This window comes from Musa acuminata, chromosome BXJ2-2 (assembly GCF_036884655.1).
Source record: "Musa acuminata AAA Group cultivar baxijiao chromosome BXJ2-2, Cavendish_Baxijiao_AAA, whole genome shotgun sequence".
Classification (NCBI taxonomy): Eukaryota; Viridiplantae; Streptophyta; class Magnoliopsida; order Zingiberales; family Musaceae; genus Musa; species Musa acuminata.
The window spans coordinates 14,773,182-14,917,360 of NC_088339.1; the positions used below are offsets into that span (position 1 = coordinate 14,773,182).

General features: G+C 37.4%; 1 protein-coding gene and 1 pseudogene across 1 annotated transcript; both read left to right on the top strand.

Annotated features, from left to right (window-relative positions):
• The first annotated feature begins 12,760 nt into the window (after positions 1 to 12,760).
• On the top strand, positions 12,761 to 47,939 carry LOC135605149 (la-related protein 1B-like). Its single transcript, XM_065094900.1, has 7 exons — positions 12,761 to 13,348; positions 13,458 to 14,010; positions 14,106 to 14,256; positions 14,343 to 14,433; positions 33,676 to 33,747; positions 47,102 to 47,153; positions 47,235 to 47,939. Exons 1-7 carry the CDS (start codon positions 12,896 to 12,898, stop codon positions 47,366 to 47,368), a joined length of 1,506 nt encoding a protein of 501 aa, XP_064950972.1. The 5' UTR covers positions 12,761 to 12,895; the 3' UTR covers positions 47,369 to 47,939.
• Positions 47,940 to 60,580: 12,641 nt separating this feature from the next.
• On the top strand, positions 60,581 to 119,914 carry LOC135604767 (uncharacterized; annotated as a pseudogene).
• Positions 119,915 to 144,179: the final 24,265 nt, after the last annotated feature.

The window sequence follows — 144,179 nt, forward strand, 5'->3', positions numbered from 1 at the left end:
CATTAAATCTTAATAAGTTTATTAAACAAAAATCTAAAATAAATAATGAACTTGAACAGAGGAAGAGGCCAAAGAAGAGGAAGGCAACCAAGGATGAATCAAGAACTTCCAAAGGTGAAACGACGAATTGGGCTTTGACGGGCTTCGACTACAAGGTAAGTAACTCAACTCTCTTGAATTATTTTGAAATTACTTGAAGTCTTTCATGAGTGCTTAATTTAGATAGTAGGAATAGGAAATAAAAAATTATTTTTTAAAAATTATATCATGTTTTTCTTTTTAGCATCTTTGAAAAATTAAAAATTTGATCATGAAAAGTATATTGCTAAGGTTTCATGCATGTTATGTTTTGAAATGTTGAATGATGTATGCAACATTAGGGATGATAATTATATGATATGTGATAATACTTAGGATTAATCCATGCATGTGTATCTTGATGATTTTATGTCATGCATGAGTTTTTGAAGTAAATGTTGATTTGAAACTCTCATTTTAGATTAACATGTTTTTGGTCTAATCATTTTTATGATGAATTAAGATGACATTCTCATGACATATTAAGATGACATAGTGCATGTACATCTATGTATGAATTTCTTGATAGTCTTTTGATGATAGATGTGATATCATGATATGTTTGGTCTTAACGGTTTCATGACGAAACTTATGTTTCGATTTTAAATGATGATACATGTTTTCACAAAAGACTTGAATACCCTCACATGAAATCAATTGTATGAAATGGAAATGAATTTTCTATTCTATTGAGATTAATGAATTTATTTTACCAATCTTGTGAATCTCATGAAAATAAACATGATGAATATTTTGAAAATAAATGAGTGTATCATGCATTTGGTCTTAATGATTTCTCTTGAACATACTTTTTGAAATCATACTTGATGATGAATATCAAGATATTAAAAGGATGTTATCATGGAATCATGCTTGATGATTTGTTTTATGAAATTTACCTTTCCGCCTTAAATGTTGATACTTGTTTTATTAAGGTAAAGGCATGCTTATAAGAAGCAAATCACATGAATAGAAATTTATAAAAACGAAATGCGATCCTCTATCTTATCGACTTTTCAATAAATCTATGCTTGTCATGTATGAATTTATTGAATGTGACTTTGAGGATGATTTTGGATTTCACAAATGCTTGATTCATACTTATGACATGAGACATTTTAAATATGAATCATGTTTAATGTTTCAATCATGTTATATCTCTCTTAATTCATTTTGTTCTCCTAGATTTATTTACCAAAGAGGAGAATCTTCCGAATGAATGAAATGATACAAATGAATCACTTATCGATATATCTTTTTGAAATATCTTTTTAATGTGATGTTGATAATTTGATATGCCTATTGGAATTCATGACATGAGATAATTGAATCCTTGACTTACTCTTTATATGGCTTGAAAATAGATGTTTAAAATCTTGCTTGATGAGTTGTTGTATAAGATTTTGCCTTTACGTCTTGAACTTTCATGCTTATCTTGATTTGGCATATAAAGACTAAGGCATACTTAGATGAAAAAGAATCACTTAAAAAATGTCTTTCCCATCTAATTGAGATTAATGATTTCATGATATTTTGTGAATCTCGAAATTGATTTTGATGACTTGATTATGAGTTTCAAGTTAACGATTTGACTTGAATAAGTTTTATCTAAATCATAATCTTGATCTTGCAAAATTGGAATCATAAATAATATCTTTTGGTATTCATGAATTGATAATCACAATATGAAAGTATTGGTATTCATGACTTAATTTGATTGAAACATTGCATGCTTAAATTAATCACTCTCCTATGTTTCAAAAATTCTTTAAATGCCTTATGTGATGATTGAAAATTAATTTGCTTTATGATGAATCACGAATCATGACTTGATCTATGATATTGATATATTTTAATCATGATCCTTAGTTGTATAATTCTTTTGCTCTATTAAAAAGATTTGTCGAATGAATCATGTCCTTCTTGAATTTTCTTGATATCATGACAAGATTTTGTAATATGGCTTGCATAATGATTAAAATTTTTTAGCCATTAATTTTTCCCTTCTTTTCGATAATGATAAAGGGGGAGTTAGTTTACTGGCCTGCATATTTCAAAGGAAGAAAAATTTGCTAGCTCGATCATTTCATTGAAAGAACTTGCTATCATGAACAGTACTAATGAATTACAAATCTTGCAATCTAAAGAGCAAAGAATTGCAATCTCGAAAGAAGCAAAAAATGTAAAACTTAGAAAACTTGCAATATAATTTCTCTTGTCATGCTTTGTATCAAAAATAGGTTGATATCCTTAAAAGTATCACATTAAATTTTTTAGTGTATCGCAATGTATCACATGTATCGCAAATTGAAATTTTTGAGACTATTATCATATCATGTTTAATAATTGATGTCTTTCATGACATGATTTCTTTGCATTGTTGTCTTGTATGTATCATGTGATGATTGAAATATTTATTGATGCAAATTCATAGTTTATGTAAAAGTCTAAATCATTGGTTCCTCTCCTTTTCGACAAAAACAAAGGGGAGAAAGCTTTTGCTAGTGAGAACATGCAAAGAAAAGCAAAGTGCAATCTTGCATAAGAAGCAAGTGTTGAATTGCCATAAATGAACTTAAGAATCTTGCTATGCTTTTGTGCTTATATGTTGTGATGAAAAGCTAGCTTGTATGTAGTAAAACTTGTATATCATAAAAATTGCTAGCTTGTAGTCTAAAAAGAAGCAAACAGTTGCTATCTCAAGAAAAGCTAAACATGCTAAATTTGCACTTTATAATGGAAGCAAAATTGCGAGCTCAAATATTGCAAAGGAAGCAAAAATTTGCTAGCTTGTAACTTGTATATTTCAAGAAGCAAGAGTTACCTTCTTGAACATCTCTAATTTGCTAGCTTGCATGATGTAGAAGTTGTTATCTTAAAAGTAGCAAAAGTGCTATCTTGTATGTTGTAAAACTTGCATATCTAAAACTTGATAGCTTGAATGTTCTAAGCATGATGTAACACTTGCTAAATTTTCTAGCTTCAAAACTACATGATGAGAAAACCTGATATTATGTTTTTCAAGCAATGAGTTGAACTTATATCACAAACACAGGAATAGTTGTACTTCTCCTTTTTGTTGATGACAAAGGGGGAGAAGTATGTTGATGACATAACATATTATGCATAAGTTTCTGATGACATATTGCTTGGATTTTTGAATCCAAGAGTTTCTATCAATATGGCATATTGATAGGGGGAGTTTGTTTAAACTCCAGGAGTTAAGGTTAACTCCGTCATCAAGTGGTTGTCATCATAAAAAAGGGGGAGATTGTTGAATCTCGTATTTTGATGATGAAACCACTTGATATATTTATGATTTAATCTACGTTTTGAGTGACACAGGATGCTTCGATCAGGATAAGACAATTAAAGCAGGAAAAATCATGTTGTGCTGGAGGAACATGTCAGAAGATTGGACGTCAGGCCGGTGGATCGGTTGACGTATCGACAGAAGGCTTCGGGCCGTGGACTCGGGCATCAGGCCAAGAAGAGTGGGTATTGTGCCAAGGATATCGGAGTTGCAGAGTCAACTAGCCGATTGGGCAATAGGCCACAGGAGAGGACGATGCGCCGAAGAATCAGACGAAGCGTCGAGGGACCAATGACATGCTGGACAACTTGGTTAATTGCTTAGGATTAATTGTCTAGATCGAAGTTTTGTTTTACATGTACAGGATTAACTACGATGGAAGTAAGACATGCAGTAGGAGTTGCACCGGAGTCAAGACTATGATCACGTTGGGGGTTCGAGAGTTCGACGAAAATCCGAACGGTCATCGAAGGTTCTACAGGAACAAATCCGAGAAGTCCAGGAGCTTGCCAAAGAAGCTCATCGGAACTCACCGAGTGAATCGTTGCAAGTCCAGGAGTTTGCCGGAAGTCCACCGGAGCATCGCCGAAGGTTCGTCGGATGTTCGCTAGAAGTTCACCGGAAGCTCGCCGGAAGAAGCGATTGATGCACCAGAGCAAGTTGCAGTAAATGTCTTAAGAAATATCGTAGTTAGCATGTAGACTAAGTTAGGAATGAGAGGTGATCCCATTAACTTAATCTGGGGGCAATTGGGCCCTTGATAGATCCAAATTGGACCGAATGGATCAACCCATTCGGACCAGAATTCTTGTTAGGCGGTGGCACTGCTCAGGAGATGGTCTCCTAGGAAAGCTGCGTGGTGCAACCGCCCAGGTCAAGCGGTGGCACCACTTGGGCTTAGTCTCCGAGCGAGATTGGGCGGTGCAACCACCCCAGTCAAGCGGTGGCACCACTTGGGCTCAGTCTCCGAGTGAGACTGGGCAATGCAACCGCTCCTGTCAAGCGGTGGCATTGCCAGAGCTCAGTCTCCGAGCTTTGTCAGGCGATTGTACCGCCCTAGTCAGGAGGTAGTACCACCAGGACCTCGAAAATCTGGGAAAAGACACTTTTGAGCTCCAAATTCAAACCAGTTTGGGGCCTATATAAACCCCACCCTTTCCTGCATGAAAGGGCAACCAAAAGTACCAAAAATCCAATCTTACTCTGTGATTTTTAGATCTCAAAAGTGTTGTAAAGGCTAGAAGTTCTCCTCTCTCTTTTCTTCCAAGTTTTGAGCTTTCAAGAGAGGAGAGAAATTCTGTAAGGGTTGTCTCCTAAGCCCGTCAAAAGGAGTGAAACTGTAAAAGGGTGGTTGGCCTTCGCTTATTGAAGGAAGGCCTCTAGTGGACGTCGGTGACCTCGTCGGAGGAGGAAGCCGAAAGTGGATGTAGGTCACGTTTGACCGAACCACTCTAAAATCTAGTTTGCATTTCCTTTGTGCTATTTATCTTAACTGCAAACTACCTTCCTTACTTTACTTCAAATACATTTTTGTAAGCTTTCAAAGTTATTATCTGCACGAAACGACTTTTACATCGGAATCAGATTTCAACGTATGAATGCAGTTTTAATCATCGAAAGTTTTCCGATGCACTAATTCACCCCCCCCCCCCCCTCTTAGTGCTCTTGATCCTAATTGACATGACTTAATTACATTCTAAACTGACTCAATTAGACTCTAAACTAACTCGATCTATTCATAATTGATTACAAGCAAATCCTTGTTCTCTGGCATATCATTGGTTATTCCGACGCTTGTCCGATCCTTCAGCATATTATCCTCTCCTTTGGTGTATTACCCAATTGGCACATTATCTTCTTACAACATCTAATCTCCTTGGATCGATGCCCGAATTCACGACCCGAAGCCTTCTACCTATACGTCGACCATTCCTCTAGCCCGACGTCCAATCTTCGACATGTTTGCTTCGGCCCAACGTCCAACTCTTTTTACTTTAATCAATTTACCTTTTCTGATCAATATTAGCCCTACATCACTTAAATGCACATTAAATCACAAAAACTATCAATTGGTTTCATAATCAAAATTCGAGATTCAACAAAACTTACCATTAAAGTCTAACACATTTATTTTGACTTTTCTCTCTATTTTCTATGGACTCTTAGCCAACCAAACTCGTTGGTGATGAATAGAATAGAAGATAAGAACAATTACTGAAGAAGCTTTTATTGAAGAAGTGAAGAAGCTTTATTGAATAAATGAAAAATGCTTCAATACATTAACATGTTCCCTCTCCTATTTATACAAATTAGGAGAAAGGATTTCCCTCAATAGAATAGAAGATTTCTGATAAGGATACCAATCTTGGATCGATGCAAAAAATGGTTTACAAGCGAGAGACTTCGTGAGTAGGGCAAGAGCAGATCGCTGCTACTGTTGCGATTGCTGTTGCTGTGAGGGCACAAGCGTTCCCTTCGTTCTCCTTAAGTCTGCCCTTAGTTCTCCTTAAGTCTGCCCTTAGTTCTCCTTAAGTCTACCGATTGTTGGCAGATCAACGAAGGCAGCAAAGGCTACCGCGGTGAGGAAGATGAGGATTAGCCGTGGAGCCTCTTAGGAATGTGGCTGCAGTTGCGTTGGTCGCTGGCCGAAGACAAGGGCGAAGCTTTGCTTTTCTCAACGACGTTGGTCGCTGGCCAAAGGCAAGAGCGAAACAAGATAAGAACAATTACTGAAGAAGTTTTATTGAAGAAGTGAAGAAGCTTTATTGAAGAAATGAAAAATGCTTCGATACATTAACATGTTCCCTCTCCTATTTATACAAATTAGGAGAAATGATTTCCCTCAACAGAATAGAGGATTTTTCTCAACAGAATAGAGATATTTCCTCGTATTGTTGGGGAAATCTTATCTTCTAGGTCCATTATTCGAGTTTGTAGATTTTTAGTAAATCCTAAGAATTCATCATTGGGGTCAAAAGTTTGGTTATTATGAATTGTTGAAGCATGGTTGTGAATAGGTGCCCTATAAGTAGACATAGGATTTGTTCAAAGTGGAACTTAGGAAGTAAGCAAAATTCTTTAATTTGAAACTATAGAGTATAGAGAATTATCATGTCACCTAACTGACCCATCAACCTCTTGATTTTAATACTATCAATAAATTATATTTTGATAATGATATTGTTAAATACTATAATGCATTAGGTAATGGCGCTTTGGGGAACAACTTCTAAGGTTATTTAGTTCAATAGTACTATAGTTAAATGGGAAAGAGAGGATGATAAATAAGAAAAAGTTGGGAAGAAGAAGCAATGAGAATCAAGATATAATAAAATATATAATTTTTAAAAAAAAATATTTATGAAGTTTTCAAAAATTACTAGGAATCGAGAGCTAAGTGGTTCAATAATTTCATAAATATAGACACTGCACAATCTAACTCTACGGTAGAGATTGACGTTAGAGAAGCAAGGATATGTGAGCTACATAGCTATTGATTGAAACTTTTACTATTATTTGAGACATAATGGAGTACAAGGCAAGTTTATGAGATTCAATAATAATAATAGAAGTAGAGAGAGAGAGAGGAGTAAGATTAGAGAGAAGGGTAAGAGACTATAAGAGAGAAGATATAATTCTTTTTAACCCAATTTGAATTGTTTCATCCATTGATAATCTCAGGAGTCTTAGTATAATAAATGATGATAATGATTCTCAAGAGTAACTTTGTAAGAAACTTTTTTCTTTTAGAAACCCAAAATATGATTTATATGAGATATAAATAGCTATAAAAAATTTATCATAATTAAGAAATAAAATAGTATACTTAATACAAAAGTAGAGTCCAAAGGTTGACACATAGAAAAATAAAAGTCTCTTTAATTTTTCACACAATTCTTAAAGTTTCTATATCAATTAATTGATAATTTTTTACTAATTTTTTCTCTTGAATAAGCTCTTCTGAAATCCTTTTGCTATTTCTTTGCCTTAAATAAACTCTTCTGAAATCTTTTGTAAATCTAGATGGTTCTCCATCACTTGTGAAGCCATAAATAACTAATTTTCCTATTTTTGAACTTTGAATAACATATTTTAGTAAATTCAGTTATTAAGTGGCTGAAATATTTTAAATTTCCATTTATGGTCAAATTAGGATGCAGTAATATCAAATTTAACAACAAATTCCTTTTGACAAAAGGAATTTTTTTTTAACCCTAAGTTACATTTTTTTTAATAACACAGTTTTTAGTCATATTAAAAAATAGTATGATCTCATTCAAAGACAAACTAACTCAAGTCTAATTGTGTATAAAATATGTGAAATTTTTAGAAAACTTTGGCAATGACTTATGAAGCCCAAAATGACTACTTCTTCTGTTTTTAGAGGTTAAAAATATCTATTTTCATAAAATTCAACCATAAGTGATTGAAATATTTCAAATTTTTTATTTGCGACCAAATTAGGATGAAACTATATCAAATTTGACTGCAAATTCAATTGTATATTATTAGAGAAGCGATCCTTAAGTATTGACAAAAAAGATAACTTTTGGACCCTTATTTATACTGGTTTTGAATGAGATTAGACTATTTTTGGGACTTATTCAAAGATTATGTAACTCAGATTCAATGTTTCAAGAGTATGTCAAATTTTTAGGGCACTAGAAAATGTCTTGTAAAGCCCTAAATTGGCATTTTTTTAATTTTAGGATTATAAATTACCTATTTTCAGATAAATCAGTCCTTAAAAGTCTAAAATTTCCCCTTTTCCATTTATGGACAAATTTTGTTGAAGTACATGAACCTTTTGGAAATGTGTAATGAAGCACTAATGAACCATTTTCCCCTCTTTTTTTTTCTTTTTGCCCTTTAAATGACCCATGTTTAGACAATTGGTTGACATTATCTAATTTTTCCAATATTTGGCCAAATACACTATTTTTAAACATAACTATACTATTTTTGGAGTCCCATTCAAAAATAGCATAACCTTGTTAAAAAATAATGTAACTCAGATGTAATTATTTTGAAATTCTGATAAAATTTTAGGACACATTTGAAATTACTTGTGAAACCATAAATAATTTCTTTTTAATTTTTAGGCTTTAAATGACCTATGTTCAGTAAATTTAGCCCTTAAAAGGATAAAATTTTATAATTTTCTCTTGTTTTACCAAATTAGTTGATTCCATATCAAATTTAGCCACAAAATCAGTTCTATATTATCATAGAAGGATTCATACCATTTTAATAAAAAATATTTTGGGACACTTAGTTATCTTATTTTTTGGGCTTGCTTAAAAATAAGGCACTTTCGTTCAAAAATAGTGTAACTCGGGCGAAATTACTTTAAAAAATTATCAAAATTTTAGGATACCTTGAAAATAATTTTTAAAAACCTAAATAACTATTGTTTCTATTTTAAAGCTTTAATTTTACCTTTTTCAGTAATTTCAGCACTTATAAGGCCCAAATTGTGGCAAATTAATGATTCTGTCAAATTAAAGTTTATTTTACAACCAATAATTGCAAAGTACCATATAAATAATCCCATACAATGTTTTTGGAGAAGATAATTGCACCATCAGTTACAGTAGTGTTTACAACAAGTTATTGTTTATAAGGTTTCTTGCATGAATATAACACATGTTGTGTATATAAAATCCTATCTGCAAATATAGGGTTTTAAAATATATTGTGATAATATAGTGTTTCAAAATTATAGGTTGAAATATAAAATCAAATATATAAATATACGATTGCCCATTCTTATACAGGTGGAAATTTACATGTACAATGATTATGTTCATATTGTTGGCTTATTGAACACTTTCTTTTAATCTTACCATTGTGTACAAAATTAATCCTTCATTTTGTTGTTCTTTAATATGCATTATACTTCTCAAATATAATGCAACATGATAATCTTTCTATGTACTAATACTATTTACTTTTATCATTGTAGGTCTTCTTGTAATTTTTAATTATATAATATTCTTTAGAAAATAAATATGGATTAACTTGTATATATATATAATAGTGGTAGTGGCATGACAGCATGAATTTCATAAATATCAAAACTATAGAATGAACAACTTTTTCTCTTTATATCTACCATAATTGTGTAAGATGATATTTGCATTTCTAATTCATTATGGGTGTGAGAAAAAATTTAATAATATTATCTTTTCTCCTTCGACTTACCTAGTTTTTAAAGTAGATTTTATTCCATTGATTATTTGATGATGGATGTGGAACCATTCAACAATGTTCCTTATTCCTATTTCAATCATTTAACTAATAAGCAAGCTACAATCATCCTTTAATAATGAATTCATATTTTTCAATTTATTTGTTGCAAGCATAGTATATTGATGACTAAGAAAGTATACCGTCGTCAATTTCTCCTTCTCAAGTTCTAATATCGAAGAAAATTTTCAATATAAAGTATATAAGCTAGTCGTCATCGAGCGAGCTTATATAAAGTATTAGGTTTAGTAGTAGCCTAACTAGCTTTGTACTATCTCGATCTTATATATCAATCATAAGATTTTTATAATGATAAATTATGCAATAATCACAATTTGCTTATAAAAGATCTCCTTCGTAATTGAAAGAATTCATAGGCTACAACCACTTATAATGGTTTTCACAATTAAAGGAAGAACCACTTCTATGAATTCCTTCTTTTAATCTCAAACATAAAAATATAATTAAAAATAATTTATTAGTACTATCAACAGTTGTTGCCATCATCAAAGCACAATATCAATATAAAAAATAGATTGCATATATCTCTTAAAACTTTTAAGATATGCTTTAAAAGCCTAAAAATTGAAAATAATTTTTTAATGTCATTACGATTTGAACATGAGTCACTTAGTCCTCAATCTTTAATTATGTTAGAAATAGAATTATATCGTAATGATGGGATATAAAGAGAAATATGTTTTTTTATATGAATAAATACTAACAGACCATAACACGCAGCGGAATTAAATGGAATCACAATCAAATAAAATACCAAGATTTATATGAAAAATCCCTCCAACATGAAGGGTAAAAACCACGGGGCAAACTAGAGATAATCCATTATAAGAATAATGAATATACAAATCTCGATCTTTTGGCCAAAACTCTAGCAACAATCATAAGAGAATAATTGTGATACAAGGATCATGTCACTGTGCACAATATTTAAATTCTCTCCAAGTAATCACAACAAGAATCTACTGTAGATCTGATCTAACTTAAGATGAGAATACTGTCTAGATGATTGAAAATAGTTTCTCTACGTTGTCCTTATTTTCTTCCGTTTCTTTCTCCTGTTTTCTACCATTTTCTCTTAATTTTCGAAATCACATAGTTGCTACAAAATCTGTCTCGTTGCAATAGTTTTTCCCCCTAAAAAATCACAGCCACCACACCCCGTAATTTGATTTAGGGTTAAATTAGGAGAGAAGATAAGTCATGGGTTATTAAAGCCTACTATGGGTTGAACCTATGGACTGTCAGTCCAACATGTAAAATGTCACTATAAACTTCGCTAAATATAATCTCTTGCATAAGCTTTTATGTAAGATACAATTACTCTAATTGTTTTTCGAATATCCACAATAATCACATTGGCCAAGACTTGATCTTTACTTTGCTCTACAATGAAAGTTGTGCTGTATTCTTTATGATTATTATTTAATCTTAGTAAATTACAATAGTACTTTTTAGAAAACATTATAATTCTAAAACTTTCAATTCCATCACAAGCTGCTATCATCCATCTTAACTAGAAACTATACATCAGATTTTTATCTTATAGCTTATAGTTACAATATGTTTGATCTCAATTTTTTTTGCATAATATAGACTCTTTTAATGTTTTTGAAAATTCTCCATATCTTGAAGTACCTGTAGAAAGTTCACATTGGATTAGATATCCTTAAATATCAATATTAGACTACTTATTATAAATTAATATCATTAAAAAACCTTATGTATGATTTATATATGACAAATGAAAAAAATCCTTTTGAGGCAACTTCATCATTTTCAACATAAGGAATCATGATATTAGGCTACTATATTCAATCAACATTCCTTTAATATTATTATCATACATATCCTCCCTTAAAATAATTCACTCACTAATGACATCAAATTAAGTACGAATATCATGATCAATTTCATCTTCAACCTCTTATTCTTTCTTCATCCTATTCATTTTCAAACACCACCACTTTTATCATCTTCATCGAATTATTCAAATCTAGGCTTTGATTATTATCATGTGAGCTACCTGACACTTCACTTTCACATAACCTTAATGTTTTACCTAAAGTATGATTATCGATATCATCAATGACCCAAAAAATTCTTCAGGAAGAGGACAAATTAATTTTTCACTATGAGATCATCCCTGTTATAGTTCAATAATAACAATGAGATCATTAAAATGCAATAATGATCATCCCTATAATGAGATCATTGGAGTTCAATCCTCTTCTTTAGAAAGAGGATCGTCTCAACAATGACATCATTAGAACATAATAACAACGACAAAGATATAATCTTTAATAAAAAAAATATACATTACAGTTTTAATTACATTAGACATCAAATATAACATACCATTTTAATCATTTTATATTATATTTTATAAAACAAAAAAAAGTGATTAGCGTAGTGCAAGTCAAATTTTTTTTCACTTTGAAATCAATAAATCATATTCAAGGACTAATAAAACAGTAATTTACTGCACAAGTCAACCAAAGAACATTTGTAATGTTACTATATTCATCAAAACTCTACATTATTTTATACATCTTAACAAAGGAGCAACCACAAGGAGGTGTATATATATATATATATATATATATATATATAATTTCTCATATACTTACATGAGAAATATGATTTCTGCTTAGCAAAAGGAGAGAGAGAGAAAAAAAAAAACGAGGACAAGAATAAAAAAAGAAAGGAGAAATAAGGACGAGAAAGTCAAGTAGATTTCTTTTATCTCGAAATCAAGCAAAAAAAAAAAAAATCACATCTCAAATCCAGTAAGATATATTATATTCATTAATTTGATAACCATAAACCTTGAACCCTTTCTGAACGGAACGAAAAAGTCAGTACAAAACTAAATGGATTTATGTGAGCTGGTCGTCAATTGGCCACTGTTTGAGCGAGAAAATGAAGCAGTCAAATATATATATATAACTAAAACGGTAAAGTAGGGAGAAAAAAAAATGTTCGACAAAAACCCAACATGAGAACGTTTTACCCAAAACAATAAAATGTCAGGGACTTTTTCGAAGAAAGCGCTCACCTATATAATGTGATCTCAAACAGAGAAGGGGAGATGCACGCAGGACTCCGTGCAAAGGAGAATCCCTCTCTTTCTTCGGGTACTCCGTGGAATCTTTGGAACGAAGACGACCCGATCCCGTCTCCTTGCCCTCCTGAGTCCGATCGCCGAAGCTACCTCGATCGCGGTAACCCTAGCTCATGGCCTCCTTCCCCTCCACCAACGCCGCCGGCTCCGATCCCTCGTCTGGCGCCCTTTCCCCACGCGCCGCCCGCCACCCCTGGACTCACGTCGTTGGCGGTGATCCTGAGGCTTCTGCCACCGTCCCGCCTTCCCCAACCTTCACGCCGCTCCCGCCGCCGGCCGCGGTGATCCCCTCCGCCGTGTCCTCCGATCGATTCCCCCAGAAGCCGCCGCCGGAGGACGTGGTTGCATCGTCGACATCGGAAGCCACCGCCGGAGTGAAGAAACCGGTCTGGAAGCGGCCACCCAATGGCTCGATCCACAAGGGCGCTGCCGTGATGGGTGGTGCCGCCTCCTGGCCCGCCCTCGCGGAATCCGCCAAGGCCGCTTCCAAATCTCAGCCTTCCGATGCTTTGAGAATCCTTTCAGATGGACCAGTCCCTGTGCCCTCGGTGAGATTTCCAGATTTGGTAAAAAAGAATCCGATAACTTTTTGATTGAAAAGATCTATATGTAATGATTTAAACCTTGAATGCTATTCTAGTTAATCTTTGGTTATGATTCTGTATTGTCACCTAGGGGCTTCTTGTTTCAAATTCTTCACCTGAGCCAAACCCAAGTCCAACTTCAACCCTAAACTATGTGACACCTGAACGCCAGAAATCAATGAAACGTAGCGGCAGCAGTGGCGGTGGTAGCAGTGGTATATCCGCCGATGGTGGGATGCCGTTGCTCTCACCACCACCGACTTCAGGACCTATGCCTAAGAGGAACCTGGATAAGCAGGCTCCCATGGAACTCTCACCTCTGGACCAAACTACCAAGAACACCACCAATTGGGACCATGGTTCCAGGGGAGGTGGGTTGGGATCACAGGCCCATGGTAGTGGCGATCACCATAGAGGCTATGGTCGCAATCGGAAGTTGAACAATGGTGGTGGTGCTGGGTCTCACCAGAACAACTCTGGCAAGCGCTATGATGGATATCATAGGAATGCTGGTGGCAGAGATGTCCACATTCAGCAACAGGGTGCCCGGCCCCACCTCCGGTTACCTGTGCCGCCTGTGGCAGCCCCACTCCTCAGCCTTCCTCTGCAAGTCCAACCTTTTGGGAACCCCATGCTATATCCTGGTGAGTTCCATGGTTTCAATGGATAATCTGAAGTATTTTTGTTCTACTGCTGGTATGTTTCATTTGTATTGGCAATGTTCTTAATTTGCCTTCAGATATGCCTTCTCCTATCTTTTATGTTGCCACTCAGCCACCTCCCGGGGTTGTGCCCTTTGTTCCTCATCCGTCAATTCCTCCTGCAATGTTTGTCCCAGCAATCAATCCACAGCGTGCAAGTTTGTTGAATCAGATAGATTACTATTTCAGGCAAATATCTGGTTCACAATTTAGTGATTATTTTAACATAATTCAAGGCTTGCTTAAGTGACAACATTTTATTTTGCTTTTTTCAGCTCTAATAATTTGTGTAAAGATGTTTATTTGCGGCAGAACATGGATGAGCAAGGATGGGTTCCCATATCCTTGATTGCTGGATTCCCTAGAGTGAGTGAGTTATAATTGCAACAACTAATATTTCCTTTTCTCTATTGCTAGTTTGAGTTCATTCGAATATCCTTTTGAACTTTGCTTAGTATCACCCTTTGTTTGTGTTTTTGTAGACAGTGGTTTTTCCATCTGTATGTTGAGCATGATATATTATTGAACTTTCTCCATTAGTTATTGAAGAACAGGGAATTCTTGTCTGCTTGATTGTGATGAATACTTCTATATTGATAAATAGCAATGATAACAATTAAGCATTTTTGTCATAATCCATTACATTGTTCTATTTGCTTTTTCTGGAACTGGTATCTTTGGTTGGAAGGAGAAGGCTGTGTACAAGGACCTCTCCAGACCACATATCGATAGGAGTCTTGTGCACTAGGGCACTCTTTATATTGGTCTATTAACTAGTCATTCTTGCAACACATCATATACATTCATCTAATACATGAATCATTTGAGCAACTTGTTTTTGGATTTAAGAATCTCTTGAAAATGGAACATGTAGACAAGATTCGGTTGTCACTTGTTGATATATAGGTTCTAATACACACCAATTGGGCTTTTTGGGAAGAATGCAGTTCCCCACTTCATCCATGGCAAGTTTACTCTCCATTCTTTGTCATGTTCGATGATTTGGTGTGGGCATTTTGCTTCTTCAGCAAAAATTGTACCTTCAGTGGTCCCTTAAGTATTTCTGTGAAATTCTTCATATAGAGAAGTTCAAAATTTGAGCTAAAAAGGATTAGCATGAAACAATTGTTTCGGACAATTTCTCTTGTTATATAAGTGAAAATTTTTACTCTTAATCTGTAAAATGGAACAGATATATTTGTTACCAATGAATCTAAGCATTTACATCCATATCCAATTATAGTCAAACACCTTTTCCTGTGGATCACAATTCATAATATTAGTTGTTTCAAGGCTGTTTTTTGCTTACATTATACTTTGGTGTTTTGTGATACATATCCACTGTTGTTTCAGTTGTGGTTCAGTTGTATTTTGTGGATCCTGTAGTACTATAAAGTCTTCCAGGGATGATTATTCTAACTTTTTTGCTGGAATTGAGATCAACCGGTTCTATCATGTTCTTGTAAGGACTGTTATCCTTCATTTATTTTTTCTTAAAAAATTGGGTGACACAGATAGACAAATATACCTGGGGCTAGCCACAGGCTATTAACGATACCATAAAATATTGATCATATGGAGTAAAAAGATTTATGTGCAACCAGATAACAGCAATCACTTGGAAGTATTATGATCTGATCTGTTGGAACTTGTGATATGATAATTCTGTTTAATAAAAAATATAGCTTTTGCATCAGTTATGACATAATGGCTGCCATCATTACTCCATGTAATTGCACTCAACTTTGAAGACTTATTCAATTTTTATTTTGTCTTGTGGCTAAAATCTGTTACAAGTTCAGATTTTACCCTTGTGGATTATAACTCATTACAATAGGATTTTTTGCGGTATCACATAAAATGAATGTAGATAGTTTATCATGTTGATGAAAGCTTAAGGGACGAAGAGATGATCATGCAAGTATTATGATCTGATCTGTATCACATATGGAGTGCAAAAATTTATGTGCAACTAGATAGCAGCAATCACTTGGAACTATTATGATCTGTTCTGTTGGAACTTATGATATGATAATTCTGTTTAATAAAAAATATAGCTTTTGCATCAGTTATGACACAATGGCTGCCATCATTACACCATCTAATTGATCTCAACTTTGGACAAAGATATGATCATGCAAGTGATCATAATGACCTGAACATACAGTATATCTAATACAAAAGAAATGAAAACCTATCTTTTACTTATCAGGATTAGTTGTCATTCATAAATATATTAAAGAATGTGGTTCAAGACAAGGTCGTTTCATGTACTGGACCCATCGTTGGTTGGACCTGAACAAATCGGTACATCAGTGCGTATCAATGTCTTGAGTAGGAAGAAGGAGAAGAGGAAGGAGTGGCGGAGGAAGAGGAGGCAGGAAGGCGGAGGAGGAAGGAAGAGGAAGGAGGAAGAGGAGGTGGTGGAGGAGAGGAGGAAGAAAGAGGAAGGGAGAAGAGAAGGCGATGGAGGATGACGTGGAAGAATAAGATGAGGAAGTGATAGAGGAGGAAGAGGAGGAGAAGAAGGAAGTGTACCAGGGAGGTATATGGAGTGGTGAGCGACAGCGATGAGTAGGTAAGAGGCATCGAACAATAGTGGCTTAGGAGTGATTCTATGCTCCCCACATACGGAGAAGAGGACTCACATTCGTGAGCCCTATTCAAACCAAGGATTGTGTTTCAAACGAGCAATGATATCGGTCTGGGTGTGAATTGGCATGCGAGTACCCCCATTTTGGGTGATTTGCTCCGACCCATTAAAATGTATTTTCCCTATCCCATTTAAACATTTTTAACGTGAGCCCTCTTTGTTAAATCTCGGATTTTGATGATGAAACTAATTGATTGTGTTTAAATGTTTGACTACATTTTGAGTGATACAGGTCTACTCGATCAGGATTAGACAATTAACGCAGGAGGAATTGACGTTGCGTCGGAGGAGATCACGTCAGGATATTGGATGGCAGAAGGCTTCGGGCGTCGGGCATCGGGCCAAGGAGAGCGAAATTGCGCCAAGGATATCGGGGTTGTGGAGGTCAACCGCCGATTGGGCAACAAGCCGCAAGAAAGGACGATGCACCGAAGAATCGGATGAAGCGCCAACCAATGACGTGTCGGGCAACAGAATGTCAATTTTCGTTATAATAATTGTCTAGATCGGAGTAGAGTGTTTGCTTGTGTGTGCAGGATTAACTACGATAACGACAAAGACATAAAGCAAAACAAAGTGCCGGAGTCAAGCGCGAAGGATTCGTTGGGAGTTCGAGAGTTCGACGGAAGTCCGAAGGTTCGTCGGGAATGCTGCCAGAACTAACCGAGAATGAGTAGGGAGCTTGCCGAAGGGTTTTTCGGAAGCTCGCCGGAAGGTTTGTTGGAAGTTCGCGGAGCTCGCCGAGAAAGATCAGAGCTTGCCGAAGAAGCTCATCGGAACTCGCCAAGATCAAATCGTGAAGTCTAGGAGCTTGCCGGGAGTCCGCAGAATGGTTTCCGAGAGTTTATCGGAAGACCGCCGGAAGTTCGCCAGAAGCTCGCCGGAAGAAGTCTTGACTTACGGACTTTGTAATAGCTTAGAAAATGTCTTTAAATTCGTAGTTAGCATGTTAATTAGGGTTAGGATTAGGTGTTAATCCTATAACCCAAGTAGGGGCCAATTGGACCCGAGTTCGGACTGGTTTGGGCCAAGTTTGGAGCCCAACCAGTGAGCTGATTTAGCCTAGGCGGTGGCACCGCCCAGCACCCAAGAGCTGGGCGGTGACACCTCCTGGCTGGGCGGTGGCACCGCCCAGCACCCGAGCGCTGGGCGGTGGCACCGCTTGGCTGGGCGGTGGCACCTCCAGCAGCGGGAACCCAAAGAGAATTCAAATTTTGAAGCCCAAATTTGAATCCTCTTGAGGCCTATAAATACCCCTCAAATCTCAGCTGAGAGAACAACTTTTTGAGCAGCAAGTGTTTGAGAGAAAGGCATTAGAAAAGTCCTAGCTAATCTTGTTTTCATTTTGCTAGTGTTCACCTCCTTCATTCTTGCTAAAAATTTGTAAGAGAGTGAACCGCTTGTAAAGAGTTGTAAGAGGGGTATTTACCCTTCCCTTTCAAGAGATTTGCTAGTGGAAGGTGGGAGCCTCATCGAAGAGGGGCCTCGCAAGTGGATGTAGGTCATTTGACCGAACCACTCTAAATCGGCGTAATCTCTGGTTTGCATTTCATTATTGTCATTTACATTACTGCAAATCTTCTTACTGCTTTAGTTCCTTATTACCCTTGCTGCGCAACTTTAAGAATACGCTTTCAAGTTAAACTTTTCAAGTTCCGTTCTTATCGTACGAAAAATTTGTCGAAATCAACGTTTTAATCCGCTGCACTAATTCACCCCCCCCTCTTAGTGCCGCTCCGATCCTAACAATTGGTATCAGAGCCACGTTTTTCTACCTTGGTTTAACACCCAAATAGAAATGGCTCTTTACGGCTTTCAAGAGGGTCACTCTCTCATTTGTCCTCCCTTTTTCAATGGGACGGACTACACTTATTGGAAAACTCGAATGAGAGTTTTCTTACTTTCTTTGGATTTGAATTTATGGCACATAGTCGAAAATGGATTTGAAATTTCTTCTCTTCCAATGAACCATTGGAATGATTTGGAGAAGAAGATGTTTTCTCTAAATGCAAAGGCTATGAATGCCTTATATTGTGCACTTGACAAAAATGAATTTAATCGCATTTCGATGTGTGACTCGGCTTTTGATATTTGGAGAACTCTAGAGGTCACTCATGAAGGCACTAGCCGAGTGAAAGAGTCCAAAATCAATATTCTTGTGCATTCTTACGAACTTTTCCGGATAAAACCAAGTGAGTCCATCGGAGACATGTACACCCGGTTCACGGATGTCATCAATGGACTCAAAACTCTTGGTAAAAGTTTTTCTAATTTTGAACTAGTCACTAAAATCTTAAGATCCCTTCCAAAAAGTTGGGATCCAAAAGTTACGGCCATTCAAGAGGCCAAGGACCTTAAAACATTCCCTCTCGAAGAACTTATTGGGTCTCTAATGACCTACGAAATGAACAATGTGACAAAAAAGAAACTCGAGAACAACCTTCCAAATGATAGGAAGGATTTGGGACATAGAACACATGAAGACCACTCGAGCATAAGCTCAAGTGATGGTGAACTTAAACTACAAATGAAACAAAAATTGAAAAGCAAAAAGAATGGAACTATTTGCTTTGAACGCAAGAAGAACAAAAGTTGGGATGAATTGAGCTCTTCCGAAGACGAGGAGAAAATCAAGAAAGACGAGGTGGCAAACTATGCCTCACCCTCTAACAACAATGAGGTAATCAAAATCCCACTAATTTATTTCGAAATTACATAATACTTTCTTGAGTTATTTTTAATTTAGTTTAGGATTAATTTTCTTGAAAATTGCATGTGTTATGTTAATGCAGTAAAATGTTAAATATAAATCTAATGCTTATACACCTAGTAAGATTAATCTTATATATGTGCTTGAGAAGCAAGAATTTGTATTTTGACGATTTCCATATTGATTTTCAATGACGATGCATGACTTTTGAATGGAAGGCTTGATGATTTTTTATGAACCTTATCTTTGGTTTTCAAACATGATGTATAGTTTTGACATAAGAACAAAAATTTAAAGCATGCTAATATAAAGTCAATCATATAAAGTAAAACTAAAGAAATTTTAAATATCTATAAGAATCATTCAAAATTATGTTCAATAAAACCTTACTTGATGTTGTAATGAAACCATTGAAAGTTTTGATGCTATGATTTGATGATTTTATGCATGAGATTGTAAAGTTATACATGATGATTTTTATGATTTATTGGTCTTGATGGTTTTTATGATAAAATTCATTTTTCGATCCTAAATGTTGATGCACATTTTTATCTAGCATAAATGACATGAATTTAAATAACTAAAAAGAGAAAAGCATTGTTCTTGAAAATTATTTTTCTCTATCTTGTTGATTTATATGAAACCCTTGAAAATGATTTTGGTTTGATGATTTGAATTAGAAATGAGTTATATCAAAATCATGATATTGATTTGACAAAATTGAATGAGTTGAAAACAAATGATGATTTTTCTCTTGAATACAACTTGTAATATTTTTACATATATATTTTCATCTTGATTTCTCGATATTCGATACATGAAATTTTTCCATGAATCAAAATTCTTTCATGATGTGATTCTTCTTGGTATTCACTAAAAATGATACATTCAAATTAACCTACTCTACTTGACATCTTGATAATTTATGACTTGAATATCATGTACAATATGCTCATAATGATGATTGAGTTATGTATGAAAAATGGAAGATATAGTTTTGAAATTTTGCATGTTCGAATTTGAAAATATTTGATATGCATGAAAATATTAAACATTTTGAAACCATGTTTTAGTGTTATGCTTAATGATCATGCTTAATAAATTTCGAAATTATGGATGATGAATCTTTTACGATTTATGGATCATTGATTTTTACCATAATGAAAGTACCTTATTGATTTTTGTTGTAATAAATCTTACTCTTTCGGTTTTAAACATGATAAATGTTTTTATTTGGTATAAATGAAACAAAATCATATGTTTTGAAATATTCGAAAAGAGGATAACATTCTTGAAAATTATTTTGCTCAATCTTATTGATTTTGATGAATCCATTTGTATCATCTTTGTGAATCTCTTGGATTTTGATAATGATTTTGATGATTTAAATTTGAATAATTTTTTATTGAAATCATGATCTTGATCTCTTGAAATTCATAACATGAAATCCTTTATGAATCAACATTTTCTTTTCTATTTAAAAGGAGATTTGTCGAAATGTTTCATAATCTTTTAGTATTCATAATCTTGACAATTATGTATTGAAACTTTATGTAAACCAAGAATGTTCATCATGATTCTCTCTTTGAATATTTAAAGAGGAGAATTTTCTAGATGGTTCATGATTTTGATGATTGAATATTTGATATGCATGAATTGAGATCTTGCTCTCCTACCACTCTTTTTGCTATTCACCAAAAGGAAGACTAATTCTAATAAACCATGATATGCTATATGAATTTTATTGTATTCATGAAGTAAGATCTCATCACTAATTTTTGTTTATATTCCTTCATGTGATGATATGAATGTATGAAACACTTATGATATGATTTGTTATACAATTTCATGTATTCGTGAAATATTAATATCATCACCCAATTAATTCCTCTTGATACTCCTAATGTGATGAAGTGAAATTATGCATGAAATACAAATGGGGATAAGTTTTTGGTAGGATATAATTTGACAAATTGATACCATCATGATATGAAACATTTATGATTTGCAATGATATATGCAATACTTGTGCCTTCTAATTATGATGTGATGTATTACATATGATGTAAATCATGATTTAAAATACTATGAGTTGTCGCTAAAATGATGTATTATAAATATTGATTTAATGTTTTGTATCATGAATACTCTAAATGATGAATATTTGGTATCATGATCAAAATGTTGACAAATAGTTAAAAATTTTAGTATCATGTATGATATCCTTATAATGTTAATCGATTTATTCAATATCATGCATGAATGAATATAAGGTTTTTGAAAATGTGCATATTCTAATTTGAAAATATGATGATGCACAATTAAGATTGATACTTACCTTTGTCATAATTGATGTAATGGGTCTTCCCTTCTTTTTGACAATGACAAAGGGGGAGATAGCTTGCTTGCACAAGTCAAGAAGATGCAAAAACTTGATTGCTTGCTTGCCTATCTTAAGTAGCAAAGATTGCTAACTTGCTTATTTCAAGAAGCAAAAGTTGTCTTCTTGAACATCATTATCTTGCCCATTTCAAGAAGCAAGACTTGCAACCTGCACATTGCAATAGGAAGTAAGAATCGATAGCTTACACACTTCAACAAGAAAGCTATCTTGTATTTGCTTTTGAAATTTTTACTAGCTTGTATGTTACAAAACTTGCTCACTTTTTTAAATACTTTGCTAGCTTGCACTTTGTAAAGGAAGCAAAAATAACACTTCTCAAAAGAGAAGAAAAACTTACTGTCTTGAACATCTTTAATATGCTAGCTAGCATGATGTACAATTTGCTATTTTGAATATTACAAAGAAATACTATCATGCACATTGCAAAGAAAAGCAAAGTGCAGTCGTGCACAAGAAGCAAGTGTTGAATTGCCATGATTGAACTTAAGAATCTTGCTATACTTTTGTCCTTATATGTTGTGATGAAAATCTAGCTTTATGTTGCAAAAACTTGCATATCTTTTAAAATAGCTAGAGCTACTTCTCCTTTTTGTTGATGACATAGGGGGAGAAGTATATTGATGACTTCATGCATTGAATTAAATATTTTATATATTTGCATTATAGTTTAAATGTTTTTCATAACATGTGATGAATGTTACTTGGATTTGGGATAATTCAAGTGTTCTATCAATGGCATATTGATAGAGGGAGTTTAGTTAAACTCCGGGGAGTTAAGGTTAACTCCGTTAGTCATCAATTAGTTGTCATCATCAAAAAGGGGGAGATTGTTAAATCTCGGATTTTGATGATGAAACTAATTGATTGTGTTTAAATGTTTGACTACATTTTGAGTGATACAGGTCTACTCGATCAGGATTAGACAATTAACGCAGGAGGAATTGACGTTGCGTCGGAGGAGATCACGTCAGGATATTGGATGGCAGAAGGCTTCGGGCGTCGGGCATCGGGCCAAGGAGAGCGAAATTGCGCCAAGGATATCGGGGTTGTGGAGGTCAACCGCCGATTGGGCAACAAGCCGCAAGAAAGGACGATGCACCGAAGAATCGGATGAAGCGCCAACCAATGACGTGCCGGGCAACAGAATGTCAATTTTCGTTATAATAATTGTCTAGATCGGAGTAGAGTGTTTGCTTGTGTGTGCAGGATTAACTACGATAACGACAAAGACATAAAGCAAAACAAAGTGCCGGAGTCAAGCGCGAAGGATTCGTTGGGAGTTCGAGAGTTCGACGGAAGTCCGAAGGTTCGTCGGGAATGCTGCCAGAACTAACCGAGAATGAGTAGGGAGCTTGCCGAAGGGTTTTTCGGAAGCTCGCCGGAAGGTTTGTTGGAAGTTCGCGGAGCTCGCCGAGAAAGATCAGAGCTTGCCGAAGAAGCTCATCGGAACTCGCCAAGATCAAATCGTGAAGTCTAGGAGCTTGCCGGGAGTCCGCAGAATGGTTTCCGAGAGTTTATCGGAAGACCGCCGGAAGTTCGCCAGAAGCTCGCCGGAAGAAGTCTTGACTTACGGACTTTGTAATAGCTTAGAAAATGTCTTTAAATTCGTAGTTAGCATGTTAATTAGGGTTAGGATTAGGTGTTAATCCTATAACCCAAGTAGGGGCCAATTGGACCCGAGTTCGGACTGGTTTGGGCCAAGTTTGGAGCCCAACCAGTGAGCTGATTTAGCCTAGGCGGTGGCACCGCTTGGGCTAGGCGGTGGCACCGCCCAGCACCCAAGAGCTGGGCGGTGACACCTCCTAGCTGGGCGGTGGCACCGCCCAGCACCCGAGCGCTGGGCGGTGGCACCGCTTGGCTGGGCGGTGGCACCTCCAGCAGCGGGAACCCAAAGAGAATTCAAATTTTGAAGCCCAAATTTGAATCCTCTTGAGGCCTATAAATACCCCTCAAATCTCAGCTGAGAGAACAACTTTTTGAGCAGCAAGTGTTTGAGAGAAAGGCATTAGAAAAGTCCTAGCTAATCTTGTTTTCATTTTGCTAGTGTTCACCTCCTTCATTCTTGCTAAAAATTTGTAAGAGAGTGAACCGCTTGTAAAGAGTTGTAAGAGGGGTATTTACCCTTCCCTTTCAAGAGATTTGCTAGTGGAAGGTGGGAGCCTCATCGAAGAGGGGCCTCGCAAGTGGATGTAGGTCATTTGACCGAACCACTCTAAATCGGCGTAATCTCTGGTTTGCATTTCATTATTGTCATTTACATTACTGCAAATCTTCTTACTGCTTTAGTTCCTTATTACCCTTGCTGCGCAACTTTAAGAATACGCTTTCAAGTTAAACTTTTCAAGTTCCGTTCTTATCGTACGAAAAATTTGTCGAAATCAACGTTTTAATCCGCTGCACTAATTCACCCCCCCCTCTTAGTGCCGCTCCGATCCTAACAATTGGTATCAGAGCCACGTTTTTCTACCTTGGTTTAACACCCAAATAGAAATGGCTCTTTACGGCTTTCAAGAGGGTCACTCTCTCATTTGTCCTCCCTTTTTCAATGGGACGGACTACACTTATTGGAAAACTCGAATGAGAGTTTTCTTACTTTCTTTGGATTTGAATTTATGGCACATAGTCGAAAATGGATTTGAAATTTCTTCTCTTCCAATGAACCATTGGAATGATTTGGAGAAGAAGATGTTTTCTCTAAATGCAAAGGCTATGAATGCCTTATATTGTGCACTTGACAAAAATGAATTTAATCGCATTTCGATGTGTGACTCGGCTTTTGATATTTGGAGAACTCTAGAGGTCACTCATGAAGGCACTAGCCGAGTGAAAGAGTCCAAAATCAATATTCTTGTGCATTCTTACGAACTTTTCCGGATAAAACCAAGTGAGTCCATCGGAGACATGTACACCCGGTTCACGGATGTCATCAATGGACTCAAAACTCTTGGTAAAAGTTTTTCTAATTTTGAACTAGTCACTAAAATCTTAAGATCCCTTCCAAAAAGTTGGGATCCAAAAGTTACGGCCATTCAAGAGGCCAAGGACCTTAAAACATTCCCTCTCGAAGAACTTATTGGGTCTCTAATGACCTACGAAATGAACAATGTGACAAAAAAGAAACTCGAGAACAACCTTCCAAATGATAGGAAGGATTTGGGACATAGAACACATGAAGACCACTCGAGCATAAGCTCAAGTGATGGTGAACTTAAACTACAAATGAAACAAAAATTGAAAAGCAAAAAGAATGGAACTATTTGCTTTGAACGCAAGAAGAACAAAAGTTGGGATGAATTGAGCTCTTCCGAAGACGAGGAGAAAATCAAGAAAGACGAGGTGGCAAACTATGCCTCACCCTCTAACAACAATGAGGTAATCAAAATCCCACTAATTTATTTCGAAATTACATAATACTTTCTTGAGTTATTTTTAATTTAGTTTAGGATTAATTTTCTTGAAAATTGCATGTGTTATGTTAATGCAGTAAAATGTTAAATATAAATCTAATGCTTATACACCTAGTAAGATTAATCTTATATATGTGCTTGAGAAGCAAGAATTTGTATTTTGACGATTTCCATATTGATTTTCAATGACGATGCATGACTTTTGAATGGAAGGCTTGATGATTTTTTATGAACCTTATCTTTGGTTTTCAAACATGATGTATAGTTTTGACATAAGAACAAAAATTTAAAGCATGCTAATATAAAGTCAATCATATAAAGTAAAACTAAAGAAATTTTAAATATCTATAAGAATCATTCAAAATTATGTTCAATAAAACCTTACTTGATGTTGTAATGAAACCATTGAAAGTTTTGATGCTATGATTTGATGATTTTATGCATGAGATTGTAAAGTTATACATGATGATTTTTATGATTTATTGGTCTTGATGGTTTTTATGATAAAATTCATTTTTCGATCCTAAATGTTGATGCACATTTTTATCTAGCATAAATGACATGAATTTAAATAACTAAAAAGAGAAAAGCATTGTTCTTGAAAATTATTTTTCTCTATCTTGTTGATTTATATGAAACCCTTGAAAATGATTTTGGTTTGATGATTTGAATTAGAAATGAGTTATATCAAAATCATGATATTGATTTGACAAAATTGAATGAGTTGAAAACAAATGATGATTTTTCTCTTGAATACAACTTGTAATATTTTTACATATATATTTTCATCTTGATTTCTCGATATTCGATACATGAAATTTTTCCATGAATCAAAATTCTTTCATGATGTGATTCTTCTTGGTATTCACTAAAAATGATACATTCAAATTAACCTACTCTACTTGACATCTTGATAATTTATGACTTGAATATCATGTACAATATGCTCATAATGATGATTGAGTTATGTATGAAAAATGGAAGATATAGTTTTGAAATTTTGCATGTTCGAATTTGAAAATATTTGATATGCATGAAAATATTAAACATTTTGAAACCATGTTTTAGTGTTATGCTTAATGATCATGCTTAATAAATTTCGAAATTATGGATGATGAATCTTTTACGATTTATGGATCATTGATTTTTACCATAATGAAAGTACCTTATTGATTTTTGTTGTAATAAATCTTACTCTTTCGGTTTTAAACATGATAAATGTTTTTATTTGGTATAAATGAAACAAAATCATATGTTTTGAAATATTCGAAAAGAGGATAACATTCTTGAAAATTATTTTGCTCAATCTTATTGATTTTGATGAATCCATTTGTATCATCTTTGTGAATCTCTTGGATTTTGATAATGATTTTGATGATTTAAATTTGAATAATTTTTTATTGAAATCATGATCTTGATCTCTTGAAATTCATAACATGAAATCCTTTATGAATCAACATTTTCTTTTCTATTTAAAAGGAGATTTGTCGAAATGTTTCATAATCTTTTAGTATTCATAATCTTGACAATTATGTATTGAAACTTTATGTAAACCAAGAATGTTCATCATGATTCTCTCTTTGAATATTTAAAGAGGAGAATTTTCTAGATGGTTCATGATTTTGATGATTGAATATTTGATATGCATGAATTGAGATCTTGCTCTCCTACCACTCTTTTTGCTATTCACCAAAAGGAAGACTAATTCTAATAAACCATGATATGCTATATGAATTTTATTGTATTCATGAAGTAAGATCTCATCACTAATTTTTGTTTATATTCCTTCATGTGATGATATGAATGTATGAAACACTTATGATATGATTTGTTATACAATTTCATGTATTCGTGAAATATTAATATCATCACCCAATTAATTCCTCTTGATACTCCTAATGTGATGAAGTGAAATTATGCATGAAATACAAATGGGGATAAGTTTTTGGTAGGATATAATTTGACAAATTGATACCATCATGATATGAAACATTTATGATTTGCAATGATATATGCAATACTTGTGCCTTCTAATTATGATGTGATGTATTACATATGATGTAAATCATGATTTAAAATACTATGAGTTGTCGCTAAAATGATGTATTATAAATATTGATTTAATGTTTTGTATCATGAATACTCTAAATGATGAATATTTGGTATCATGATCAAAATGTTGACAAATAGTTAAAAATTTTAGTATCATGTATGATATCCTTATAATGTTAATCGATTTATTCAATATCATGCATGAATGAATATAAGGTTTTTGAAAATGTGCATATTCTAATTTGAAAATATGATGATGCACAATTAAGATTGATACTTACCTTTGTCATAATTGATGTAATGGGTCTTCCCTTCTTTTTGACAATGACAAAGGGGGAGATAGCTTGCTTGCACAAGTCAAGAAGATGCAAAAACTTGATTGCTTGCTTGCCTATCTTAAGTAGCAAAGATTGCTAACTTGCTTATTTCAAGAAGCAAAAGTTGTCTTCTTGAACATCATTATCTTGCCCATTTCAAGAAGCAAGACTTGCAACCTGCACATTGCAATAGGAAGTAAGAATCGATAGCTTACACACTTCAACAAGAAAGCTATCTTGTATTTGCTTTTGAAATTTTTACTAGCTTGTATGTTACAAAACTTGCTCACTTTTTTAAATACTTTGCTAGCTTGCACTTTGTAAAGGAAGCAAAAATAACACTTCTCAAAAGAGAAGAAAAACTTACTGTCTTGAACATCTTTAATATGCTAGCTAGCATGATGTACAATTTGCTATTTTGAATATTACAAAGAAATACTATCATGCACATTGCAAAGAAAAGCAAAGTGCAGTCGTGCACAAGAAGCAAGTGTTGAATTGCCATGATTGAACTTAAGAATCTTGCTATACTTTTGTCCTTATATGTTGTGATGAAAATCTAGCTTTATGTTGCAAAAACTTGCATATCTTTTAAAATAGCTAGAGCTACTTCTCCTTTTTGTTGATGACATAGGGGGAGAAGTATATTGATGACTTCATGCATTGAATTAAATATTTTATATATTTGCATTATAGTTTAAATGTTTTTCATAACATGTGATGAATGTTACTTGGATTTGGGATAATTCAAGTGTTCTATCAATGGCATATTGATAGAGGGAGTTTAGTTAAACTCCGGGGAGTTAAGGTTAACTCCGTTAGTCATCAATTAGTTGTCATCATCAAAAAGGGGGAGATTGTTAAATCTCGGATTTTGATGATGAAACTAATTGATTGTGTTTAAATGTTTGACTACATTTTGAGTGATACAGGTCTACTCGATCAGGATTAGACAATTAACGCAGGAGGAATTGACGTTGCGTCGGAGGAGATCACGTCAGGATATTGGATGGCAGAAGGCTTCGGGCGTCGGGCATCGGGCCAAGGAGAGCGAAATTGCGCCAAGGATATCGGGGTTGTGGAGGTCAACCGCCGATTGGGCAACAAGCCGCAAGAAAGGACGATGCACCGAAGAATCGGATGAAGCGCCAACCAATGACGTGCCGGGCAACAGAATGTCAATTTTCGTTATAATAATTGTCTAGATCGGAGTAGAGTGTTTGCTTGTGTGTGCAGGATTAACTACGATAACGACAAAGACATAAAGCAAAACAAAGTGCCGGAGTCAAGCGCGAAGGATTCGTTGGGAGTTCGAGAGTTCGACGGAAGTCCGAAGGTTCGTCGGGAATGCTGCCAGAACTAACCGAGAATGAGTAGGGAGCTTGCCGAAGGGTTTTTCGGAAGCTCGCCGGAAGGTTTGTTGGAAGTTCGCGGAGCTCGCCGAGAAAGATCAGAGCTTGCCGAAGAAGCTCATCGGAACTCGCCAAGATCAAATCGTGAAGTCTAGGAGCTTGCCGGGAGTCCGCAGAATGGTTTCCGAGAGTTTATCGGAAGACCGCCGGAAGTTCGCCAGAAGCTCGCCGGAAGAAGTCTTGACTTACGGACTTTGTAATAGCTTAGAAAATGTCTTTAAATTCGTAGTTAGCATGTTAATTAGGGTTAGGATTAGGTGTTAATCCTATAACCCAAGTAGGGGCCAATTGGACCCGAGTTCGGACTGGTTTGGGCCAAGTTTGGAGCCCAACCAGTGAGCTGATTTAGCCTAGGCGGTGGCACCGCTTGGGCTAGGCGGTGGCACCGCCCAGCACCCAAGAGCTGGGCGGTGACACCTCCTGGCTGGGCGGTGGCACCGCCCAGCACCCGAGCGCTGGGCGGTGGCACCGCTTGGCTGGGCGGTGGCACCTCCAGCAGCGGGAACCCAAAGAGAATTCAAATTTTGAAGCCCAAATTTGAATCCTCTTGAGGCCTATAAATACCCCTCAAATCTCAGCTGAGAGAACAACTTTTTGAGCAGCAAGTGTTTGAGAGAAAGGCATTAGAAAAGTCCTAGCTAATCTTGTTTTCATTTTGCTAGTGTTCACCTCCTTCATTCTTGCTAAAAATTTGTAAGAGAGTGAACCGCTTGTAAAGAGTTGTAAGAGGGGTATTTACCCTTCCCTTTCAAGAGATTTGCTAGTGGAAGGTGGGAGCCTCATCGAAGAGGGGCCTCGCAAGTGGATGTAGGTCATTTGACCGAACCACTCTAAATCGGCGTAATCTCTGGTTTGCATTTCATTATTGTCATTTACATTACTGCAAATCTTCTTACTGCTTTAGTTCCTTATTACCCTTGCTGCGCAACTTTAAGAATACGCTTTCAAGTTAAACTTTTCAAGTTCCGTTCTTATCGTACGAAAAATTTGTCGAAATCAACGTTTTAATCCGCTGCACTAATTCACCCCCCCCTCTTAGTGCCGCTCCGATCCTAACACTCGTCTCTCGAATGCGAGCGTATGTCACCTTGTAGAATGTGAGCCCTCTTTGCTCAAATTGGAGAGCGAGGCGATACGCCTCGTTTATCGCTCACCGGGCTCCATGGATAGGTATGCCTTCTCTTTTCTTCCTCTTCCTCCAACGCATCCTCTCCTTCCTCCTCTTTCTCCACCACCTCCTCTTCTTCCTTACTCTTCTTCCTTCCTCTTCCTCAACCATCTCCTCTTCTTCACTCCTCTTCCTTTCACATCTTCCTTCCTCCTTCCTCTTCCTCCACCGCCCCTTCCTCTTCTCCTTTTTCTTCTTCTTTGAAACACTGGTACATATTAGTGTATCATGTATCTATACATCGATATCAACTGGTAATATTGGTCCAACCAAATCATCAAAATGAGTACAATATCCAAAATGATGATCCTTGAATCAAACACTAAGTTTTTTTATAATCTTTCTAATGGTCAGACCGAACTACCCAAAATGAGGGTGGTCCGGAACCAAAATGGTGATCCATGAACCACACACTTTAAGTTTTTCTTAAAATATTCTAATGGTTGGATACTTGGATTGGACTACTTTAAATGAGGGTGGTCCACATACCTGTCCATGGTATGTATTGCTCATTTCATACTAGTTGGTGACAGGGAGAACCTTGGTTCTAGATCCTATTTTTATACTTAGGAAGATTCAGTTGTTGATCCAGGAGGAATATTCATTAGCTGAAGTCCTAGTAACCATAGGTAGGGCATTTTTTCACTTGTTAGTGGGTCCAATCTGTATGATATACACTTGAGGCTTGTTTGTTAGGAACATTAAATTAATAAGCAGTTCAAATGAAGTTATGGTTTGATGGGGTTATTGATTTAGTTTTAAAATTAAATTTCAAAATACAAGATTATAGGAGATTATTGAAATAGATAGTTTAACCGCTAGGTAAGTCCAACTAAATGCTTCTATTTTTTTCTGTGTTTCTTGAATCATTTAAGATTTGAGAGAGAGCATTGGTGTGATAACTTCAATATGTCTGACAAGCATTATCTTCATGGGCCATGGACTAGAGGCTAACATGAACATTGCTGCACCTTGTTATCTAGTAGTTCAATTTTAAAGGATGTTTTCTGAGCCACTGTATGTTGCAAGGCACTGTTTAGGTCTTCGAAGCAAGAATTTTAATTCTATTATTAATGACTTTGTAAGAAGTAAACAATCCTAATAATGCTTAGGTCATGCTGGCTTGGAACCACTATTTAGAAACTTGTGGAGAAAGAATGAAGAAAAGATGTGGATAAAGAGTAGGGAATAAAATAAGTTTTTTTGCTGACCAGTAGGAATTACACCTTGGGTATATCTACAAGCCTCTGAGAGCTATTCTAGGAAACTACTAAGATTGTATAGTCAATATTCTAGGAGGTTTGATATCTAGCAACTCATTACTAAGGAAAGAGATAAAATTAGAATATCATACAATAAGCAAATAGCTAAAATTAGAATCCAAAAAATAAGGAAACAATATCAATCCTCTCCCTCAAACTGGTTGAAAGATGTTCTCCATCCCAGCTTGCCTAGAATAAATTGGAAAGTAGAGCTTAGCAACCCTTTAGTGGGAAAATCTGCAAGTCGATTGGAGTAACATAAGGAGTGCAAATCTCTCCACTTTTCATTTTTTCTTTAGTGAAGTATTGATCTATTTCCACTTGTTTAATTTGGTTATGGTGGACTAGATTAAGAGCAGGTCTATTGTTGTCAAGTGCAACTTAGGCCTTTCCAGTTTTATCCCCAAATTTGAAAGAATCAATCATATCCTGCTCAACTCATATATACCTTGAGCCATTTTTTTGAATTCTGCCTCAGCACTTGATCTGGCAACTACATATTACTTCTTGCTTCAACATATAATAAGATTGCCTCCAACGAAAGTACAATATCCACTAGGGATCTTTGGCATGTGACAGGCCCAACCCATGCTGCATCAATATAAGTTTCCACTTGCACTTTCCCAATTTTCTCCATAGAATTCCTTTCCCAGAGCCTAAATTTAAGTACCTAAAATTTCCAGTATTCAGCTTCCATGTGCTTTACTCATGGTGCGTTCATAAATTGAGTAATTACACATATACAATTTCCTTACATGTATGAATAAGGTAAATTAGCCTTCGAACAAGTCCTTGGTGCCTTTCTTGGCTAGCAAGTTCTTTAGGGTCATCTCATAACTTGTGATTCGTGTCAATTACGCAATGTGCAGGTTTTCCACCTAGCATCCCTATCTCCTTGAGTAGATCCAGAGTATATCTGTGTTGGGACAAGAAATTTCCTTGTCTGGAATACACAACTTCTATTTCAGGGAATATTTCCTCAAATTCTTAATCTTAAATTCATTTGCTTGATGCTGCTTGAGCTTCTTAATCTCATCTTGTTCGGTCATAATGATGTCATCTGCATAGACAATTCAAGCAGCCAATTTATTTGAGGTTTTCTATTCGTAAAGAGCGTGTGATCACCATGACTTTGTCTACAGCTGAACATTATCACAACCTTTGTGAATCCGTTGAACCATGCTCTAGGAAGTTGTTTAAGATTTTCTTATAGGACGATGATAGCATTTGTACCCTTTTGTGTGGATGAGTAGCCAAGAAAAACATATTGAACAGTTCTTGGTTTAAGTTCTGTTTGATGTTGACTGTGAACTCGAACAAAATAGACACACTCGAACATCTTAGAAGGTAGTCTACCATTCCTTTTTAAAGGTGGAATATTACTCAAATAATCCCGAGGAGTTTGCAATTATGGACTTTAGTGGGTAGATGAGTATCTTATTGATTAAATAAATGGCTATGGAAAATAGCTTCCCCGAGTAAGCTTTTTGCCTCTCATTTGGAAAAGTAAAGCTCTTGCAACGTCATGTGTCGGGTTTTGCTCTTAGCAGCTTCATTTTGTTAAGGACTATTTGTAGTTGATGACTGTTGAATGATCTATTATTTGTAACAAGAAAAGATTAACTCACTATTGAAATACTCCTTCCCATTATTTAAGCAGAGAAAATGAACATAAAATGAATTTTGGTACTGACTTCAAATTTGTTATTGAGAAGATAAACCCATGTCAATCTAGTGCGATCATCTATAAAATGAGACAAACCATCTAGCATCAGAAATATTAAAAATTCTATATTTTCCACATACATTAGTATGAAGACATCTTATTTATTGGAAGGAAATTAGCTCAATGATGTTTTGCCATTTCACAGATTTCACAATGGAAAGATAATTTATTCAAATAAAAAGAACTTTTTTTGTATAATAGATAATGAAAGATGACGAAGCCTTTTGTGCCAAAAAATGATATCAGATCCTTTAAATGAGCAGGTCATATCTGCCTGTAGTCTCAAGGTAGTAACTCCATACTCATCTTCCCTATAGCTTGGTATTGTGGTGAGAAGGTAAGAAAGTTAATGAATAATCTAGATCTCAGACCTTTTTTATGGATGTTTTATGGGCTTAGATCCGTTTCATTTTGCTTCTGGTTTCTCGACCTTCTTTCATTTCACTGCTGAAGTATCCTCATGCTGTATGGAAAACTGCTCTTACAATGTTTTGCAGGTCAGGCAATTAACAAACAACATAGACTTTATACTGGAGACAGTGCGGTCATCAACTGAAGTGGAAGTACAGGTACCTTCTATAATTTTCAATTAACTCTTGCATTCAACTTTCATTGTCACACACTGTGTCTAAATGTTTTTTTCCTTTTCCACTACATGCATAAAATGTGACATACTTTTCATGGCCATATAATCCAGAAATAAAACTAACTTTATTCAGTTCAAATTTTAAATGTATCATAAATAACAATGTTTGACAATAAGGAAGATCAAGCCCTAATGGTTCGTATCGAAAACTGCAAAATGCTAAATCGTCCATGCAGTGCTACCGAGTAGTAAATGATGAGTCTCTTTGCACTAGAGTTGGAACTGAAATATGAAGCTGCTCTAAAGAACAAACACAATAGATTTTAGCAATGCAGAGCCCCTAAAAAAATGTAATAAGAACAGGAATATATCAGGAACAAATATCAGTAAGTTCTACAATAATATCGAATCACTCTATCATAATCTTAGTAGTCACAGGTCATACAATCTCATAAACCTTTAGCGTATTGTCACGGACTTAGCTGGTTTTGCCTAAGTCGTGCGGCACCCTTGCGTGTCCATCCGCAAAGGTCAGCCTCCCCGAAGTCTCCCATATCCCTTAGGACCCAAGAAAGAGAGAGAACGGGTTAGAGAAAACGCCTCAGTCGAGATCCACAAGCAAACATCTCCGAAAAATACTTCATAGACAATGAAAATTACAAAGAGACTTTACAAGCTCTGAACAGTGGCACAACAAAGGGTAAAATGGTCCATTACAGATCGAAAATCTCTCGCACGTGTCCACATGACACAACCTTTATTTACAAGCCTAAAGAGGCCACCAACCCAACTAAAATGGGACTATTAAGCCTTCGGCCGCCCCTCTACATTCTGTACAAGGCATGAACATGCCAAAAGACACGGACATACATGAGCATTACATCAAACATCTTGTTTAGAAGTTTGTCCGTGACATTCTCCCCCACTTATTCCTTCGACGTCCTCGTTGAAGCCTTTGTCGACAAGTCTTCAATCTTCTGCTCCAGCTACAATGCACCTCTTAGCTCCCAGCTGCTCTCCGCTGCTATTTTTGAGTAGTCGAACCTTTGATCTGCCATGCTGCTTCAACTCACCAATGACTCTGACTCTGGTGTGGGGTTGGCTGAGTTGTGTTGATCATTGTTGATTCCTACGGATCCCCCAGATGAAGGAAAAGACCATCTTTACTGCGCCAGTCTCTCAAATTCCTCATGCTGCTTGAACTGGGTGGATGCTTGTTGGAGCTTTAACGAGCATCGTCTCGCAAACTTCTGAAGTTTTGGGTCCTTCCTCCACAACATTTGCTCATTGACTCTTCTTTCACTTAGTTGTCACATCCAAGTAGGTTCGTATCACTTCTGCTTTCGATTGGCATTTCGTTGGGAAATGAAGTGGACAATCTACTCTTAGTAGCACTGATCACCATTGGTGAGGATTTGACAACTATTATCTTCCATTATCTTCGAAGGGTCTTTGAACTTGTGCAGAGCTCCTCTGCTGGATAGATAGGAGAATTGGGGTACTCGGTTTTGCCCATTCTCTTAAGAGTTGAGAAGGCAAAGGTTACTTGACTTCGCCCGCCTCCTCGAGGTTGTACTCCATACATCGAGCTGGTTACTAGCCTTCACCTTCTCTTTGCTCACACTTCTGAAGCACTTGAAGTGTTGCACTCCTTGCGTTGAGTTAGTTACTATGATTCACCTTCTCAATGCCATTGAACTTCTGGAATGCAGGAAGTTTTCACCCCGACTTGGAGTAATTCTCTCATAGGTTTGGTCGCCTCTGGGATTGTACCGTCTTCTCCATCAACCCTGCCGCCTACTCCACTGAGTAGCAAAGGTACAGCACCGCGTACTGCCTGCTTCGTTCCTTGGTTATGCACTCTTGTATGACCCGAAGTCATTCACTTTCGGCTATCTTGATGAGAAGCACATTGACACCGGTCTTACGAAGTTCTTCGGCCTCTGCCCTTCAGCCTTGTCTCGGTACTTTGAGATTGCCTCTGCATTCTCCACCTCCTCGGCCCCTTTCACGACCAAGCGCTCTCCCTCCATGAGAGCAAGGGATCAATGACTTTCACGGAAGTCTCGCCTCTGCAGTACCATGGCGCTGCCATGCCCATGGCCCTACTATCCGTCGCCTCGCATCTGCATCCCTTTTCGTCACGATCAGTAGATATGTCTCCGTGGCACTCCTCTGAGTCCACCTCCATTCTAACTGATGCTTGATTTTGGGTAGCTAAGTCCCTCTGGACTCGTCGTCGCTTCCTCGCCCCTTTTGACCCCCTGCTTCAACACCTCTGTGTTCTCCAAGCAGTCCGTTTGGTCGATGGAAAGACAGACTGCAACTCCCATGCATGGCCTCTGCCATCACATTGTAGGGTTTACACCGATTCTGTTCTCCTTAGCTTCCTTGGTAGCAACGTTCGCTTACTCGGCCTTGTCCTCTGACTTGCCGGGCTCCCTTAAGCGAATATGAGCTCTGGAGCAATCCAACTATCCAGCTGCTTCGATTATACCTCTGCATGATCAAGTTCCTCCCATGGAACTCACTGGTACTTGCATTCGAACTTTTCCCTTGGTGGAACACAGCCCGCATATGCTGATGACCAAGGCTTTCATCCGAAGCAAAATTCGATGCACGCACGGAAGACCCGCCTCTGCGGTACCATGGCCTTCACTCCTTGAATCCATAGCCCTTCTTGCCGTTGTGTTATTCACCGAAGTGGAGCTCCCAGTAGCTCCCGATCATACCTCCATATGATCTAGTCCCTCCCGGGACACATATCGTGTGTATCGCATTGCCATGAACTGTTCTGATACCATCTGTCACGGACTTAGCTGGTTTTGCCTAAGTCGTGCGGCACCCTTGCGTGTCCGTCCGCAAAGGTCAGCCTCCCCGAAGTCTCCCATGTCCCTTGGGACCCAAGAAAGAGAGAGAACGGGTTAGAGAAAACGCCTCAATCGGGATCCACAAGCAAACATCTCCGAAAAATACTTCATAAACAATGCAAATTACAAACAGACTTTACAAGCTCTGAACAGTGGCACAACAAAGGGTAAAATGATCCATTACAGACCGAAAATCTCTCGCATGTGTCCACATGACACAACCTTTATTTACAAGCATAAAGAGGCCACCAACCCAACTAAAATGAGACTATTAAGCCTTCGGCCGCCCCTCTACATTCTGTACAAGGCATGAACATGCCAAAAGACACGGACATACATGAGCATTACATCAAACATCTTGTTTAGAAGTTTGTCCGTGACATTCTCCCCCACTTATTCCTTCGACGTCCTCGTTAAAGCCTTTGTCGACACTGCAACTCCTCGCCTTTGCTGAGTCTTCAATCTTCTGCTCCAGCTACAATGCGCCTCTTGGCTCCCAGCTGCTCTCCGCTGCTATTTTTGAGTAGTCGAACCTTTGATCAACCATGCTGCTTTAACTCACCAATGACTCTGACTCTGGTGTGGGGTTGGCTGAGTTGTGTTGATCATTGTTGATTCCTGCGGATCCCCTAGATGAAGGAAAAGACCATCCTTACTGCGTCAGTCTCTCAAATTCCTCATGCTGCTTGAACTGGGTGGATGCTTGTTGGAGCTTTAACGAGCATCGTCTCGCAAACTTCTGCAGTTTTGGGTCCTTCCTCCACAACATTTGCTCATTGACTCTTCTTTCACTTAGTTGTCACATCCAAGTAGGTTCGCATCACTTCCGCTTTCGATTGGCATTTCGTTGGGAAATGAAGCGGACAATCTACTCTCAGTAGCATTGATCACAATTGGTGAGGATTTGACAACTATTGTCTTCCATTATCTTCGAAGGGTCTTTGAACTTGTGCAGAGCTCCTCTGCTGGATAGATAAGAGAATTGGGGTACTCGGTTTCGCCCATTCTCTTAAGAGTTGAGATGGCAAAGGGTACTTGACTTCGCCCGCCTCCTCGAGGTTGTACTCCATGCATCGAGCTGGTTAGTAGCCTTCGCCTTCTCTTTGCTCACACTTTTGAAGCACTTGAAGTGTTTGCACTCCTTGCGTTGAGTTAGTTACTATGATTCACCTTCTCAATGCCATTGAACTTCTGGAATGCAGGAAGTTTTCACCCCGACTTGGAGTAATTCTCTCATAGGTTTGGTCGCCTCTGGGATTGTACCGTCTTCTCCATCAACCCTGCCGCCTACTCCACTGAGTAGCAAAGGTACAGCACCGCGTACTGCCTGTTTCGTTCCTTGGTTATGCACTATTGCATGACCCGAAGTCCTTCACTTTCGGCTATCTTGATGAGAAGCACATTGACACCGGTCTTACGAAGTTCTTCGGCCTCTGCCCTTCAGCCTTGTCTCGGTACTTGGAGATTGCCTCTGCATTCTCCACCTCCTCGGCCCCTTTCACGACCAAGCACTCTCCCTCCATGAGAGCAAGTGATCAATGACTTTCACGGAAGTTCAGCCTCTGCGGTACCATAGCGCTGCCATGCCCATGGCCCTACTATCCGTCGCCTCGCATCTGCATCCCTTTTCTTCACGATCAGTAGATATGTCTCCGTGGCACTCCTCTGAGTCCACCTCCATTCTATCTGATGCTTGATTTTGGGTAGCTAAGTCCCTCTGGACTCGTCGTCGCTTCCTCGCCCCTTTCGACCCCCTGCTTCAACACCTCTGTGTTCTCCAAGCAGTCCGTTTGGTCGATGGAAAGACCGACTGCAACTCCCATGCATGGCCTCTGCCATCACGTTGTAGGGTTTGCACCGATTCTGTTCTCCTTAGCTTCCTTGGTAGCAACGTTCGCTTACTCGGTCTTGTCCTCTGACTTGCCAGGCTCCCTTAAGCGAATATGAGCTCTGGAGCAGTCCAACTCTCTAGCTGCTTCGATCATACCTCTGCATGATCAAGTTCCTCCCATGGAACTCACTGGTACTTGCATTCGAACTTTTCCCTTGGTGGAACACAGCCCCCATATGCTGATGACCAAGGCTTTCATCCGAAGCAAAATTCGATGCACGCACGGAAGACCCGCCTCTGCGGTACCATGGCCTTCACTCCTTGAATCCATAGCCCTTCTTGCCGTCGTGTTGTTCACCGAAGTGGAGCTCCCAGTAGCTCCCGATCATACCTCCATCTGATCTAGTCCCTCCCGGGACACATATCGTGTGTATCGCATTGCCACGAACTGTTCCACCACGATCCGCTGCACCATGTCGCCTCCTGGTGACATCTCCATTGCATTCTGATCCTTGTGGAATAAACTCGAATTGTGAACCCTCCATGTGTGGCCTCTGCCAATACATCGCAGGGTCTCCTCCACCTTCGATTTTGTTCACTCTTTTGGCAATCGACCTTCATCCACCCACTCTTGGGTCACACCTAGATGAAGCACCGCTCTAGGACAGTCCGTCGCCTAGTAGCTCCCGAAGTCCACCGATTTCACTATAATTTGTGCACCATTGTATGGATCCTAGGCCTCTGCCCCTACCAGCACAATCTCCGCTGCGCACCGCTTCCTTCATAGCAACTCGAATGGCAACACTGTGGCATATTCTTCAAGAGTACCCGCCTCTGCGTCCTCTTGCCCCGTGCTAAGGCCTTCTGTACCCAACTTCGCCTCCGCAAATTGAGTCGCCTTAGTTCCTCCATCAAATGCTTCTCCGAGATAAGGTGCATGTGCCCCGAAGCTCCCTTCGTCTTTGGCACCATGCAAGATGAGTCCGCTCCGTCAGAATGAAGGACCCATGGAACAACATGATCCTACTCTTGCCTCTGCAAGAGTTCATGTCCTTGACCTCTGTCTAAGGAAAGCACTGTGCCTCTGCTCCACGTTCCAACTTCTATGCTGGCTCCCTTCATGCGACTTGAGTACTTCGCCAAGTTACACCCAAGTTGCTCCGCTCCTTGTTTTTGCATTGAGTCAATGGTGGCCCTCGCGCCCACCATTCCACGGGTCAGCCCTCTTTTGAGTCCGATCTCCACATCGACTCCAAGTGTGCCTTCATTTAAGTTGCTTTGGGTCGCTCCCCCACTTGATCTCGCAATGCATCCACCAATGCATTCTCTCGAGCGAGATCATGCGACGACTCCTCGCCGCTTGCTCAGTCCATCGAGCTTCGTGGAGTTGTTGTTTGTTGAGGTACTCCTCCTCAACATGTGAGGTCCATCTCACATGATTCTCCCTCTGGAGAGCCGGGACTTATCCCTCTTAGATAACTATCCCGTTGGAGCAACATCTCTCTTCGTTTCGGAGACCACCATCCCCTTGGACTACTCCGATCTGCTGAACAAACTGTGTATTGTTCTGCCTCCTGCAAATGCACTTGCTAGATTGCGACTCCCCGTCAATACAGTCCCCACTGCACCCCTCAAGGCCTAGCAACATGCTGAACTCGTTGCACACTTCAGCCGCCTACGGACGTATCCTTCACATACCGAAGAGAAAGTTTCAATGCTCCATGGCACCGAGTTTCGGTCGCCTTGGGATGGCCACAAACATTCCATCGTCCGCATACAAGCCCCTGCATGAGTACCAAATTCTTCGAGTTAGCAATTCCCCTCACCTTTGTGAGCTTTGCATAACTCTTTTTGGTCGTTGAGCAACTCATTCCACCTTGCATGGTCTCATCCTTTACCAAGCGCCTTGCTTGGCTTGAGCACCATCAAGTATAGTTGTCAACGTTGAGCCGCAGCTCAAACTCAGCCATCCCAACCTTTGTGCGCTCCACATTCTTCCAAGCTTGCCTGTTCTCGTGGTGCCTCTTGCGCGAAGGGTTGGCCATTCCTCTGAATGCCAATGTCAGATGCCCGCTCCTCTGAGCGACTCCTTTTCCCTACATCTCCATGCCCATTTTCCCCCAAACGGTCGCGCGTGTGCTGACTGCCCTTAACGCAGCCCCGCTAGGTCCCCCACGTTTGCATGCTAAGTGTTTTTATGAGTGCTTGTCCCGCTCTGATACCATCTGTCACGGACTTAGCTGGTTTTGCCTAGGTCGTGCGGCACCCTTGCGTGTCCGTCCGCAAAGGTCAGCCTCCCCGAAGTCTCCCATGTCCCTTAGGACCCAAGAAAGAGAGAGAACGGGTTAGAGAAAACGCCTCAATCGGGCTCCACAAGTAAACATCTCCGAAAAACACTTCATAGACAATGCAAATTACAAACAGACTTTACAAGCTCTGAACAGTGGCACAACAAAGGGTAAAATGGTCCATTACAGACCAAAAATCTCTCGCACGTGTCCACATGACACAACCTTTATTTACAAGCCTAAAGAGGCCACCAACCTAACTAAAATGAGACTATTAAGCCTTCGGCCGCCCCTCTACATTCTGTACAAGGCATGAACATGCCAAAAGACACGGACATACATGAGCATTACATCAAACATCTTGTTTAAAAGTTTGTCCGTGACAGTATGTTAGACATCAGATTGTGCACTCTCTTAGCTGATGAGGAGGCCCTACCTTATGGGATAGGCGTTATATTTTTTCAACCGATATGAAAGACAATCCATCTTGCGCTACCCCATTTGCTGATAGAGGGTGTTTTCCAAGGGAGGACATGTCCCTCTTGACATCCGATGGAGGAAACATTTGGACAGCTCGGTAAATTCCCAAAAGGAATTAATATACTAGCCTTTCTGACCAAATCAGGATCAACAAAATTTCTCGTATTATATCGGGCACACTTATCATAACATATGACATATGATCAAGGATTGAAATTTTGTACCATACCGGAGTTTCAAGATTTGCTCGGTATGATACGGTACTACTGTATACCGAGCGGTATATATATATGTATGTATATATATATATATATGTATATATATATATGTATATATATATATATGTATATATATATATATGTATATATATATATATGTATATATATATATATGTATATATATATATATATATATATATATATATAAGTAAAAAAAAATCTTTTTCTACGACGTCGCCTCTCTTCTCCACATGTGGGGCGACATCGCCCAGAAAAACGAGGCAACGTCGCCTTTATACACACACACACACACACACACACATATATATATATATATATATATATATATATATATAAGTAAAAAAATAAAATCTGCGACGTCACCTCTCTTCTCCCCACGACGCCGAGGATTCTTCTCTTGCGCGGATGAGAAGTCGTCGACAGACGAGGAGGGAGAGCGGTGTCGATCTCTAGGTTCTCCTCTTCTTCTCCCTTTTCTTTCTTCCCCTTCTCCCTCTTCTTTCTTCTCTCTCGGTCACCCCTCTTCTTTCTTCTCCCTCGGTTATCGCCCGATTTAGGAGCAATTTCCGCCTGATAACGGGGCGGAAACAGCCCCAATCGACGATACCGCTCGGTAGCGGGCAATCTGTGTACTGGTCTGCTGGCGGACCGGTATGTATTGCCTGGTACGGGTGGTATTATTTGAAATTAAAAACCTTGCATATGATATACGTCTTAGGGTCTTAGGGTATAGTGTTATCATGGAAACTCATTTAAAATATATCAAGATCATTAATAAACCATCATACATCAATATCATGAGCAGTCATACCTTAATTAACAATTAATTAGCTTGAACCCTAACTGAATTGGTTCAGTTGTGTTGAACTGAACTCAATTCAGCTAGAACCTAACTGAATTGACATCAAATCTTCATAGAGCCGGTCTAGGTACACCCTAGAATGGTCTAACTGGACTTGATTGGCTCTAATTTGTGTCAAACACACTCGTACTGGTTTAAATCGGATTGGAATCATCTTAAACCGGTGTGAATGGGGCAAGCCATAGGCCAATCTTAAATCTGTTACACAAAGGCCAACAAGCATTCTAGATTGAGCATAGAGTGTTGGAATAAACTCTGGGCCAAGTCATAGGAGCCTTGGACTAGGTCACATGCGTTGCACATGCCCATAAAGTGAGGTCGAGTTGAAAGGGCTTGGACTAGCCCGTTCCCAAGCCATGGGGCTTGGCCTTGGACCGATCCACATGGGCCATCACATGCCCTGCACATGCTCAAAGAGCAAAGTTGAAGGTTGGGCTAGAACTTGCTTGGACCTTAGATGGGGGCCGCCAACGTCGAGCCATGAGCAGTGGATCGAGTCTGGCCACACTTTGTAGAATTGATCCAAGTCGAGCGATGTTGCTTTTGGTTGGCCCATGAAATCATTGCCTATGCTAAGCCCTTAAGCCTCGTGGGAGTTTGGGTTGGGTTGACCAAGTCTGGTTGGTCAACTCAGGTGAAACATGAATTCAACCAAATCCTCAATCCAATTGAATCAATCTATCTTATTTTACATGAAGCTTAAAATTTTAGAATAATGGTTCTAGACCCGCCAAAAATTATTAGAATAAAGACATAGAATATGCAAAATTTTAAGAAATACAAGATTAAATAGTCAAAATAGACTTCCAAATAATTAAAATTAAAATTTATTTCTTATGAATTTAAAACCCTAATAATTTTATAATTCCTTATTCGAAATAGATAAATGATAAAAATTTAAACATAATTTAATAAAATAATTATGTATAATTTACTACATAAAATATAATAGAGAATAGTTATTTTAATCAAAGAATATTTCGCCTAGATTAGTATGAAATGACCAATGTGCATTGGTACACAAACCACCCCCGTTTCAGGTGGTTCGGTTTGCCTGTTTAAAACGAAAGATTCAGTCCAAGGATGATCCTAATCGTGTCTCGCGTACACCATGACATCGCCGCAAGACCATAGCACACATACTTTCCCTAATCGCATCTTGCACACACAGGAGACATTGTGCTGTCATGGACTTAATTAAAATTGCCTAACTCATAAGACACCCTTATGTTATCCGTCCGCATAGTATCAGCCTAGATAACCTCGTGTAAGCCTCAGAGGACCTACAACAAAGAAATTTGAAAATTGAAATTTAAAGTATTTTGGCGGAGTCATCTCAGTTTCCATCGTACGACAAACTCAATGTTCTCAAGTAGGAATTGAGTTCACAACTCTCGCTTTAAGTCTTCCTATATATCCTTTTAGCATTGAACCTTGTTAAATCTCTTCCCATCGGGTGTGTTGCCAAAGTTTTGCATTCCCATTCAGATATATGGTCACTATCAAAACTCTATATTCTTTATAATTAGGCTTCGTTGCCTGAAAGTACTACTTTATGTCAAATAGAAAATTCTTAAGTTCCTTTGCGTCCCTAACACCCTAGTAGTAGTGCGGCTTCGGTGCCCTCAAGTTTTATGGCGGAGCAACGTGGGTGTATTTCCCTTTCGCGTAAAGAGCTCTCATGAGCATTGTAATTCTTGTCGTGAGATCTACCACAACTTTTTGTAAATTCTACACAAACTCTTGGGTGTCTTCTATCAATCGGTTGACTCAAGACTCCATCATGCTGATTCAAGATCCTATATCCTCATGTGAGTTCTCTACCCCAAGGAGCCTTTGTTAGCCTTGATAGAATTCCTCTAGGCTTGCTTTGAGGATGTCGATGTGGGTTTTCGTTATTACAAGCCTCTCCTTATGGTTCTATTTTCTTATAGTTGATATTTTGATTTGCGCTTCCTTAGCTCACGGAGAATTGCCAACTTCTCACTCGTCATTTTGGCTATTGCATTTCTCGAGTGGCTCCAATAGCTTAAGAGTGATTTTACATTTGCGGCCGCTTGGGGTAGTGGCCCTACTTGAGCAATCTTGCTCGATTCATCATGGTGCTTCACCATGGCGAGAGTGCGAACCTTCATTTTTTTTTTGAATCACTTGCCCACTCTAAAACCAAATGTCGTAGACTTAGCTCGAATTGTCTAAGTCGCGAGGCACCCTTATAATAGCCATTCGTAAGGGTGAGGAATTTAGTTTATATGTTATCTGAATAAATTTTATTAGTTAGAGATATTTTGCATCTGTCATAAGTTGTCAAATGACAACATTTACTTAAGAATATGGAAGTTTATCAATCAATAATATCATCAAACAAAAGAAGATTATCCTTCAAACCGAATCAAGAATATTATCTTCTTCAAAAGCACGAACAGATCGTATATTTGATTTGATACGATTGTAATTTTCTTTCTTTCTGTAATTTCCTTTTTATTCTTGTGCTTGAGCCTATAAAAAGGTGCTAGATCATTGTAATGCATCAATTAAAGATGAATCAATGAATCGTATTTTTTTCCTACCTTTTGTTTGAGTGGTGCGACTCAATGAATCATGTTTTTTTCCCACCTTAAGTGTGAGTTGTGCGAAGCCACAAGTTGCTTTTCCAGTGGAATGATTCTATCCAAGGTTCGTCGTACCGTACCGTACCGGCGTTTCTACCCGGGCTCGATACGGTACGGTACCGATGTATCGGGCGGTACATCAGGGCGTACCAAACAGTACACCTTAGTGTACCGAATAATTTTATACTTTTTCATACTGTAGTAGTGCTACAGTATAGTACTGTAGCACCATAGTAGTGCTACAGTATAGTACTGTAGCACTGTAGCGGTCCGCGTACCGGTAACCTGTCGGACCGGTACGTACTGCCCGGTACGGGCAGTACGCTTCGGTATGGCAGACCCTGATTCTATCGTCCATGTGCAAGATGTGCAATGATGCGAGGCCTTCATCCTGGGCGTTCACTCCTTGAGCTAGACGAGTCTGATAGTTATCTCGTTATGTTTTTTTATTATCTTTCGGTTACTAGCTTTCTATTCCTCTCTTTCTAGTTTGTCTATTATAAAAAGGAATTTTGCTATTTCTCATCCTACATCAGGGTCAACCTAGAAGCAACCTCGTACAAGTCTTGAAGGACCTACAAAAGATAAAGTTGAAAGTTGATTAGATTTAAGAAAAGGAGTAGCGTACAAGTCACGACATCTTGTGGGAATATACAATAAATAAGCAATTTAACAAACACTTGAAGTGCAAAGAGAAAAGGGGAAAACAAGGACTTTAGAAGGTCAAAAGACAATCACAAGTCCACTTTGCATAAGGTAATTTATGCTTACTTTCTATACAAAGTTGTTTATCCAAACAAAGCCCAACACTACTCCAAAGCCCCAACTAGCCTTGTGCCACCAGAGTGGTTCTAAGGGGTTGAGATGCCTAACACTACTGCACAATAGCCAATATGCGAAAATGGAGCAAATTCGTTTTTATTTTGCCTAGTCTATCAATCAACTACTACACACGTAGTGAACTACCCATGTTTACAAAAACCAAGCAAAAACATATAAAAACTAGGGAAAACTCAGTGTCAAACAATTGTATAAGCAAACATAAGCGACAAATAGTCCTTTTACGAAGGCATTACAGACCAATGATTTGTTTGTGATAATGCGACCAAGCTACACACCACCAACATGCACAATCACCAATTGAGTGTTCTTCTCTTTCTCTTTCTTTCTCTTCCTCATGTTTCTCTTTCTCCTCATTTTTCCTCCTCTTACTCCACTATCCTTTCCTCTTCTCCTTCTTCCTTGTCTTCAAAATACTAGTACACGCTACATTGTGTGTCGGTACATCGGTACCGACCAATACATATCAATCCGACTAGGGGCCAATACTCTGACACACCATACGACAATCATTGATTTCAATCCAAAACTAGATTTTTTCATGATTAAATCAACCTTAGAACTCATATATTTAAATATAAAAACATCAACTAACTCATCTAGAATTCCAAAAAAATCAGAATTAAATCTAATATGATTATATGATTTTCTAAACATTATAATTGCAAAAATATTATAATAATTAAAAACAAAAAAATGGAGAATTACCTCTCTTGTAGATCGTGTTTGTGCTCCACCTGGCGGACCAGATGCTTGATCTTCTATTGATGGAAGGGCGTCTACCTATCCTTATTTTGAGAAGGGATTCCTACTTGAATTAGGATCCTAATATTGAAGATTTTAATATTTTAATTAATTAATTAATTTGATCTATTTTGTTTCTTATCAACTTAAGTTGGAATCGAATTCCCCTTCAAAATTGATCTCCCATCTAAACCTACCCAAAAGGGCATAAAATCACCTACTGTGATAGAAATCTGACTTATTTTTTAATTTGATTTATTCTGAATATTTAATCAGTGCTTACTTTCATACTACTATTGGAAATAAAAATTGATATCCTATCTGTGAATATTTCTATATCCTGGTTTTCTTTTTATTTTGTAATTATGAGCCACTCTTTTAGTAACGTAGGTGGACCTTAAGAATGGCAGATGTACATTGTAAAGATCATATTATGGTGTGGCTGCTCACTGGAATTCTTGCTTTTTGAACAAGAAAAATAGTGAAGAATCTTTCTGTATCATACTTGCATACACGGATTATGCAGATGCAGCTGTGATTTCTCATCTTTTCCATCACATGCTTATCGCAGGGTGAGAAAATAAGAAAGCGTAATGACTGGATGAATTGGGTTCTGCCACCAAGTAACAATCAATTTGCTAATATTTCCCTTCAATCTCCAGCAACAATGAAATCTGACAATCTGTGAGTGTGCATGCAAGCAGTTGGACTAGAGGGGACTGCTGACCGGAGTGGCATGAATGTACCAAATGTTAGTGAGGTATTATTACTCAGTAGATCAGCATATAGGAACCGGAGTCACGACTTTACAAGTGGCCATCAATCAAAAATGGGATAATATGGAGTAAGACATTTGATACAGATTCAGATTGGGTCAAATCTGATGGAAGTTTCTTCAGGAGTGACATGCGATGAGGTACATACACTCCACAAATCGAGGAGTGACTTGCAAAATTACTTATTGTCTGTAGGGCATGCCAGAGTTTGAAAGTATCATCTCAGGCTGAAGAGAAAAAAGACATTCGAAAAGAAGTTAAAGAATTGAGAGGAGAAAGGGAAACAAAAGAAGCTACATTTAAGGGGTGGTCCCATACATGCACAGACGGAGCAGACGGTGAATTACTCTACTGTTCCTCAGTTATTTTTGTTTGTGAAACATTTCTTTCTCGAAGAGGATCTGAAGTATTCTCAATTCTGAGCTCCGAGGATGGAAGTACGTAGTTCGGAGCTCCTGAGTTGCTTATTTTACTTTCCCAATTTGTTTATTTTCTCCATTGGAAAGAAAGATATTACTCTTCTTTGTTATTCATAAAATTTTGCCACATAAATTCTCAGCACGTCTGAGACCAAGACACCGTATTTCTGATTCTTATAGAGCTGTTTGTTGCCTGGTGGATATGGTTCATGGAATCCGTTGATGACGGTAGTTTACAGATGCCATGACCATTAGCGCTAGTGCTAGTAGTGCATGCTGGTAAATGTGTTACACTTGATGTTTGTTACATATCAATATCACATTTATCAATATATGTCACAATTGTTTGAGTTGCTCACAAAAGAATTCATGTTTATTGTATGGTTTTCACATATAAAAAAATTTAAAATAAGTCTAGCAGAGCAGAGCAAAACCTTAACCCATAAAACCAGTAAAGTAACAAACGTATCCAAGTTACTAAAATTGAGATGATGTTGTAACGATTTGAGGAGATAACAAATGAAAGATATCACGCCAACTTAAGGTTCGAGTGGATCAAATATATGCAGTACAGCCACGGGCACAATGGTTACATCTACATCTACAGTATTTTTTTTTTTTTTTAAATTATAATTTTTTTAGTTATTTATAATCTCATATTAATAATTTTTATTATTTCTAAGTTCTCTTTATAAATGCATATGTCCTCAATTTATAATTTAAATTTAATAAAATTTTCTCATTCCTTACCTATCTTTTTTTTTTTTTCTCCTCCACGTTTTCTCTCTTCTTAATCGTCAAAGATAACATAAAATGATGAAAAAAATATAAATAATAAAATTAGACAATTTGAAGATTGAGGTGAAGGTAGGGAAGAAAAAAAAAAGAGTGAAAATGAAATTAGAGGGGCTGTAAGTAATAAAATATTATTTTATTATTTTTTCAGGAATTATGAATAGTAAAACAATTGTGAATGGAGACAGACTCTAAATAGTAAACTTTTTATTTATTTATTTATAAAGAGCTACTCCATCCAAAATATCCTAAGGAAACAGAAAAGGCATAACGTATGTTTGTGCCCATTAATTCGAAACCTGTAGCTTTCTGCCGTACGTAATAAACACAAGGAATAAAAATAAAATTTAAAACATTAGCCTAATTAATGTCTTATATCCGCTTGTGGTTTGCTGCAAGTCATCCTACGACAGATCACAGGATCTTTAGGTTCTCTTCTCTTTGCTTCTTTGCTTTCTTCTTTTATTTGGAGGCGGCCATGGATTCCAGACTCATAGGATGCACAAATATATCAGAAATCCTTATACTCGAGTGTGTGTATTCTCGGCAACCATTTCCTACAAGCTACAATTAGCCAGAAATCCTTATCCTCATCACCATTTTCCAGACTCAGTTACTTGACAAGGAAAAAAAGAACATCATCAATATTCAGAAATTAAGCCAAGTTCAACAAATGCCACTCTCTCTCTCTCTCTCTCTCTCTCTCTCTCTCTTTTTGTTCCAGAATAGAAAACTAAACTTCAGTTCATGTAACGACGAAGTACACACCTATTCGCATCACCGCGAACCAAAAAAAGTCTTGTAAGTTTTGAAGACTAACCTTACCTTCGGTCCAAAAATTAGATGATTTGATTATACGTGCATGCGTCCCCAACCAAGTAGCCACAGTGTTCCTATCCCTAAAAACAAAAGCCAGCCTCTTACCTTCCCGCTGGAAGCAGGTGGTGCAAGTTTTTCGATATTGTCACTCCTCTCCGGCTGCTTAATCACATCACTAATCGCGTCTTTTGGCTGCACTGACCGGTCTCTTTCCGCTGAGAGAGTTCAAAGGTGTTTTTGTTGGCTTTTTCCTTCTTCTCACTCTTTTACTACTTTCTTTTTCTCCTTTTTCCTTTATTTGGAGCTTAATTGTCCCAGAACCATAGTCTCAAATCCAGTAGAGAATAGGCAGTGCATAAACAGGAGCAAGGATCATTACATACAATGGAAAGATGGGAGTATAGGAACTAGTACTCGCTTTAGGCTCCAATACAATGATTTATCTAAAATAGTCTCCCAATTCATATTCATCCGGTCACACCCATCTGCTATGGAATTATGAAGGACACTCCAAACACAAAATTGGCCAAAACACCCCTTAATTGGTGCATTGAACCCACTATCTATTGAATCGGTGCAAGTAAATCGTTTTTAGTTCTCCCTAACCCAAATTCGTCATCAGAAACTGGTCCCTCGCTCAAACTTATTGTCTCCCCTATTTCGATCCTATGCTACTCTACCAAATGCATCTCCTCCCTTATTTTGGTCTTCCTTCCTTTGCTTCGACTAATGCATCATCTCTCATATTTTGGTCTCCTCTTCTCTCTTCTCCTAGTCCTCTCATCTCTCATATATTTTTTGAACGTGCAATGATAATTTATTTTCGGATGAACTTAGTTTAACATTGTTACTAATAAATTATTTTTGTAGATTTACGAAAGCAAGACAACACTAGCAAAGAGGCCACCAATTAATGTCGAATTTGTAATATGTATCAATTAAAGCTTTATTGTAATTTAAATATTTTTTCTAGTTTCAAACAACGATTAGACAATTACTAATGTAATTGTAATTTTGGCTGTGCAGTTTAAGTTCTTCAAGATTTTGGAAAGATGATACGCCCCGTTACAAAATACTTCTTTGAGGATGGTGCTTTCACTGATGATGAAGTTATTACTGTCAATTGATTCATAATTTTTCGTAATTAAGGGTTGCCGGTAGAAAAATTCTCGCCAACAATTATTATATGGAGTGGAGTGGTATTGAGGTTTGTAGGTTTGTGGTAGATAGATAGTTTTATTTTCGCCAACGTTGATTGCTTAATGGGCTAAGACTCACACACTGTATGACACTACATTAGTCATATAGTATATTTATATAAGAACAAGTTGAACTCATTCAATTCCCTTGTGTTGAATCTTCTCATTGTTGTATATATTAATATTGAAGTTTTTACTGGACAAGTTAGAGTAAGGTTCCATGATCCATAAGAGCGACATGCAAATTGTGAATAGGTCCAAACCTATGTGATTCAGCAAAATCATTTATACTCCTCATTTTCCCACGGGTCAACATTCCATACATACCCTCTTAAGAAATTGTGGCATGCGGTTATATGCATGCATGTTGTTCAATGACGTGACCTTGTGTGGACCCTACTAAGGTAGTAGTCACAGCTGCGGATGAGGCTATCGTATCGAGACTTGTAGTGGCCGATGGTATTGCTGCTGATCCGATTCCGCCGAGACTCTATCGTTGACCATCGACTCACTACCGGTAGATCTTCCCATCGCAGCCCTTGTTCACGCCGGACTTCTCCTGTTTCGCTGGTCTGCTCGGCGGCCTATTCTCTTCGCTGTCAACCAAATCGCAGCTTCATTCACCTGCTTTGTCAGATCTCCCCCGTCTCTCATCATTTCCTCTGCCTCAGCGCACCTCCGGCAACACTAACCTGAAGCAACAAAGGCGTTCTTCCTCTGTTCCAAACTCTCCAAGTATTGGCTGCCGCTCACGGCTGAGAAGGACAAGCCGAGACCGATAGTGCGATGGCCCCTTCTTCATGGCCATCCTCAATCTAGCGGTCACCTCCTGTAGCAGCCCCGATCGCTTTTTGGGCAAATGATACACAGGAGGGGCGAGAGGGACTCAGCAGCCCCACCCCACAGTCTTCTGCGCAAGGCTGGCTGGCCCAGAATCCCTTGGTGGAGGGGAACAGCACGCCATATCACGAGGATTCACCCAGGAAGAAGCTACCTTGCAGCAGCAACAGCGGATGGATTCTACAACAGAGCGGACAATCACAGTTTTCTTGGGTTGAAGACAGCAAACCTGCTTTCTTCGCCTTCCGGAACATCAACCTGACTAGGATCGAGAGCCAGCCGCACCGCCACCAGCCGCTGTGCCTGACATCAAACCTTGTCAACGCCGCCTTCCCCCTCTTCCCCTGCATCCTCTGTCGTAGCCTTTCACCGAAGTGCAAGTCGCAGCCTCTCACAGAACTGCAATCCGTAACACGTTCAGTGACGGTGGTACCGATGCTGCTACAGTCGTTGCTTCCAGCAGCATCAACGACAACAGCTGAAACGCTAACAGTGGCAGCATGGATCCCATAGCTTATACTTGCTTGAAATTAATGCCCAAAGTGAAGACTTGTCAAGGCAAAGCCATCACACGACAAATACAAGCAGACCCTTTCGCTTGGAAAGCTGGACAGTGACTAGTACAGATCCCAAGTTTTTTCGACGGTTGGAGCTGTGATCGGTATAGGAGATCTCCTCGCAGCAGAATAGTATTGCTCTTCCCGCGTCTCTTCCTGATCACTATCATCACTATAGCAACAGTTCCAACGTAGCTGATCATTGCAGACTCCCATCTTGCTTCCTCGTATTGGTACATATGCTCAGCATGTTTTTATCATCTATATCTGACGCTTCAGATACTGTTTCTATAAGATATCATAGTACTTTTCTGGCCTTATTTTCGTTACAACTCTCACTCCCTTTAAGTTATCCAAATATGGTAATTAGGCATCCTAGCATGCTCAATTTTCTAATCTCCTATTTGGCTATAATCTATTAGGCTACATCGACGGCTCTCTTCGTTGTCCACCAACAATGCTCAACATCCCAAGAGCACCTAGTCCAATACCAAATCTAGACTACAAACTATGGTTATGCCAAGATCGTATCATCCTTCAAACAATTCAAAATTTAATCGTTGGATCCCTTGCCCCACTCATATCTTAATGTGACTGCCGCCAAAGCCAAGTGCAAGCTGTAAACCACCTTGGCAAATCATTCACGCACTCGCCTGCTTAGTCTCCTATCTAGTCTCATGCAAACAAAACAAGAGAGAAGTACTATTACTGACTATCTACAAAATATAAAAGTTATTATCGTTAACTTGACCCTAATAGATCATAATCTTAGTGATGAAAAAGTTATTATCTATACACTTAACGACCTTAGGGACGAGTATAAGGAACTAGCAGTAGCAATATGAGCACGTGACTCACCGATATCATTTGAAAAACTCTATGATAAGTTGACTGACTATGAGATATATCTCAGGTGTGAGGACAAGTTGTCAAGACCATCCATCAAAGCTCAAGTCAGTCAAAAATCCAAGAAGAAGAGCAATGGGTACAACAAAACCATCAACAAAGGTTTGGCAAGCATGTCTCCTGAATTTGCAGGCTCTCAACAAACCTCCCCTCCTCTATCTCATCAATATTTTAATCACAACCATCAAGGTAACTACTTCAATTATCCTTAGCCTTAGCGTCCTGATCACACAAATCAACAAAGAGTTGTTTGCCAGCTGTGTGATAAAGTTGACCACTCTACAAAAGTCTATAGAACTCGACTCATACTTCTTCCTATTAAATCTTGGATTTTGATGATGAAATCAATTGATGTATTTGTCATCTAATGTGCGTTTAAGTGATGTAGGACTAGCTTCGATCAGAAAAGGTAAATCGATTAAAGCAGGAGGAATTAGACGTTGGGTCGGAGCAAACATGTCAGAAGATTGGACGTCGGGCTGGAGGATCGGTCGATGTGTCGGTAGAAGATTTCGGTCCATGAATTTGGGCAACGAGCTAAGAAGATCGAACATTGCACCAAGGAGATTGGATGTTGCGAGAAGATAATATACTAATTGAGCAATATGCCGAAGGAGAGAACTATGTATCGAAAGATCGGATGAAGCACCAGAAGAACTAATGACATGTCGGACAACATAGGATTCGCTTGTAATCAAATATATTTAGATCGAGTTAGTTTAGAGTCTAATTGAGTCAGTTCAGAATGTAATTATGCCAACTCAATTAGGGACCAACTAAGCCCAAGTTTAGGCTGTGTTGAGCCAAGTAAAAGGCCCAAACAATGACCCAATAAGTGGAACCGTAATGACACAGTCTCCGAGATTGTGTCAGGTGGTGGTACCGTCAATTTGGGTGGTGGTACCATCCAGACACAATCTCCGAGAGACTGCCAGGTGGTGGTACTGCCCTTGTTAAGTGGTGGTACCACCAGAGCTCGGTCTCCGAGCTCTGTTAAGCGGTGGTACCTCCAGACTGGATAGTGGTACTGCCTAGTGTTAGTGTTGCAGGCGATGGTACCGCCAATACTTGAGAAACCCAGGATGAGATACTTTTAGGCACCAAGTTTGAATCCATTTTGTTAGGAAAAGAGTTGGCACTAAGAGGGGGGTGAATTGGTGTAGCGGTAAAAATTACATCGGTTCAAAACTTCATTATAATTAAATCCATTTCCGATGAAAAACCATTTCGTAAAGGTATTAACTTTGAAAGTGTATGGAAGAGTATAGTGGATGTAAAACAAGTAAAATTATAGGAGGTCAAATAGTAAAAGATCTTCAAAATAAATTTTCAGTCATGAATTCTTAAAAAGATATTCTCCTTAGTAAATCGTAAAAGGAAATATTGGAGAAAAAGATTTCAATTCATTCATAAGAAATTTTATAATTCAAATTCAAATCTCAAGTAATTCCAAGGAATCAAAATCACAATATAGGTAAAAGCACATATCAAATCATAAACACTTATCAATTGGTTTCATCATCAAAATACGAGATTCAACAATCTCCCCCTTTTTGATGATAACAACCAATTGATAACAGAGTTAACCTTAACTACTCCTATCAATATGCCATATTGATAGAAGGGAGGAGTTTAAGTTCACCATCACTTAAGCTTATGCTCGAGTGGTCTTCAATTGTTCTAAGTCCGAAATCCTTCATATTCTTTGGAAGGTTGTTCTCAAGTTTGTTTTGTGCTACATTGGTCATTTCGTAGGCCATTAAAGACCCGATAAGTTCTTCGATAAAAAAATTATTCAAAATTTTTGATTCTTGAATAGCCATTACTTTTGAATTCCAATTTTTAGAAAGTAATCGTAAAACTTTACCAACAAATTCAAATTCGAAAAAGTTTTACCAAGAGCTTTTAAACCATTGACAACATCCGTAAAACGGGTGTATATGTCAACAAATGTTTCGCTTGGTTTCATTCAAAATAGTTCGAAATCGTGTATTAAAAGATTGACTTTAGAATCTTTAACTCTAGTAGTGCCTTCATGTGTAATTTCAAGAGTGTGCTAAGTATCGAAAGCATTTTTGCAAGTAGAAACCCTATTAAACTCAGTTTTATCAAAGGCGCAAAATAGAGCATCCATAGCCTTTGCATTTAGAGAAAAAGTCTTCTTCTCCAAATCATTCCAATGGTTCATTGGAAGAGAAGACCTTCGAAAATCATTTTCAATAATATTCCATAAATTTAAATCCAAGAAAAGCAAGAAAACTCTCATTCGAGTTTTTCAATATGTGTAGTCCGTCCCATTGAATAAGGGAGGACGAATGAGAGAGTGACCCTCTTGAAAGCCGAAAGGAGTCATTTCTCTTGGGTATTAAACCAAATGAGAAATAACGAGGCTCTGATACCAACTGTTTGGATCAAGAGTGGCACTAAGAGGGGCGCGGGGGGGGGGGGGGGGGGGAGGGTGTGTGTGAATTAGTGTAGCGGTAAAAATGTCGGTTCTGAAAATTTCGTTTCGTGCGATTAAATCCGATTTCGGAAGATGTAAACTTGAAAGCATATTTGTAAACATATTAAAAATAGTAAGTAAGGAGGTTTGCAGTAAGATAAATTACACAAAAGAAAAGGCAAACCGGATTTTTATAGTGGTTCGGTCATCGTGACCTACATCAACTCCGTCGATTCCTCTTCCGTCGAGGCCACCAACATCCACTATCGGTCTTCCTTTAATAGGCGAAGACCAACCACATTTTACAACTCAATTCTCCTTTTACCGGGTTTAGGAGATAACCCTTACACCCCCACTTACTTCTCTCTCATACTATTCTAACACTTAGAACTTTGAGAGGAGTTTCACACATAAGTACAACAGAGTTTTCTTTCTTTTTTTCTCTCAGTTGTGTGTAGTTTAACCAGGAATGAGAGGGGTATTTATAGGCTTCAAGTTGATTCAAACTTGGAGCCTAAAAAGGTCTCATCCTAGGTTTCCTGAGTGTTGATGGTACCACTGCTATTCCTGGGCGGTACTACCGCCGTAGAATCTTCTACTAGGCGGTACCACCGCTGGCAGCATTGCTGCCGACGGTACCATTACCTGTAACCTGATACTGGGAGGTACCACTACCCAAACTAGTGGTACCACCACCCAGACAGTCTCGGAGACTGAGTCTGGGTGGTACCACCACCCAAACTGGCGGTACCACCGCTTGACATAGTCTTAGAGACTATGCCATGATGGTTTCACCTGTTTGGTCACTGTTTGGGCCTTTCTCTTGGCCCAACATATCCCAAACTTGGCTCAACTATCTCCTAATTGGGTTGGCCCAATTCTAATCTCTATTATGTGCTAACTATGAATTTTAAGACATTTACTAAGCTAAACAAAATTCGTAAGTCTAGGTTTCTTCTGGCGAGCTTCCGGCGAACTTCAAACGATCTCTCGGCAATGTTCCAGCCGATTCCCAGCGAGCTCCTAGACTTCATGATGATCTTCTTGGTGAGTTCTGACGAGCTTCTTTGGCAAGCTCTGGGATTTCTCGGTTGGTTTCGGCAGAACTTTCGACGAACGTCCGGACTTCCGATGAACTCTCGAACTCTCGAACTCCCAACGAAATCGCATTCTTGACTCTAGGACTTCATTTTGTTTTATGCCTTGCTATCATAGTTAATCCTGCACAAATAAAAATACACTTCGATCTAGACAATTATTACTAAGCATGAATCATGTCATCCGGCATGTCATTGGTCCATCGACGCTTCATCCGATTCTTCGGTGCATCGTCCTCTCTTGTGGCCTATTGCCCAATCGGCCAATTGACCTCCATAACTTCGATATTCTTGGTGCAATATCTGCTCTTCTTGGTCCGATGCCCAAATCCATGGCCCGAAGCCTTCTGTCGATACGTCGACTAATCCTCCGGCCTGACGTCCAATCTTCTGACATGTTTTCCTCTGGCCTAATATGATTCTTCCTACTTTAAATATCTCTCCCTGATCAAAGCATCCTACGTCACTCAAAACTCATATCAAATCATAAACACTTATCAATTGGTTTCATCATCAAAATATGAGATTCAACACACTTGAGGCCTATAAATACCCCTCTCATCCCTGGTTAACTTACACAAGAATTGAGAGCAAAAAAAGGAAGAAAATGTTGTTGCAATTTTGTGTGAACTCCTCTAAAAGCTCTAAGTCTTAGTATAGTTTAAAAGAGGAGTAAGTGGGGGGGGGGGGTATAAAGGTTGTCTTCTAATCCTGTGAAAAGGATAATTGAGTTATAAAATGGTAGTTGATCTTTGCCTGTTGAAAGAATATCGTTAATAGATGCCCGTGGCCTCAATGGAAGGGGAATCAGCGGAGTGGATGTAGGTCACGATGACTGAACCACTATAAAATAGATTGCATTTTAGTTCTTACTATTTTCCCTTACTACAAACTATCTTACTTGCTTACTACTCTCACTACCTTATGAAAACGCTTTTAAGTTAACATCTCTCTAAAACGGTTTTCATTGAAATCATTTTTTAAGGTATGAAGATTTTTGAACCGATGTTTTTATCCACTGCACTAATTCACTGCCCCTCTTAGTGCCGACTCGATCCTAACAGTTGGTATCATAGCTATGTTTTTCTCTTTTGGTTTAACACCTAAGAGAAATGTCTCTTTTTGACTTTTAAGATGGTTTTTCTATTGTTCGTCTCCCATATTCAATGGGACAGACTACACTTATTGAAAAACTCGAATGAGAGATTTCTTGCTTTCTATGGATTTGAATTTGTGGAATATTATCGAAAACGATTTTAAAAAGTCTTCTACTCCAATGAAAGAATGTAATGATTTGGATAAGAAAACTTTTTCCTTAAGTGCTAGAGCTATGAACGCTCTATTTTGCTCTTTAGACAAAAATGAATTCAATTGGGTTTCTACTTACGAAATGACTTTTGACATTTGGTATACATTCGAAATCACACACGAAGGCACTAATAGAGTTAAAGACTCTAAAATAAATATTTTGATGTATGCTTTTGAATTATTTCGTATGGAATTAAGTGAGACTATTAGAGACATGTACATCTGTTTTACGGATGTCATTAATAATTTAAAAACTCTTGGCATATGTTTTTTGAACCTTAAACTTATTAATAAAATCTTGAGATCCCTTCCAAAGAGTTGGGACCATAAAGTAATGACCATTCAAGAGGCTAATGATTTAAATAATTTTTCGATTGAAGAACTTATTAGGTCTTTGATGACCTATAAAACAACATGCAATGCACATGAAGAACTTGAGAACAACATTCCAAAGAATATGAAGAATTTAGTACTTAGAACTCAAGATGATGATTCGAGCGAAAGCTCAAGTGATGATGACTTTGAACTTCTCACGATAAAACTTAAAAATTACTTAAAACTATTGAATCTCGGATTTTGATGATGAAGTCAATTGTAATTTGTTTGATATAATCTATATATTGAGAAAAGGGTATAGAATTAACTATGATAGTAGTAAGATATAAAGCAGGTGTTGTGCTAGAGTCAAGATCGAGATCACACTAGGAGTTTGAGAGTTCATCGGAAGTCTAAACGTTCGTAGGAAGTCTAAACGTTCGTCGGAAGTTTTGCCAGAACCAACCGAGAAGTCCAGGAGCTTATCAAAGAAGCTCGTCAGAACTTGCCAAGAAGATCATCGTAAAGTCTAAGAGCTTGCCAGGAGTCCGCCGGAGCATTGTCGAGAGTTCGTCGAATGTTCGCCGGAAGTATGCCAAAAACTCGTCGAAAGAGCAATTGACGCACTAGAATAAGAAGAGTTGTGATCATGTCTTAATTATCGTAGTTATAGCATAAATTAAGTTAGGATTAGGAGGTAATCCCACTAACTTAATTAGGGGCCAATTGGGGCCCTTAATAGGGCTGATTTGGGCTAGATTGAATAGCCCAATCAGCCCTTAAAAACATGGCCGGTGGTGGCACCACCTAGAAGACCTAGTGTCCCAAGTGGTTTGGGTGGTAGTACCGCCCAGACTAGGCGGTGGTATCGTCAGCAATTATTGCTGCCAGCGGTGGTACCGCCCCTATCAGGCGGTGGTACCGCCAGAGCTTGGTCTCCGAGCTCTGTCAAGTAGTGGTACCACTCAGACTGAGTGGTAGTACCGCTAGTGTTAGGTGTCAGGCGGTGGTACCGCCCAGTAATAGTGGTGGTATCGCCAGGACTCCGGAAATCTAGGATTAGACACTTTTTAGCTCCATTTTTGAAGCCATTGGGGCCTATAAAAACCCCACCCTTTTCTGCATGAAAGGGCACGAAAGCATTGAGATAATCTTGAGTTATTGGGGTATAAAAGTGTTATAAACAAGTGCTAGAGTTCTCCTCCTCCCTTTCTAAGTTTTGAAATCATTCAAGAGAGGTGTGAGACTTGTAAGGGTTCTCTCCTAAACTCGTGAAAAGGAGAAAGCATTGTAAGAGATGGTTAGTCTTCACCTATTGAAGGAAGGCCTTTAGTGGATGCCGGTGACCTCGTTGGAGGAGGAATCGAAAAGTGGATGTAGGTCACATTGATCGAACCACTCTAAAGCTTGGTTTGCATTTACTTTTAGCATTTTACTTTTATAGCAAACTGCCTCTCCTCCTTACTGTGCTTTTACTACGCCTACATCTTACATATGCTTTCAAGTAAATACCTTGTGAGATCGTTTTTAGTTGTACAAAGATTTTACGAAACCAACGATTTTCATTTGTGTAATTTACATTACTACAAATCTTTTTAATCTTCTCTTACACTTTTACGAAAAGTTTTCAAGTTCAAATTCTCTCTAAAACAGATTGAATCAAAACCATTTTCGTCGGAATCAGTTTTAATCGAAACAAAGTCTTTCAAATTTGGAAAGTTTTCCATACACTAATTTACCCCCCCTCTTAGTGCGGCTCTTGACCATAACAATTGCTATCAGAGTAAGGTTCACTCTTGTTTGGTTTAAAACACAAGAATGATGACATTTGCTGGCAACCAAGAGGATCATTCAATTACACATCCTCCCATGTTCAATGGGATGAATTACATATATTAGAAGACTAGAATGAGGATCTTCCTAATTTTAATAGATTTTGAGCTTTGGAATATTGTTGAAAACATTTTTCAAAAGTCTTCTCTTCCAATGATCGATTGGAATGAGTTGGAGAAGAGGACTTTTACTTTAAATGCCAAGGCTATGAATGCCTTGTTTTGTGCATTAAATAAAAACAAGTTTAATCGAGTGTCGATTTGTGAAACAATTTTTGATATTTAGCATACACTCGAAGAGACTCATGAAGGCACTAGTAGAGTGAAGGAGCCGAAAATTAATCTTTTAGTGCACACTTATGAGTTATTTTGGATGAAACCGAGTGAGACCATTGGAGACATGTACACCCAATTTACAGATGTCATCAATGGTCTAAAAAGACTTGGTAAAGGTTTCTCGGATTTTGAACTCATTAATAAAGTTTTAAGATCCCTTCCAAAGAGTTGGAACCCTAAAGTCACGACCATTCAAAAACCCAAGAAAATCACTTGACAGAAAACTTAAGTGATGAGAACCTTGATGAAGACTTGGTACTTTTAACAAGGAAATTTAAAAAATTTATAAGAAGGAATAAATTTAAAAATGATGCTAAAAATAAATTTGAACCCAAGAAAGATACAGTAATATGCTATGAATGTAAGAAGATGAGATATTACAAGAGCGAATGTCCCCAAGCTAAGAAGATGACACTAAAGAAGAAGGCTCTCAAAGCAACATGGGATGACTCAACTGCATCTGAAGAAAAGGAGCCACCCAACACCGAGCAAGTTGCTCACTGTGCACTAATGGCCATTGGAGATGAGGTAACAAGTTCAATTGATGCAAATTTATCATTTGATGAACTATTAAATGATATTCATAATTTATTTGATGAATGCAAATCAATTAGTAAAAAATATAAATTATAAGAAAGGAGCATGATTATCTTATTAGTGATTACAATAGTTTAAAAGTTGAGCATAATGATTGTTTAGCTCCATGTACGATATGTCATAAAGTAAAAATACTTAAAAAGGAAAACTTGCTATTCAAAGAAACCTTAGAAAAATTTGAGGTTGGTAGCAAGTCCTTAAACATGATCCTTACTAATGAGGGTCACATTCATAAAAGAAGTGTAATCGGATATGTGAGTAGCTCTCACCAAAATCCAACCACCTTTGTTAAAGGCCCTATCTTACATATTTCACCCCAAAACAAATGTAACTTTTGTTACAAACTTGGATATGTAGCTTATCATTGTCCATTTAAGAAGTGTATTCCACACAAATTGATTTGGGTTCCTAAAGGAACCATAAAGGATTATATGCAAAATGATAAGTTAAGTCGATCGATTTTTGAGGCACCCAAGATCAAAAATCATCCTCTTTTGTAGAAACGTATACCATTATAAGCTAGGAGCAAGAGATGATCCATCTCAATTCTCTAAGCTCACTAGCCTAGACGAAAGATATGTCACCTTCAGAGATAATAACAAGGGTAAAATCATTGGCAATAGAACTATAGGTAACACATCTAACTTTTTTTATTGAAGATGTGTTGTTAGTTGATGGCTTAATGCATAACTTTTTGAGCATTAGTCAATTGTGTGATAAAGGATATATTGTTAGATTTGAATCTAATACTTGTATTATAGAAAAATCACATAAAAATATATCTATGATTACTCTAGAACAAAATAATGTATACACTATCGACATTTATGATCTTTGTAATGAAATATGTTTTTCAGTTTTAAATGACAATGCTTGGCTTTGGCATAGGAGATTAGGTCATGCTAGCATGAAACTAATCTCTCAAATTTCATCTAAAGGACTTGTAAGAGGAATTCCTCATATCAAGTTCGTCAAAGATAATGTGTGTGATGTATGTCAACTAGGAAAATAAATAAAATATAGCTTCAAACTTAAGAACTAAATAAGCACTTCTAGACCTTTGAATTGATCCATATGGACTTGTTCGGACCAATTTCTACATCAAGACTAGGAGGTAACAAATACGTATTTGTCGTCACAGATGATTATAGTAGATACACATGGACTTATTTTTTGATACACAAAAGTGAATGCTTTAGGTATTTCTTCAAGTTTTGTAAACTTGTTCAAAATGAAAAGGGTTTTATGATTTTGTCAATTCGAAGTGATCATGGTGGTGAATTTCAAAATCATGATTTCTAAGAATTTCATGAATCTAATGGATACAATTATAACTTCTCTACTCCAAGAAATCCTCAACAAAATGGAACAGTGAAAGAAAGAATAGAAATCTATAAGAAATGATAAGAACCATGTTAAATGAATATAGCCTACCCAAATATTTTTGGGCCGAAGCCATAAACACGGCATGCTATGTCATGAATAGAGTTCTAGTAAGACCCTTACTCACCAAAACTCCTTATGAGTTATGGAATAACAAAAAACCTAATGTTTTATATTTTAAAGTTTTTGGGTGTAAGTGTTTTATCTTGAATAAAAAAGATGCCTTAGGAAAATTTAATGCTAAATCCGATGAAGGAATTTTTCTTGGCTATTCTTCTATTTCTAAAGCATTTCGTATATTTAATAAAAGAACTTTAATTATAGAAGAATCTATTAATGTTGTTTTTAATGAAGTTTTTGAAGTTAAGAAAAATAATTTTGATGATGATGTTAATTTTGATGCCTTGAATTTAAATGAAACCCTTTCTCCATCTAGCAACTTGGATGCATCTACTTCCAAAACATCCTTACCCAAGGATTAAAAGTATGCAGATGCTCATCCTAAGGAGCTAATCATAGGAGACGCATCTAAAGAGGTTCAAACTCGTTCCTCTTTTAAGAATTTTTGTGAAAACGCTATTTTTCTCTCCCAAATTGAACCTAAATTCATCGACGAGACTTTGAAAGATGATTCATGGGTTATTGCAATGCAAGATGAGTTAAATCAATTTGAGAAAAATGAGACGTGGAAGCTTGTTCCTAGGTCAAATGACCATTTAGTTATTGGTACTAAATGGGTCTTTAGAAACAAGCAAGAAGAATTTGGTATCGTGGTTAGAAACAAGGCCAGATTAGTTGCCAAAGGATTCAAACAAGAAGAAGGTATTGATTACAAAGAAACCTTCGCTCCTTTGGCTCAATTAGAAACCATAAGGATGCTCCTTGCTTATGCTAGTAGTAATAATTTTAAATTATTTTAAATAGATATTAAAAGTGATTTTCTTAATGGCTTTATTTCCGAAGAAGTTTATGTTGAACAACCGTCCGGATTTGAGAATAATAATTTTCCTAATCATGTGTTTAAATTGACTAAAGCTATCTATGGATTGAAACAAGCCCCAAGAGCTTAGTATGAGAGACTTAGCTCATTTCTAATTCATAATAATTTCTCTAAAGGCAAGGTCGATACTATATTGTTTATCAATAAAAAATATTTTTTTATTATTCAAATTTATGTTGATATTATTTTTGGTTCCACGAATGAATCTCTTTGTGAATCATTTGCTAAAAGTATGAGTTTTGAATTTGAAATAAGTTTAATGGGGGAATTAATTTTCTTTTTAGGCTTATAAATCAAACAACTAAGTAGTGGTATTTTTTTTAGTCAAACAAAATATGCTTTAGATTTGCTAAAAAGGTTTAATATGGATAGCTCAAAGGCTATCAATACTCCCATGAGTACCTCCACTAAGTTAGACATTGATGAAAGTGGAGAATGCTTTTATCAAAAAGCTTATAGGGGTTTGATAAGAAGTTTACTATACCTCACCGTAACTAGACCAGATATCATGTTTAGTGTAGGTCTTTGTGCTAGGTTTTAATTTAATCCTAAGATATCTCATCTTAAAACAGTTAAGAGAATTCTTAGATATCTTAAAGGTACCATAAATCTAGGATTATGGTATCCAAAATCTGAGAACTTTGAACTAATTGCATATGCTGATGCGAATTATACAGGATGTAGATTAGATAAACAAGCACATCCGGAACTTGTCAATTTTTAGAACACGCACTTGTTTCTTAGACTTCCAAGAAACAAAACTCGGTTGCACTATTTACAATCGAAGCTGAGTACATTGCAACTAGTGCATATTGTACACAAGTTGTGTAGATGAAAAACACTTTAGAGGATTATAAGATTTATCTTAAAAATATTCCCATAAAATGTGATAACATAAGTGTAATATGTTTAACAAAAAATCTCATTCAACACTCTAGAACTAAACATATTGATATTAGACATCATTTTATACGAGATCATATTAAAAATGATGATGTAATCTTAGAGTTTATTGATATGAAACATCAATTAGCCGATATCTTTACAAAACCTTTAAGTGAAGAACAATATGATTTTATTAGAAGAGAGTTAGGAATGTTAATTTATCCAAATGCATTGATTTGATGTATATCTTTTTTGGATTATTTTTTTGTATCTCATAAATGGAGCTTTCATGAACTTATTTCATTTTTATCTTCCTTGGTATCAAGTTTACTTCATACCCTTACTCCATCACTTAATGATTTTTGATACACTCAATCACTCCATGGATTTCATTGATAAATGCATCTCTCATGGATTTATCTCTTGTGAATTTTTAATGAGAAATAGATTTGATGTGATGCTCCTCTCATTATGAAGGTTTATTTATGAAATTTCTTTTATCCTTCATATGATGATTCTTTCACATGAATTCTTTCTTAATAAAGGAAGACTTTTTATTTTTTTATGAGATGAACACTTGCAAGAATGAGGAGTTGATTTCACATGAATATCTTGATCCTTATGAAAATTGAAGCATGATTTAATGAAACTCTGTTATCATTTTTGACTTGATTCAAATCATTTCACAAAGTTGGCTCTTAATAGATTTTCTCCTTACTTTCCTTTATACAAAGTTTTGATAATAAAAAAGGGGAAAAGTTTATGGAAGCTATCTCTTTAAATATTTATAACTTTTAATATGAGAACTTTTGAATGATATGATTGGTATCGTCAAATACAAATTGAAATGTGGCATGAATTTTTACCACACTTACATTGTTGAATCGTTCTTCTTTTTGTTGATGACAAAGGAGGAGAAATAATACCAAAATGTGGTAAATTAATGACAAATGCATACAATATATTTCATCATATATACTTGAAATGTTTGCTTGATAAATTTTCGTCATTATGATAAGATATCTAGAGCTTGACTTGCTATTTTACAATTGATATCTTGCCATAGAATGATGAATTGCTATCTTTGTCATCTTTCATATTTGAAATATCATACTTGAAAATGGATGTCATGCCTTGACATCATTTTGAGAATGTTAGATCATGATAGTAATCACGATGTGCATGTTGATAAGTTTAAATGAATCTAACTTATCAGTTTGATACTTGAATTCAAATGCTTTGAATTCAAGAGTATCTTTTCTCAAGTATGGCATATAGATAGGGGGAGTTAAGGTTAACTCCGTCATCAATTGATTGTCATCATAAAAAAGGGAGAGATTGTTGAATCTCGAATTTTGATGATAAAGTCAATTGTAATTTATTTGATCTAATCTATATGTTAAAAAAAGTATGAGGATTAACTATGATAGCAGTAAGACATAAAGCAGGTGTTATGCCGGAGTCAAGATTGAGATCATGTTGGGAGTTCGAGAGTTTGTTGAAAGTCCGAACGTTCGTCGGAAGTTCTGCCGGAACCAATCGAGAAGTCCAGGAGTTTGCCAAAGAAACTCATCAGAACTTGCTAAGAAGATCGTCATAAAGTTTAGGATCTTGCCCAGAGTCCGCCAGAGTATTGTCGAGAGTTCATCGGATGTTCGCCAGAAGTACGTCGAAAGCTTACCGAAAGAGCAATTGACGCATCGAAACAAGAAGAGCTGTGATTATGTCTTAATTATCGTAGTTAGAGCATAAATTAAGTTAGGATTAGGAGGTAATCCCACTAACTTAATTAGGGGCCAACTGGACCCTTAATAGGGCTGATTTAGGCTGGATTGAATAGCCTAATAAACAACCCCTAAAAACATGGTCGGTGGTGGCACTGCTTAGAAGATCTAGTCTCCCAAGTGGTTTAGGCGGTGGTACCGCCAACAGCTATTACTGCCAGTGATGGTACCGCCCATGTCAGGTGGTGGTACCGCTAGGACCCTGGAAATCCGGGATTAGATACTTTTTGGCTCTATTTTTGAAGTCATTGGGGCCTATAAAAACCCTACCCTTTTATGCATAAAAGGGCATGAAAGCATTGAGATAATCTTGAGTTGTTGGGGTGTAAAAGTGTTGTAAACAAGTGCTAGAGTTCTCCTCCTCCCTTTCTAAGTTTTGAGATCATTAAAAAGAGGTGTGAGACTTGTAAGGGTTCTCTCCTAAACCCGTGAAAAGAAGAATGCATTGTAAAAGGTAGTTGGTCTTCACCTATTGAAGGAAGGCCTTGAGTAGACGCTGGTGACCTCGTTGTAGGAGGAATTCAAAAGTAGATGTAGGTCACATTGACCGAACAACTCTAAAACTCGGTTTGCATTTACTTTGAGCAATTTACTTTTATAGCAAACTGCCTCTCCTCCTTACTGTGCTTTTACTATGCCTACATCTCACATACACTTTTAAGTAAACACCCTGTGAGATCGTTTTTAATCGTATGAAGATTTTACGAAATCTCTTTAATCTTCTCTTACACTTTTATGAAAAGCTTTCAAGTTCAAATTCTCTCTGAAACAGATTAAATCAAAACCATTTTCGTCGGAATCAATTTTAATCGAAACAAAGTCTTTCAAATTCGAAAAGTTTTCCACTGCACTAATTCACCCCCCCTCTTAGTGTCGCTCTTGATCCTAACAAAAACAAGAATCAAAAGGTAAAAATGAACTTAAAAAGAAGAAGCTACCAAAGAAGAAGAAAATATTCAGGGCAGCTTGGGATGAATCAAGTTCATTCGAAGATAAAGAACAAACTGATAAAGACGAAGTGGCGAACTTCTCTTTGGTGACTCTCGACAATGAGGTAAACAACTCAAACGAAATTCTTTTACTTTAATTTGAAATTACTTGATACTTTTTCATGAGTTATTTTTAAATTAGTTAGTAAAATATAAAATATAAAATATAAAAAAATATCATGCTTCTCTTTGTAAGTGATTAAAAAAAAAATTTAAGTATGACAATTGCATGTTAATTCCTAGCACTAAGTATGAAAAGTTAGATTCACTTGAAAAGAAAAATACATTACTACAACAAACAAAATGATTTTGAAAATACTTCATATTTGATGAAATCAATTTTGATGATTTAATGATGTATAATGATGTAATGATGTAATGAAAATATTAAAAGTTTTAGTACAATGCTTGATGATTTTATGTATGAGATTTTGAAGTTATATGTGATGATTTTTGTGATAAATCTTGCACTTTCGTTTTAAATAATGATGCATGTTTTGATTTAGTGTAAAAACTTAGGCATGCTTGTAAGAAATCAAATCACTTAAATTGAAACAACTAAAAAGTGGAAAGTATTTTTCTTAAAATTTTTTCAATCTCTATCTTATCGAGTTTTCATCTTAAAAATCCTTATTAATGAATCTATTTATGTTATGAATTTTGTGAACCATGAAATTGATTTTGATAATTTAAATTTAATGGGTTTTATCGAAATCATGATCTTAATTTCTCGAGATTTATAACTTGAAATCATTTTTAAATCAAGATATCTTATTATGTGTTCTTGTATCTTCTTATTGAGATTTATCCAAATGAATCATGATTTTTCTCTTGATTTCTCAAATTTTATAATATAAGATTACCTTTGAAGATCATTGACTATTTAATCTCCTAAGATTTTTTTTTATTTACTAAAAAAAAGATTTGTCAAGATGAATCATTTACGAATTGATCTTTCTTGATCTTTCATCTTTCATGTCATGATTTTCATATGATTACCTTTGTATTTATATGATTCTTAGAGCATTAATGTAAGAAGGAAATGAATTGCACTATTAAAAAATTTTCCTCTTCTTCTTTCTTGTTTATATTGAAAAAGGGGAGAAAGAAAATCGCTAGCATATCAAGAGATTGATAAATCAATTTATGCTATTTTGAATCTCTTGAAAATGATTTTGATGATTTGAATCCAAATGAGATTTTTTTTCTAATCAAATCATGAACCTTCTCTTGATTTCTGAACTTGAGATTTTCTTTTATGAATCAAGATCTCTTGCTCTTTATTCTCATATGATTCTTGCATTTCGTTTAAGAGAAAATTTTCTATATGAATCATATCTCTTAGTATTCAAATAATCTTTGATATTATATCATTCTTATTTATGATACTCCCTTATATTCATAAATTGTATACCTTATCACATTTGATTTAAATTTATCTTTGTGACGTGAAAATTGATGTAAAGGGAAAAGAATTACAAAACTATATTCTTCCTTTCTTTTTGACAATGACAAAGGGGGAGAAAGAACTCACTAGCTTGCATGTTCTAAAATGATGTAAAACTTGCTAAATTTACTAGCTTATAAATTGTAAAGAGAAAAACTTGCTAGGAAGCAAAATAGCTAGCTTTCGCTTCTCAAAAGAGAAGAAAGAACTTGCTATCTGGTACATTGAAATTGCTAGCTTAACATGCAAAATTCGATAACTTACTAACTTGTAAAGGAAGCAAAAAATTGAACTTCTCAAAAGAGAAGAAAGAAAATTACTAGCTTGAATGTTCTAAAGTGATGAAAATTTTGCTAAATAGCTAAGTTTTTATATCTTTAAAACTTGATAGTTGCACTTTCCCTTTTTGTTGATGACAAAGGGGGAGAAGGTATGATGATGATCATGCATAGGATGATGTACTTGGATATTTTGATTATGCATGATTAATGTTGCATGCAATATTATGACTGGTTCTTTCAATATTCATGAAGCATGCAATGATGAAATTTTCATGATTAAATTTTCTTTGACTTGAATTCAATTTGAATTCTAGGTTCTATCAATATGGCATGTTGATAGGGGGAGTTAAGGTTAACTCTGTCATCAATTAGTTATCATCATCAAAAAGGGAGAGATTGTTAAATGTCAGATTTTGATGATGAAATCAATTGATATGTTTGTCATCTAATGTGCATTTAAGTGACGTAGAACTAGTTTCGATCAGAAAAGGCAAATCGATTAAAGCAGGAGGAATCAGATGTTGGGCCAAAGGATCAGTCGACGTGTTGGCAGAAGGCTTTAGTCTGTGAATTCAGGCATCAAGCCAAGAAGATCATACATTGCACCTAGGAGATCATATGTTGCGAGAAGATAATATGCTGATTGGGCAATACGCCGAAGAAGAGGATGATGCGTCGAAAGATCGGATGTAGCACCGGAAGAACTAATGACATGCCGGACAATATAGAATTCGCTTGTAATCGATTATGTTTAGATCGAGTTAGTTTAGAGTCTAATTGAGTCGGTTTAGAATGTAATTAGGCCAACTCAATTAGGGGCCAACTAAGCTCAAGTTTGGGTTGTATTGAGCCAAGTGAAAGGCCCAAACAATGACCTAATAAGTGGAATCGATGTGGCACAGTCTCCGAGATTATGTCAAGCGGTGGTACCGTTGGTCTGGCCAGTGGTACTGCTAGTCTATCAAGCGGTACCACTGAAACACAGTCTCCGAGAGACTATCAAGTGGTGGTATCACCAAACTAGGCGGTGGCACCACCTAGTGGTAGGGTGTCAAGCGATGGTACATCCCCTGTCAGGTGGTGGTACCTCGAGAGCTCGATCTTCGAGCTCTATCAAGCAGTGGTACTACTAGACTGGGCGATGGTACCACCTAGTGTGCTACAGGAGGTAGTACCACCAAGCACAGGTAGTGGTACTGCTAGTACTTGGGAAACCCGGGATGAGACACTTTTAGGCTCCAAGTTTGAATTTGCTTGAGGCCTATAAATACCCCTCTTATCTCTAGTTAACTTACAATTAAAATAATTTACTTCGATGGTGGTGGCGAATATCAAGCCCTCACATCCTACCTCTCTGCTTGTGGTATACAACACCTTAAGTCACCCCCATATACTCCTCAACTTATTGGCTCTACTGAACGTAAACATCGACATATAGTTGAAACTCGTCTAACACTCTTACATCAAGCCTCCATGCCAACAACTTTTTAGACCGGAGCCTTTCAAGCTACCGTCTACCTCATTAATTGTATGCTCACTCCAGTCCTCCAGTACGATTCATCATTTGAAAAACTATTTCATAAATCTCCAAACCTTCAAAAACTCAAAGTGTTTGGATGTTTATGTTATCTATGGCTCTATTCTTATGCCTCACATAAGATAATATCAAAATCTAAACCTTATGTTTTCATTGGGTACTCTATTGAACATAATGCCTTTCGATGCTATAAACCCCAAACTCAAAAATTCTTTACGTCTCGTCATGTTATTTTTATAGAGACTACTTTTCGGTTTCAAAACCTTGAGTCTCCTGTTGTGCAACCTACTCCAACAAACATACATCATTGGAGTACATCACCGATCCCATCAACTGAGTCTCCCATACCACCATCCAGTCCTTCTCCTTAGGATCCACACTCTTCTCTTCTCTTGGTTCAAAAGCTCCTCACTCCCTCCATTGCTCCTCTCCCTTCTTCACAAGGTTTCTCTACTATTGAAGTAATGCCCTTGTAAACATAACCACTACCTTTATCTTCTCTTGGTACCAATGTATTGAAGTACCTCAGCTTGCCCCAACCCATGTCAGTGCCTCTACATCGCCCATACCTACAGCACACCCTATAGCTCTTGGACATCCAATGACAATATGCTCCAAAAGTGGTATATTTAAACTATGACAAGTCCTTGACCTACATGCTATCACAAAATCCTCGTCAGAATATATTGAATCTACCACAATTACTCAAGCCCAAAAATCTTCATATTGGTGTAAAGCCATGTGTGAAGAATATTGTCACATCCTAGATTTTTTTTTTTTTTTTCACACAGGCCAAATAAATAAACATCACTTTATTCATCATCTATAACCATTTATTACAATTCATTTATTTATCAAATTACAAATAGAAAAGTTAACTTCAAGAGTCATCCAAGTGGCTCTACCTAGCGGTAGAGGAAAGTTCGCTCTCCACTGGAATCCGATTTAGTATTAGAGGAAGGTTGCTCTGAAAATCAAAAACAAAGAAAATTCAGCAATACTGAGTAGGAACCCTAAAAGTCAAATCAAGATAAATACATGACCAAAATTCAATCAATCATCCCATTGGCGTATATCAAGTACCCGAAGGAGCACTCCCCCAACAGCGGATGGAGAGGCTTTATCCTACGGGATGAGTTTGTGTTCTCCCAACAGCGGATGGAGGTAAACTCATATCACACTCCCAACAGCGGATGGAGTGGTGTCCCACACCCGCCAAAGTGGGGACACGTTCCTCCCAACAGCGGATGGAGGAACCGTCCAGCCGCCACGTCTGACGGCCCGCTAATCCCCGAAGGGAATCGCCCTACCTGCTCTCGGCAGGAATATAATCTCACACTGGTCATATCCATTTCGGGATGAAATAACATATTTAAAACATCTCTTTCAAAAATCATCAATATCAAATAATATAAATTAACCCTCAATTAACTTGAACTCTAGTTTAATCGATTCAATTGTACTCGATTTACTAGAGCCTAACTGAACTGATCTCTAATCCTTATTTAACTGGTTTGGAACCACCCTAGACTAGTATAATTTAGACTAGATTAAGTTCAATTTAGGTTAAACTAACTTGAATAAGTCAATCAATTCGGAATCACCCTGAATTGATCTAGACTAATCAAGTCTAGTTTAATTCAATCAATATTTGGGCTCAAGTTCAACAATAATATTGGGCTAGATTGAGCCAGTCCATCTACTGGTTATGTGCATTATACATGATTAAGCATGCATTACATAAAATTGGCCCAGCCTTAGCCCATGGACTAGTCATAGCATATACCCATTAACAACATAAATAAAAACATAATAATGCATTAAAAGATAGATGAGGAGAAAAGCTTTAATACAAAGAAATAACATTCTTAATTTGACTAGAAATCATAAGACATTAAAAGAGGGACTAGGAGATAAGTTTTAATACAAGGAATAGCTTTCTAAATTCAAATAAAAATCATGTTTTCAACACATAAAATTTCAACATATTCTAATCATATTTTAAATCATTCAGAATAATATATTTTAAATTTCAGATCAAAGAATATCAAAAAATGAGATTTTTGATAACATATTCTAGTCTAACAAGATTTTAATCCGGATAAGATTAAAGATAAATTATAATACAGAAAATATATCATATAAAACATATACCTTTTGAACATATTTAATTCTACAATAAAAACCTTAATCATGGGTCAAAGAATATTATGAAAACTTTAACTGATTACTTTAATACAAAAAAATTTGACATTTAAAGAATTGATACACATTTTTCAAACTATAAAACTTTCAACATTTAAAGAATCAAAATAAAAGCTAAAACTTTTAAGAAAGGTAGGGAAACCTACCTCTTGTCAACAGGGTGTAACTCCTCGTTCTCTTGTCAACAGGGTGTAACTCCTCGTTCCTCCCGCTGCCGGGCTCGACTAGGTGAGGAACGAAGGAGAGAAATCCCTCCCTTTAAATAGGAGGAGGTGAGCCTCTATTAAGGGAAATAAATATAAATTATTTCCATTTAATATACTAACAAATATGATATCATCATATTTGGAATACTTACTAGTTATTTCCTTAATTCATATCAACAAACAAGGAAGTAGATTAAGATTTCCTTAAATTATAATAACAAGTAAGGAAAGGAAATCAATTCATAACTTAAATATTTGATGTGATTACATTTCTCCCCTCCTATAGGAAATTTGGTCCCCAAATTTAGCTTACCTTAATAGAATAGATGAGGATACTGCTCTCGCATATCTTCTTCTCTTTCCCATGTTGCCTCTTGGTCTGAATGGTGTTGCCAACAAATCTTTACCAAAGGTATAATTTTATTCCTTAGAACATGTTCTTTTCTTTCCAAGATCTGGGTTGGTTGTTCTCTAAAAGTGGCATCATCTCGTAATTGTAGAGGTTGGTAAGATATGACATGTGATGGATCCCTGATATATCTTCGAAGCATTGACACGTGGAATACATCATGGATGCTAGCCAAAGCCAGGGGCAATGCCAATCTGTATGCTACAGACCCAACCTTTTGTAAGATCTCAAATGGGCCAATAAATCTTGGGGCTAACTTTCCCCTTTGACCAAACCTCATAACTCCCTTGGTTAGCGACACCTTTAAGAAGACGTGCTCACCAACTTCGAACTCTAGATCTCTTCGCCTTCGATCTGCATAACTTTTCTGACGACTTTGAGCTGTTAATAATCTTTGGCGTATAATTCGAATATTATCAGCTTCTTTTTGAATTAATTGAGGCCTCAAAAGCTTCCGTTCTCCCACCTCATCCCAATATACAGGTGATCTGCACTTTCTTCCATAAAGAGCTTCAAATGGAGCCATCTGTATGCTAGAGTGGTAACTATTATTATAAGAAAACTCAATTAGATGTAAGTGCATATCCCAACTCCCACCAAAGTCCAAAGCACATGCTCTTAAGAGATCTTCAAGAGTTTGTATTGTCCTTTCAGATTGACCATCAGTTTGGGGGTGAAAGGCTGTACTAAACTTTAACTGCGTGCCCAAAGATTTTTGTAGACTTCCCCAAAATTTGGAGGTGAATCTTGGATCTCTATCTGAGATAATGCTAACTGGCACCCCATGATATCGAATGATTTCCTTAATATATAAGCTTGCTAGTTTATCCAATGAATACTTCTTGTTAATTGGAAGGAAGTGAGCAGATTTAGTAAGTCTGTCTACTATTACCCAAATTCCGTCATATCCTTTCACAGTCTTGGTTAATCCTGTCACAAAATCCATAGTGACTTGCTCCCACTTCCATTCAGGAATCGAAATCCTTTGCAACTTTCCCGCAGGTACTCGATGTTCTATCTTCACTTGTTGACATATCAGACATTTAGAAACAAACTCTGCTATATCTCTCTTCATACTACGCCACCAATAGTTTTGGCGTAAATCTCGATACATCTTAGTAGTCCCGGGATGTATATTAAATTTTGATCTATGTGCCTCCTCTAATAATTGCATCTTTACTGGATGGCTTTCGGGAACACAAAGTCGATTGTGGAATGTAATAGAACCATCTTCGGCTTGGAGGAATTCAAGTCTAGATCCTTGAGCTATTTCCTTAACTATCATTTGAAGATATGTATCTTCCTTTTGACCTTCTTTAACCTTTTCCACCAAAAATGATTGTGCCATTAAACACACAAGAAAACCTTTATTTGTCTCCGATAAAAGTTTAAGTTTTAAGTCTGCTAACTCCGTTATCATAGAATTCATTTGAATATTCATATAGGCTACAAGACTGTAGGTATTTCTGCTTAAGGCATCAGCAACTACATTAGCTTTCCCAGGATGGTAGTTGATATTAAAATCATAATCCTTTAGAAAGTCCAACCACCTTCTTTGTCTCATATTTAAATCTTTCTGTGTGAAAATATATTTGAGACTCTTATGATCTGTGAAGATTTCGAAAGTCTGTCCATATAGATAATGCCTCCAAATTTTCAGTGCAAAAATGATAGCTGCTAGCTCTAAGTCATGAGTAGGATAGTTCTTTTCATGAGGCTTTAATTGCCTCGATGCATAAGCAACTACCCTCTCGTTTTGCATTAGAACGCAACCAAGCCCTTGTAGTGAGGCATCACTATACACTACAAAACCTTCTCCCCCTGAAGGAATCACCAAGATAGGCGCACTAGTTAATTTCTTCTTCAATTCTTGAAAACTTTGTTGACATTTATCATCCCACATGAATTTTATGTTCTTTTGTGTCAACTTGGTCAATGGTGTTGCTATTTTTGAAAAGCCTTCTACGAATCTTCTATAGTATCCAGCCAAACCCAAGAAGCTTCTAATCTCTGAAACATTAGAAGGCTGCTTCCATTTTATCACAGCTTCAATCTTGTGAGGGTCAACAGATATGCCAGCGCTCGAAATTACATGACCGAGAAACATAATTTCATTGAGCCAAAAGTTACACTTACTTAACTTGGCATATAGTTCCTCTCGCCTTAGGACTTCCAGAACTGTCTTAAGATGGTGTTCATGCTCTGCTATGCTTTTGGAGTAGATCAAGATATCATCAATAAACACAATTACAAATTTATCGAGATAACGGTGGAATACTCTATTCATGAGATCCATGAAGGCAGCTGGTGCATTTGTGAGTCCAAAAGGCATTACTAAGAATTCATAATGACCATATCTTGTTCTAAAGGCAGTTTTCTGTATGTCTCCTTCCCTTATCTTCAATTGATGATACCCGGATCTCAAATCAATCTTTGAGTATACCTGAGTACCTTGAAGTTGATCAAATAGGTCATCTATTCGGGGAAGAGGATATTTATTTTTTATGGTCACTTGGTTGAGTTGTCTATAATCAATGCATAGTCGCATAGATCCATCTTTCTTCTTCACAAATAGGATAGGGGCACCCCAAGGTGATACACTCGGTCGAATAAAACCCTTGTCCAAAAGTTCTTGGATCTGTTTCTTTAACTCCTCTAACTCAATTGGTGCCATTCTATACGGAGGTTTAGAAATAGGTGCAATACCAGGTAGAAGATCAATTGTAAATTCAATCTGTCTATTTGGTGGTAGTGCAAGTAGATCTTCAGGAAAAACATCTGGAAAATCCCATACAATGGGGATGTCCTTTAATACTGGCTTCTTAGATTCTTCTCCAGAAATAAAGGCCAAGTATCCTTGACATCCCTTCAGTAATAGTTGGGTAGCACTCAAGGCTGAAATAATAGAAGGGAACTTTTCTTGAATCCCAATGAACTTGAAAGATGGTTGATCTAAGGGTGAAAAAGTAATAGTCTTCCGGAAACAATCGACACTTGCATGGTATGTTGAAAGTCAGTCCATACCCAAGATAGCATCGAAATCTTGAAATTATAGTATAATAAGATCTACTAGCAAATCATGACCTTTAATAGTAATAACACAGTTTCTATATATCTGATCAACTGTCAAAGAGTTTCCAACTTATTATTTGTATGAACACCTCTCCGAGTGCGTACACTAGTAGCATTGCGACCATGAGCACCCCGAGTGATAAAACCACTAATCTTTGGAATTGACTCTATTACTCTTATAATAGGTTAAAGACAATCATTGGTTAAAGTCAATCAAGGGACCTAATACACCTACAGGCCCTAGACCATGCTCTGATACCATAAAAATTGTCACATCCTGGATTTTTTTTTATATATATATTTTCACACAAGCCAAGTAAATAAACATCACTTTATTCATCATCTATAACCATTTATTACAATTCATTTATTCATCAAATTACAAATAGAAAAGTTAACTTCAAAGTCATCCAAGTGGCTCTACCTAGCGGTAGAGGAAGGTTCGCTCTCCACTGGAATCCGATTTAGTACTAGAGGAAGGTTGCTCTGAAAATCAAAAACAAAGAAAATTCAGCAATGCTGAGTAGGAACCCCAAAAGTCAAATCAAGATAAATACATGACCAAAATTCAATCAATCATCCCATTGGCGTATATCAAGTACCCGAAGGAGCACTCCCCCAACAGCGGATGGAGAGGCTTTATCCTACGGGATGAGTTTGTGTTCTCCCAACAATGGATGGAGGCAAACTCATATCACACTCCCAACAGCGGATGGAGTGGTGTCCCACACCCGCCAAAGTGGGGACACGTTCCTCCCAACAGCGGATGGAGGAACCGTCCAACCGCCACGTCTGACGGCCCGCTAATCCCCCAAGGGAATCGCCCTACCTGCTCTCGGCAGGAATATAATCTCACACTGGTCATATCCATTTCGGGATGAAATAACATATTTAAAACATCTCTTTCAAAAATCATCAATATCAAATAATATAAATTAACCCTCGATTGACTTGAACTCTAGTTTAATCGATTCAATTGAACTCGATTTACTAGAGCCTAACTGAACTGATCTCTAATCCTTATTTAACTGGTCTGGAACCACCCTAGACTAGTATAATTTAGACTAGATTAAGTTCAATTTAGGTTAAACTAACTTGAATAAGTCAATCAATTCGGAATCACCTTGAATTGATCTAGACTAATCAAGTCTAGTTTAATTCAATCAATATTTGGGCTCAAGTTCAACAATAATATTGGGCTAGATTGAGCCAGTCCATCTACTGGTCATGTGCATTATACATGATTAAGCATGCATTACATAAAACTGGCCCAGCCTTAGCCCATGGACTAGTCATAGCATATACCCATTAACAACATAAATAAAAACATAATAATGCATTAAAAGATAGATGAGGAGAAAAACTTTAATACAAAGAAATAACATTCTTAATTTGACTAGAAATCATAAGATATTAAAAGAGGGACTAGGAGATAAGTTTTAATACAAGGAATAGCTTTCTAAATTCAAATAAAAATCATGTTATCAACACATAAAATTTCAACATATTCTAATCATATTTTAAATCATTCAGAATAATATATTTTAAATTTCAGATCAAAGAATATCAAAAAATAGGATTTTTGATAACATATTCTAGTCTAACAAGATTTTAATCCAGATAAGATTAAAGATAAACTATAATACAAAAAATATATCATATAAAACATATACCTTTTGAACATATTTAATTCTACAATAAAAACCTTAATCATGGGTCAAAGAATATTATGAAAACTTTAACTGATTACTTTAATACAAAAAAAATTGACATTTAAAGAATTGATACACATTTTTCAAACTATAAAACTTTCAACATTTAAAGAATCAAAATAAAAGCTAAAACTTTTAAGAAAGGTAGGGAAACCTACCTCTTGTCAACAGGGTGTAACTCCTCGTTCTCTTGTCAACAGGGTGTAACTCCTCGTTCCTCCCGTTGCCAGGCTCGACTAGGTGAGGAACGAAGGAGAGAAATCCCTCCATTTAAATAGGAGGAGGTGATCCTCTATTAAGGGAAATAAATTTAAATTATTTCCATTTAATATACTAACAAATATGATATCATCATATTTGGAATACTTACTAGTTATTTCCTTAATTCATATCAACAAATAAGGAAGTAGATTAAGATTTCCTTAAATTATAATAACAAGTAAGGAAAGGAAATCAATTCATAACTTAAATATTTGATGTGATTACAAATATGATGCCCTCATTCATAATTCTATATGGACCCTTGTACCCTCTCATCCTACACAAAATATTATTGGGTGTAACTAGGTCTTTCGAATTAAGCGGAATCCAGATGGATTGATTGCTAGATATAAAGTACATCTAGTGGCCAAAGGGTTTCATCAACTTTCTAGTGTTGACTTCATAGAGTCATTTAGTCTCATTGTTAAACCCATATAAATCCGACTTATTTTGAGTTTGGTCATCTCAAAAGGCTAGCATTTATGATAACTCAATGTTAACAATGCTTTTTTATAAGAGACTCTAAATGACGATGTCTTCATGCAGCAACCTCCTGGCTTCATCCACCCTCAATATCCAAGGCATATTTGTAAACTACAAAAAGCTATTTATCGGCTTCGTTAAGCTCCAAGACTTGGTACACCGAACTTGGCTCGTTTTTTACATCAACTGGCTTCATCAACTCAAAGTCTAATACCTCGCTATTTCTCCATCACCAAAGTGGTAATATAATATATCTTATGGTATATGTGGATGATATTATTGTCATGGGCAATAATCATATGGAAATCAAGGTATTCCTTAAGAACTTAGTAGATCAATTCTCCCTTAAAGATCCAGGAATCTTGAGCTATTTTTTAACACGTGCATGGTTAAGATCTGCTGCGGGTCGTCTCACGCTTCTGAGAGGAGATTGGAGTGGCAAGTTAGTCCTTCTCTCCCACTAGCTTCGGTACAGAGCTGGCGATCCTCTTCTGCTGCACGTTCATCAGCGCCTCCTTCTCTTTCAGCACGGGCGCTTTGTCCTTCAAATCCTTAAGAAGCAATGGGGGTCTAGCTCCGGCCGCCTCACGGTGGGTCTGGATGTCTCTGGCATGTCCCAGAAGATCTCGAAGCTGAGCCAGGATAGCCCGAGGAGTGGAAGCAACATACACATCTTTAAGACTCTTCGTATCACAAAGAAAGTATATTCAAGATCTATTATCAAAGACGAACATGCAAGATGCAAAAGCGGTTACCAATCCTCTATCTACTGGCGAGTCACTCAAACTATGTGATGGAAGCCCTACTATGGACCTCAATACCACCAAGTACTTGGCTCCTTACAGTACTTATCTCTCACCTGCCCGGATATCTCCTTTGTGGTCAATAAATTATCACAATTCATACATCGACCATCTACTATACATTAGAGTATAGTTAAATGAATCTTGCGATATGTTCACGGGACTCTTAATCATGGCATCTTTTTTCGCAAACACTTCCCCCTTTATCTCCATGCCTTTGTTGATGCTGATTGGGTGGGAAACTTTGATGACAGAACATCCACGTCGGGTTATATTATCTTTCTTGGAGCTAATCCAATCAGTTGGAGTTCTAAGAAGCAAAAGATAATTGCATGATCTACAACTGAAGTTGAATACTGTGCTATTGCAATCGCTGCTGTAGAACTCAATTGGATCACAAATCTACTCAAAGAACTTAATATCAACTCCACTCCTATAATATATTATGATAATGTTGGAGCTACCTACCTATGCGCCAATCTAGTATTTCACTCATGCATGAAACACATAACCATCGACTTTCATACGAGAACAAGTTGTCAGACATCAACTACGTGTTTCTCATGTACATACGGCTAATCAATTAGCAGACTTACTCACGAAGCCTCTTGCCCGTAAACTATTTTCATCACATCGGTCCAAGATTGGCATCTTTGATAGGAGCACCATCTTATGAGGGCATGATAACAGTTAAGATCTCCCATGATAACAATTGAGATTTCTCCAACTATATGAAGAAATATCGTTGCTCTGTTAAGAAAAATCTTTCACTAGAGAGCACCATATCAAACACAAACATCTTCTTCGTTTCATTCTTAACAATATCATCCATCATAAGATAAGATAGTAAAAACTAAGGATTTATAACTCTAATAGATCATGTCCTAATGTCATACTCTTGATTTTTTTTTTTTTTTACCAGAGAGATCGAGAGAATAGCAGTTGTAAATAAAAGAAGAGGAATGACTCTAACTTGGATTGCGTACTCTAAGTTGGACTTCCGATTGGACGGACGACAAGAGTGAGTATTCCTTTTGAGCTTGAATAATTAGTTACCCAAACTCGTATCGGAAGCCAGTTAAACACATACCTCGATATTACTAAAAAGCCACTCTAAAACAGTTTAATTTCGTCCCTCGCACATTCCATTGATCAAGAGCGTCCTTACGCTCTACCAATTCAATCATTTTATCAGGACATATTAAACATACTTTATGTGAACAAATAAATATTATATATATATATATATATATATAATATTCCAAGTCAAATTATTGAAGTCTTTCCAGAGGATCCGCCGCGCCACAGGAGCGATTGATTGGACGTCGACTCTTGTCGCCCGACCGCCTTTGTCGGTGACCCTGTTCACCGCCTACACCACCGCTGCAACTCTAGAAACTTAAACCTATTTTAGCGGAGGTGTTTTCGCTGCACTCGGATGCCTCGTGGGTCTGACATCTGATCCCATGCTGCTGCTCTTCCCACGCTCTGTGAGGGAAGTGAGTGAGCGTCTTGGGATAGGAAAACGTTCTCGATGCCTTGTGGGTCTCGCATCTGAACCCAGGCTGCTCCTTTTACCACATTTACCTCGATTCGAGGGGCGATGACCCACTGCCGGGCTCAACAAGTCGAGGACATCGTGCTTATGGCGTCCAAGCTGGGAGCGGGTGAGATAGAATGGGGATTGCGTGACGCTGGGTGACGGTAAGCCGGGGAGTCCTAGGAAGTGAATTCCCTTTTGTGGTGGTTTGAGGGTGGTTCTCTTGTGCGTTTGCTTGTTAGCTGCTGCGGTGCCTCTCGTCGTCTTGGCAGGCCCTTTGATTCTCAAAATGGTCCCTTCTTAATTCTTTCTCGCTATCTGGATAATTGGGCATCTAGTTACGGTTCGTGTTGATAGCTCTACAAAATCGGCTCATGCAAGAAAAACGAGGTTCTACAATGTATAAGTTCAGTAAATACAACATTTTTGTTATGATTCATGATAATGAGATTGTTGATCATCAAAACAAATTAATTGTTTGCTCATTTAACTTCACCTAATTACATTTCAGTTTTGGTATCATTTGATGGTAGTAAAATGTGAAATGTTTGTCGTTGATACCGTTGGGCTGACAGTCCATAAGTTTAGCCCATAGTGGATTTTAACAGCTCATAGCTTACTTGCTCTTTAATCTAACCTTAGATCTGTTAGGATCGAATCGGTACTAGGAGGGGGGGTGAATTAGTACAATGGATAAAAATATTGGTTTAAAAATTTTCGTACGTTAAAACAAAAACCAGAAGATAGCTTGAAAGCGAGTTCTTTCGTAAAGGCAGTGAAAGCCAAGTAAGGAAGAAGTGAAGCAATTACAAAGTAAGTAAATGACAATAATATAAATACAAACTAGAATTTATAGTGGTTCGGTTGGTGTGACCTACATCTACTTTCGATTCCTCCTCTATCGAGATCACCAGCATCCACTAATGATCTTCCTTCAATAAACGAAGACCAACCACCTCTTTACAACGATTTCTCTTTTTCACGGGTTTAGGAGATAACTCTTACAAGCCTTATATCTCTTTGAATGATTACAAATCTAAGGAGAGGGAGGAGAAGGACTCTTCTCACTTTTACAACACTTTTAACACCCCAACACTTAGAATTTGTTCACATTTTCGTTGCACTTTGTTACCTTTTCATGAAGAAAAGGGTGAGGTATTTGTAGACCCCAATGACTTTAAAATTAGACCCAAAAATTGTCTCATCCTGGATTTTTAGGGTATTGGTGATACCACCGCTATTATTGGGAAATACTACCACCTGTAGACTAACACTAGGCATTACGATCACCTGACAAAGCTCGGAGACCGAGCTCTAGCGGTACCACTGCTTGACAGGGGCGGTACCACCGCCTAGTAGTATTTATTGCCGGTAGTACCATCGCCCAGACCACTTGGGAGACCCCATCTCCAAGCGGTGCCACCACCGGTAGTGACTTCAGGTGCAGAATGGGCTATTCAATCGGCCTAGTTTAGCCTTGTTAAGGGCCCAGTTGGCCCCTAACTGAGTTAGTGAGATTACCTCCCAATCCTAACTCAACTTAACGTCTAACTACGATAATTAAGACACTTAAACAAGCATTCTTTGTTCGATATGTCAATTGTTCTTTCGGTGATCTTCCGGCAAATTTCTCAACAAACTTCCGGCGAAATCCCAATGAACTCCCAGCGAACTCCCGACGAACTCTCACTGATCTTCCGACGATTTCTCGGCGAGCTCCCGACGAACTCTCGGCAAGCTTCCGGCAAACTTCCGGCACATCATCTGAATCTTCGACGTATCGTCCGATCTTTAACTCCTGCCCAACACTTGCTTTATGCCTTCATTGCTATTGTAGTTAATTCTACAACACTTATCGCAACATATGGATCAGATCAATAATTTATTAATTAATTTCATCATCAAAATCCGAGATTCAACAAGATCTAATTAGGGGAGAGTGAGGGCTACGAAATTTAGACGTGAAAAACTATAGTAATGAGGCAGAAAACTGTAGTACAACTTGATTCAAAAAGGAAGAGAAAATGATAGAAAAACAAAAGAATGAAAGGGAAGAAGACATGGATAACGTAGAGAGACTATTATATAGTATTCTCATCTCAAGTTAGATCAGATTTATAGTAAATTATTGTTGTGATTACTTGGGGAGAATTTGGATATTGTGCATAGTGACAATCCTTGTATCCCATTTATTCTCTTGAGATTGTTGCTTGGGTTTTGGGCAAAAGACTTTGAGATTTGTATATTTATTATTCTTATAGTGGATTATCTTTGGTTTGCCCCATGGTTTTTACCTTTCATGTTGGAGGATTTTCTACGTAATTCTTGGTGTTATATTTGATTATGATTTCCATTTAATTCCATTGCATGTTATGGTCTACTAGTATTTGTTCATATAAAAAAAATTATTTCTCTTTATATCTCATCAACTGGTATCAGAGTAGGGTTTTGGTGATATAATTTTGTGTGAGAAATCTACTATCATAGTCTTCATCATCTAATCTTCCAACTAAAATTAAATTTAGCCTCAAGTCAACAATATACCTCACATCCTTAAGCATCAACTTGTAACCAAGGTTAGTCTTTATATGGATATCACCCAAGCCAATGATATCTGTCGTGCCATAGTTGCTCTTCTTGACAACACCAAAATTTTCAGACTTGTAGGTAGTAAAATACTTCGTCCGTGGTGTATCATGATAATAAGCACCGGTACCAATCACCCACTCAAGATCCTAACATACACAAGAAAAAATATCATCAGAATGAGACAAAATCAAATGATTATCACTCTGCACTATAGCAAATCTTTGCAATATAAGAGATCTTCCATTCTTGGTTTCTATATCATCCAATTATTTCCATTCAAGCTAATCATGCGAGAAACACTGTTGGCCTCCATGTTCAAACATAAAAATTATATCACCAAAACTCTACTCTGATACCAATTGATGGGATATAAAGAGAAATCAACTTATGTATATGAACAAATACTAGCAGACCCTAACACGCAGTAGAATTAAATGGAAATCACAATCAAATATGATACTAAGATTTATATGGAAAACCCCTCCAACATGAAGGGAAAAAACCATGGGGCAAACCAAAGATAATCCACTATAAGAATAATGAATATACAAATCTCAAAGTCTTTTGCTCAAAACCCAAGCAACAATATCAAGAAGTCAATCACATGCCTCACATCCTTAAGCACCAACTTGTAGCCAAGGTTGGTCTTTATGTGAATATCACCCATGCCAATGATGCTTGTTGTGCCATAGTTGCCCTTCTTGACAACAACAAAATTTTTAGACCTATAAGTAATAAAATACTCCCTCCTAGGTGTAGTATGATAAGAAGCACCTGTGTCAATCACCCACTCAAGATCCTAATATACACAAGAAAAAATATCATCAAAAGGAGATAAAATCAAATAATCATCACCCTACACTATAGCTATGGTATTATCTTTTGACTCCGTAGACTTTGCTTCTTTTTCCTTTTTCTTGCTCTTCTTATGTTGTTTGCATTGGTTCTTGTAATATCCTTTCTCATCACAATTATAGCAAACAATATCTTTTCTTGATCTTGACTTGCTTCTACCCATGCGTGAACTGCTTCTAGACTTTGACCTTTCTTTGTTCTCTGAAATAAGTGCCTGTGAATCATTCTGAGATGTTGATGAATTCTTTCTTCTCAACTCCTCATTAAACAAACTACTTGTTACTTGACTTATAGTGACAACACCATCTGGCGCAGAATTACTAAGGGAAACCACTAGTGTCTCCCAACTTCTAGCAAAGAATTGAGAAGTAATAATGCCTGCAACTCATCATCAAGAGACATTTTCATAAAGGATAACTAGTTAGTGATACTCTACATTTCATTCAAATGCTTAGCAATAGAAGTACCCTATTTATATTTCAGGTTCACAAGTTTTTTGATCAGGAAAGCTTTGTTGCTAGTTGTTTTTCTTTCATAGAGACCTTCCAACCTTTTCCAAAGAGAATATGCATAACTTTTAGTAGAAATATGGTGAAAGATACTATCATCGAGCCACTATCGAATAAACCTAACTGTTTTTTGATCTAACCTCTTCCAGTCATCATTTGTCATAGTTGCGGGCTTTGTACTATCCCCTTGTAAAGGTCCATATAAATCTTTGCAATATAAAAGATCTTTTATTCTTAGTTTTCATATCATCCAATTGTTTCCATTCAAGCTAATTATATGAGAAACACTACTGGCCTCCATGTTCGGGTTCTTTTGTTGTAACTAGTAGAAAGAAATGTCACACCTTATATAGGTTGTAGGCCAAAGCTTGTGGTGAGTGGTTGAATGTTATAAAGAAAGATTTCAACATGGAATTATGGCATAAGCGATTGAGACACATGAGCGAGAAAGGGCTGCAAGCTCTTTCCAAAAGAGAGGTATTGCTAGACCTTAAAGGTATACATATGAACCCTTGTATTTATTGTTTGGATGGTTAATAACACAGAGTTTCATTTGCTAGTCCTGCTATGTCTAGAAAAATGCATGTCTTAGATCATGTTTATATAGATGTACGTTTTCCTTTGAGGACAAAAACTCCTAGTGGATCTGTTAATGTTCTTGGTGTTGAATTTCAAATTTTGATGATAAAACCAATTGATAAGTGTTTATATTTTAATCTGCATTTTGAGTAATGCAGGATGCTACGATTAGGATGAGACAATTAAAGCAAGAAAAGTCATGTTGGGCTAGAGGAAAACATGTCAGAAGATTAGACGTCGAACCGGTGGATCGGTCGACGTATTGACAGAAGGCTTCGGGCCATGGATTTGGGCATCAGGCCAAGAAGAGCAGATATTGTGCCAAAGATATCGGAGTTGCAGAGTCAACTGGCCGATTGGGTAATAGGCCGCAAGAAACGACGAAGTGTCGAAGAATCAAACAAAGCGTCGAGGGACCAATGACATACCGGACAACATGATTAATGCTTAGTATTAATTGTCTAGATTGAAGTGTGTTTTACATGTGTAGGATTAACTACGATAGCAAGGCATAAAGCAAAATGAAGTCCCGGAGTTAAGGATGCAACTTCGTTGGGAGTTCAAGATTTCATCGGAAGTTCGGACGTTCGTCGGAAGGTCTAGCAGAACCAGCCGAGAAGTCTCGGAGCTTGCCAGAGAAGCTCGTTGGAACTCTCCAAGAAGATTGTCGTGAAGTCTAGGAGCTTGCCGGGAGTCCACCGGAACATTACCGAAAGATCGTCGGAAGTTCACTGAAAGATCACCGGAAGCTCATCGGAAGAATAGATTTACAAACTTGTTTAGCTCAGATTATATCTTAGATTTCATAGTTAGCACGTAATTGAGTTTGGATTTGGGCCAATTCAATTAGGGGCCAGCATGGCCCATGTAAGGACTGTGTTGGGCCTAATGAGAGGCACAAACAGTGTCCCAAGAAGTCTCACCGTCGTGGAAAAGTCTTCGAGATTGTGTAAGGCGGTGGTACCGCTAGTTTGGGCGATTGTACCGCCCCGGCAGGGTGCCAGGCAGTGGTACCACCAGTCTGGGCGGTGGTACCACCCAGCACAGCCTCTTAGGCGATGGTACCGCTCGTGCCCAGGAAACCCAAGATGAGATGTTTTTAGGCTCCAAGTTTGAATCAACTTGAAGCCTATGAATACCCCTCTCATTCCTGGTTAAAAGAGACAAGCACAAAGAGTTTAAAAGTAAAGACATGCTGCTACAATCTGTTTAGAAAGTCCCTCCTCTACTTTAAGTTTAGAATTATGTAAGAGGAGTATGAGTGCCTGTAAGGGTTATCTCCTAAACCCATGAAAATGAGAAGAGAGGTGTAAAAGGTGGTTGGTCTTCGCCTATTGAAGGAAGATCGATAGTGGATGCCGGTGGCCTTGACAGAAGATCGATAAAATCTGGTTTGCATTTCCTTCTTGCAATTTACATTAACTGTAAACTGCCTTCAATACTTTTACAAACATACTTTCAAGTTAAGTTTCCGAAATCGGTTTTCAACGTATGAAGAAATTTCTGCAACCGACATGATTTTTCCGCTGCACTAATTCACCCCATCTCTTAGTGCTGACCTCTTGATCCTAACAATTGGTATCAGAGCTTCGTGATTTCTAAGTTGGTTTAACGCCTAAGAGAAATGGCTCTTTTTAGCTTTCAAGAGGGTATTCTCTCATTCATCCTCCATTTTTCAATGGGACGGACTACACTTATTGGAAAACTTGAATGAGAGTTTTCTTGCTTTCGTTGAATCTTGATTTATGGAATTTAGTCGAAAATAGTTTTCAAAAGTCTTCTCTTCCAATGAACCATTGGAATGATTTGGAGAAGAAGACTTTTTCCTTAAACGCTAGAGCTATGAACGCTCTATTTTGCACTTTAGACAAAAACGAATTTAATCGGGTTTCTATATGCAAAACGGCCTTCGATATTTGACATGTTCTCGAAATCACACACGAAGGCACGAATATTTTAATGCATGATTTTAAACTTTTTCATATGAAACCAAGCAAAACCGTTGTTGACATGTACACCCATTTTACAGATGTCGTCAATGGTTTAAAAGTACTTGGTAAAAGTTTTTCAAATTTTGAACTCATTAACAAGAGCTTAAGATCACTTTCTAAAACTTGGGAATCAAAAGTAATGATAATACAAAAAACAAAAGATTTAAATATTTTTCCACTTGATGAACTTATCGGTTCATTGATGACATATGAAATGGTGCACAATGCATATGATGAACAAAACTACCTTCCAAAGAATAGGAAGGATTTGGTACTTAGAATAATTGAAGACCACTCGAGCATAAGCTCAAGTGATGGTAAACTTAAACTCACTAAGAAATTTAAAAAGTTAATAAAACAAAAATTAATGAACAAAAAGAACGCAACTACTTGTTTTGAACGCAAGAAGAAGAACACAAATTGGGATGAATTGAACTCCTCCGAAGACGAGGAGAAAATCAACAAAGGCGATGTGGCAAACTACGCCTTAACGACTTTCGACGATGAGGTAATCAAAACTCCCTTAATTTATTTCGAAATTACATGATGCTTTTCATGATGCATTTATTTTTTTTGTTTAGAATAATTATTTTTCTTAAAAATTACATGTTTAAAAATGAAAATGTAAAAATTATGATCATGCTAGTAATTTTGAAAATGATAATGAAAGTTACATGTTTTATAATGTAATAGAATGTCAGATTTAAATCTAATAATGATCATATGTATGTTTTTTCAAGAATAAATAATGTGTATCTTGATGATTTCCGAATTTGAGTGAAACCAAGCTTGATGTCTTAATGAAAATATTAAGAAGTTTGATATCATGCTTAATGATGATGCATGGCTTTTGTATGGAAAACTAAGCATGAAATGTTGATTCACCTAAAAAGAAAAATACTTTATGAAATCAATTTCGATGATGCATAATGATGTAATTATGTAATAAAAATATTAAATATTTCGAAACCATATTTTGATGTTATGCATAATGATAATGCTTAATAAATTTCAAAATTATGCATGATGATTTTCAAGTAATTTATGGTTTATTAATCTTGATGGTTTTTTGACGAAATTTATTTTCCGATCCTAAATGATTGATGATATATATATTTTTTGGCAAACAAAGGCATATTTGTATGAAACAAACTAAAAAGAGGAAAGCTTCCTCTTAGAAAAATTTCTCTACTTTATCAATTTTTCCAAAAAGGAGATTAATGAATCTATTTGTATCACTTTTGTGAATCTCTTGAAAATAATTTTGAAAATGTTTTTGATGATTTGGATGATTTGAATTTGAATGAGTTTTATCAAAGTCATGATCTTGATTTCTTGGAATTACATGAGATTTTTTTTTTCAAGATCTCTTCTTTGTACACCTATAATTTTTTGACATTTTATTTAAAGAAGAGATTTACTATATGAATTATGTCGTTTAGTATTTAATTGGTCTTATCCTTCATGACATGATTTCTTTGTATTTATGGCTTGTATGGCTTGAAATGTTTCAGAATGATGCATGCAACACTATGATTTTTTCCCTTAGATAAAAATGCATGCAACACTATGATTTTTTGAAATAATGTGAAAATCAATATTTATCATTTTCTGAAATAATACTCTAGAATGATGATTTGAAATCATGCATGTAATGATGATTTTATATTTCGGTATCGTGTATGAAAAATAAAATGTAAAGTTTTAAAATTGTGCATGTTGTAAATTGAAAATATAATGATTCACAAACATATTGAAATAAGATTGATACTTTACGCGTGTCATGATTCAAATTTGTTGTAAAGAGAAAAGAATCACAACATTGTATTCTTCCCTTCTATTTGACAATGACATAGGGGGAGCAAATTTTGCTAGCTTACTATTTTGCATCTTTCAAGAAGATGCAAAATGCTTGCTCATCTAAAAAGATGCAAAAATCTTGCCAACTTTCATATGTAAAATTTGCTAGCTCATAAATTGCAAGAAGAAAAACTTTCTAGGAAGCAAAGTTGCTAGCTTATTCAAAAATGATGCATGCAATACTTATGATTTTATTATGATGATGTATTTGATGTATTGCATATCATGTATAAGAATCATGATTAAAATTGTGTTGACATGAATTAAATTTAAATTCAAGATTTATCTCAATTATGACATATTGAAATAAGAATGATACTTTATTTTTGTCATAATTTGAAAATTGATGTAAAGGGTCTTCCCTTCTTTTTGATAATGACAAAGGGGAAGATAAAAGATGCTAGCTCGTACAATTCAAAAAGAAAGCAAAAATTACATTTTTCAAAAGAGAAAAAGAATTTGCTTCTTGAACATCTTAAATTGTTAGCTTCCATGTTATAAAAAATGTAACATTTTGTTAGCTTGCAATTTTGCAAAGGAAGCAAAAATAATCACACTTCTAAAAAGAGAAGAAATTGTCATCTTGAACATCATCAAGAATTGCTAGCTTGAAATATCAAGAAGATGCAAAAATATGCTAAACTTGCACATATTTAATAATTGCTAGATTGCATAATGATAAAATTGAAAATTATGTTTATTATGCAATAACTTGAACTTGTTTGTCTAAAACACTTGATCGTTGGAACTTCTCATTTTTGTTGATGACAAAGTGGGAGAAGTATGATCATGTTATGCATGATAAAATGTTGTAAATATTCATGATGAAATTTGCAATGACTTAAATTCAGCTTGAATTCAAGGTTCTATCAATATAGCATATTGATAGGGGGAGTTTGTTTAAACTCCATGAGTTAAGGTTAACTCCATCGTCGATTGGTTGTCATCGTAAAAAAGGGGGAGATTGTTGAATCTCAGATTTTGATGATGAAACCAATTGACAAGTGTTTATATTTTAATCTACGTTTTGAGTAACGTAGGATGCTTTGATTAGGATGAGACAATTAAAGCAAGAAAAGTCATGTTGGGCTGGAGGAAAATATGTTAGAAAATTGGACGTCGAACCGGTAGATCGGTCGATATATCGACAGAAGGCTTTGGGCCATGGATTTGGGCATCAAGCCAAGAAGAGCGGATATTGCGCCAAGGATATTAGAGTTATGGAGTCAATTGGCCGAGGCCACAAGAGATGACAATGCGCCGAAGAATCGGACAAAGCGTCGAGGGACCAATGACATGCCGGACAACATGATTAATGCTCAGTATTAATTGTTTAGATCGAACCGTGTTTTACATGTGCAGGATTAACTACGATAGCAAGGCATGAAGTAAAATGAAGTCATGGAGTCAAGGATGCGACTTCGTTGGGAGTTCGAGAGTTTGTCGGAAGTCCGAACGTTTGTCGAAAGTTCTGGCAGAACCAGCTGAGAAGTCTCGGAGCTTGCTAGAGAAGCTCATCGGAACTCGCCAAGAAGATTATCATGAAGTCCAGAAGATTGTCGGTGTTGAATCTCGGATTTTGATGATATAATCAATTGGTGGGTTAATTGATCTAATCCATATTATTGAGTTAAGTGTGCAGGATTAACTACGATAACCAGAAAACATAAAGCAAGGATACCGGAGTCAAGCTCGATGGACGTTTAAGAGACCGAAGAATCATCGGAGATGCTGCCGGAACCATCCGAGAAGAAATCGGGAACGTGTCGGAAGTTCGCCGAAGAAATCGTCGGAGGCTCGTGGAGATCACCAAGAAGGCTCGGCTACTCGTTAAAGTCATCACAAAGATTGGGAGCTTGCAGGGAGTCCGTCGGAAGAAGTTCGTCGGAAAGCTCGCCGGAACAAGACTCGACGTTCGCGGTTAAAAAAAACTTGCTTATGATGTTTTTTTTGTGTTATGTAGTTCACCTGTAATTAGGATTAGGATTAAGAGATAATCCTATATCCTGGTTAGGGGCCAACTGGGCCCAAAGTCAGATTTGGTTTGGGCTAAAATTAAGCCAAACCAATGAATCGGACAGCCAGGCGGTGGCACCGCCTGGCTGGGCGGTGACACCTCCTTGGCTGGGCGGTTGCACCATCCAGCACCCGAGCGCTGGGCGGTGGCACCGCCTGGCTGGGCGGTGGAACCTCCAACACCGGGAACCCTAAGAGAATTCAAATTTTGGAGCCCAAAATTTGAATCCTCTTGAGGCCTATAAATACCCCTCAAATCTCAGCTGAGGTTACAACTTTTGAGAAGCATTTTGATTGAGAGAAAAGTCTTAGAAAGTCTTAGTAAGTCTTGTTTTCAATTTGCTAGAGAGTTCTCCTCCTTTCTTATTGAAAATTTGTAAGAGGTTGAGCTGCTTGTAAAAGGTTGTAAGAGGGGTGTTTACCCTTCCATTTCAAGAGACTTGCTAGTGGAAGGTGGGAGCCTCATCGAAGAGGGGCCTCGCAAGTGGAGTAGGTCATTTGACCGAACCACTCTAAAAATCGGCGTAATCTCTGGTTTGCTCTTTATTATTGTCATTTACATTACTGCAAATCTTCTTACTACTTTAGTTCCTTATTACTCTTGCTGCGCAACTTCAAGAATACGCCTTCAAGTTAAATTTCTCAAGTTTCGTTCTTAACGTACGAAAGATTTTGTTAAAATCGAAGTTTTAATCCGCTGCACTAATTCACCCCCCCCCTCTTAGTGCCGCTCCGATCCTAACAGTCGGGAGTCCATCGAAACATTACCGAGAGATCATCGGAAGTTCGCCGAAAGATTGCCGGAAGCTCACTAGAAGAATAGACTTACGGACTTGTTTATCTTAGATTATGTCTTAGATTTCATAGTTAGCACGTAATTGGGTTTGGATTTGGGCCAACCCAATTAGGGGCTAGCAAGGCCTATATAAGGACTATGTTGGGCCCAATAAGAGGCTCAAACAGTGCCCCAAGAAGTCTCACCGTCGTGGCACAATTTTCGAGATTATGTTAGGCGGTGGTATCGCCAATCTGGGCGGTGGTACCGCCTAGTGTCAGACTAACACTGGTGGTGGTACCGCCCAGCCCAGGCGGTGGTACCGCCCGTGCTCGGGAAACCTGGGATGAGATGTTTTTATGCTCCAAGTTTGAATCAACTTGAAGCCTATAAATATCCCTCTCATCCCTAGTTAAAAGAGACAAGCACAAAGAGTTTAAAAGTAAAGAAACGCCGCTGCAATCTCTTTAGAAATTCCCTCCTCCACTCTAAGTTTAGAATTCTGTAAGAGGAGTGTGAGTGCTTGTAAGGGTTATCTCCTAAACCCGTGAAAAGGAGAAGAGAGGTGTAAAAGGTGGATGGTCTTCACCTAATAAAGGAAGACTGATAGTGGATGCCGGTGGCCTCGATGGAAGAGGAATCGTCGGAGTGGATGTAGGTCACGACGATCGAACCATTATAAAATCTGGTTTGTATTTCCTTCTTGCTATTTACATTAACTACAAACTGCCTTCAATACTTTTACGAACATGCTTTCAAGTTAAGTTTTCGAAATTGATTTTCAATGTACGAAGAAATTTCCTTAACCGACGTGATTTTTTCGCCGTACTAATTCACCCCCCCTCTTAGTGCTGACTTCTTGATCCTAACACCTGGTATTAGTGGTGTACTTTATTTTATCACTTTTTTAAATGATTTTTCTAGGAAAGTTTGGGCCTATGCTATGAAAACCAAAGATTAGGTTATTAATGTCTTCAAAGAGTTTCATGCTAGAGTTGAAAGGGAGATAAAAATGTAATTGAAATGCATAAGATCAGATAATGGTGGTGAGTACACAGGATTATTTAATGATTATTGAAGGTCATATGGCATCTAACATAAGATGACAGTTCCTAGTACACCTCAACACAATGTAATTACAGAGAGGACGAACGTCACCATCATGGAAAAGATCAGATGTATGCTTTCATAGGCCAAGCTATCTAAAAAGTTTTGGGATGAGGCTTTAAGGACTACAGTTGATGTGATCAACTTGCCACCATGTACAGCCCTAGACAGTGATGTTGTACAGCATGTATGGCTAGGAAAAGATATTTCCTATAAGCATTTGAGAGTGTTTGGTTGTCGTGAATTTACACACACTCCAGACAATGAGAGGTCCAAGCTGCATGGTAAGACTAAAGAATATATTTTTCTTGGCTACTCAAATGATCAGTTTGGTTACAGGCTTTGAGATTCAAAAAAGTAGAAGGTGTTTGGAAGTAGAGATACAATTTTCTTTGAGGATCAAACATTTGAAGATTTGAAGAAGAAGGCACCAGCCAAGACTTCTGCAAAAGGATTAGCTGATTGTGGCCTAGTTGCTCCTCTAGTAAATCAGGGTGATGGGGGAGATATGTAGGAAGATGGTGTAAAGCCCGATGTTGATCTACCTGTAGAATATGTTGAGTAAGAAGAAGTTGGAGAGCAACTTCCCGCAGAACCTCAGTTGAGAAGATCTTTTAGACAACGTTAGCCTTTTAGAAAATACTTTATAAATGAGTATATGATGCTTACTAATGCAAGTGAACCAGAGGGTTACTAAGAAGCAGTTGAAAGTGAGCATAAAAAGAAGTGGTTAGTTGCTATATAGGAAGAGATTGATGCTTTTCAAAAGAACCACACTTATAATTTGGTGCTACTATCAAAGGGAATAAAGGTCTTGAAGAACAAGTGGGTTTTCAGGTTGAAGACTCAAGAATATTGTTCTCAACCAAAGTACAAAGCTATATTGGTTATGAAAGACTTTGGTCAAAAGAAATATATTGACTTTGAATAGATTTTTTCTCCTATTGTTAAAATATCTTCTATTCATGTTGCTCTTGGTATTACTACTAGTCAGGACTTAGAGGTTGAGTAGTTATATGTGAAAACAGCTTTCCATCATAGTGATTTGGAGGAGAAAATTTATATGGAGCATTCAGAAGGCTTCAAAGTCAATGGTAAAGAGAAATTTGTCTACAAGTTGAGGAAGAGCTTGTATGGGCTGCAAGCTCCTAGACAGTGGTATAGAAAGTTTGATTCATTTATGACTAAAAAATGGATACAAAAGAATGACTTCAGATAATTGTGTGTATATCAAATGGTTTGGTGAAAATTTTGTTATTCTATTACTTTTTGTTAATAACATGCTTATCCTTGGGAAAGATATGTCTATAATTGACTGGTTGAAGAAGGAACTGAGTGAGTCTTTTGCAATGAAGGATATAGGGCTAGCAAAGCAAATACTAGGCATGCAGATTTCCCGTGATAGAAAAACGAAGAAGATTTGGTTGTCATAGGAGAAATACATCGAGAAGGTATTAGAAAGGTTAAGTATGAGCAATACAAATCCAGTTGGTTCTCCTCTTGCAGGTCACTTCAAGTTGTGCTTAGAATAGAGTCTATCAAGTGATGAGGAGAAGGAGAAAATGTAAAAAGTTCCTTATGCTTCAGTAGTTGGAAGTTTAATGTATGCAATGGTGTGTACGAGGCCAGAGATCACATATACAGTGTGTGCTAGTTGTAGATTTCTTATAAGGAGCATTGGGCAGCAGTGAAATGAATTTTTAGATATATCAGAGAGAGCTCTAAGGTTTGTTTAAGCTTTGGAGGTAGACCACCTATATTGACAGATTACACAGATGCAGATATGGCAAGAGATATTGATATGAGGAAGTTGACATCAGGTTTTGTACTTACTTTTGTAGGGGGAGCTATGTCATGGCAATCTGGATTGCAAAGGTATATTGCTCTCTCCACAACAGAGGCAGAATATATTCCTGCTATAGAGGTTTACAAAGAAATGTTATGGATGAAAAAATTCTTATAAGAATTGAAGCTTAAATAGGAACATTATGTGGTGAATTGTGATAGCCAGAGTGTCATCCATTTATATAAGAACCCAACTTTTCATTCCAAGTCAAAGTATATAGATATCAGATACCACTGGATTCGAAATGTACTTGAAGAGAAGCAGTTGCAACTTTAAAAAATTCATACAGATGATAATGGAGCTGACATGTTAACAAAGACCTTACCGAAAGAAAGGCAAGACATGTGCTGACAGCTTGTCGGCATGGCTTTACATTGAGGAGTCATGAGATGGCCTCCCTTATGGGCTGAAGGGGGAGGTTATTAGGCTGATAGCCCATAAGTTCAGCCCATAGTGGGCTTTAACAGCCTATAGCCCACCTCCCCTTTAATCTAACCCTAGATCTAATTAGGGGATAATGGGGGCTACGAAATTTAGAGGTGAAAAACTACAGTAACGAGGTAGAAAACTGTTAAATCTCGAATTTTGATGATGAAACCAATTAAAAGTATTTATTATTTGATCTAAGTTTTAAGTGATGTAGGAAGCTTCGATCAAGGAAAGATAATTAAAAGCAGGAAGAATTATGTTGGGCTGGAGTAGAACATGTTAGAAGATTGGATGTCGAGCCGAAGGATCGGTCGACGTATCGATAGAAGGCTTCGGGCCATGGGTTCGGGCATCGGGCCAAGAAGAGCATAAATTACACTAGGGAAATCAAAGTTACGGAGGTCAATTGGCCGATTGGGCAATTGGCTGTAAGAGAGGACGATGCGTCGAAGAATCGGACGAAGCATCGATGAACCAATGACATGTCGGACAATATGATTCAAGCTTTGTAATAATTATCTAGATCGAAGTAGGTTTTATTTGTGCAGTATTAACTATGATAGTGATCAAGGCATAAACCAAAATGTAGTCCCGAAGTTAAGAATGAGATTTCATTGGGAGTTCGAGAGTTTGTCGGAAGTCCGGACATTCGTTGGAAGTTCTACCGGAATTGCCCGAGAAGTCCAAGAGCTTACCAAAGAAGCTCGTCGGAACTCACCAAGAAGATTGTCGAGAAGTCTAGGAGCTTGTCGGGAGTCCACTGGAGCATTGCCGAGAGATCGTCAGAAGTTCGCCGGAAGATCGCTGGATGCTCACCGGAAGAAACCAAGACTAACCAGATCGGATTTGCTTAGTGTATGCCATAAAATTTATAGTTAGTAAATAATTAGGTTAGAATTGGGCCAACCCAATTAGGAGACAGTTGGGCTCAAGTTTAGGCTTTGTTGGGCCAAGTGAAAGGCCCAAATAGTGATCCAACAGGTGGAACCATCATGACATAATCTCTGAGACTGTGTTAGGCGGTGGTACCGTCCAGACTCAGTCTCCGAGACTATCAAATGATGGTACCACCGGACTGGGCAGTGTTATCGCCTAGACAGAGTCTTCCAAGCGGTGGTACCACTAGACTAGGCAGTGGTACTGCCCAATGTTAGTGTTATAAGTGATGGTACCGCCTAGCACAAGCGGTGGTACCGCCAGGACCGGGAAACCCAGGATAAGATCTTTTTAGGCTCTAAGTTTGAATCCACTTAAAACCTATAAATACCTCTCTCATCCCTGGTTAACTAAAATAAGATTAGAGAGAAAGTAAAAGGATAAACGTTGTTGTAATCTTGTGAGAACTCTTCTAAAAGCTCTAAGTGTTAAACTTGTTTAAGAGAAGAGTGAAGGGGGTTGTAAAGGTTCTCTCCTGAACCTATCAAAAGAAGAATCAAGTTGTAAGGGTAGTTAATCTTCGCCCATTGAAGGAAGATCATTAGTGGATGCTGGTGGCTTCGATGGAAAGGGAATCGGTAGAGTGGATGTAGGTCACGACGACCAAACCACTATAAAACTCAATTTGTATTTACTTTAAGCTCTTTACTTACATTGCAAACTGCCTTACTTGCTTTACATTCTCAATACACTCTTCCATATGCTTTCAAGTTAAATTTATCTTTACGAAACGATTTTCGTTGGAATCGGTTTAACCGAAACGAAGAAATTTCGAACCGACGTGATTTTATCCGCTACACTAATTCACCCTCCCTATTAGTCTTGCTTTTGATCCTAATAGTTGGTATCAGAGCTACAGTTTTTCTTATTTGATTTAACAACCAAGAGAAATGGCTCTTTTTGGATTTCAAAAGGGATTTTCTATCATTCGTCCTCCCATGTTCAATGGGATGGACTACACATATTGAAAAACTTAAATGAGAGTTTTTTTTCTTTCTATTGATCTAAATTTATAGAATATAGTTGAAAACAGATTTCAGAGGTCTTCTCTTCTAATGAACAATTGGAATGATTTGGAGAAGAAGATTTTTCTTTAAATACTAGAGCTATGAAAGCTCTATTTTGTACCTTAAACAAAAATGAATTCAATCGGGTTTCTACTTGTGAAATGGCTTTTGACATTTGGCATAAACTCAAAATCACTCACGAAGGCACGAATAGAGTTAAAGAGTCTAAAGTTAATTTTTTAATACATAATTTTGAGTTATTTCGAATGAAGCCAAGCGAGACTATTGGAGACATGTACACCCGTTTTACGGATGTCATCAATAGTCTAAAAGCTCTTGGCAAATGTTTTTTGAATTTTGAATTTGTTAATAAAGTTTTACGATCACTTTCCAAAAATTAGGATTCAAAAATAACGGCAATACAAGAATCAAAGAACTTGAACCATTTTCCACTTGAAGAACTTATTGGTCTTTAATGACTTATGAAATGAGTTATATGACACAAAACAAATATGAGAATAATTTTTCAAAGAACAAGAAGGATTTGACACTTCGAACACTAGAATACCACTTGAGTGATAACTCAAGTGATGATGATAATGACCTTGAACTCCTCACATTAAAGCTTAAAAAATTCTTAAAACAAGAATCAAGGAACAAAAATGAACCTAAAAAGAAGAAGCTACAAAAGAAGAATAAAACACTCATGGTGGCTTGGGATGAATCAAGTTCATCTGAAGATGAAAAACAAACCAACAAAGGCGAGGTGGCAAACTACGCCTTAACGGCTTTCGACGACGAGATAACCAAAACCCCCTTAGTTTATTTTGAAATAACATGATACTTTTCATGAGTTGTTTTTAAATTAGTTAGTCAAAAAATATAAAAAAAATATCATGCTTCTTTTTCTAGTAATTTTAAAATTGATAATGATAATTGTATGTTTTATGAAAATACAACAAAATGTTAGATATAAATCTAATGCTTGTAACCTAGAAAGATTAATTCTATGTATGTTTTAAAGAAGCAATAATGAATATCTTGATGATTTCTATATTGTTTTTCGATGATAATGCATGGTTTTTGTATGAAAGGCTCGATGATTTTTGTCTTTGGTTTTCAGTTTTAATGAATGATGCATGGATTTGGTATAAAAGACAAAGGCATGCTTGCGTGAAATCAATCAAAAATTTGGAACTAAAATAAAATGAGATATCTTTTCATCTTATAGGAACCTATCTATGTTGCTTTCATTTAGTTGTCCGAAAAGTGATTTTAATGATGATTTTGGATTTCTTTTCGTATGATTCATTTTAATAATGAGATGATATATCCAATTGAATCATTTATCGATATTTGTGACTTGAGATGTATCTTATATGAAATATTTTTTTTGATTCTCGTAAGATTCACTCTCTTAAGAGAACATTCATCCAAATGAATCATGATTATTCTTTTGAATTATAACTTGAAATCCTTTATGAATCAAGATATCTTATTATGTGTTCTCATATTGTTTAAGAGGAGATTTTTTTTATGATTCATGATTTATTTTTAACTTGAGATTTTTTTTAATCATGATCTTGATAACTTGAGTTTTTCTTATGCATGAATTGAAATCTTTTTCTCCTATGTTTCTTTTTGTGATTTACTAATGAGAAAATAAATTATGAATGTTTGGTACCAAAAATCATCAAGTGATAAATGCTTAAAAATGTTGTTTTAATGTTTGGTATCATGAATGCTTTAGTATCATGCATGAAAAAATAAATGATGAATGTTTGGTATCATGATCAAATTGTTGATTTAATGCATGAAGTGATAAATGCTTAAAAAATTTAATGTCTTAGTATCATGTATGATATGCCCATAGTGATGATTGATTTATTTGTAACATGCATGGTAGGATGTAATATAATTTGACATTTTGATACCATCATGATTTGAAATATTTATGATTTGTATATCGCATGATATGATATGATTGAATCATTGTTGTAAAAGAAAAAGGAAATTGTTAGCTTGCACATTGCAAAAGAGAATAAATATATATATATATGCTATGATAAAACTTAAGATTATGTTTATAATGCAAATTTATTTTTTATCTTTGTCATGATGTGAAAATTAATATAAAGGGAAAAAAATTATAAAATTATATTCTTTCCTTCTTTTTGACAATAACAAAGGGGGAGATAAAATCTTGCATGACGATATATGGAAGAAGCCAAAACTTGTTAGCTTGCACACCGCAAAGAGACCAAAACTTGCTAATTTTCTTATATCAAAAGAGAAGCAAAAAGTGCTATCTTGTTTATCTCAAGAAGCAAAACATGTTAACTTGCACATCTAGCAAAATTTACAAACCTGAAAAACTCAAAATTATTGCTAGCTTGCATGTTCTAAAATGTTGTAAAGCTTATATCTCAAACACTTGATAATTGTACTTCTCCTTTTTGTTGATGACAAAGGGGGAGAAGTATGATGATGTTATGCATAATTTTATCATAACATGTTGCTTCTTTCAAAATGGCATATTGATAGGGGGAGTTAAGGTTAACTCCGTCATCAATTGGTTGTCATCATAAAAAATGGGGAGATTGTTGAATCTCGAATTTTGATGATGAAACCCATTAATAGTGTTTATAATTTGATCTACATTTTGAGTGATGTAGGAAGCTTCGATCAAGGAAATACAATTAAAAGCAGGAAGAATCATGTTAGGCCAAAGTAGAACATGTCAGAAAATTGGACGTCGAGCCAAATGATCGGTTGATGTATTGGCAGAAGGCTTTGGGCCATAGGTTCAGGCATCGAGCCAAGAAGAGCGAAAATTGTGCCAAAGAAATCGGAGTTGTGGATGTCAACTGGCTGATTAGACAATAGGCCATAAGAGAGGATGATGCGCTAAAGAATCGGATGAAGCATCGATGAACCAATGACATATCATACAACATGATTCAAGCTTTATAATAATTGTCTAGATTGAAGTAGATTTTATTTATGCAGGACTAACTAAGTCCTAGAGTCAAGAATGAGATTTCATTGGGAGTTCGAGAGTTCATCGGAAGTCCGGACGTTTGTCGAAAGTTCTGCCAGAATTGACCGAGAAGTCTAAGAGCTAGCTAAAGAAGCTCGTCGGAACTCGCCAAGAAGATCGTCGTGAAGTCTAGGAGCTTGCCGGGAGTCCGCTGGAACATTACCGAGAGATCATTGGAAGTACGCTGGAAGCTCACCGGAAGAAACCAAGACTAACCGGACCGGATTTGCTTCGTGTATGCCTTAAAATTCATAGTTAGTATATAATTAGATTAGAATTAGGCCAACCCAATTAGGGGACAGTTGGGCTCAAGTATAGGCTGTGTTGGTCCAAGTGAAAGGCCCAAACAGTAACCCAATAGGTGGAACCATTGTGGCACAGTCTCTGAGACCGTGTCAGGTGATGGTACCGTCGGTCTGGGTAGTGGTACCATCCAGACTCAATCTCCAAGACTATCAGGCGGTGGTATAGCCAATCTAAGCAATGGTACCATCTAGACACAGTCTTATAAGTAATGGTACCGCTAGACTAGGCGGTGGTGTTGCCCAATGTCAGTGCTGTAGGCGGTGGTACTGCCCAACACAGGCGGTGGTACCACCAGGATTCGGGAAACCTGAGATGAGACCTTTTTATGCTCCAAGTTTAAATCCATTTGAAGCCTATAAATACCCCTCTCATCTCTGATTAACTAAAACAAGATTAGAGAAAAAAAAAGATAAACGCTATTGTAAACTTGTGAGAACTCATCTAAAAGCTCAAAGTGTTAGACTTATTTAAGAGAGGAGTGAAGGGGGTTGTAAAGTTTCTATCCTAAACCTGTAAAAGGAGAATCAAGTTGTAAGGATAGTTTATCTTCGCCTATTAAAGAAAGATCGTTAGTGGATGCCAATAGCCTCGACGGAAGGGGAATCGATGGAGTGAATGTAGGTCACAACGACCAAACCACTATAAAACTTGATTTGCATTTACTTTAAGCTCTTTACTTATATTGCAAAATACCTTACTTGTTTTACCTTCTCAATATAGTCTTCCATATGCTTTCAAGTTAAATTTATCTTTACGAAATAGTTTTCATCGGAATCAGTTTAATTGAAACGAAGAAATTTCGAGCCGACGTGATTTTATCCATTGTACTAATGTTGAATCTCGTATTTTGTTGATGAAACTACTTGATATATGTTTATGATTTAATCTGCGTTTTGAGTGACGCAGGATGCTTCGATCTGGATGAGACAATTAAAGCAGGAAAATCATGTTGTGCTGGAGGAACATGTCAGAAGATTGGACGTCGGGCTGGTGGATCGGTCGACGTATCGACAGAAGGCTTCGGGTCGTGGACTCGGGCATCGGGCCAAGAAGAGCGGGTATTGTGCCAAGGATATCGGAGTTGCGGAGTCAACAGGCCGATTGGGCAATAGGCTGCAGGAAAGGACGATGCGCTGAAGAATCGGACGAAGCGTCGAGGGACCAATGACATGCCGGACAACTTCGTTAATTGCTTAGGATTAATTGACTCGATCGAAGTTTTTGTTTTGAGTGTGCAGGATTAACTACGATGGAAGAAAGACATGCAGCAGGAGTTACGCCGGAGTCATGACAATGATCACGTTGGGAGTTCAAGAGCTCGACGGAAGTTCGAACAGTCGTCGGAGGTTCTGCGGGAACAAATCCGAGAAGTCCAGAAGCTTGCCAAAGGAGCTCATCGGAACTTGCCAAGTGGATTGTCGCAAGTCCAGGAGTTTGTTGGAAGTCCACAGGAGGATCACCGAGGGTTCGTCGGATGATCGACGGAAGTTCGCCGGAAACTCGCCGGAAGAAGCGATTGACGCACCGGAGCAAGCTGCAGAATATGTCTTAGGAAATAATCGTAGTTAGCACATTGATTAAGTTAGAAATGGGAGGTGATCCCATTAGCTTAATCTTGGGGCAATTGGGCCCCTGAAAGAATCAAATTGGGCCGAATGGATTAACCCAATCGGACCCTAATTGCTGTAGGAGGTGCAACCGCCCAAGCCAGGAGGTAGCACCGCCCAGGCTATGTCTCCCAGCAAGACTGGGCGGTGCAACCGCCCCAGCCAAGAGGTGGCACCGCCCCGGGCTCAGTCTCCGAGCAAGATTGGGCGGTGCAACCTCTTATGTCAAGAGGTAGCACCGCCAGAGCTCAAGTTTCGAGCTCTGCCAGGCGGTGCAACCTCCCCAGTCAGGCGGTGCAACCGCCTGAGCTCGGTCTTCGAGCTCTGGCAGAGAGGTGCAATCGCCCCAGACAGAGGTGGCACCGCCCAGAGGCTCAGTCTTCGAGCTCTGCTAGGCGGTGCAACCGCTCCAGTCAGGAGGTGCAACCGCCTGATCCCTGAATTCCGTGAATTGACAGATTTGAGCTCCAAATTTGAACTGGGTTGGGGCCTATAAATACCCCACCCATTCAGCACTGAAAGCACAGAACACACACTCGAAATCTTGCTGTCTTTCTATGGTTCTTAGAGCTCAAAACTGCTAATTCTCCTCTTTCTGTTCTTCAAAGTTTGAGTTGTAAAGAGAGGAGAGAAAACTTCTGTAAGGGTTGTCTCCTAAGCCCGTCAAAAGGAGTGAATCTGTAAGAGGGTGGTTGGCCTTCGCCTATTGAAGGAAGGCCTCTAGTTGACGTCGGTGACCTCGTCGGTGGAGGAAGCCAAAAGTGGAGTAGGTCAAGATTGACCGAACCACTCTAAATCTTTGTTTGCATTTCCTTTGAGCATTTTACCTTCACTGCAAACTTCTCAATAGCTTACTGCCCTCTGCGATTTTACGAACGAGTTTCAAGGTTCAGACGTAAATCTGCGGTTAGACATAAATCTACGTTTAGACGTAAATCTGCGTTTAGACGTAAATCTGCTTTTTCATATGATCATCATATTGCAGATTGCGTTTACGTTTTGAGCTTTACCATAACTGCACACTGCCTTTATACTCCTGCTTAAACTGCGTCTTATCTAATCAAGTGATTTACGAATCAGCATTTAGACGTAAATCAGTTTCTTCATACGAACGCCGGATTTCACTTTGCGCCGATATTCTGGTTTTCATCATAGCTGCAAACTGCCTGCATAGTTTGACTTTAACCTTGCTTAGTATCAACTTTCATACAGAAGTTGTTTTTATCGTTCGAACGCAGCTTTCGATTTTAATCGCAGAAAGTTTTCCGCTGCACTAATTCACCCCCCCCCCCTCTTAGTGCTCTTGATCCTAACAATTGGTATCAGAGCCCGGTATTTCTCATTTCGGACTTACACCCGAGAGAAATGGCTCTTCATGGCTTTCAAGAGGGCTTTTCGGTTTTTCGTCCACCGTTGTTTAACGGATTGGACTACACCTATTGGAAGACCCGAATGAGTATCTTTCTTATTTCTATGGATGTTGAACTTTGGAATCTTGTCGAAAACGGTTTTTCGAAGTCTTCTCTTCCAATGATCGAATGGTCGGATTTGGAGAAGAAGCATTTTTCTTTAAACGCAAAGGCTATGAATGCCTTATTTTGCGCTTTGGACAAAAACGAGTTCAATCGGGTTTCTTTATGCGAAACGGCTTTCGATATTTGGCGCACTCTTGAAATCATGCACGAGGGAACTAGTAGAGTCAAAGACTCGAAAGTTAATATTTTACTGCATGATTTCGAGCTTTTTCAAATGAAGCCAAGCGAAACCATTGGTGACATGTACACCCGTTTTACGGATGTCGTCAATGGTTTAAGAGCTCTTGGCAAATGTTTTTCGAATTCTGAACTTGTGAACAAGATTTTGCGTTCTCTTTCTAAGAAGTGGGATTCAAAAGTAACGGCTTTACAAGAAATAAAAGATTTAAATATTTTTCCACTTGAAGAACTAATTAGTTCATTGATCACATATGAAATGACGTGCAATGCACGTGAAGAACTTGAGAACCACCTTCCAAAGAACAGGAAGGATTTGGGACATAGAACATTTGAAGACCACTCGAGCATAAGCTCAAGTGATGGTGAACTTAAACTACAAATGAAACAAAAATTAAAAAGTAAAAAGAACGGAACTACTTGCTTTGAACGCAAGAAGAAGAACAAAAATTGGGATGAATCAAGCTCCTCCGAAGACGAGGAGAAAATCAACAAAGGCGAGGTGGCAAACTACGCCTTTACGCCTTTCGACGCTGAGGTAATCAAAATGCCTTTAATTTACTTTGAAATTACATAATGCTTTTCATAATGTATTTTTCTTTTAAATTGCTTGTTTAATAATTTTATAATGAAAATATAAAAATTAGGAATCATGCTTATTATTCTAGTAATTTTGAAAATAATCATGAAAATTACATGTTTATGATAAACAAAATGATTTTGATTAAAAATACCTTATGAAATCATTCTATATGTGGTTGAGAAGTAATAATGTGTATCATGTTGATTTCCATTGTTATTTCTCGATTTTGAGTATATGAAATCATGTTTAATTTGAAGTTATGATTAATGAGTATATATTTTTGAAATTATGTATGATGATTCTTGATATTTATGGATTATCGATTTTAATGATAATAACAGTGGCTTCAAAAAAAAAATAAAAAAATTGATGCATGTTTTCATAAATGAAAAGGCATGCTAACATGAAATTGACCACTTAAAATGAAACACTTAAAAAGGGGTATATTATCAATGAAATCATAAATCTATTTATGTTATAAATTTTGTGAGCCATAAAAATGATTTTGATGATTTAAATTTGAAATGAGTTTTATCAAAATCATGATCTTGATTTATCAAATTGAATGAATTGAAAATGAATGATGATTTTTGTCTTGAATGATTGTGACTTGTATTCCTTGTATTCATGATATGATTTTTATGCAATTCTTTGTATTCATGAAATATTTATCTCATCACCCAATTATTTCTTTTCAATATTCCTCAAGTGATGATATGAATGCATGAGATATTCATGAATTTATTTTGATGTATGCAAATGAGAAGTTTCGATCATGCATGGTAGGATGCAATGTGACAAAATAATACCATGATGATTTGAAATATTTATGATTTGGAATGATGCATATGCTTTTTATTATGATAATGTATGATGTGTCTCATGAATGCTTAAAAAAAATTAAATAAATAAATGTTTATATCATGTTAGATGGTTTTACATATTATGCATGATAAGCTATACTGATGAGTGAAACAACGATTGAAATAATATGAATGATGATTTGGAATCATGCATATAATAATGAGTTTATATGTTTTGAAAATGTGCATGTTTTAATTTGAAAATATAATGATGCACAAATGAGATTGATACTAACCTTTGTCATGATTTAAAAATTGATGTAAAGGGTTTTTCCCTTCTTTTTGACAATGATAAAAGGGGAGATAGCTAGCTTGCACAATTCAAGAAGAAAGCAAAAATTGCACTTCTCAAAAGAGAAGAAATTGCTATCTTGAACATCACCAAGAAGTGCTATCTTGCAAATCTCAAGACACACAAATGCAATCATGCAAAATTTGTAATTTTGCACATCATTAAAATTTATGATGCCTTGATGATTATGCATGTTCTAAAATGTTATAAAATTCACTAGCTTGCATGATGTAGAACTTAGCTATATTGAACATCACCAAGGAATGCTATCTTGCCTATCTCAAGAAGCAAAAAGTTAACTTGCACATCTAGCAAAACTTATATTTCAAGAAGCAAGAGTTGCTTTCTTGAACATCTCAAAATTGCTAGCTTGCGGGCCTTAAAATGTAGAAATTTTTTTGCTAGCTTGTATATGGTAAACTTGCTATCATACTACCATGATGATGAGCATGCCTTATCTTCATGATTATATTTGAAAAACTAAGGCAAAAATATGTCCGAATGATTAAACGTGTTAAAATTATTTTTCGGACTTTTTTGATTCAATGATCAAATCACTTGATTGCCATAATGATTTTACACAATTACTCGCCATGATTACATGTTGGAAATTATGTCCTTGAATACAAAAATTTCCATGATAATAAGCATGTTTTACCTTCATGATTGTAATTGAATATCTCTAGTAAAACCCTGTCCGAATGTATGAAAGTGTCAAATTTCATTTTCGGATTTTCTTGATCCTAACAATTGGATTTTCTTGATACATTATCCTCTTCTGAACTTAACAAGCATATGTCATATCAAGTTTAATTCACATCATTGATTTTTGACATATGGAATCATCTAGCAAATGCACTTATCATGTGAAAAATATTTTTCGAGAAACATATTTGATGATTCCTTCTTATAAAAGGAAGATATTTTTACATACAAGGATTTGACTCACTTACATATCTTAATCCTTGCAAAAATGAAGTGTGCTTTAATATCTTATCAATTTGAACTTCACATATGGCTTTCCTCCTTCATGTAAAAAGATAACAAATAAAAAGGAAGAAGCAATAAAAGCTATCTCCATGTCATGTTTTCCTCGAGATGTTTGCATAATTGGTATCCTATCACTCACTGTTGGAAAATGACATGAACCAACTTATGGCATCGCACTTATATTTAAAATTTGCTTATATCGTTCTCCTTGTTGTAGGGGGAGAAATATATAAATTGATACTATGAGTGCCATATTTGAAGAATATGAATAGATGTTATAAATGTCATATTATGATATCAAAAGCAGCATTCATATGAATAGGTGCTATGAATGTCATATCATATTAAGATATCAAGAACTTGAATCGTAATTTTACATGTTGATATCTTACCATTTGATGATAGCAAACTTGCATGATGATAACAATAGATATTATATTTTTCATGCAATGAGTTGAACCAATATCACAAACACTTGATTGTGGTACTTCTCCTTTTTGTTGATGACAAAGGGGGAGAAGTATGTTGATGACATGACATGTTATGCATAAGTTTATGCATAAGTTCATGATGACGTGTTGCAACTATTCATGATGAATATTGCAATGACTTGAATTCAGTTTGAATTCAAGATTCTATCAATATGGCATATTGATAGGGGGAGTTTGTTTAAACTCTGGGAGTTAAGTTTAACTCCGTCATCAAGTGGTTGTCATCATCAAAAAGGGGGAGATTGTTGAATCTCGTATTTTGATGATGAAACTACTTGACATATGTTTATGATTTAATCTGCGTTTTGAGTGACGCAGGATGCTTCGATCTGGATGAGACAATTAAAGCAGGAAAATCATGTTGTGCCGGAGGAACATGTCAGAAAATTGGACGTCGGGCCGGTGGATCGGTCGACGTATCGACAGAAGGCTTCGGGTCGTGGACTCGGGCATCGGGCCAAGAAGAGCAGGTATTGTGCCAAGGATATCGGAGTTGCGGAGTCAACAGGCCGATTGAGCAATAGGCTGCAGGAAAGGATGATGTGCCGAAGAATCGGACGAAGCGTCCAGGGACCAATGACATGCCGGACAACTTGGTTAATTGCTTAGGATTAATTGTCTCGATCGAAGTTTTTGTTTTGAGTGTGCAGGATTAACTACGATGGAAGAAAGACATGCAGCAGGAGTTGCGCCGGAGTCATGACAATGATCACGTTGGGAGTTCAAGAGCTCGACGGAAGTTCGGACAGTCGTCGAAGGTTCTGCGGGAACAAATCCGAGAAGTCCAGAAGCTTGCCAAAGGAGCTCGTCGGAACTTGCCAAGTGGATCATCGCAAGTCCAGGAGTTTGCCGGAAGTCCGCAGGAGGATCACATAGGGTTCGTCGGATGATCGACGGAAGTTCGCCGGAAACTCGCCGGAAGAAGCGATTGACGCACCGGAGCAAGCTGTAGAATATGTCTTAGGAAATAATCGTAGTTAGCACATTGATTAAGTTAGAAATGGGAGGTGATCCCATTAGCTTAATCTTGGGGCAATTGGGCCCTTGAAAAAATCAAATTGGGCCGAATGGATTAACCCATTCGGACCCTGATTGCTGTGGGAGGTGCAACAGCCCAAGCCAGGAGGTAGCACCGCCCAGGCTATGTCTCCCAGCGAGACTGGGCGGTGCAACCGCCCTAGCCAAGAGGTGGCACCGCCCCGGGCTCAGTCTCCGAGCGAGACTGGGCGGTGCAACCTCTTCTGTCAAGAGGTAGCACCGCCAGAGCTCAAGTTTCGAGCTATGCCAGGCAGTGCAACCTCCCTAGTCAGGCGGTGCAACCGCCTGAGCTCGGTCTTCGAGCTCTGGCAGAGAGGTGCAACCGCCCCTAACAGAGGTGGCACCGCCCAGAGGCTCAGTCTTCGAGCTCTGCCAGGCGGTGCAACCGCTCCAGTCAGGAGGTGCAACCGCCTGATCCCGGAATTCCGGGAATTGACAGATTTGAGCTCCAAATTTGAACTGGGTTGGGGCCTATAAATACCCCACCCATTCAGCACTGAAAGCACAGAACACACACTCGAAATCTTGCTGTCTTTCTGTGGTTCTTAGAGCTCAAAACTGCTAGTTCTCCTCTTTCTGTTCTTCAAAGTTTGAGTTGTAAAGAGAGGAGAGAAAACTTCTGTAAGGGTTGTCTCCTAAGCCCGTCAAAAGGAGTGAATCTGTAAGAGGGTGGTTGGCCTTCGCCTATTGAAGGAAGGCCTCTAGTTGACGTCGGTGACCTCGTCGGTGGAGGTAGCCAAAAGTGGAGTAGGTCAAGATTGACCGAACCACTCTAAATCTCGGTTTGCATTTCCTTTGAGCATTTTACCTTCACTGCAAACTTCTCAATAGCTTATTGCCCTCTGCGATTTTACGAACGAGTTTCAAGGTTCAGACGTAAATCTGCGTTTAGACGTAAATCTACGTTTAGACGTAAATCTGCGTTTAGACGTAAATCTGCTTTTTCGTATGATCATCATATTGCAGATTGCGTTTACGTTTTGAGCTTTACCATAACTGCACACTGCCTTTATACTCCTGCTTAAACTGCGTCTTATCTAATCAAGTGATTTACGAATCAGCATTTAGACGTAAATCAGTTTCTTCATACGAACGCCGGATTTCACTTTGCGCCGATATTCTGGTTTTCATCATAGCTGCAAACTGCCTGCATAGTTTGACTTTAACCTTGCTTAGTATCAACTTTCATACAGAAGTTGTTTTTATCGTTCGAACGCAGCTTTCGATTTTAATCGCAGAAAGTTTTCCGCTGCACTAATTCACCCCCCCCCCCCCCCCCCCTCTTAGTGCTCTTGTTCCTAACAACTAATTCACCTCCCCCCCCCCTCTTAGTGTCGCTCTTGATCTTAACAAAAACTATAGTAGCAACTTGATTAAAAAAGGAAGAGAAAATTATAGAAAAATAAGAGAAGGAAAGGGAGGAAGATAAGGATAACTCAGAAAGATTATTCTACAGCGTTCTCATATAAGGTTAGATCAGATTTACAGTATATTATTGCTGTGATTACTGGGGAGAATTTGGATATTGTGCATAGTGACGTAATCCTTATATCCCAATTTTTCTCTTAAGATTATTGCTTAGGTTTTGGGCAAAAGACTCTGAGATTTATATATTCATTATTCTTATAGTAGATTATCTCTGGTTTGTCCCGTGGTTTTTATCCTTCACATTGGAGGGGTTTTCTATATAAATCTTAGTATCATATTTGATTATGATTTTCATTTAATTTTGCTGCATGTTATGGCCTACTAGTATTTGTTCATATACAAAAATAGTAATTTCTTTATATCATATTAGATACCAAGTTGAAGCAAGAGATATGGGTCATATTCTGAATTTTCCATATTCAGTATTCCACTTACCTATGTGTCAATCCAGTATTCTACTCACGTATGAAGCACATAGCCATCGACTTTCACTTCGTGCGAGAACAAGTTGTCAAATATCAACTACATGTTTCTCACGTACATACGGCTGATCAACTAGCAGACTCACTCACGAAGTCTCTTGTCCATAAACTATTTTCATCATATCGGTCAAAGATCGACATCCATGATAAGAGCATCATCTTACGGGGCATGATAGCAGCTAAGATTTCCTATGATAGCTGCCGAGATTTTCCCAACTATATAAGGAAATATCGTTGCTTTGTTGAGGAAAATTCTCTCTCCTTGTGTATAAATAGAGAGTACCATATCAAACACATACATTTTTCTCTGCTTCATTTTTATTCTTAACAATACCAAGTTTAAGCAAGAGATCTGGGTCATGAATTTTCCATATTCTCTACAACCAATTTTCTTAGAATAACCAAAATCCAGGTTATGCCTCTGTTGTTGCAAATGCTAAAATGCTTTTTAAGCTAGAACATGGAAATCAAGCAAGTTTATTTGGACTTATTTTGATTTCGATCAATATGAAGATAGGGTTTTTGACTCTAGATCTAGTTGCATTTATATTTAACTGGTGATTCCCTGCGAGCATAATATCGAGGAAGGGATTAGCTTAGTGGTAATTATGGAAATTCTTCGTTACCTTTGTCCTAGCAGCCAAATCCAATAAGCCATATTGATTCTTTTTCACATATGTATATTGTTGATTAAAATATGCGTGTAGTGAGTATCATGTTGATGTAAGCTAGCAGTTTGTTTCATGTCTCATTCATTCTTGTCTCCAAAACTTGATAGTTAATTAGAGAAGTATAATGTTTTTGTTCTGGTAAATATGTTATTTATCATAGTTGAGTTTACTAAGGGATGCAAGTCTTCAGTATTTTCTATGTGAATTTGATGATTGGAATTCTCATGGAGATGTATGCAACGTACTTGTGGCTGCATTTGTAATATGCTTACTACAAAACAATTTTTCTTTGTCTGTCGTAGCAATGTAGGCTTCCAACTGAAGCCCATTATTTCTTATTCTTCTTGGATTCTATGCTGTTTTCAGGTGGTTGTAACCATTTTGAACAAGGAGATGGCATCATTCAGCACACCCGTTCTCGGCCTGTTACTTTTTAGTTCAATTGCATTGTTTTCAACTCTTTTGTTACCTTATCACCTTGTATGTGGATAACTGGAATGACTTTTGGTTATGGTTATGATTTCAAAAAGGAAGCAAAAAGTGCTATCTTACAAATCTCAAGAGAAGCAATGTTTGCCAAGTTACACATTTCAAAAAGAGGCAAAATAGTCCATCTTGCACATATCGAAAGATGTAAAATTTTGCTAACTTTTTTGTGTAAAATTTGATAGCTTACATACTATAAATTTGCATAGCAAAAATGCTATCTTGGCTATCTCAAAATGCAAAACATACTAACTTGCACTTTGCAACGGAAGCAAAATTGCTAGCTCAAATATTGCAAAGGAAGCAAAAATTTACTAGCTTGCAACTTACATATTTCAAGAAGCAAAAGTTGCTTTTTTGAACATCTCTAATTTACTAGCTAGCATGATGTAGAACTTTCTATCTTGAACATTATAAAGAAATGCTATCTTGTACATCGCAAAGAAAAGCAAATATGCCAACTTGCACATCTTTAAATTTGCTAGCTTGAATTTTGTACTATCTTGCATATCTACAACTTGATAGCTTGAATGTTCTAAGCATGATGTAACACTTGCTAAATTTTCTAACTACAAATTGCATGATGATATTATGCTTTTTCATGCAACGATTTAAACTTGTATGTTTAAACACTTGATAGTGGTACTTCTCCTTTTTATTGATGACAAAGGGGGAGAAGTATGTTGATGTTATGCATGATTTGATCATGACATATTGCTTAGATTTTTTAATCCAAGAGTTTCTATCAATATGGCATATTAATAGGGGGAGTTTGTTTAAACTCCGGGCGTTAAGGATAACTTCGTCATCAATTGGTTGTCATCATAAAAAAGAGGGAGATTGTGGAATCTCGTATTTTGATGATGAAACCAATTGATAAATGTTTATGTTTTAATATACGTTTTGAGTGACGTAGGATGCTTCGAACAGGATGAGACAATTAAAGCAGGAAAAATCATGTTGTGCCGGAGGAAAACATGTTAGAAGATTGGACGTCGTGCCGGAGGAATCGTCGACGTATCGATAGAAGGCTTCGGGCCATGGATTCGGGCATCGGGCCAAGAGGAGCGGATATTGCGCTAAGGATATCGGAGTTATGAAGTCAACTGACTGATTGGGCAATAGGCCGCAAGAAAGGATGATGCGCCGAAGAATCGGACGAAGCGTCGAGGGACCAATGACATGTCGGAAAACTTGATTAATGCTTAGTATTAATTGTCTAGATCAAAGTATGTTTTTACATTGCAGGATTAACTATGATAGTAAGACATAAAGCAAAATGAAGTCCCGGAGTTGGGAGTTCGAGAGTTCGTCGGAAGTCCGGACATTCATCGGAAGTTTTAGCGAAACGAGCCGAGAAGTCTCGAAGCTTGCCAGAGAAGCTCATCGGAACTCACCAAGAAGATCGTTGCAAAGTCCAGAAGCTTGCCAAGAGTCCGCCGGAGCATTACCGAGAGATCGTCGGAACTTCGCTAGAAGATCGCCGGAAGCTCGTCGGAAGAATAGACTTACGGACTTGTTTAGCTTATATTATGTCTTAGATTTCGTAGTTAGCATGTAATTGGGTTTGGATTTAAGCCAACCCAATTAGGGGCCAGCTAAGCCTATCTAAGGACTGTGTTGGGCCCAATAAGAGGCCCAAACAGTGCCCCAAGAAGTCTCACCGTCGTGGCACAGTTTTCAAGACTATGTTAGGCGGTGGTACCGCTAGTTTAGGCAGTTGTACCACCCCTGGCAGGGTGCCAAGCGGTGGTACCGCCATTCTGGGTGGTGGTACCACCCAGCACTACCCCCCAGGTAGTGGTACCGCCAGACTTGGGCGGTGGTACCGCCTAGGACAGTGTCAGTGTCAGACTGACACTTGGTGGTGGTACCGTCGGTGCCTAGGGAACCTAGGATGGGAAAGGTTTAGGCTCCAAGTTTGAATCAACTTGAAGCCAATATGTACCTCTCTCATCCCTGGTTATAACATACGAGAACAGAAAGTTTAAAAGTAGAAAAACGCTGTAGAAATCTCTTGTGAGAAACCTCCTCTAGTCTAAGTGTTAGAATTCTGTAAGAGAAGAGTGAGTGCTTTTAAAGGTTGACTCCTAAACCTGAGAAAAGGAGAAAAGGGCTGTAAAAAGGAGGTTGATCTTCGCCTATTAAAGGAAGATCAATAGTGGATGCCGGTGGCCTCGATGGAGGAGGAATTGACGAAGTGGATATAGGTCAAGTTCACCGAACCACACTAAAATCTAGTTTACATTTTACTTTGAGCAATTTATCTTTACTGCAAATCTCTTTAATAGCTTACTACCTTCAATAAATTTATGAATACATGTTTCAAGTTAAGCGTTTCTGAGTTCAGGTTTTATCGTATGAAAGATTTTTCGAAATCGACGATTTTTATCCGCTACACTAATTCACCCCCCCTCTTAGTGCTGACCCCGATCCTAACAGCATCTTCTTCTAAACCTTCTTTGCTGAAGGAATGGAAGTATGTAGATGCTCATCCTAAGGAGCTAATTATAGGAGACACATCGAAAGGGGTTCAAACTCGTTCTTCTCTTAAGAATTTTTGTGCCAACACTGCTTTTCTCTCCCAAATTGAATCTAAATGCATTGACGAAGCCATGAAAGATGATTCATGGGTCATCGCAATGCAAGAAGAATTGAATCAATTTGAGAGAAATAAAGTGTGGAAGCTTATTCCTAAACCAAATGATCATTTATTATTGGTACTAAATAGGTCTTTAGAAACAATCAAGATGAATTTGGTATCATGGTTCGAAACAAGACTAGATTACTGGCCAAAGGTTTCAACCAAGAAGAAGGTATCGATTATGAAGAAACCTTCGCTCCTGTGGCACAATTAGAAGCCATAAGGATGCTCCTTGCCTATGTTAGTAGTAATAATTTTAAGTTGTTTCAAATAGATATTAAAAGTACTTTTTTGAATGGCTTTATCTCCGAATAAGTTTATGTTGAACAACCTCCCAAATTTGAGAATGATAATTTTTCTAATCATGTGTTTGAATTGACTAAAACTCTCTATGGATTGAAACAAGCCCCGCTTGGTATGAGAGACTTAGCTCATTTATAATTCATAATAATTTCTCTAAAGGCAAGGTTGATACTACATTATTTTTTAAAAATTTTAAAAATAATTTTCTTATTGTTCAAATTTATGTTGATGATATTATTTTTGGCTTTATAAATGAATCCTTATATGAATCATTTGCCAAAATTATGAGTCTAGAATTTGAAATGAGCCTAATGGGGGAATTAACATTCTTTTTAGGCTTACAAATTAAACAACTTAGCAATGATATTTTTCTTAATCAAACAAAATATGCTTTAGACTTGCTAAAAAGATTTAACATGGATAGTTCAAAAGCTATCAACACTCCTATGAGTACCTCTATTAAGTTAGACATTGACGAAAGTAGAGAAAGCTTGGATAAAAAAGCTTATAGGGGTATGATAGGTAGTTGTTAGAACTCTTGCAGATTCTAAGCTTGGGATTGATCTCTTTAGGGGATCGACCTCCTTGGAACTCTACAGGGGTTCCTTCCTCCAAATTGCTGCTCAAAGGCTACAGAAAAGATTCATCTATTGCTTATCAAAAGAGGATGAATACATGACTATTTATAGGGTTTCTAAACCCTAACTCCTAATAGGACTCCTACTTAAGACTCCTAATAGGACTCCTACTCAAGACTCATATTCCTTTACAATTCCTAATTTTTCTCTAAGAAATAACCTCCAAACCCTATCCGGCCTCTTCACCTCTTTAATAGGGGTCGGCTTAGGTTACTTTTACATGAATGCCCCTCTCAATTAGGACTCTCCTAGCTAGAGTCCTAATAGTAGTTTGCTTTACCTCATCACAACTAGACCAGACATAATGTTTAGCATAGGACTTTGTGCTAGATTTCAATATAACTCTAAACAATCTCATTTAAAAGCTATTAAAAGGATATTTAGATACCTAAATGGAACTCCTAAATTAGGATTATGGTATCTTAAATCTAAGAACTTTGAATTGCTTGGTTATGCTGATGTAGATTTTGCTGGATGTAGTTTAGATAGAAAAAGCACATCTAGAACATGTCAATTTTTAGGACACACACTCCTTTCTTAGTTTTTCAAGAAACAAAACTCGGTTATATTATCTACAACCGAAGCTGAGTACATAACTATAGGTGCATGCTATGCTCAAGTTATATGGATGAAAAACACTTTAAAGGATTATGGAATTGACCTAAAAAACATACCTATAAAGTATGATAACACTAGTGCAATATGCTTAGCTAAAAATCCTATTCAACACTCTAAAACTAAACACATTGACATTAGACATCACTTTATATGAGATCTTATTAATAATCATGATGTAATATTAGAGTTTAAACTAAACACTTTAAACTATTCAAACTCATGAATTTGTTAAATTTTCATTTTTAGACTTTCTTGATCACTCACCTGAATCATGATCTTATAGTATGCATAATGAGCTATATGCATTTTTCCATATGAGTTGTTACGATGCTTGCGTACAAATTTTATATGGTGAATCATAAAATTACAATATGCATTTTTTTTTACGACTTCTATACAATGTTTGATATGGTATACATTTTATATGATGAATCATGAATGTACAATCTTCAATACGAATCTTCTCCTCTTATGATTCGAATTTTACATGATGAAGTAAATAAGGTTGTGTGCTTCACAATAATAAAAATCTTGCAAAATTGAAATCACCTGTGATAGCACCACACACCAATGTGAGCAGTGCTCACTGCTTGTAGGCGGTGGCACCGCCCAGCTAGCGGTAGCACCGCCAGTTATCACGGGTGGTAGGCAGTAGCACCACCTAGCTAGCGGTGCCATCGCCCACAACCTCTGCCCTATAAAAAGGCACTTCGGGCCGACGATAGAACCGACCCCAAGCCCTCCTACATTCCTCCAAACACCTCTAAACACCTTTTCACCCCTCATTCTCCTTGATCCTCCTCTAGAAACTCAAAGAAACCCTCCTCTTCTTCAAATTCAAGGATCAATCTCAATCTTTCAAGAAGATTACTGCAAGGGTAATTCTCAAACCTCTTCTCTCAATTTATTAATAGATCTTGCCTCTTATGTGTAGTTCTTTCATCATTTATGTGTTAAGTCTCATGGCTTCTAGAAGATCCTCTAGGGACAAAGGGAAGAGGAGATTAGATGAAAATTATGACTCCCTACTTTTCGATTCTAATCAACATGCCCTAAAATTTCCATCAATAGAGTCTAGACATATTCATAAGAGTAAATATGTTGATTTAGATGAACTAAGTGATTTGAAACCTATTCAATAGTTTGCTAATCTAGACATTCTCCCAATCCTTCAAATTAGTGAACCTATCTACCCTAGACTTGTTAGGCTATTTTACAACAATTTACATGTAGATGAAGATGAAAGGGTATCTACCTATCTATTAAGACATCATATACCCATTACGAATAGATTAATTTACAACATCATAGGAATCCCGAAAAAAGAAAGAGGGTGTTATTTTAGAGGACAATGGGATAATGAAATAGTTGGGACTACTTACATTGATGCCTTAGGAACAATTTTTGGCAATCCTAACTTAACGATTCTTCCAAAAAGCTGCAAACATTTACTATCTTTAATCACAAAAATACTTTATCGCATCCTAATAAGTATCATTCTCCCAAAACAATATCATCATGATGAAGTAAGCCAAATGGAACTAGGTATCATGTATTGGATTATGAAGAGACATAACAATTGTTTTGGTTACCTAATCCAACAATACATGATTGAACTATAAAAAAAAAACATGATGCTTCCATATGGTGGCTTAATCACAAGACTACTCCATGCCTATGCTATTGTCATTCCACCTGACGAAGAAGTTATAAAACTAGACAGATTTAGTATAATAAATAGAAATCTACTTCGACGAATGAGATGTATATTTAGAAATGGTATATGAACTAGACTGCCTAGAAGGACTAATCTACTCCAACCTGAACCAGAACCTGAAACACTAATTTTTAGGGATAATCTATCTTCTCCAACTGGTCCCTTTGAGGAATCACCTCCAGTAGAGCAAGCACCTCCCACATCTATCGACGACATAGGGACTCGGATGGATCGATTTGAATAACGTTAAAATCGACTTAAACAATGCCAAGATCAAATTTTGACTGAGCTGCAGCAGATTCATCAACAACTCAATACCCTATTTAGACATTTTGACTAGCCACTACATGAATAATTAATTATGACTTTTTGCTGATGACAAAAGGGGAAAAATGGATGAAATCCCCTTCTTTTATTCTGCTTACTTTGATGTTGTAATCCTATGTTGTTTACCTTGATGTTGTAAACTTAAAATGCTACTTACTTTGATGATTACAATTCTATACTTTGATTTTCCTGTTATCTCTTCAAATGATGAGTATGATATCATACTTACCTTGATGCTGAAAATTTATGTTAATATCATGCTTACTTTGATGCTAAAAATATCTGTGATTTTGACCGAAAATGGATGTCATATCTTAACATCATTTCTATCGATGAATGTGTGGTATCATATTTAGATTTGGTAAATCATGATGTGCATGATGATAATAAGTCTAAATTATCAATTCAATGCTTGAATTCAAATGCATTGAATTTAAGAGTATCTTTTCTCAATTATGGCATATAAATAAGGGGAGTTAAGATTAACTCTATCACCAATTGATTCTCATCATAAAAAAGGGAGAGATTGTTGAATCTCGAATTTTGATGATAAAATCAATTGATAAATTATTTGATATAATCCATGTGTTGAGATAAGTATGCAGGATTAACTACGATAGTAGTAAGGTATAAAGCAGATGATGGGCCAGAGTCAAATACTCGGATGATATACCGGGAGCTCACCGAGAGTTCATCGTGAGATCACCGGAAGCACGTTGGAAGACTTGCCGAAAGCTCATCAGAAGATCGCCGGAAGCATGCTGGAAGACTAGCCAAGAGTTGGTCGAGAGTTCGTCAGAAGCTCTTCGGAAGACTCACTGAAAAGTTCATCGGAAGATCGCCGATTGAAAAATTGACATACCGAACCATGCTTGCCTTAATCGTAGTTAGAACGATAATTAAAGTTGATTTGGGAGGTAATCCCATCAACTATGTTAGGGGCCAACTAGGCTCGGAGTTGGGCTAGTTTAGGCCGAAGTCAAAGCCCAACCAGGATATTGAATTCTTGGCCGGCAGTGGCATCGGTTGGAAAGTGGCACTGCTTGGAAAGCAATACCCCAAGTGGTCTGGGCAGTGGTACAACCCAAATTGGGTGATGGTACAACTGGCAGATATTGCTGCCAGCGGTGGTACCGCTGACAAATATTGCTATCAATGGTGGTACCGCCCCTATCAAGCGATGATACCGCCAGAGCTCAATCTCCGAGCTCTATTAGGCGATGGTACCACCCAGACTGAGTGGTAGTATCAATCAGTGTCAGGTGTCAAGCGGTGGTACCGCCCAATAATGGTGGTGGTACTACCAGTACCCTGGAAATACGGGATGCGATACTTTTTGACTCCATTTTTAAAAGTCATTGGGGCTTATAAATATCTCACCTTTTTCAGCATGAAAAGGCACCGAAGTGTAATTATAATCTTGAGTTATTAGGGTGTAAAAGTGTTGTAAACAAGTGCTAGAGTCCTCCTCCTCCCTTTCTAAATTTTGAGATCATTCAAGAGAGGTGTGAGACTTGTAAGGGTTCTCTCCTAAACCCGGGAAAAGGAGAAAGTGCTATAAAGAGGTGTTCGGTCTTCACCTATTGAAGAAAGACCTTTAGTGGATGCCGGAGACCTCGTCGGAGGAGGAATCCGAAAGTGGAGCTAGATCACCTTGACCGAACCACTCTAAATTCTGGTTTGCTTTTCATTTGTGCAATTTACTTTACTACAAACCTCCTTAATCTTCTCTTGCACTTTTACGAAAGCTGTCAAGTTCAACTTCTCTCCGAAACAGATTGAATCGAAACCATTTTCATCGGAATCAGTTTTAAACGAAACGAACAATTTTTTGAAATCGTGAAAGTTTTCCGCTGCACTAATTCACCCCCCCTCTTAGTGCCGCTCTTGATCCTAACAGATCATATCCTATTGGGTATTGGATCTCCATCCAACAAACCAAGCCTCTTAGATTAGTGGATCTCTATCCAATAATCTCTCATTGGCTCTTATTGGATCTCATCCATAGGATCCAATAATTCAAGGGCTTATTGGATATCCAATAAGATATGGATTCCGACGGATATCTAATATATGAACCTTTACTCATCGTAATGTCTACCAAAATATAGTCTCTGCTTTTGTTTCTTCTTTATTTTTCTAAAAGTAAGATATCGTTTAGTAATTCCAGTCATTCCTTTACAAAGGTGGTTGGAGAAATGGCCCAAGAAAGCATCTTTTGTAAGATTAGCTGGTGAAGGCGATTGGTTTCATCAATTTCGAGCTGTCATTTTAATCAGGATTTCACCGTTTCCATACATTTATTTTTAATTATGCAGCTGTTGCTGCCGACGTTAAATATGGTCCATATATATCGGGGTCACTGGTTGGAACCGTCCACGAGATCTTTATTGGTATCATTCTCATGCTTTGATAATTCCACTGATAAATCTGCTGTAATGGACAATGTCTAAGATAGGTTTTTTAACTGATGTAGTAGTATATTCCCTGGCCTTTGTTGACTCCAATAATTTTCTACCGACTTTCGATCTATCAGATTCGTATTGTATTGATGATTGTACAATAGCACATGCTTGATTTTTATGATTCATTTAAAGTCTTAGACTCTTATCGTTAATCTATTTAGCTTTGACCACTGAGACTAACTTTTCATAACATTTTACCACACTTCTATTCATTTTGTACAGATCACACATAGAACTTGTGGATGGGAATTGTTAATGCAAGATTATTGCGAGAAAGGGATCATCACTCTTTTAGGCACTTCAATTGTAAAAACAGATGAATCTTACCCACCACCAATCAGGAGAATTTACTTTAGTTTGACTTAGAGATCTGTTATGAATGCCATCCATGGGATTGTTGCACCAGTTCACAGACTCCTAAACCTTTTCCAAGTTGCTATGCATGCTCTGCTTTTAATGTGCATATGTTACCCCATATCCTACATTGGTAACCATACTATTACAGGGCGGGCATGTGTGGTAATCTTTGGCCTTCATGATTGTTTAGGAGTTTATTATGCTGCTTCCAGGAGGTGCATATCTAAATATGGAGAAGCTGGTTTGGTCTATATTCTGTTACACCACATGATTCTTTTTTTTTCCCTCGTACTACTGTTTCTTGCTCCAGAAGGAGATAATATATATTCCCTTTTCCTTTTTTTATAGCTTTTTTTTCTCCATTTTTTCTACCTGTGTGAACTGATTCTTAACTTTGGTTAGTAGTTCACAATTTATTTTGTACTTTGTTCTGGAGTTGCTTTACATTGCTAAATATTGAGCTTTAGAGTTCAATTTTTGTTGATAAATATGGATTGCCAAACACACATTTGTTTGTAATAAATTGGAGTTTGTGATCTTTCCTACTTCCTTAAGTGATACATTACACGATTCGCTTTAATTTTTTTAAAGCTCCCTGCAGATGCATTCGAAAGGGTAACTAAAAGTATAGCTGTTAGCATGTATTAAAATGTGGCAGCCTAAAATGTGAGCTATGAAATTATTGCTTATGATCAATGATTTTGACATCCGATTCCTATCTACTTAAGCTTCTGAAGGGCTTTTTGACCTATCTGTATAGCATGATTGACGGTGGAAGGATCTTTTCCATTTGGTGTGTTCTTTCTTCATCTACTTGTGTCCCTCTCCTAGTGTTGCTGCTGATGATGGAGCCTTCTAAAACACATCGTTTGACCTCTCACTGTAGAAATCTTTCAATTAGGTTTGTTTTTATCGTTCTAAAACAGATCTTGAATCCTTTTTTTTTTATTTCATTTTATTGCTATTGTTCTTGGTTTTCAACGACCGTTGTGCTCGTTATATGTCCTAAAAAGCCTAAATTAATTCCTCGAGCTAGATTTTGGACTTAGATTAATCTAATACTGCTGGTCTGTTTCACGCTGATTGTTTGCAAATGTTTGGTATAAATAAATCAAGGTTGATATTGTGCTTGTTGGGCTGGTAACCCACAGATTCAGTCCATAGTGGGCTTTAACATCCCACAGCCCACCCCTCTTTCATCTAACCCTTGTTCAAATTAGGGAGGAGTGATGGTTACAATTTTTTGAAGAGAAAAATTGTAGCAACGTGGAAAAAAACTACAGCAACAAGGAGAAAAAATACAGTAGAAACTTGATTCAAAAAGGGGTAGAAAAAATAAGAAAAGGAAAGGGAAGAAGACAAGGATAACGTAGAGAAACTATTCTCGATCATATAGGCAGTGTTCTCAGCTCAGGTTAGATCAGATATATAGTAGATTCTTACTATGATTACTTGAGGGAGAATTTGAATATTATGCACAGTGACGTAATCCTTGTATCCCAGTTATTCTCTTGTAATTGTTGCTAGGGTTTTGGACAAAAGACAAGGATTTATATATTCATTATTCTTATAGTGGATTATCTCTAGTTTGCCCCATGGTCTTTACCCTTCATGTTGGAGGGATTTTCCACATAAATCTTGATGTCATATTTGATTGTGATTTTCATTTAATTATGTTGCGTGTTATGGTCTACTAGTATTTGTTTGTATACAAAAGTAGTTCTTCTTTATATCTGATCAATGCTGACTTATGTTTAAAGGGTCTAAGTCAAGGTAACCTCTATTTATAAAGGGTTAAGGTACTATGGCTGCATTTATGTGATGCTTGCAGATGGAAAAACCTTATAGGAAGTTATGAAAAATTTATTGTGAAAGGGATAATTTCATTCATTGAGGTAATATATATTTATATAAGTTGTAAGGGAATAATTTTTCTTAATCACGTACTCAAATTATACATTCAAATCACGCACTTAAATTTGTTATTGATCCTCAAATCATAGATTTATTAAGGATTAGAACATGTAAAAATGTAAAGTTGTTATTTCATATTTATCTCTATATCAAGATCTTTTATCATACTTCTACAAGATTAAGCTTTCGTTAAGGTTGTTAATCTTGGACCAATGTAAATCCTATGGGCGAGAGGCTTGTGAGAAGTATAGACGTGAGAAATATATAGTTGATATCTAACAACTTGATTTCTAATAAAATAGAAGTCAATGATAATGTGTTTTATGCATGAGTGGAACATTGGATTAGCAGATAAGTAGATGGTATCGACATTATCACAGTATTTTATAGGAGTGGATTGGGAGGTTATGTCAAATTCGTATAGCAGATTGGTGACCTAATTAAGTTCTATAGCAGTGGTTACTATGACTTGATATTCAACTTCAATGGTGGATCTTGCGATTGTATTTATTTTCTTAAAGCTTTAATTAATTAGATATGCTCTAGGATGCTAGTCATAGGTGCCCTACAAGCTAATCACGTGAGTGATGACACGTGACATGACACACAATCTTTTTGCTTATTATTATTTTGACATTTTATCACTTTATCTTACATGTTACATATATTGTGATGTTCTTGTATCTGTGCAATGAGAATCGGATCGTGATGAGATCATGATAATGAGACCGATTCACCTTTAAACACAAACCCCAAAGAATCCTAGTCATAGGTTAATCGTGAAGGATATCGAGATGACCGGATAAATTAGTGTGCTGTATACCCGTCCATATGATGGAAGTAACTAGTCTCATAGCTACTCGTGTGGGGACACTAAGGATATAATGCAAGTGCTCATTGGAGAATGAGTTCACTGATTGATTCAGTTACGAAATGTTGGATGGTTGATGATATCTTATTGTCAGACAATGATTATATAATCTCAGTAATGTATCTGGTCCTTAGACTTGAGACACCAAGAATGTCCTATATGAGTACTCTACTTTTTGATACCAGACTTATAGGTTTCGAAGTTCTAAATCTAGTACAACCGGTTATTGGGAGTGGCAGCCAACTTTACGAGAGCAATTGAGTATCGATAGAGGATCACCTACTCTTGGTATCATGAGACGAATATCCTGTGTATTCTTACTCATCCTTGGCCAAGGTCATTCGGATTGAGAGATAAAGAGTTCTCCGAGAGAATCCGATTAGAACGAGAGTCGAGGAGAAACCGTATGGGCTTAACAACACTATGTCTGATATATGGTCTCTGGGATATTAGATGGATGATGGATTATAAGTACACAGTAACTAAGGACAGATAGGTCCAAAGGATTGGATTCCCCTGTATCGTTTGGAGACTACGACATAGTGGCCTTGTACGTCTATAGTCAATAAGTCGAGTGAATTATTATAGAGATAATAATTCATTGAGTCAAAAGGAATTCTGATAGATATGACTCATGGTCAGCTCAATATTGGGCCTAGAAAGTCATACATATATGATAGGTGTTATGACGAGTAGAGGTTCGGATATAAGATATCCGCTAGAGCTCCTATCTTATTAGATATCCAATAAGCCCATGAATTATTGGATCCCATAGATGAGATCCAATAAGAGCGAATAAGAGATTATTGGGTAGAGACCCACTAATATAAGAGGCTTGGATAATTGGATGGAGATCTAGTACCCAATAGGGTAGGATCTATTAGGGTTAACTAGGGGCCTCTATAAATAGGAGGGAACTAAAGGCCCATATGCTGGGGCTTCTTAGTTGTCAACTTCTATTCTCCTCTCTTCGTCTCCTCCTCAAGTAGCAAGAATGGAGATTTGAGGAGCCTCATTGTAGCCCTACTAGAAAGGAGAATGCTTGACCTCCTTCATACTCTCCTACAGATCTATAGGGATTGAGGGATATATGATCTCCTTAGGTAACACAACTATCTCATACGTGGTTTTCTGTTTCGCGAGTTTTACGCACCAATCTTTACACGACGATGGATACCTTTCAGGAAATTTAGGATTTTTTGTTTTATGTTCTTTCGCTATGCATGTGATATCGGCCTTAGATTTCCTTATAGTGGTATCAGAGCCAGGTTATTCATGTGAAAGATTAGTTTTGAACTGTGTGTTGTGTTTTACAAAAGTTTTTGACGTCAAAATCATTGATGCAAAAGCGAGAAAGGGCAGCAACTATTGCTGCCCTTGCTACCCTTAAAGATGGCAGCCTTACTGCCATCTGCGTGTAGGTAGGCCACCTGCAGCGGTGGCCATAAGGGCGGCGCCCACAAGTAGACCGCTTGCGCACAGCAACTGTTGCAGCCGCAAGCAAAGCTGCCTGCACTTAGGCACTACGCTTGCAGCGCAAGCAATGACACTTGTAGTGACGCTCGCCCGCGGGTGTTGCCTGTGAACACAATGCCCGCAACGGCACTCGCCCAAGGGCTAGCAACCTACAGGGGCGACCACCGCCTGTAGTGGTGCCTGTAGGGGCAACCACCCGCACGGGCAATGCCTACGGGAGCTACACCCGCGAGCAGAGGTGCCCACAAGCATAACCACCCGCGAGGGCAGTGATGCCCGTAGGGGCACCCGCCCGCAGGGCTGCCCAACCGCAGGGGCAACACCGCCCAAAGGCATAGTGCCCGCGGGGGCGCCCAACCGCAGGGGTGACGCCGCTCGCAGGCATAGTGCCCGCGGGCGAGCCGCTTGTGGGCAAAGGCGGCACCCCGACCCCCTACAATGGCCGCCGCCACCCCACAATGCAATAGGGGAGAAGGAGAAAGGGGAATTAGGGTTTTTGAAAAAATGATAAATTTGCCCCTTAGAAGTTCAAAATTTTCGAGTCTATCCTCTCTATCTGAATTCCCAAAATGCCCTTCATAATTAGAAAATTTTCTATAAATCCCTAATTTCAAAAAATATTAGTTAATTAAAAAAAATTAATTATTATTATTATCTTGTAGTCCTACATGATGATGATGATGATGAGTACATGTGATGTAAGATGTGGACGATTGATCATGGACCGTGTGATATGTGTGTACATGTGATTATTATTATTATTATTGGGGCATACGAGCCTCTAATTTATTTCTCATTATTGTCGGACTTGTGTGTCTATGATTAAGTTGTAATAACACGAGGAGGCACTACAGAAGTGTGGAAGCAATTGTAGGACTCACGAGATTGAGACAAACGATCGCGATGCATGGAGATGCGCCAAGATGCTGACGGAACCGAGGAGGACCAGATGGACGATCACAGGGCATGGAGATGCGCCATTGCATATGTTAGGATCAGAGCGGCACTAAGATGGGGGGGGGGGGTGAATTAGTGCAACGGCTTAAAACGTTGGTTTCGACAAATCTTTCATACGATAAAAATCGGAATCGGAAGTGCTTAACTTGAAAGCGTATTCGCAAAGTTGTGCAGCAAATGTAATGAGGAAATAAAGGAAGTAAGAAGGTTTGCAGTAATGTAAATAGCAGTAATGAAATGCAAACCAGAGATTACGCCGTTTTTAAAGTGGTTCGGTCAAGTGACCTACATCCACTTGCGAGGCCCCTCTTCGATGAGACTCCCACCTTCCACTAGCAAATCTCTTGAAAGAGAAGGGTGAATACCCCTCTTACAACTTTTTACAAGCGGTTCACTCTCTTACAGATTTTCAGCAAGAAAGAAGGAGGTGAACACTAGCAAATTGAAAACAAGACTAGCTAAGACTTTTCTAAGGCCTTTCTCTCAAACAATTGATGCTCAAAAAGTTGTAATCTCAGCTGAGATTTGAGGGGTATTTATAGACCTCAAGAGGATTCAAATTTGGGCTCCAAAATTTGAATTCTCTTTGGGTTCCCAAAGCTAGCGGTGCCACCGCCCAGCTCTCGGGTGCTGGGCGGTGCAACCGCCCAGTCTGGCGGTGCCACCGTCAAACCCTTCGGTTCACTTGTTGGGCTTCAAATTTAGCCCAAACCAAGTCTAATTTTGGGCCCAATTGGCCCCTAACCAGGATATAGGATTATCTCTTAATCCTAATCCTAATTACAAGTGAACTACATAACAAAACACATCCTAAGCAAGTTTTTAACCGCGAACGTCGAGTCTTGTTCCGGCGAGCTTTCCGACGAACTTCTTCCGACGGACTCCCAGCAAGCTCCTGAACTTGTGATGACTTTAATGAGTAGCCGAGCCTTCTCGGTGATCCCCGTGAACCTCCGACGATCTCTTCGGCGAACTTCCGAAAATTCCGACAGGTTCTCGATTTCTTCTCGGTTAGTTCCGACAGCATCTCCGACGATTCTTCGGACTCTTAAACGTCTATCGAACTTGACTCCGGTATTCTTGCTTTGTGTTTTCTGGTTATCGTAGTTACTCCTGCACACTTAACTCAATAATATGGATTAGATCAATTATCCCATCAATTGATTTTATCATCAAAATCCGAGATTCAACAATCTCCCCCTTTTTGATGAGGACAATCAATTGATGACGGAGTTAAACATAACTCCCCCTATCTATATGCCATATTATGAGAAGATGAAAACACTTGAATTTCATCCATTGAATTCAAGCATAAACCGATAAGTTCTAACCGTAGAACTTATCGTTATTCTCATTAAGCAATAGTAAATACAAAACTTCGATGAAAATCATTTTCAAGTCAAATGATAAGAGACAATTTTTACTACGGCATGAGATAAAGATTTTCAACATGAATTTCATGATATAAATGTAAGGCATGCTTTCAATCTGATCAATCGATTTTGCGATATTCTCAAGGATTTTGTAAGGCATATAAGACATTCATATCACACAAGCTTTTGCAATTCATATAAGTCATGCTATTAAAATTTCATATCACACAAGCTTTTGCAATTCATATAAGTCATGCTATTAAAATGATACAAGTCATCACTTTTCTCCCCCTTTGTCATCAACAAAAAGGGAATGAGACTTGAAGCACATAATTTGTCATACAAAGATTTTATCATTGATCATACATCATTCATCTATATTATCATTGATCATACAAAGATTTTATCATTCAAAATTAAGTATGCTAAAATATTTACGCAGAGTTCATCTTAAAGAAAAATTCAACATTCATCCATATTATCAAATCTCTTCTTTCTATAAATAACAAAAATTGTAGATGTACAAAGAAGAGATTGGGATAAGAAAAAAGTTTCAAGTAGTAACTCCAATAAGTCAAGATCATAATTCGAATACAAATCCATTCAAATTCAATTCGTCAACTTGAAACTCATAATCAAGCCATCAAAATCAATTTCGAGATTCAAAATATCATAAAATCATTAATCTTGATCAGATGGGAGCGGTGTTTTACTCAAGATAGGATAAGATAATTTAACAAGTCATTTAGAATCGAAAGAGAAGAATTAGATTCATCGAGGAATGGAGAGAGAATGAAAAACTTTACGGAAAATCCATTCAAACAAGTTTATTCTTAGGGACAATTTAACATACCTAATTCCCTTCTAATGAATTCAAATTGGTCTTCATTCAAAGCTTTTGTAAATATATCTACTAATTGATGCTTTGTGTCCATGAATTCTAGAACAACATCATTGTTAAGGACATGATCGCGTATGAAATGATGCCTAACGTCGATGTGCTTAGTTCTAGAGTGCTGAATTGGATTTTTAGTAAGACATATGGCACCAGCATTATCACATTTTATGGGAATGTTTTTAAAGTGAATTCCATAGTCTTCTAATGTATTTTTCATCCAAACAACTTGTGCACAGCATGCACTTGCAGCAATGTATTCGGCTTCCGCCGTAGATAGTGCAACTGAATTTTGTTTCTTGGAAGTCCAAGAAACAAGTGCATATCCTAAAAATTGGCATGTTCCAGATGTACTTTTTCTATCTATCCTGCATCCGCCAAAATCGGCATCTGCATAAGCTATTAAATCAAATTTTTCAGATTTTGGATACCACAGTCCTAGATTTGGAGTTCCTTTAAGATACCTAAATATTCTTTTAACACTTTTAAGATGAGATAATTTAGGATTTGATTGAAACCTAGCATAAAGTCCTACACTAAACATAATATCCGGTCTAGTCACGGTGAGGTAGAGTAGACTACCTATCATTCCCCTATATGTTTTTTGATCGAAATTTTCACTATTTTCATCCATATCTAACTTAGTCGCAGTACTCATAGGGGTGTTTATTGCTTTTGAATTATCCATGTTAAATCATTTTAACAATTCTAATGTATATTTAGATTGCTTAAAAAATATACCGTCACTAAGTTGTTTGATTTATAATCTCAAAAAGAAAGTTAATTCACCCATTAAACTCATTTCAAATTCATGACTCATACATTTGGCAAATGATTCACATAGTGATTCATCCGAAGAGCCAAAAATAATATCGTCAACATAAATTTGCACAATAAGAAAATTATTTTCAAAATATTTAATAAACAATGTAGTATCAACCTTGCCTTTAGTAAAATTATTTAAAATAAGAAAGGAACTAAGCCTTTCATACCAAGCTCTAGGAGCTTGTTTCAAGCCATAGAGGGCCTTAGTCAATTTGAATACATGGTTAGGAAGAAGAGAATTTTCAAATCCGGGAGGTTGTTCGACATATACTTCTTTGGAAATAAAATCATTCAAGAAAGCACTTTTGACATCCATTTGAAATAGTTTAAAATTATTACTATTAGCATAGGCAAGGAGCATCCTTATGGCTTCTAATCGAGCCATGGGAGCGAAGGTTTCTTCGTAATCGATACCTTCTTCTTGGTTGAAACCTTTGGCCACTAATCTAGCCTTGTTTCTAACCACGATACCATTTTCATCTTGCTTGTTTCTAAAGATCCCAATGACTAAATGGTCACTAGGTCTAGGAACAAGCTTCCATACCTTATTCCTCTCAAATTGATTCAATTTCTCTTGCATTGCAATAACCCAAAAATCATCTTTTATGGCCTCGTCAATGCATTTAGGTTCGATTTGAGAAAGGAAGGCGGCGTTAGCACAAAAATTCTTGAAAGAGGAACGAGTTTGAACCCCTTTTGATGTATCTCCTATAATTAGCTCCTTTGGATGAGCATCTATATACTTCCATTCCTTGGGTAAGGAAATTTCGGAAGAAGGTGCATCCAAGTTGCTATTTTGAGGAGGGGGTTCATTTAAATTCAAATTATCAAAACCAAGATCATCATCTAAATCATTTTTCTTTAAATTAGAAATTTCATTAAAAACTACATGAATAGACTCTTCTATTACTAACGTTCTTTTGTTAAAAACCCGAAAAGCCTTAGAAATGGAAGAGTAACTAAGAAAGATGCCTTCATCGGATTTAGCATCAAATTTTCCTAAGGCATCCCTTTTATTCAAAATAAAGCATTTACAACCGAAAACTTTAAAATAGGAAATATTTGATTTTTTGTTATTCCATAATTCGTAGGGAGTTTTTGATAAGGATGGTCTTATTAGGACTCTATTCATGATGTAGCAAGCCGTATTTACGGCTTCGGTCCAAAAATACTTAGGTAAACTATGTTCATTTAACATAGTTCTTGCCATTTCTTGTAGGTTTCTATTTTTTCTTTCAACTACTCCATTTTGTTGGGGATTCCTCGGAGTGGAGAAGTTGTGATTGTATCCATTAACCTCACAAAAATTTTGAAAGTCACGATTTTGAAATTCACCACCGTGATCACTCCGAATTGATGAAATCATGAAACCTTTTTCGTTTTGAGTGAGTTTACAAAATTTAGAGAAACACTTGAAGCAATCACTTTTGTGAGCTAAGAAATAGGTCCAAATGTATCTAGTATAGTCATCTACAATTACAAACGCATATTTGCTTCCCCCTAGACTTGTCATGTCAATTGGTCCAAATAAATCTAAATGAATCAATTGTAATGATCTAGTGGTGCTAATTTGAGTTTTTGGTTTGAAATTAGTTTTTATTTGTTTACCTAGTTGACATGCATCGCATACTTTGTCCTTGATAAACTTTATATTTGGAATTCCTCGCACTAAATCTTTAGATGAGATCTTAGATATTAGTTTCATGCTTGCATGGCCTAGTCTCCTATGCCAAAGCCAAGCATCATCATTTAAAGCGGAGAAGCACATTTCATTACTTAGTTCATCAAGGTTGATGGTGTAGACATTATTTTGTTTTAATGCAATCATAGTTATGTTATGGTTTGGTTTTTCAATAATACACACATTTGATTCAAATATAACGATATAACCTTTATCGCATAATTGACTAACACTCAAGAGATTATGTTTCAATCCATCAACTAGTAAGACATCATCAATAGAAAATTTTAATTTGTTACCTATGGTTCCCTTGCCAATGATTTTGCCTTGGTTGTTGTCTCCGAAAGTGACGTACCCTTCTTCTTTGCTAGTGAGCATAGAGAAATGAGATGGATCTCCAGTCATATGTCTTGAGCATCCACTATCTAGATACCATCTCTTGCTCCTAGCTTGTGATGGTGTATGTTTCTACAAGAAGGGATTATTTTTAGGTACCCATTTTCTTTTGGGTGCCTTAAAAACTTGTTCATCATATTGTATAGAATTGATCATGGTTCCTTTAGGAACCCAAATTAGTTTGTTCGGACTAATTTTCTTGAATGGACATTTATAAGTTTTATGTCCATATTTGCAACAAAAGTTGCAATTGCTTTGGTGCCGAACATGTAAGACGGGACCTTTAATAAATGTGGTTGGATTTTGGTGAGGACTTCTCACAAATCCGATTCCACTTCTTTTAGGAACATGACCCTTATTTGTAAGGATCATGTTCAAAGATTTGCTACCAACCTCGAATTTCTTCAAGGTGTCCTTAAGTAGCAAGTTCTCCTTTTGGAGAGATTCTAGATCATGACATTTTATACATGGAGCTAAACTATCATGATATTCAATTTTTAATTTATCGATATCACAATTGAGAGTATCATGCTCCTTTTTTAGCAATTTATATTTTCTACTAATTATCTTACATTCATCAAATAACTCATGGAAAGCATTTAACAATTCATGATAAGGTAAATCTGCATCAATTAAATCCGTTACCTCATCTCCGATGGCCATTAGGGCGTAATGAGCAACTTGCTCGGTGTTGGACTCCTCTTCTTCGGACGCGCATGAATCATCCCATGTTGCCTTGAGCGCCTTCTTCTTTGATGTTCTCTTTTTGGCTTGAGGACAATCGTTCATGTAGTGTCCCGGTTTTTTGTATTCATAGCAAATCACTTTGGTCCTTCTTTTGTTCAAATTTATTTTTTGTATTATTTTTAAATTTGTTCTTTCTTAAATATTTTCTAAATTTTTGAGTCAAAAGTACAATGTCATTGTCACTGTCCTCATCACTTGATGTTCCTTTCAAGTGGTCTTCTTGTGATTTGAGTGTCATATCCTTCCTATTCTTTGGAAGGGGGTTCTCGAGCTCGTCATGAGCTTGACACATCATTTCGTTGGTCATTAGAGACCCAATGGGTTCTTCAAGCGGGAATGTTTTAAGGTCTTTGGCCTCTTGAATGGCCGTAACTTTTGGATCCCAACTTTTAGGGAGGGATCTTAAGATTTTAGTTACTAGTTCAAAGTTAGTAAAATCTTTACTAAGAGCTTTGAGTCCATTGATGACATCCGTAAACCGGGTGTACATGTCTCCGATGGACTCACTTGGTTTCATTCGGAAAAGTTCGTAAGAGTGCACAAGGATGTTGATTTTGGACTCTTTCACTCGGCTAGTGCCTTCATGAGTGACCTCAAGAGTTCTCCAAATATCAAAAGCCGAATCACAAATTGAAACATGATTAAATTCATTTTTGTCTAGTGCACAAAACAAGGCATTCATAGCCTTTGCATTTAAAGCAAAAACCTTCTTCTCCGATTCATTCAATTCGCTCATCGAAAGAGAAGATTTTTGAAATCCATTTTCAATAATAGTCCAAAGCTCGAAATCCATAGAAATGAGGAAGATCCTCATCCGAGTCTTCCAATAAGTATAATCTGACCCATTAAACAAGGGTGGACATGTGATAGAATGACCCTCATGCATGCCGAAGTAAGCCATCTCTCTTGGGTATTAAATCAAATATGAGAGTGAGTCTAGCTCTGATACCAATTGTTAGGATCGGAGCGGCACTAAGAGGGGGGGGGGTGAATTAGTGCAGTGGCTTAAAACATTAGTTTCGACAAATCTTTCGTACGATAAAAATCAAAATCGGAAGTGCTTAACTTGAAAGCGTATTCGCAAAGTTGTGCAGCAAATGTAATGAGGAAATAAAGGAAGTAAGAAGGTTTGCAGTAATGTAAATAGCAGTAATGAAATACAAACCAGAGATTACGCCGTTTTTAAAGTGGTTCGATCAAGTGACCTACATCCACTTGCGAGGCCCCTCATCGATGAGGCTCCCACCTTCCACTAGCAAATCTCTTGAAAGGGAAGGGTGAATACCCCTCTTACAACTTTTTACAAGCGGTTCACTCTCTTACAGATTTTCAGCAAGAAAGAAGGAGGTGAACACTAGCAAATTGAAAACAAGACTAGCTAAGACTTTTCTAAGGCCTCTCTCAAACAATTGCTGTTCAAAAAGTTGTAATCTCAACTGAGATTTGAGAGGTATTTATAGGCCTCAAGAGGATTCAAATTTGGGCTCCAAAATTTGAATTCTCTTTGGGTTCCCGATGCTGGCGGTGCCACCGCCTGTTAGTGGCGGTGCCACCGCCTGTCACTGTCAGACATTGACAGTGCTGGGCGGTGCCACCGCCCAGCTCTCGGGTGCTGGGCGGTGCCACCACCCAGCCGAGGTGGTGCCACCGCCCAACTCTCGGGTGCTGGGCGGTGCAACCGCCCAGTCTGGCAGTGCCACCGCCAAACCCTTCGGTTCACTTGTTGGGCTTCAAATTTAGCCCAAACCAAGTCTAATTTTGGGCCCAGTTGGCCCCTAACCAGGATATAGGATTATCTCTTAATCCTAATCCTAATTACAAGTGAACTACATAACAAAACACATCCTAAGCAAGTTTTCAACCGCGAACGTCGAGTCTTGTTCCGGCGAGCTTTCCGACGAACTTCTTCTGACGGACTCCCAGCAAGCTCCCGAACTTGTGATGACTTTAACGAGTAGCCGAGCCTTCTCGGTGATCCCCGTGAACCTCCGACGATCTCTTCGGTGAACTTCCGAAAATTCCGACAGGTTCCCGATTTCTTCTCGGTTGGTTCCGGCAGCATCTCCGACGATTCTTCGGACTCTTAAACGTCCATCGAACTTGACTCCGGTATTCTTACTTTGTGTTTTCTGGTTATCATAGTTACTCCTGCACACTTAACTCAATAATATGGATTAGATCAATTAACCCATCAATTGATTTTATCATCAAAATCCGAGATTCAACAACATATATAAATCTTGATGTGAGTGATTAGGCCCACTAGCTCGGGCTTGATCACATTAGGGTGTGGTCTATGATCATCTAGTGTGATTGCTGACGTGATGTGTGATTACTTGTACACCTACTAGATATGTACGTATATTTACACGTGATGTAGATATTAAATATGTATGTGTGTGACACATCATATTAGGAGACCAAATAAAAAAATCTCCTCTCTTTCTAATATTAAGTCGGTGAATATGTGACAATTAGATTGACTCACGTGGCTTTCTATCATTATAGGTAGGGATTGATTCCTGACGTAGTTTGAGTTGGTTGAGTCACTCGAGGCTCAACTATTTCGTGATTCGCTATCTTGCCTATGACGTAGAGATGTCATCGGTGACTTGAGGACATGGTATGCTTGGTTGAGTCACTCGAGGGCATATTGTAGAATCAGACTTATCTTATAATGATGGTGATGACTTAATTGAACACCATGGTTGGTCGAGTCACTCGAGGCCATGGTGGTTCGGAGGCCAAACATGATAGGAATCATAAGAAATTATGATTGGCAAGAGTTGCCTACCTTTATGGGCTTACTGTAATTGGTTGAGTCACTCGAGTTTACGTTAAGATGTCGTTTGGATCCCGATCCCCACTAGATATCTGTCAGGGGTCTCCGATTCATATACCAGAGGGAGTTGTGTGATTCGTGAGAAAATAGTAAGCGTAGATTAAGATAGAAGTATTTATCTTTATTATTTATTTTTTTATAAAATCTGCATGTTATTTATTTCTATTATATATTTATTTTCAGATATATGTCATATTCAAATCCCTTACGTGGCATACTTGATGTCAATCGCCTTACTGGTCCAAATTACATCGATTGGCTTCGCAAACTGAGAATCGTTCTCACAGTAGAAAAAATTATGTACGTCCTTAATATAATGATGCCTATGCCCGAGGAAGGGGCAAGCAAGTATGAGATCGCTCACTATGTGAAGTACATAACCGATTCCACTCTTACTTAGTGTTACATGTTGGGCTCTATGACTCTTGAGTTCTAGAGACAACATGAAAACATTGATACCAGATCCATTCTTTTACATCTCTATAAATTATTTGAGGAACATGGAAGGACTCAACGATATGAGATATCCAAGTATCTCTTCCATGCTATAATGCTTGAGGGGATACCGTTTCAGAACCATGTCCTAAAGATGATTGAGTGGATAGAGAAACTCATAGGTCTAGGAATGGTCCTAGAAGATGACTTATATGTAGACCTTATACTTAAGTCCCTACTAGATTCTTTTTCTCAGTTGATAATAAATTTTAATATGAACAAGCTTTAGGTGACTCTTCTTGAGCTCCTCAATGTGTTGAGGGAGGCAGAGAGCACCATCAAGAAAGAGAAGCCAGTTCTCTATGCTAGTGAGACCAGAAAGAAAAGAAAGGCAGAAAAGTCCCTTAAGAAGGGTAAGGGCAAGAGCAGATCGGTTAAAATGAAGGTTGCAAAGAAAGACCCAGCAAAGGACAAAGGTCAGTGCTTCCACTATGACAAAGATGAGCACTAAAAGAGGAATTGCAAAAAGTATCTTGCAGAGAGGGTGAAATAGAAGCTTGGAGAAGCTTCAGGTACATTCATGATCAGTCTCTATTTGTCAGAATCTTATGATAACATATAGGTATTGGATATTGGTAGTGCTTATTATATCTGTAATTCGTTGCAGGTTCTGGTAGGACCTAGGAGATTGGCGAGAGGCGAGATAGACCTCAAGATGGGTAATGGAGCAAAAGTTGTTACAATTGCTATTGGTGAGGTCACCCTATGTCTGCTTGGTAGAGCTATTATTGTATTAGATGCTTACTATTTTGTTCCTTCTATTATCAAAAATATTATTTTCATTTCATGTTTGATAGTTAATGGTTATAAATTAATTTTTAAGAACAATGATTGTTCAATATTATTAGATGATAAAATCATCACTAGAGGGACATCGCATAATGTTTTGTTTATGCTAGACACTGCTCTACATATTATGAATGTAAGTCTAAGAGAAAACAAGATAAGGTAAACAATACATACTTGTTAATGGTTATAAATTAATTTTTAAGAACAATGATTGTTCAATATTATTAGATGATAAAATCATCACTAGAGGGACATCGCATAATGTTTTGTTTATGCTAGACACTGCTCTACATATTATGAATGTAAGTCTAAGAGAAAACAAGATAAGGTAAACAATACATACTTGTGGCATCGTAGGCTAGGTCATATCTATGAGGGAATGATTCAAAAGTTGCTAAAGGATAGATACATAGATTCATTCAACTATGAGTCATATGCAACTTACGAGCCTTATCTTCGTGGAAAGATGACAAACTCTCTATTTAGTGGAACTAGAAAGAGAGCTACTGAGTTGTTGGGACTCACACATAGTGATGTATGTGGTCCCATATCAACTCATGTCATAAGTGGTTACTCATACTTCATTACTTTTATTGATGATTTCTCAAGGAATGAACATGTGTACTTGATGAAGTATAAGTCTGAGGCCTTTGAGAAATTTAGGGAGTATAAGAATGAAGTGAAGAATCAGACTGGAAAGAGTATCAAGTCTCTTCGATCAGATCGCGGAGGTGAGTACTTAAGTACAGAGTTCACCTAGTTCCTCAAAGATTATGGGATTCTATCCTAGTGGACACATCCTTATATACCTCAACTTAATAGTGTATCCAAAAGGAGGAATCACACACTGTTAGACATGGTGCAATTCATGATGAGTTTTATTGACCTCTCTGTCTAATTCTAGGGATACACCCTAGAGATCGTAGCTTATTTTCTGAATAGAATTCCAACTAAGTCAGTGATATCTATTTCATATGAGATATGGAAAGGGAAGAAGCATGGTCTTAAGGTTGTTAAGATTTGAGGCTACCCTACCCACGTCAAAAGATACAATCCCAACAAATTGGAATCCAAGACGAATAGTGCATATTCGTGGGATACCCCAAGGAAACTATTGGCTATTATTTCTATCACCTTATGGACCAAAAAGTCTTTATAGCAAAGAGAGCATTGTTACTTGAGAAGGAACACATTCTTGGTGGAGACAATGGGAGCATGGTAGAGTTGACCGAGGTTAGAGAACCTAACTCAAGCACCATTCCACAACCTGAGTCTGTTCAGGTACCTAACACACAAGTTCTAACTTTATATAGGTCCGACAAAGGATCTCATCCTCTTGAGAGATATGTGTGATATATTAGAGGAGAGGATGTTGAGGATATTGATCCATAGACCTACAAGGAGGCTATTATGATTATAGACTTCGAGAAGTAGCAAGAAGCTATAAATTCTAAAATGGATTCCATGTACTCCAATAAGGTTCGGAATATTGTTGATATACCCGAGGGTATTATATATGTTAGTTGCAAGTGGATCTTTAAGAAGAAGATCGGAGTAGATGGAAAGGTAAAGACCTATAAAGCAAGGCTAGTGGCTAAGAGATATCATCAAAGGCAAGGTGTTGACTATGATGAAACCTTCTCACCTGTAGCAATGCTAAATCCATCCGAATTCTATTAGCTATTGCAGCACACTATAATTATGAGATCTGGCAGATGGACATGAAAATCATGTTCCTCAATAGCAACCTCGAGGAGGAGGTGTATATGATACATCCTAAGGGATTCGTGTCTAAGGATAGTCCAGATAAAGTGTACAGGTTACTTAGGTCCATTTATAGACTAAAGCAAGCTTCCAGAAGTTGGAACATAAGATTTGATGAGGCAATCATATTTTATGACTTTTTAAGAACGAAGATAAGCCTTGTGTATATAGGAAGGTGAATGGGAGCGCAATCACCTTTTTGGTGCTATATGGTGATGATATCCTGATCAGTGGGAATGATGTAGAAATGCTCTCCGTAGTAAAGGCTTGGCTATCTAAATACATCTTCATGAAGGACTTAGGGGAAGAATCCTACATATTGGGGATTTAGATCTATAAATACCATTGTCTTGTCCCAAGAGAGGTCTCATATCGATAAGACATAGGATATCACTTTCTAGGAGTATGTCCCCAAAGACTCCTAAAGAAAGGGTAGACATAGATAGGGTCTATCATGTTTGATACCCTATGCCTCAATGATAGGGTCTATCATGTTTGTTATGCTATATACCAGGCCTGATATAGCACATGCTCTAAGTGTCATGAGCAGGTATCAAACAGATCTAGGCTAGGAGTACTAGAAAGTAGTAAAGTGTATCCTTAAGTACTTGAGAAGGACTAACGATCTTTTACTGGTACATAGAGAAAGTAGCATCAAGGCTGAGGGCTATATAGACTCGAGCTTCCAGTTTGATGTTGATGATAACAAGTCTAATTCAAGGTATATGTTCACATTGAATAGAGGAGTAGTATGATGGAAGAGTTCCAAACAAGACACTATTGTTGACTCGACCATAGAGGCAAAGTATATTACTGCGGTAGAGGCAACAAAGGAGATAGTCTAGATGAAGAAGTTTATCATAAATCTAAGAGTCATATCAAGCAGCAAGGAACCGATTCCCTTATATTATGACAACAACAGGGCGATTGCTCAAACAAAGGAACCCAGGTCTCATCAGAAGTCGAAGCACGTTCTAAGGAGATTCCACTTAATCAGAGAGATTGTCACCCAAAAAGATGTAGCAGTGGAAAGAGTTATATCCGAAGATAAAATTGCAAATCCACTAATAAAGCCGTTGTCCCAGATTATCTTTGAGCATCACAAAGGTCTGATGGGGATCAAATATGTAGGTGATTAGTTTTAGGTCAAGTGGGAGATTGCTAGTCATAGTTGTCATGCAAGCCAATCATGTGAGTAATGGCATGTGTGACATGACACATAGTCTTTTTGCTTATTATTATTTTGATATTTTATCACTTTATCTTGTATGTTGTATATATTATGTGTAGGGAAATCTAGGGGCGACATCACATTCACAATAGAAGAATATAAAATAAAATCGTCAAATTTTCCAAAGATGTGTTTGTCGTCATGAGAAGATGTTAGGACTCTAGCTAGGAGAGTCCTAATTGAGAGTGACATTCATATAAAACCTACCTAAGCCGACCCCTATTAAAGAGGTAAAGAGGCCGGCTAGGGTTAGGAGGTTGTTTCTTAGAGAAGAATTAGGAGTCGTAAAGGAATAGGAGTCTTAAGAATTAGGAGTTGTAAAGGAATAGGAGTCTTAAGTAGGAGTCCTATTAGGAGTTGGTTAGAAGTAGGAGTCTTGAGTAGGAGTCCTATTAGGAGTTAGGGTTTAGAAGCCCTATAAATAGTCATGTATTCCTCCTCTTTTCATAAGCAATAGATGAATCTTTTCTGCAGCCTTTGAGCAGCAACTTGGAGGGAGGAACCCCTATAGAGTTCCAAGGAGGCCGATCCCCTAAAGAGATCAACCCCAAGTTTAGAATCTGCAAGGGTTCTATCACTTGGTATCAGAGCAGCGTTCTTGGCGTCTCGCTGCCCTTCCATAGCCATCCATCAACCCTCCACAACCATCCAAAGTAATTCCCACAATTGCTTAAAAGATCGTTACCGAATTCCGCCATCATCTCCACCACCGCAGATCATCCTTTGATCTCCCCGTGAATTGCAACAGGTTTTGGTTTCCTACCTTACTACTACTGCAATTTAGTAATCCTTATTCAAAAATCTAAAAAAAAAAAAAAAATGTTCCTATATTGCTGCATAAACTTTTCGTCACAAAGTTTTCATCTCTACGACAAAAGATACATTGCAGAATTCCAGCCGCATAGCACCAACTATTTGATCTTGCTATTATGCTTTTTCTATCCAAATTTCTACGAAATTTTTATAACATCTTTGACACTTCCTAATAGTAGATTTTCCTTTAGTTTCATCAAAAAATTCTCAATATAAACTACTGATCTTTTATGTCCAATCTGCTGCACTTGAATTGCAGAATTCAAGCCGCATAGCACCATCTGTTTGATCTTGCTACTGTGCTTTTTCTATCCAAATTTCTACGAAATTTTTATGACATCTTTGACACTTCCTAACAGCAGATTTTCCTTTGGTTTCATCAAAAAATTCTCAATATAAACTACTGAACTTTTATGTCCAATCTGCTGCACTTGAATTGCAGAATTCAAGCCGCATAGCACCATCTGTTTGATCTTGCTACTGTGCTTTTTATATCCAAATTTCTACGAAATTTTTATGACATCTTTGACACTTCCTAACAGTAGATTTCTCTTTGGTTTTATCGAAAAATTCTCAATATAAACTACTGATCTTTTATGTCCAATCTGCTACACTTGAAAATCTATGCTGCAGAAAATTTCAACTGCATATCGTTGCTTTAACCCATCTATTTGCAATCTTTTTTGAATGAAATTTCTTATACACTTCATAGATCATCTTGGCTTCCATCTAAGATTGATCTATTAAGAAATTCATCTCTAAAAATGATTTTATGTTGCTGCAAATTTTCATCATAGCCCGCTGAAATTTTTCGACGATAATTCTGCAATTGCAACTTGCACCAATTTCCTTGCTGTTATACTGCCGAAATTTTCTTGATTAAATTAGATATCCTTGCTGTCATATAAACTGTGATTTTGCTATCAATTCTCTCCTCAATTCTCTCAAGTTTTTGGTGGAAATTACGTCGAGAAACCGTTGTTTCTTCGACGACAATTCTACTCTTACAAGACAGCACATACTTGCTGCAACTTCCACGGATTTCTGTCAAACCTTTGCTACCATCTATCACAGATCCAAAACTTTCATCCACAGCCCTAAAACTCTACCAAACCACACCCTCAAACTGCACCCAAAATAGCCACAAAACAAGCCTAAACCGCAGCCTACATCCACCAATCCACCAACACTTTCGACCATCACTTCTCTCAACCTAAACATGCCTTTAACTATCACACCCCTAAAAATATCCATGATATTTAAAATTTTTTTTTTGTCTCAACTAACCCAGGATCCAAACACACGTTTGAGGTCACTAAGAAAACATTCAGATCAAATTTCACCTCTATAATCTATCAATTCATAACCCTGTGCAATTCATAAACATAGCATACATCACTCGATAATTCATGCAATCTGAACTCAACTCACCAAATAAAAATCACAATATAAATCCACAAGTGGGGAAATCTATGCAGTCACCAGAATCATCGATTTACCATAAGTTCATATCATTACACAAATTTAATTTAACATTCCAAAATCCTATACACAAGGGATCCTTTATCTTACACAAAATCCACAGGTCCAGATTCATCGTCACATTTCATAATATGCAGAGTAACTTATACACAACTACATATATGCTAACAAAAGTTCTGCCCAACGTCTTCTAAACTCTCCACTGTCTCAGCCCATTCTTAACATTTAAGCAAGCGATACGCTATCCTGAAAAATTTATCAACAAATGGGGTGAGCATAAAGAGCTCAGCAAGTGACTAACATATCCATATCAAAATAGTACAATTTCCAAAGAGATGCAGTTTTCAAACACAAAGCAGAATATACGGTTTCGTATACTTAATATCATTAGGAGCAGAAATCATAGTTGTCCTTTTTAATCATACATATTTGGTTCCTGACAGATGGGGCATAGAGTAATTGGAGCATATCAGAAACAAAGGAAACATATCGGAGCTTATCAATGGCATTTAAAATGTTCCAAATCACATCAACGACATATGGAACATTACGAAGCAAAATCAACAGTGAATGAAGCATTTCAGAGCATATCAAACTCATATGTCGTACAGAAGCTCAAACGTCGTCCTTGACGTTGCAATCATATCATAACTATCCAGAGCACGAACAGAAATAACTCACAAAAACTCTGGATGTCATATCAAACATATAGAGGGTGTAGTGGGATCTCAGTCAGAATGTGATTCATCCATTTCTGAATGACCACCTGACAAAAGTCTCCCACGTCTGGGAGCTCCATCCACCCACGTCTAGGTGAAGTCAAAGGGGCCGGCAGAGCATCGCAGGCTCTAAGCAATATCCCACAAAGCGGGACCCCACAAAGCGGGCAAATAAGCGCATACCAGAATATCCCTCAAAGCGGGACCCCACAAAGCGGGCAAATCAGCGCATACCCTTTACCATTTCTGGCAAAGGTCCAGACAATCCCACACACCAGAGTACAAGAAGGCAGTTTCAACAAAAAGTAGCATATAACGGAAGCACACGCGGAACAACCAAACGTACATGTGCCTTTTCAAAAGCAGTGTGATGCAAGGAACAAATCTCTCACAAAAGTATTCATTTTAGGAAAGAAATGAAAGCAAGAGTGTACAGGGATTCCAAGCAATTATAATCAGCTCAATTGCAATAAGAAGATTAGGCGAACTCAAGTATCCAAAGGAAATGGAACAGAATATGCGAAATCGACCAAAGCTCGATTTCGGACAGAATTCCAGTGGCACATCAAACAAATATTTCAGAATAACAATTATGCTCCAATACCCATAAGAAGGCTATGGTCGAATCATATATCAATCTATATTCGGATGGAACAGATTTCATATGAAACAGGGCTCCCAACACAGAGTTACCTCTGATTTGGTAACACAAGGTCAAAATCACAATCACTGTTTTACAGAATTTATAGGGTCGGATTCAACAGACGGTAGGGTGGGCAATTGAACTCCAAAATTTTCAAACTGTATGTCCAAAGAAATATTTTCAAATCTAGTTTCAAATAAAATCAGTTTGGTACAAATCAGAATTCTCAACAGGGAGTTATAGATAACTTAGTATCGATAGGTCAGAAATCTTGAAGTCTGTTTTACAGCATCTATAGTCTCATTTGAAAGAAAAGTTTGGGTAAGTATTCGGTGTCCAAATTCTACAAAATCGGTGTCAAAAGAAAGACATAAGAGTCTAATTACAAACAAAATAGTTCCTGCCTGAATTCACATTTTGTGCTAAAACTTATAGCCGAAACAGTGTATAGGGGTCAATATACCGAAAATATTTCAGAATCCATGGTTTTAAGTCCAAAGAGAGACATATCAGTTTCTAAATAGAAATCTTCCAATTTATTTTGAATCAACATAAAAACAGAGTCTAATACTTCTGTAGGATGGGGTTAGAACACTTGCCTTTGGAAATTTTGACCCGAAATGACAAGATTAAAGCAAGAACCCTAAAAGCCCCAATTTTCTTCCTCTTCTTCTTCTTCTTCTTCTTTCTTTCTTTCTTTCTTTCCCTGATCACCCACGAGCTGCCTCCTCTGCTTCCTTAACAACGAAGGCAGAGAAGCTTAAGCGGTGGAATTTGTCATTTGGTGCATTTTGCAGTTTAGTCCTTGTTTTTATCATATTCACGATTAGGTCCTTAGGGTTTACATATAGGTCCTCAGATTCTTTCTTTTTTTTTTTTTTTTTTTTAACAGATCTCCCAAATCTTAAAAATAAGTTACCTCTAATTCATACTCTATTTCTTTTGTCAATTAAAATAGATGCTTACATTATCACCAAAAATTATACGAACACTCGGAAATGAGGGGTGTTACACTCTCCCCCCCTTAAAAGAAAAATTTAGTCCTCTAAATTTATCGTACCTCTATTCGATGAAAAGACGAGGATACACCTTTTTCATTTCCTCTTCTAGCTCCCAAGTTGTCTCTTCTCCAGAATGATGTCTCCAATTTACTTGAACTAGTGGGACGACCCGATTCCTTAGGACTTTTTCTTTCTTATCAATAATTTGAATAGACTCTTCCACATAGGATAGATCTTTATCGAACTCCACCAGCTCATACTTAATGATGTGAGAAGGGTCATACATATACTTTCTAATCATCGAGACATGAAATATATCATGGACATGGCTCAATGCTGGTGGTAAGGCAATCCTGTAAGCGACAGAACCAACCCTCTCAAGAACCTCAAAAGGTCCAATAAATCTTGGGCTTAACTTTCCTTTCTTCCCAAACCTTATAATGCCTTTGGAAGGGGAGACTTTTAAGAATACAAAATCTCCGATTTCAAACTCAATATCTCGTCTCCTATTATCGGCATAACTCTTTTGACGACTCTGAGCAGCTTTTAACCTTTTCCTTATAACTTGAATTTTCTCGGTAGTTTCTTGTACCTTGTCCGGTGCTAACAACTTTCTGTCCCCAACTTCCTCCCAACATATAGGTGTTATGCACTTTCGCCCATATAAAGCTTCATACGGAGCCATCTGAATACTTGAATGATAACTATTGTTATACGTGAACTCGACAAGTGAAATATCCTTATCCCATTCACCTTTCCAATCCATAACATAGGCTCTAAGCAAATCCTCAAGTGTTTGAATTGTTCTTTCTGACTGACCATCAGTCTGAGGATGATATGCAGTACTAAACTTAACTTTAGTGCCCATAGATTCCTGTAACCTTCTCCAGAATCTAGAGAGAAATCTGGAGTCTCTATCAGAGATGATCTCCTTTGGAATAC

Bases quoted from the DNA above. Each gene is read 5' to 3' on its own strand.
- LOC135605149 (XM_065094900.1), top strand. From the start codon at position 12,896: ATGGCCTCCTTCCCCTCCACCAACGCCGCCGGCTCCGATCCCTCGTCT. The intron at 14,434-33,675 runs GTGAGTGAGTTA...AATGTTTTGCAG, and splicing joins TGATTGCTGGATTCCCTAGA to GTCAGGCAATTAACAAACAA. The intron at 47,154-47,234 runs GTAACAATCAAT...GCATGCAAGCAG, and splicing joins GAATTGGGTTCTGCCACCAA to TTGGACTAGAGGGGACTGCT.